General features: G+C 36.7%; 4 protein-coding genes and 1 pseudogene across 9 annotated transcripts; 2 read left to right on the top strand and 3 right to left on the bottom strand.

Annotated features, from left to right (window-relative positions):
* The first annotated feature begins 6,113 nt into the window (after positions 1–6,113).
* On the top strand, positions 6,114–29,303 carry LOC306849006 (SRSF protein kinase 3-like). The gene is made up of 16 exons (XM_079383831.1): positions 6,114–6,172; positions 6,575–6,695; positions 10,375–10,766; positions 11,619–11,727; positions 11,910–11,997; positions 12,131–12,218; positions 13,065–13,171; positions 13,326–13,491; positions 15,470–15,495; positions 18,647–18,845; positions 22,189–22,410; positions 23,769–23,866; positions 23,985–24,092; positions 24,231–24,300; positions 25,223–25,315; positions 28,522–29,303. Exons 1-16 carry the CDS (start codon positions 6,157–6,159, stop codon positions 28,704–28,706), a joined length of 2,088 nt encoding a protein of 695 aa, XP_079239957.1. The 5' UTR covers positions 6,114–6,156; the 3' UTR covers positions 28,707–29,303.
* Positions 28,954–32,495, bottom strand: LOC306849008 (pre-rRNA-processing protein TSR2 homolog). Its single transcript, XM_079383834.1, has 5 exons — positions 32,381–32,495; positions 32,033–32,123; positions 31,859–31,950; positions 31,613–31,771; positions 28,954–29,998 (listed from the first exon to the last, which is right to left on the bottom strand). Exons 1-5 carry the CDS (start codon positions 32,459–32,461, stop codon positions 29,864–29,866), a joined length of 558 nt encoding a protein of 185 aa, XP_079239960.1. The 5' UTR covers positions 32,462–32,495; the 3' UTR covers positions 28,954–29,863.
* Positions 32,496–34,225: 1,730 nt separating this feature from the next.
* LOC306849688 (cyclin-dependent kinase 16-like) lies at positions 34,226–68,478 on the bottom strand. 5 transcript variants are annotated; one of them, XM_079384915.1, is made up of 17 exons: positions 68,174–68,468; positions 57,123–57,303; positions 51,033–51,197; positions 48,693–48,826; positions 48,202–48,327; positions 46,106–46,162; positions 45,891–46,005; positions 45,321–45,415; positions 44,291–44,353; positions 44,044–44,167; positions 43,623–43,743; positions 42,704–42,801; positions 42,485–42,590; positions 42,310–42,352; positions 41,599–41,689; positions 41,183–41,260; positions 34,230–37,437 (listed from the first exon to the last, which is right to left on the bottom strand). In XM_079384915.1, the coding sequence occupies exons 2-17, from the start codon at positions 57,241–57,243 to the stop codon at positions 37,400–37,402; spliced, it is 1,575 nt and encodes a 524-aa protein (XP_079241041.1). In that variant the 5' UTR covers positions 57,244–57,303; positions 68,174–68,468; the 3' UTR covers positions 34,230–37,399. The 5 variants fall into 5 exon arrangements, with proteins under 5 accessions (XP_079241044.1, XP_079241041.1, XP_079241043.1 ...); XM_079384917.1 differs by lacking the exon at positions 68,174–68,468 and adding an exon at positions 59,209–59,265; XM_079384916.1 differs by lacking the exon at positions 68,174–68,468 and adding an exon at positions 58,795–58,880.
* Positions 57,559–81,083, top strand: LOC306849130 (catechol O-methyltransferase A-like; annotated as a pseudogene). Its single transcript has 6 exons — positions 57,559–57,608; positions 75,469–75,637; positions 76,913–77,030; positions 78,393–78,556; positions 80,166–80,286; positions 81,009–81,083. The product of its transcript is annotated as a catechol O-methyltransferase A-like (transcript).
* Positions 80,553–84,089, bottom strand: LOC306849293 (activator of basal transcription 1-like). Its single transcript, XM_079384223.1, has 4 exons — positions 83,933–84,089; positions 83,499–83,836; positions 82,889–83,064; positions 80,553–81,561 (listed from the first exon to the last, which is right to left on the bottom strand). Exons 2-4 carry the CDS (start codon positions 83,809–83,811, stop codon positions 81,181–81,183), a joined length of 870 nt encoding a protein of 289 aa, XP_079240349.1. The 5' UTR covers positions 83,812–83,836; positions 83,933–84,089; the 3' UTR covers positions 80,553–81,180.
* Positions 84,090–119,880: the final 35,791 nt, after the last annotated feature.

The raw sequence follows: 119,880 nt of genomic DNA, 5'->3' as shown, positions 1-119,880 counted from the left end.
AATAAAACAACGGTGAGGTGAAAAATGATGTTTGTAAATTAGTAGCCACGGCAATAAAGCCTGCTGGTGAAACTTTGCTAATTTAATGGGTAATTAACCAAGTGAGAAGGGGCACTGTAACAAAAATTCAATGCTCCAATTTTCTTAAAAATAAAAGTAGGAATTGTGTTTCATATCTGTTTCTTTAACAAATCTTTGCAACCAATTTACTTTTAATACATGGTTAAAAAGGGTGACGTCAACAACTTCAAAACCTCCATTACTAATCTTAGAACCCTCATTTTTAACTTTGTGTGATTTGTTTTTCCATATGAAATTATATAATAATTTATCCAAAAAGGCACATGATGACTTAGGACATTAAAGAGAAGAGATAAGAGACTCTTGATAGACCCTCTGCCTTTGACAATAAGACAAGTCTCTTGCTAGCCAGGAATTTAACTTCTTTCTAATCATGTCTTTAATAGGATTGAGATTAATTTCTGCAAGAACCATGTTTGAATTTATATACATTTTTACACCCAAATAATTAATTACATCTTTAAGCTGAATTCCACAAATTGATGTTTTATCTAAATTTTTTAATGACAATATCTCACATTTTTAAATATTAAGAGATAGGCCAGACACTTGAGAAAAATCTCTAATGATCTCCAATGCTTTAGGAACCTCTGATTGATCTTTTAAGAAAATCGTGGTGTCGTCTGCATATTGGGAGATTTTTATTTCTTTATCATGAATTCTAATTCCTTTAAACACATTGTTTTGGTTTACCATTAAATGCAAAATTTGAGTAAATTATTCATTTCAGCTGAAATTTCAAGTAAATCTGCCTTTCTTTTGATAGCTAATCTTTTACCATAGGTCCTAACAGCACATCCTATTTCAAATTTTAAAAGATCCCATTATTTACCAAACATTATCATTATTAATTGCAGAGTTCCAGTGCTTATGAATAAGTCTTTCTAAATGGATTTCAGGTCATCATAGTTTAGTAATGAGTTATTGAGTTTCCAGTATCCTCCACTAATTCTGTTATCCTTACACCCTGATAATGCAATTTTAAGACTTAATAACTTTATGGTCTGTTAGAGCAGCAGGCAATATAGATGTATCTAAAATGAATTGCTCTAAGTCTGAAGAGACCAACCAAAGGTCAATACGGGATTGTAATGAGAAATGTTTGTTGCTCCAAGTAAATTGCTTAGTTGAAGGGTTTTTTACCCTCCAAATCTCAAGACTATAACTTAAACGCATGAGGTCACTAGACTCACTGTTCGCTCTAGGAGGAAATCTATCAATGGAACCATTCATGACCAAATTAAAGTCACCACCAATAATTAATATTGCATTAGGGTTGCTTCTCATGGTAGAATTAACATAATTTTCAATTTCACTTAATAACAAAGTATTTGCATCTTTTGAACATTACCCATAAACAATGAATTTACAGTCATTCATATCAATCAGTAATATTAACCAATGACCTTTAGTGTCCCCTTTGCTCCACACACATTTTCCATGGAAAGTATGGGCCAAAATTGCCACTCCACCTGAGTGACTAGAACCGTGTGCTAACTACATCTCACCTCCCCATTGGTTTTTCCAAAAATTTAAATCCATTTGAGTCTCTTGAATGAAAATTAAGTCACTTTTGAATTCTTTGCAAAAAGAAAAAAAGCCTTTCTTTTAGAGCTGGTCCTCACTGCAGAACACAAGATTCAGGGGGCGTAGTTGGATCTAGATCCAACTCCTCCCACCTTACACATACCTGAACCTACCCGTCTCCACCCCCTGATCCCTAAATCCACCCATCTCCACCCCTAAACCCACCCATCTCCACCCCTAAACCCACCCATCTCCACCCCTAAACCTACCCATCTCCACCCCTAAACCCACCCATCTCCACCCCTAAACCCACCCATCTCCACCCCTAAACCTACCCATCTCCACCCCTAAACCCACCCATCTCCACCCATCTCCACCCCTAAACCCACCCATCTCCACCCATCTCCACCCCTAAACCCACCCATCTCCACCCCTAAACCTACCCATCTCCACCCCTAAACCCACCCATCTCCACCCCTAAACCCACCCATCTCCACCCCTAAACTTACCCATCTCCACCCCTAAACCCACCCATCTCCACCCCTAAACCCACCCATCTCCACCCCTAAACCTACCCATCTCCACCCCTAAACCCACCCATCTCCACCCCCTAGATGTGGATCCAACCCCGCCCCCTGGATCTTTGTTCTGCAGTGAGGGGCTACTGTTCTTTTAACCAAGTTCCTCAAACCTCTGGCATTAATAGAACATAACTTTAACACCATCAAAACCGTAAATTCGATCAAAAAAAGAAAAGAAAAAAAGATGTACTATTAAAGAGAGAGAGGAAAAAAAATAAGTGTATACTATATGTATTTATGTATATGTACAGTGTTGTGGAGTATCTAGCTACATGTAACTAAATTACATAATTTAATTACAAAATAAATGCAATTGTAATCAGTTACAATTACTGAGAAAAAAATAATAATTAAATGAGTTACTTATGAAAATGTTAATAATTACAAAGGGGGTTATATCTGATTTTTTTCACACACACTCACATACAGATTTAATTGATTTATTTCATAAATTGCAGCAACTGCTGTAAAATATGAGAAGGACACATGAGATATGAGGTTTAGGACACAGAATAGGACACATGCTTAGTCGATAACTTTTATTTCATATTTGGATTTATGAATATGCTTTTTTTAAGATTAACTGTTTTTTTCCAAGGCATTGTTAGATGCCAGTGTTTCCTGTGCAAATATTTGATAAAAAAAACTGTATAATAGTTACTAAACTGTTTCTTATGGTTTTAAATCTGTATTTAACCTCAGAATGATCTCAAAGTAAGTCTTATTTTCTGGTAGCTGTGCTTTTAAATTAAATGACTTATTATTAATTTTAATGCAAGTGATGAAGGACTAATCAGTGTTGAGTACTGTGAAATTAACCCTGTCTGGTTCATATGATTGAAAATGATTAACAGTTGAAAACATTACAAAGTTAGAGAAGTTATCAAATGTAATCAGTTTAGTTACACTAGCTGGCGGTGGGTTTTTTATTCTGAGGTAAAATTTACTAGATAAATTGGTGATGATACTTCTATTGTGTTTTGTTTATGTATTTTTATATAAATAAATCTAAAAATAAATGTATAAATAATATAAAAATACCTAAAAAAAGAATTAGTGAAAAAAATTTAGTTAAAATGTATAAATGTATAAAAGCAGAAAATAAATTAAGGGGGGGGGGATTGTAAATTAATATTTATTTTATCAAGTCGTTTATTCATTTATTTATTTTCCTATTATCACATTTATTTATCTATCTATTTATTCATTAATTTATTTATTCATTCATTCATTTATTCATATTTAATTTATGCAGGTTTGGTCCTCCATAGGCATAGAGGAACTACAATAATGTACAGTATTTGAAAAATAATGTGTTTTTTGAACATTAAAGCATGTCAACATATTCTGTTACACCAAATACACAACATAATGATCTTTTAAAAAGCATCATATGACCTCTTTAATGACTTTTATTTAAGTTTATTCTCAACTTTTTATTTTGACTTTTTTCTGGTAATTTAATGAGTTTATTGTAAAAACAAATTTTCTAGCATATTTCTTTAACTTGTCAGGTAATATCAATAGTATGACCTAGGCCTATTTCAGATGCAGCCTAAATTACAACAACAATGGTTACATTGCCTACACATATATGCCTATTTAATTGTTTGATCAAAATTATTGCTAGAGACAGTTTAGTAGTCACTGGATATTGGTAGGAACATGTCCCCAGTGTCTCTACTAAATGATATGCCCTTAATTGGTGAGTGAGTGATGTAGCCTAATAAATTTCTCTAAATCTGTTCGGATGAAGAAACAAACTCATCTACATCTATAATTTTTTTTGACATTGTCAGGCTGGCCGCAGTTCACACAAAAATGAAAATAAAAAATTCAGGCTGACATATTAGCAGAAATAACAAAAAAATAAAAAATATATATATATATATACAGTATCTCAAAGAAGTGAGTACACCCCTCACATTTTTGTAAATATTTTATTATATCTTTTCATGTGACAACACTGAAGAAATGACACTTTGCTACAATGTAAAGTAGTGAGTGTACAGCTTGTATAACAGTGTAAATTTCCACAAAAGCGAGTACACCCCTAAGTGAAAATGTCCAAATTGGGCACAAAGTGTCAATATTTTGTGTGGCCACCATTATTTTCCAGCACTGCCTTAACCCTCTTGGGCATGGAGTTCACCAGAGCTTCACAGGTTGCCACTGGAGTCCTCTTCCACTCCTCCATGACGACATCACGGAGCTGGTGGATGTTAGAGACCTTGCGCTCCCCCACCTTCCGTTTGAGGATGCCCCACAGATGCTCAATACGGTTTAGGTCTGGAGACATGCTTGGCCAGTCCATCACCTTTACCCTCAGCTTCTTTAGCAAGGCAGTGGTCGTCTTGGAGGTGTGTTTGAGGTCGTTATCATGTTGGAATACTGCCCTGCGGACAGTCTCTGCTTCAGTATGTCACAGTACATGTTGGCATTCATGGTTCACTCAATGAACTGTAGCTCCCCAGTGCCGGCAGCACTCATGCAGCCCCAGACCATGACACTCCCACCACCATGCTTGACTGTAGGCAAGACACACTTGTCTTTGTACTCCTCACCTGGTTGCCGCCACACACGCTTGACACCATCTGAACCAAATAAGTGTATCTTGCAAGCTTTTTGCGGGCTTTCTTGTACATCATCTTTAGAAGAGGCTTCCTTCTGGGACGACAGCCATGCAGACCAATTTGATGCAGTGTGTGGCGTATGGTCTGATCACTGACAGGCTGACCCCCCACCCCTTCAACCTCTGCAGCAATGCTGGCAGTACTCATACGTCTATTTCCCAAACACAACCTCTGGATATGATGCTGAGCACGTGCACTCAAGTTCTTTGGTCGACCATGGCGAGGCCTGTTCTGAGTGGAACCTGTCCTGTTAAACCACTGTGTGGTCTTGACCACCGTGCGCAGCTTAGTTTCAGGGTCTTGGCAATCTTCTTATAGCCTATGCCATCTTTATGTAGAGCAACAATTCTTTTTTTCAGATCCTCAGAGAGTTCTTTGCCATGAGGTGCCATGTTGAACTTCCAGTGACCAGTATGAGAGAGTGAGAGCGATAACACCAAATTTAACACACCTGCTCCCCATTCACACCTGAGACCTTGTAACACTAACGAGTCACATGACACCGGGGAGAGAAAAAGGCTAATTGGGCCCAATTTGGACATTTTCACTGTGAGAGGTGCACTCACTTTTGTGGCCAGCGGTTTAGACATTAATGGCTGTGTGTTGAGTTATTTTGAGGGGACAGCATATTTACACTGTTATACAAGCTGTACACTCACTACTTTACATTGTAGCAAAGTGTCATTTCTTCAGTGTTGTCACATGAAAAGATATAATAAAATATTTACAAAAATGTGAGGGGTGTACTCACTTCTGTGAGATACTGTATATATATATATATATATATATATATATATATATATATATATATATATATATATATATATACTTTACTTTACTTACTTTTGTCATTTAGCAGACGCTTTTGTCCAAAGCGACTTACAAATAAGAAAAAGTAACTAAAACTAAAAAGTTACAACTCTATAAATACTATCTACCCACATATTTAAGAAAATAAAGAAATTAAATAAAATTAACACATGCATATAACAACAACATTTCAATAATAAACATATCAATGAAAAAATTAAATAAAAAGCTACTACTATCCCTTGCCGGTGTCCCTGCCCGGTGGAGTCGCAGGGTAGAGTCGAATATATATACACACAATTTTCATGTATTGTTCACTCATTTGAAATAAGATAACGCTTTAATGCATTAGGTGGAAAAATATATTTTGTTCGACGTTGAGTATGAATAATGTTCAGAAAATATGATGTGGTCGTGCAGTCCCATTTCAATTGCACGAGCTGCTGTCAATACAGCGCTGTGTCGGGGTGCGCATGCGCAGAACAACTGAAGCGAATGTGCGTGAGGTTGTGACAGCTGTCCCGATGATATCGATGAACGGTGAGAGTGTTTTCATTAAAAAAAAGCCAAACAGCCCTAACTATGTTAGTGTCTGTGGATGTATTATGTGTATTGAGGATAAATACAACAATGCCGGCTCGTCGGAGGGTTAAAATGACGCTTGTTTTGATGACTAACGTTAGAGCCCGTGTTAGCGGTAAAGCTAAGCGTGAGCACGTTTATGTTTGGATTCACACTGATTGATTGAATTATTCGGGTGGTTATTAATAAATGCATGGGATTCATAGAGTCATATAGGCTGTTAACGATGTGAAATCCTCGATTTGTTGGTGGATTGTCCTCCATTAGTTGCTCATGTATAGTGAATTGGGGGTGGGGGTGCCTATAACAGCATGTCTAATATGTATTATGTTATATGATATTCTCTCTGATGCATGCCAGTATCCAGCAGCGACAGCAGCCTTCCCCAGAACAGCTACGGCAAAAAGCAGAAGAAGAAAAACAAGAAGCACCGCAAAGCAGCAGCAGCAGCAGCAGTGGAGATCTCTAGTTTGGAGCTGGGGTGAGTGTGTCTAACTGGGCAGGATCCAGATCTGGGTTTCTACTCTGTGAGATGCTGCTAAAAATATATAGGAGGGTGGCCATGGGAGTCACTTCTCCAGATAAGCATATTGACTCATGGCCCTCCCTCCCAGTCCATGCATGTGGGACCTATTTTAACTGGAAAAATCATAACAATATACATTATTGTACATACGTGCATCATGGATAGGAACCACAGATTGTGCACAGATATTATCCTAAATTCTGATTTTCCCACATTTATTCATTTAGTACACACTGAACTTTAGTAAAAATGAATATGGTCAAATAAGAAGAAATGCAAGTGATTAAATTACATTAGCAGTGCCGTGCTTCCCCTACATAAATATCCCATGCATAAATATCAGCTTTCATTACTGTTTGTCATGTAACACAGGCATCAAATGACACGCTTTTAATGTTGCACTAAAATTGTCAGTAATTTTCATGAATATTAAATAATTTGTTGTTTTTATGCTATTTTATTGATAGAGAAATATCAGATTGATTATTCAGACAGTATTAAGATATAACTGTGTGAGTCAATCTTGAGGAAAATGAATTTTTTTTTTTAAATATGTTAATTTATTTTGAGTAAATATTGTGTGAATATGCATTTTTGTTTTCCAAAAATTATTAGGAGTCAGAAAAATGTGCAGTATCCAATCAGTAGTGAGTCAAAGGAATCCAGTTAGTGAACTAATTATCAAAACAAACCCCTAAAAAAGCACTGTCAGCACTGTCATCCTAAACCAGTCTAAAGACAATGCAATGTTTGCTAAGGTCAGACTGATATGTTGATGGAAATTATGAAAATATGAAAAACTGACGCATAATTTCTTCCCTGAGGTTAGAAAAAAAAGAGAGGATTTAGATTTTATATGTAAATATTATATATTATATTATATTAAAATAAAATTTTATTTTATAATTTTTCCATTTTTTTATTTATATGTGACTAATAATAAATGTGCTACATGCCTAAAAATTAAGTAACTAAATATAGAAAAAAATATTATTATTATAAATGTGACCATGGACCACAAAACCAGTCATAAGGGTCAATTTTGTGAAATTGAGATTTATACATCATCTGAAACCTGAATAAAATAAGCTTTCCATTGATGTATAGTTTATTAGGATAGGACAAAATATTGAGAAAATCGCCTTTAAAGTGGTCCAAATGAAGTTCTTAGCAATGCATATTACTAATCAAAAATTTCAAAAGTTTTGATATATTTACGGAAGGAAATTGACTAAATATCTTAATGGAACATGATCTTTACTCAATATCCTAATGATTTTTGGCATAAAAGAATGGCATTTACAGTATATTGTTGGCTATTGCTACAAATATACCTGTGCTACTTATGACTGGTTTTGTGCTCCAGGGTCACATACACTGAACAAAATTATAAACGCAACACTTTTGTTTTTGCCCCCATTTTTCATGAGCTGAACTCAAAGATCTAAGACTTTTTCTATGTACACAAAAAGCCTATTTCTCTCAAATATTGTTCACAAATCTGTCTAAATCTGTGTTAGTGAGCACTTCTCCTTTTGCCGAGATAATCAATCCACCTCACAGGTGTGGCATGTCAAGATGCTGATTAGACTGCATGGTTATTGCACAGGTGTTCCTTAGGCAGGCCACAATAAAAGTGGGGTGGTGATGGCGCAGTGGATAAGACACATGCCTTTGTTGTGAGAGACCCGGGTTCGAATCCACTGTGAGACACCAATGTGTCCCTGAGCAAGACACTTAACCCCTAGTTGCTCCAGAGGCATGCGACCTCTGACATATATAGCAATTGTAAGTCACTTTGGATAAAAGCGTCAGCTAAATGAATAAAATGTAAATGTAAAAGGCCATTCTAAAATGTGCAGTTTTACTGTATTGGGGGGGTCCGGGGTGGCCCGAAAACCAGTCAGTATCCACTCCTCTTCAATGGCTATGCGAAGTTGGCGAATATTGGCAGGGACTGGAACACGCTGTCATATACGCCGATCCAGAGCATCCCAAACATGCTCAATGGGTGACATGTCCGGTAAGTATGCTGGCCATGCAAGAACTGGGATGTTTTCAGCTTCCAGGAATTGTGTACAGATCCTTGCAACATAGGGCCGTGCATTATCATGCTGCAACATGAGGTGATGATCGTGGATGAATGGCACAACAATGGGCCTCAGGATCTCGTCACGGTATCAAATGCCATCAATAAAATGCACCTGTGTTCGTTGTCCATAACATACGCCTGCCCATACCATAACCCCACCGCCACCATGGGCCACTCGATCCACAACGTTGACATCAGCAAACCGCTCACCCACACGACGCCATACACACTGTCTGCCATCTGCCCTGTACAGTGGAAACTGGGATTCATCCATGAAGAGAACACCTCTCCCTGCCAGATGCCATCGAATGTGAGCATTGCCCTCTCAAGTCGGTTACGACGACAAACTGCAGTCAGGTCGAGACCCCGATGAGGACGACGAGCATGCAGATGAGCTTCCCTGAGATGGTTTCTGACAGTTTGTGCAGAAATTCTTTGGTTATGCAAACCGATTGTTGCAGCAGCTGTCCAGGTGGCTGGTCTCAGATGATCGCTGGATGTGGAGGTCCTGGGCTGGTGTGGTTACGCGTGGTCTGCGGTCGTGAGGCCGGTTGGATGTACTGCCAAATTCTCTGAAACGCCTTTGGAGATGGCTTATGGTAGAGAAATGATCATTCAATTCACGGGCAACAGCTCTGGTGGACACTCCTGCAGTCTGCATGCCAATTGCACACTCCCTCAAAACTTGTGACATCTGTGACATTGTGCTGTGTGATAAACTGTACATTTTAGAGTGGCCTTTTATTGTGGCCAGCCTAAGGCACACCTGTGCAATAATCATGCTGTCTAATCAGCATCTTGATATGCCACACCTGTGAGGTGGATTGATTATCTTGGCAAAGGAGAAGTGCTCACTAACACAGATTTAGACAGATTTGTGAACAATATTTGAGAGAAATAGGCCTTTTGTGTACATAGAAAAAGTCTTAGATCTTTGAGCTCAGCTCATGAAAAATGGGGGCAAAAACAAAAGTGTTGCGTTTATAATTTTGTTCAGTGTATAATCACAATCGGTATGAACTGCATTCTGTGTTCCCAGATGTCTGAATGTTCTTGTGCATTACAGTGTGTGCATAACACATTATATGTTTATGTTAGCCATTCTATTGGCAACCCTGCTCTCTAGATATCAGTGTCAAGAAAAACCCATATTGGTTGGCCACTGTTGCAAACCCCTTTTAGATGTACTTATTGGCCGTTTAATAAAAGCTAGATAGACTGAGACACAGAGCGGCTTTATATTAAGATGGTTCATTGATGTTTTGAATTGCAAAGATGGTTGAAGTCTATGTACTTTGAGTGAAATCATAAGCCCAAGATATGAAAGTCACAGCTGAAGATTGCTTATGAAAAGTAGTAGCTGTTGATTTATTATTTATGGAGTTGTCATCAGTGAATCTTGATTAAAAATAGTAGACAACAAAAGTTGCTGTTGACAACAGACAAATGGCGTTTTGTAGAAGAATGTTCTTTCGCACAGGATTTCAACCAGCAGATGTTGTATTTAAACATCTCTTTTTTCTTTTATTTACTGCTCTACAGACTTCAGATCCCCTCCTCCGATGAACTGTGTCACATCCTCACCATCCACAGATCCGCCACCCCTCCAGAGTCGCCCCCGACACCCCCGTTAAACCTCTCCCAGAGCCCTCCAGACCTGCAGCCTCCGGCCCCCATCCCTCACTCCATTCCCATCACAGTGGTTCCCTCACCCAGCGTCCTCTCGTCTCCAGACACACCTTCCACTTCCATAGCACCTTCACTGGGTCTACCTTTAGATCTCTCCACGACTCCTCCCACTCCACAGGCCCCGGCCAATCAGACGACCCCACCACAAGCTCTGAGCCCTCCCCCTCCAGACTTTTCCCCGCCTCCAGCAGAATTACTCGGGTCAGATGATGAGGAACAAGAGAATCCATCAGATTACTGTAAAGGTAGGATAATTATGATCATAAGAAATTGGTTTTAAGCTAATATTTGCTTTATATCTGATTTTAATTTATCCTTTAATTTATTTTTACTGTGGAAAAATGCATACTGTGATATAAGTCACAGTAATTGATGTGCATCTCATCACAGTTAATTTTGCTGAAGAATTAATAAAATGTAAAAAATATTACATAACCGTTTTATAATGCCTGTTAACTACTTTCCAAATGAAAAGCCCTTTATATCATTTCACAATTTTCTATTTTTATTTAGAACATTATTGATACAAAAAATGAGATTATTCATAAAAAAAAATAAATCTGGTATCACTGCAAAACAGTATTATTCTAGTATTATTTATAAACTTATAGTTTTTATTAATATTTTGAATTATTTTTGTATTTTCAGTTATCTTATTAATTTTAGTATAGTTTTTAGTAATTTTGTTACATGATTGTGTCATTTTTAAGTATTACTATTTAGGTTTAATTTATTTTTATTTAAGTTTTAGTTTTTGTAGTATTATTTCCGATTAGTGATTTCAGTGCAAGGCAGCATTTAAATATTATCGTTTAGTTTACATTTTTCATCTAATAGTAATATTTTGTTTCATATTTATTTCAGTTAAAGAAAATGTTTTTAAAAGTGTTAACGATAATAACCCTGCAAACCAGCTTCATTTAATGAAACAAAATATTTAGAGCAGTATGTTATTGCAAAACAAATAGGTCTGTCTCCTGAATTCTGATCTGATGACCTACATTTGAAGCTGCTGTGCTATGTGTATATATAGCAGCAATAGTGACTGATAACGACTGATTAAATGTACGTTATGTAACAATATTTGATTTTTTCAGGAGGGTATTATCCAGTGAAGATTGGAGACCTGTTTAATGGCAGATATCATGTGGTCAGGAAACTGGGATGGGGTCATTTCTCCACTGTATGGCTGTGCTGGGATCTACAGTGAGTACTTTACATGCTGCGATGTACATTAATCCTAATCCCTGAGATTAAACTGCTGGAACTAGATGCACAATCTCTAAATATTGAGATGTAAACCGATGTCAGTTTATGGATAGTCAGCCAGATAGTCATGTATGGATTGGACCGTATGAATTCAACATTATATGACATTTGTCTTATAGGCGGAAACGGTTTGTGGCACTGAAAGTGGTTAAAAGTGCCCAGCACTACACGGAGACTGCACTGGACGAGATTAAACTACTGAGATGTGTAAGTCTAAGGACTGAATACATTAGCATTTTTTATTAAAAATTTTATATATGTAAAATATATAAATTTATATAATATAAATTTCATATATATATATATATACACAGTATATCCTGACAGAATTTTTCCTCAGGTGCGAGACAGCGACCCCACAGACCCCAAACGAGAGAGGATAGTTCAGCTCATTGATGACTTTAAAATTTCTGGTGTCAATGGTGTTCGTATCCTTTACTGCTTGCATCACATGCTCATGTTTTTGCACCTCTGTTATACGTCACATCTGACGTTTCATCTGTGAAGTCAATATTGACCCTCATTTACATTTTAATACGTTCTTGTTCTTATTGTGCACAATTAGTGATTTAAAAAAGACTTTTTAAAAAATATTTAATCAGAATGTAACAAGTCTCCACCTCGGTTTTTAGGTGAATACTGTTTTGTTATTCAAATTTGAATTTTCTTGGTCTGTTTCTTTTTTCTAGGGCCCTATGAATGCCATTTTCCTCCCCTAAAATTTAATAAAAAAATTTCACTTATTTTTTTTCTACATTTCCATTTTAATGGGTTCATTAATTTTAATAATAAAAAGCTTGTCCAATCAATGTAATAAAACTTTTTATTAATAAATAAACTGTTTATTAATAAAACAATTTAATCAATCTTTTAAAATGCAGTCAAATGCGAATATATCAATATCTTTGCACAGAACATTTTCTTTTTTTAAATACTTTTTTTTTTTTTTTTTTTTTAAGTACTGCACAAATTGCATTTTTAAAATGTATTTTTATAATAAATAGTAATATATTTCTGTCATAATTTCTTCAGGTTGAAGAATATTTATTTTGGTGGTTTATTGTGAGTTTCTGTGTGTATTTAACAATTGTGTTTTTTTATCAAATGAAATGGTGAAAAACACCATGAGAATTACCACCAATTGAGTATCTATGCCAGACGAAACTTCGCCGCTCACTTGCTTTGGGACATGTAGAACATGCTGACATATTTCAGTAGCTGTCTTTTTGTGGTTATTAATCACAGACTATGTCCTTGACTCCTTGACCTCTCAGATGTGTGTATGGTACTAGAGGTGCTCGGTCACCAGCTGTTGAAATGGATCATCAAATCCAACTACATGGGTTTGCCTATGGTCTGTGTGAAGAGCATTCTTAGACAGGTGGGTCTGTTTTACATCCATATTGACATAACAAATGTCCAGTCAAATAGGAACAGCAATTTCTCAGACTTGTTTTACCAGTTTAGTGTATACACATTGCAGCTCCATCAAAAGCATGGGACTGATTCATACGTGTCTTATTTCTCTCCTTCAGGTTCTCGAGGGCTTGGATTACTTGCACACAAAATGCAAGATCATCCATACAGACATAAAGCCAGAGAATATCCTGCTGGATGTGAATGAGTTGTATGTGAGACGACTGGCGGCAGAGGCCACGTTATGGCAGAAGGCAGGAGCTCCGCCCCCTTCTGGCTCCTCCGGTACAGTTCTTTATTTTTAAGTGTGTGACTCACATCAGGCTCACCTAAAACTCACCTTAATATCACGTGAGACTTACATAACACTTCCTTCAGACTCATGTATGACTCATTTAATGCTTGCATAATAAATACATTCAATATTAAATAGACCATATATAAAGAAACATTATCATCAAATAAAGTAATGAACAGCATACAATGAAATAAACCAGGGATACTCAAAGTCAGGTCTACTGCACATCAGTGAGACTATGAGTGGTCCGCCACTGCAATCCAGAGTTATTTAGAAAGTCAGTTGTGTGTCTGTGCAGACTAAACCACATCACTCCCACTATAATCAAGCTGTCTGAACGCTTTTAATGGGAGCTTTCTAGTTTTATCTCACTACTGCTCTTTTCCAATCTTGATCGTTGTAATGCAGTTCATTTTGTTGCTTACAGTGTGAAACATACATTTAGATTACAATTAATTGTTTTAATTATTTGCTTATTATTAATAGTTTTTTTTTTCTTTAATGTGTAACCGGACTGAGTTTGCCTTCATCTGTGTTTCATTGTTTTTATAAACCTCTTAATCTAATATATAAGCATCGTTCTTGACTTTGCACATGATCTATAGTGAATTTGATATGAATATCTTTACATGATGTGAATTAAATAGTTGCAAGCGCATTTATGAATTTATTTAAATTAAGTCAGCATTAAATGAGAGTGCACCTTACCTATTTTCGTTTTTGATATTCCTGTGAATTGTTTGCATGTTTAAGTTTTTAAATACTTTTGACCTTGTAATTTTGGTCAGGCTTCTGTCTGGCGAAGTATCTCAGACTTGTCCAAAATGTAGTCCTTTTAAAACCAGACCCTTTTTTACAATTATCTTCAAGCTCTCATTCAGATCTGCCTATAGATCTGTATACGATCCGTGTCCAGTCAACAACCGATGGATAGAGCCAAGTCTCTGCTCTAGAGAAGTGACGAACGTGGAAACAGAGAGGAGAGAGCAAAACAAAACAAAAGTACAAAAAGAGGAAGTGTGGAGCACTATTTATGATGATGGCTTCAAAAACTCGACCCCCATTCACTGCCGTTATAAAGCTTGGAAGAGCCAGGAGTCAGGATGTTTTTGAATATAACTCTGATTGTATTCGTCTGAAAGAAGAAAGTCATATACTACTAGGATGGCTTGAGGGTCAGTAAATCATGGGGTAATTTTCATTTCTGGGTGAACTCTCCCTTTAATGACAGCTTTGATTAAATATTTGAGGCTGGTTTAACATAGGTTTGGTTTATACTTTAGTCAATACTTGAACCAAATGAATATCAAGGATTGCCTGGTTATTTATTCACAGGCTTCTGTACACCCTGGATTTTCTAAAAGTGTCCCATGACTGATATGATTTGAGTATCCCTGGAGTGAATGATAACAACACACAAAAAAAAATTTTGACCTAACAATTAGTTGACATCTAATGATCAGCTGTGCTTTGCTTTTTCAGGTTTAAAACAAGCCACAACTGAATTTCATTATTGTTTGTTAATGATTAGTAGCTGTAGCCCTACATACAGCTTTTCAACAGCAGTGAGTGTCCGTATTTTTTCAAATCTGATTTGCCTTCCTGTGGATGTTAGCTGAAGCACAGTTGTTTTATCCTCAGTAATTGAGTCCAGGTCATAGAATTAGGGGTACTTTTCAAGTGAATTAGTTTTTTTTAGGTTTCAAAGGTAAGAAAGCAAATAAAAAGTCATTTGGGTGTGCTTTTAACTTTGAATCAACTACAAATGTGCCATTAAATTGATCTGCATGCTGGTCGTCATTTCTCCTCTGCTTCTGTGGTGAATATGCCAATCATTTCTCATTTATTCTGTCGTCTGTTTGGTTTCTAATCTTTTCTTTCTCTGTTTTCTTTTTATTTTAAATTATTATAATTATTATCATTGTGGTTTTCCCTTCCCTCTTTCCTCTTCTGTTCTGATGGCAGTTAGCACGGCCCCAAGGGAAAAACAGGTACGTTCAGAGTTGTGCCTGCTGAAATACAGAGAGGATGTAGTTTGTCCTGGTGACACATGACTGTTTTAATCTGCCTGCTGTACCCTAACCCACCCTTGCCTATGTAGATATACGGGCATGAACCTCTGGGAAAGGGGCGAATCTCCACGACCGGGGTCAGATCCACTGATCTGGGAAAAGACAATGCAACCTATGCTCTCAAAATATGCTCTGATTTCCATAAGAATGCACCGTTTTGGCTGAGAACTGATCATATGGCGGTTTTATAAAAGTGTAAACACACAGAGTATATGTTTAAATGCTCTGTGCATGAAGAAAACATTTCTTTCGGTTTGCCCAAGTCAGTGGATTTGGTCTTGACGCTCTTTGCCGTCCCACAGATGTGTTGATTTTACACGGTTAACTGTTCACTAACAATATTAGACCTTTCAGAGGTGTTTACATGCTGGAGCATTAAACCAGCTAGCTAACGTTCCTCATCTGATCATTCTGCAATTCGATTAATTTTCCTCTTTTATTCTTTAAAAGAAAAGTTAAAAGTGACTATTCTAGAAGTGAGAAAAGAGCAGTGCAGTAAGCTGTTCTCAGACAGGAGCATTATCTTTTCTCACGTCATGACAGCCAGACAGAGATCCGCTGCGTTCCCGCTGCCTGTATTCTGCTTTTCTTATTTCAGCCACCACCTCTGCATGGTTCAGAGTGATTTCACGAATTACTGTCACATTTTCCTCTCTTCTGAATATAAATGAGATGAATGGCGAAAAGCAAGGCTGTCTCCACCGCTGAGATGAGAAAAGAAATGTTGAAAAGAATAAGATATCTCAAAATTATTAGCTTTGGATGGTGTTATATTATTGGAAGTTATTGCATTTTTAAGACCAAAACAGATATTGAGTTTAAAGTCTTTTAATTTTTGTTTTATTTCTTGTTGTAGCATATGTATAAATATTTTAACGTTAATAATAATAATACTATAATATTCAGATAAAATAATACTAAAATAAGAAATAAATGAATTTTTATTTTTTGTTTTGCTCCGTTTTAAATACTAGGCTACTGATTTCATTCTTGATGATTGGCTTTTACATAAGTTTAAGAATACAATATTTTTTCTGCATGTCTCATCTCAATTTCTTATTATTGTTAATGAATTATTACAACAAAATATATTGAAAATGATAAACACGATTAAAACTTTTTTTTTAAACTTGTGTCTTTTAATCTTGTTAGACTTCAGATTTCTTAAATAAATGGCTGCTACCTAAAGAAATTACTTTTTAAAAAGTGTAATTATCCAAAATAATTATCTCCAGTGTTTTTACTGCTTGACTCATCTCAACATGTTTTAGGTCGGCTAAACTGCTTTTCACCTTCTTTATTATGGCATATTTTAATTTAGTTAATCTTAGTCATTGTGATTACTTCTGTGCATCACCACCTTTTTAATCTTTTCACCTGTAAATGTTCTGATGTGTGCAACAATTGCTAATTAATATCATAAATGATTTAAAAGGTTTGTAACTTCTGAGTGATTGAATCCTCTGTTTGTATTATAGAAAGCATTACTCCTGTTTTCTTCAGACTGTGAGCAGTATCCGTAACAGATGGTATTGCATGCTCCTTTCTGACCCCTTTAGATTACAGTGACCCAGTTTATTTGATATACAGTAACAGAGCATAAGGCCTAGAATACAGTTGAGTACCTCTGATAAATTTATATCTGCACCTACAGCAAGAAGTCCCATTTATGTGTCGCAGCAGTAGTTTTACAGACAGCACCAGACGCAGAGGTTCATCAGGTCAGTCCTGTAAGACTGGGCTCAGTAGAGCGGATGTGTCACGGCTCGACCAGACAACAGACACGGCAACAGAGCTGACATCCCAAAATAGTCCCAGAGCTGGAAATGGCGCAGGGGTGTCAGATATCCGACGTGGCAGAATTCACTTTATGCTGTGTCAGTGTGAGCTTAGAGTATCAAAAATGAGCAAATGATTTAGAAAGGATCCCTGGACAACATGTCATGAAAATCATGATTAATTCACAGTGCTTGGCTTTTGTAACTAAATAAAATAACCCCTCTGCATGCCATTGCTGACAACTGTGCCTAAGGTTGGCGACCCATGAAAAGACTTATTTCAGTGACAGTTCCCCTGGAGTAACTTGAGGTGAAGTGTTTAGGTCAAGGACACAGTGGTGATTTACTTTTTTGTTGAGTTTGAACCAGCAACCTTGTTAAAGGAATAGGTAACCCAAAAATATTCTCACCCTCAGGCCATCCAAGATATAGATTAGTTTGTTTCTGCATCAGAAAAGGTTTAGCTTTTCGTCACTTGCTGACCAGCGGATCCTCTCCAGTGAATGGGTGCCATCAGAATGAGTCCAAACAACTGAATAAAACACTACAATAATCCACACAACTCCAATCCATCAATTTATGTCTTGTGAAGTGAGAAAAGCTGCATGTTTGTAAGAAAACCCATCATTTAGACGTTTTAACTTCAAACCGTCACTTCTGGCCAAAATACCAGTCCGTAATTTATAATAATGCTTCCTTCAGTGAAAAAGTCCATCCACTTTTGTCCTCTCACATCCTCTGACATATTTGTTTTGTACTGTTTTCACTTGTAAATGATGCTTGATCTGTGCATATTTCTCTCCTGATTCAGAAAATGTAAAAGTTTCACTGGAAAAAGCAATGTTATGGATTATAGACTCATAAGCAATGGTTTGAAGTTAAAAACGTCTTAAAAATGGATTATTGTGATGTTTTTATCAGCTGTTTGGACTCTTATTCTGACGGCACCCATTCACTGCAGAGGATCCATTGGTGAGCAAGTCGTGTTATGCAAAATTTCTCTAAATCTATTTTGATGAAGAAACAAACTCATCTACATATTAAATGGACTGAGAGTGAGTAAATATTCAGCAAATTTTCATTTTGGGGTGAACTGTTCCATTAACCACATGATGCATTCTGTTTGAGAACATATTAACCATTATAAGTGTGAGATTAGTTTGCTCTTGCAAACATAATCATAATTGCACAGGTTGATCAGCTAACATTTTTGAAATTAGCTTGGTTTAAAAAAAACAAAAACCAAGAAATGTTAAACTTAAAACTTTCTGCCCATGTGTGTTTGTGTCTAGACGGGTAAATTATCAAAGAATAAGAAGAAGAAGTTGAAGAGGAAAGCCAAACGGCACCAGCGTCTGTTGGACGAGAGGCTGTTGGACCTGCAAAGGATGGAGGAGTTGGATGGAGTTTTGCCGCCGGATGCTTCTGGAAACACACGAGCGCTCTGGAGGCTCAGTGAGGACGGAGAGGATGACCACAAACACGCACAAAGTGAGATACATTTATATATATATTTTCAGCATGCACAAGAGAATTTAATTAAATTGAATCATTCTTTCGAATGATTCTTTTGAACTAATTTGCAAAAAGTGTTGATTTACTTGAATGAAGGACGGCTTTGTTAGCTGAGGTACTGAAATATATTATTACTTCAAAAATGAGGCTTTGTAAAATACCTTGTGGGGAATTCTGTGAGCTATTGAAAGATTATGTACAATATATGGAGGAAAAAACATAAGATTAATGTGTCAAATTAGTTCCATTTGTTTTCGTCTATATTTCAAGCCAGAAAATAATGAGACATCCATTATGCACATCTCCTCTTGCTCCTGAGTGTAGAAAACATCACTCCGATGTCTCAGAGCGAGCAACAAATCTTTTACTCAAGTGCCAAAGTGTTTTCGTTTCTGAAAACAGTATTACTCAGCATTAATGGCCATCAAATGGAAATCTAATTAATGAACTGACTTAATGAACCATTTACACATGCAAAATGACATGTAGAACATTAAGATGAATTTTAGGGAGAATGAAGCTTTGTACATGCGAGTGATTTATGCAAAAAAACAGAAGCTGCATCAATCTTTCTTCAATTTTTTTTTTTTTTTTTAATTTTAGTTATCTTTAGTTGTATATGTGGAAAATAGGCTCTCTCAAAATTTAGTGGCCTACAGGTAATTTTCATCACTATTTAGATTATGGAATTGTATTTATTTATTTACATTTTTTAGCCAAAATAAATAGTTTTACCAAAAAAAAAGAGTTTTTTTTTTGTTTTGTTAGTGTGATCTCTATATCTCAACAATTTCTTATCTATTAATCACCAATGACTAGAAAAGCCTTGGTATTTTATTGGTCAGAATGTGTGATTTGAGGTGAGGGTTAAATATAATTATGCTTGCAGACATTTTTTGTTACAACTCATAGTTTTTGGACCTAAGGGCAATGAAGAGGTGAATGATCTACAGATTTTTGTGCTTGTTTATTGGTCTGTGTGCTACATGGATGTTTTTGATGCAGTGCATCTCATTAATGTTTCAGCCTTTTGTTGCGTTTTAAGATGCTGTGTCAAGATGCTATCTTTTTTTTATATATATTTATATATACACATCTCAAGACCCCTGTGTTGAGTTTCATTCTATTGAGTCTGACAGTTTTTGAACACAAGAACATTCCTGAATGAATCTATAATTAAAATATTGACAAATTAAAGATTTTTCTAGATTTAACATTGTAAAGTCAGTTTCATGAAAGCTCCCTGATTAAACTTATGACAATATGGTGATATGACCAAAATCTTTCCCAGGATATGAACAATTTTCAAGCACAGTAAGGATAGACATCACAATATCTGAAATTTGTCTTGTCTCTATTGTTATGTTTCCATCACTGTTTCGAAGTATCGTACATTTTGAAGTATCGCAGCAAAAATGAAAAAAAATCCCTTTGCAAAAAAAGTTTTCTCTGATTAGGAGGTTTCTGACTTGTGTGAAAAAGAGTTAAAGGATTAGTTCACTTTTAAAAAAACTTTTGCTGATAATTTACTCAGCCCCATGTCATCCAAGATGTCCATGTCTTTCTTTCTTCAGTCGAAAAGAAATTAAGGTTTTTGATGAAAACATTTCTCCATATAATGGACTTCAATGGGACCCAAACGGTTCAATGTCCAAATGACAGTTTCAGTGCAGCTTCAAAGGGCTTTAAACGATACCAGACGATGAATAAGGGTCTTATCTAGCGAAACGATCGGTCATTTCAAAAATAAATAAAAAAGTTTTTAAGTTTTATAAGCACAAATGCTCGCCTTGCTCTGTTCTGTGATGCGCGTTCGTGACGTCACGTAATACGCAATGACGTGGAAAAGGTCACGGTTGACTAAGGCGGAAGTACCGAGTCAGTAGGCTTTTTAATATTAAAACACCCAGGATACGCACACGAAATGGGCATTTTAAACGATAAACTGACACAAAGACATTTGAATATGTGTATATGGTCCTCCTTCCGCACATTTGTAAACACTGACTCGGTACTTCCACCTAAGTCAACCGTGACCTTTTCCACGTCATTACGTGACGTCATGAACGCGCATCACAGAACAGAGCAAGGCGAGCATTTGTGCTTATAAAACTTAAACTTTTTTATTTATTTTTGAAATGACCGATCGTTTCGCTAGATAAGACCCTTATTCATCGTCTGGTATCGTTTAAAGCCCTTTGAAGCTGCACTGAAACTGTCATTTGGACCTTGAACCGTTTGGGTCCCATTGAAGTCCATTATATGGAGAAATGTTTTCATCAAAAACCTTAATTTCTTTTCGACTGAAGAAAGAAAGACATGGACATCTTGGATGACATGGGGGTGAGTAAATTATCAGCAAAAGTTTTTTTAAAAGTGAACTAATCCTTTAATGCGAATTATGGGAGGTGGAAGCGCATGTGCCGAACAAAATCTGACGTAGTAAACATTAAACCCATGACTTAATCGGCTGTTTCTGCTGATGGTGCTTTATTTACTGTTGTTTACTAGGTTACCAATACCACTGGAACAACTTGATGGAAATGCACCTAAATCGCATTTTTTTTTTTTGTTTTCTTTTTTGCAAACTTTGAAAAGATTCTCTTCACGTTCGGATGGAAACCCATCTATTAACAAGATGTTGGGAATTGAATTCAACATCATTGCTTAAATAACTGCTGATTGAATTTGAAAAAGGTTAAAGTCATATCAGAATTTTTTCAACAAATGATATATTCACTTATGACAACCAATCATATTTTCATCCAGAGTCCAATATGTCTGAAGCGTATTATGATGGACTGTGGTGGTTTTAGCTCCTCCAAGATGCTTTAATATTCAGCTGAATCTTAAGAAAAGATTAATGATGTGAGGCCAGATTAAGTTTTAGATTTTAGATAGGCTAAACTTTAAAAAGATTTATAAATTTTGCTTGTATGTATAGATTTATATATTTACTTTTGATATATTTCACTTCTTTCTCATCATTAAAAAAGCCAAGGTAGCTGGCATGGTGCTAAATTATAAACAAACAGACGCTCGCTTAATACGAAATTAATATTTGAATCTCTTAATTACATTTGAACACAGAATAACAAATAATAACAGCTAGATCTAAATCCAGAGGGTGATTTATATAATCATTGTATGTCACCCAGCACAAAAATTGTTCTCTTAAAGCATCAAGTCATTCTAGATATGGCACTGACTTTCTGTAAAGTTGCTTTGAAATCGTGTATTATGAAAACGCTGTATAAATAAATCAAACTTGACTGTCTCTGAAGTATTCAGCACATTTTCCTCATCATTTGTGTCACAGTGAACGGTAACGGACACTCTACAGGAGCTTTGAATAAACACAGTCCAGAATCAGGATCGTCGTGGTTGGAGGAGGGCTGTAACGGCTTCGGACCCCTACGCTTCTCCAGTCCTGGATCGGGCCTGTCTGGCATGTCTGGTTCCATCCTGTCAGCTACCTCTGAGTCGGCTCTGTCCACTCTGTCCGGATACTCCACTGAGCGCTCGCTGCTCTCTCCCAACAGTACGTACTCTGCTGTGAGCTGATGGAAAACAACAAATAGAGTGTCCGGCCTTGGTTCTGGAAGTGTTTTTCCCCACTCGTTATTCCCATAGGGATTATAGAGTCTTTGTTTTATAGTCTTTGAATCACAAACCATGAACCAAACCAACCAGCTATAAGTTAAATCAGCATTACAAACTTTGATTTGAAGCAAAATAATGTTTGAAAATCTGACAAAAAGACAAAAGTGTAAGACTGTGTACTTAACAGGTTTAATAAGAGAAAGAACTGCAATCCCATGAAGCATTTTAAATTGCATAAAGATCCCTTTTCCCATTTACGAGGTTCTGAGAGGTCCAGAAAGTGGTGAACGGAAACTACAACACATCATTTTTCCATTCCTATTTGCCACAGTAGCATAAGAAAAAGGGTTTCTATGAGGGGAAAAAATACTGAGAGATTGATCGTGGTGATCAGAAAAGAGAAAGATGTCAAATTAGCTGTCAATCCATCAGCTGTTATATTAGAAACATACTGCAGCTGTGACTAATTTTCTGTAATTTAATGTAATATAACATGTAGTGTTAAAAAATGTGCATTAAAGTGTTTTAAAAATGGCAATATTAAAACAAGATTAATGATATTAGTAACTGAGACACATCATCAGAGTCTGTGAAATGGGTCAGTCAAATTTAAAACAATCAATAATTATAAAGCAAATCTAGGTACAAATGTGTTTAGAAATAATATATTTGACTTTTGTTGCAAAACATGTATATTATGCATGCAAATATTTAAGTAGTTTGAGAGCATAGAGAGTTTGACTTGATTACGTCATCTGCAGTGCATCATGGGATTGGGTGGCTGCTACAGGGTTCTTTTGGCGTGGTTTGATTGGTAGAGAGTCAAACCTAAAATTCTATTATCTAAAATTTTAAATGCATTTGCAATCTAAATTTACAGAGTGTGTCAAGAAAGTGTTTAGGCATCATAAATGTATATATACTATATTATATCATTAGTAGAGATTTTCTTGCAGAATTATGGATAGTATATTTTTTTCACTTGGATTCTCTGTTGAAAACAGTTTTTGAAAATAAAGTTGAAATAATGTGACTACTGGCTTTAACCAAAGCACATAGCATTGATTAACACATTCATAGTTCACAGTAGGTCTGTTTTTGAAGGTTTATAAGTTATCGCTCAAAATCAGTTCCCCTGTGGAGAAAATAAATGGGATTCTTACTTCTGGAATCCAACCGCTGCTCTCTGTAGGCTTTTTATCTTAAATTAAGTGTCAAATATCTTCTGATTAGCTGTAATTATGTTGCTGAAAATTTCACATCAATGTTAAAATGGTCTGTTTTTTTCCCCCACAGCGTACTCTGCTGCTGATTTCTTAGTGAATCCTCTAGAACCTCAGAACGCAGATAAAATACGTATCAAGATTGCAGACCTTGGCAATGCATGCTGGGTGGTGAGTACAGTGGGTCGATTCCAGCCATTCAGAAAGTGAATTAAGGTGTTCATCAGGTGTTTGAACGCAAAGAGCTGGTGATGTGTGATGTTTACTGATGTCCTCTCCTCCACATCAGCACAAGCACTTTACCGAGGACATCCAGACGCGTCAGTACCGAGCTCTGGAGGTGCTGATCGGAGCCGAGTACGGACCCCCTGCTGACATATGGAGCACGGCGTGTATGGTATGAACTCATTCAGTGTTGATCTAACATCTACTTTTCCATAAAGACGTTGAAAAATGGTCAGGATGTTCATATGTAGGTTTGAGCTTCCTGCTTGTGTGTCATGTGAGAGAGCAGTAATATGATGTGTCTTCACAGGCGTTTGAGTTGGCGACTGGAGACTATCTGTTTGAGCCTCACTCAGGAGAGGACTACACTCGAGATGAAGGTCTGTTCTCTTGGTCTTCTTCCCAAGTTACTTATATTCAGTGACTATAGGTCAATTTTTAAAGACTTGTTTTAATGGGATGAGCCTCTTAAAATAATTAAAATACACAGACTTGTCCTTTTTTTCACTTTTCAAATATATATATATATATTTTTTTGCTTTGCATCAGTCTCAGAACTGTAGGCTTGGTTCATGAATCAAAAAGTTGGGATCAGTATTTACTTTGTTTTTTAAAGAAATTAATATTTTATTCAGCAAGAATGCATTAAATGGATCAAAAGTAACAGTAAAAACATTTATAAGGTTACAAAAGATTTCAATTTCAAATAAATAGTTGTTTTGAACTTTCTATTTATTGAAGACTCTTGAATTTTTTTTAACACTTTCTACAAAAATATGAAGCAGCACAATTGTTTTCAACATTGATAATAATAAGAAATGTTTCTTGAGCAACTTGAGCAAATCAGCGTATTAGAATGATTTCTGAAGGATCATGTGACACTGAAGACTGGAGGAATGATGCTGGAAATTCAGATTTGATCACAGGGATAAATTATATTTAAAATTATATATATATATGTATTATATGAATATATACATGTAAATACATGTACGTATTTTCAAAATATATACTGTATGTGTGTGTATTTATATATACATAATAAATATACAAAGTACAGACACATATATTATGTAAACAAACCTTTATTTTGGATGCGATTAATCGTTTGACAGCACTAATTCAAATCAGTTATTTTAAATTGTAATATTATTTCACAATATTGCTGTTTTTACTGTATTTTTGATCACATAAATGCAGCCTTGGTGAGTGTAAAAAACGTCAAAAACATCCAAACAAAAATGTCCATAGTTTCCATAGTCTAAAAATATGTTTGTGCGATTCTTTTGCATTGTTTTCCAGATCACATAGCTCACATCATTGAGCTGCTGGGTCCCATTCCTCCACACTTCGCCCTGACAGGCAGATACTCCAGAGAGTACTTCAGCCGAAGAGGTGAGAGCTCAGCAAACACTCTTCTTAAAGATTTCCTTCAAAAAATGTGAATCTGGATGTTTAAATTACAGGAGAATGTCAGGATGAGTCTGATGAAGAACATCCCTGAGTCATTTTCCCCTTAAAGGGGTCATATGATGCGATTTCAAGTTTTCCTTTCTCTTTGGAGTGTTACAAGCTGTTCATGCATAGATAAGATCCCTGAAGTTGCAAAGACTGAAGTCTCAAAACCAAAGAGAAATACTTTATCAACGTTAAGACTCTGCCACGCCCTCCTAAAACGGCTCATTTAAACACGCCCCCACATCTCTACGTCACGATGTGGAAATATTTGCGTAATGTTCACGCAAAGAAAGAAGGCTAACCGCAGTAGTGTTGAAGAAGCCGTGTCAGGGAGACGCTGTGTTTCTGTGCGAAAGCAAAAGCACTTTATTTGGCTTTCAGAAAGTAGATGCATTTAGGAATCATTAAGATTACTTACAACAGAACAGCAACACATTTTATGGACGACCGTGACCGTGAACCTAGGAGAGATGATTCTGTCTTTGCTATGACAATCTGCTCCTCTGAATCAGCGACTGTATGTTTTGTTATTAGTTTAAGTATTTGCTATTGACTGTTCAAATGTGGAGTTTTGCGCATCGTGTGAGAGAGACAGAGAGAGAGAGAGAGGGTCACATGACAGTGGAGTCAGCTGTCTTAATCGCGGCTTGTGTGCAAACACAAACGAGCAGGGCCTAAAACTAACTTTTTGCCTCACTTGCCAATAGCCGGTGACCTGATAAAATATACTCGCCAAAAAATGTTTTTAGCAGCCATGAAACTCTTTTTGCAAAAACAGACAGTTATTACTACAATGACTAAACACATCTACAATGTTCTTAATTTGTCCTTTACTTTTGATTTATCTTTTTTTTGTCCTAAAAACGCTGAGATTCTTGTCCTTTGCATGTTTTTGGCAAACGGAGCAGTCCATCGTGTTACGCCCGTTTCACACACACTCAATTTGCAGAACGTATGTGGTGCATATTTTTTTTACTCACCCATGTTAGAGTATTAGAGCAGGGCTATTCGATTAGCTTCATGTGAGGGCTGGATTATCAAACTAAACATTTGAAGGGGTCAAAGGGGGTGGGGGCCGTCCGATCTCTTTCTGGGGGACCTATACATTTAGAAACTAAATTGAAATTTAAAATCTATAAAAGGTTAACATTAGTGCTGTCTGTCAATCGATTTAAAAAAGTAATCACATTTCTCTGTAATTAATCATGATTAATTGCATATTTATATTGTCATAATTTCACATTGAACCTCCAAATTAATGTAGAAACATAAAGATAGTATATTTTTAATGGCATCTTTTTACTATTATTAATGAAGCATTAATGCTCTCTATTAAATGCATTTTCTGTAAGAAATTGCTTGAGAAATTAATGTAAATGTTAAACAATAATGAGCAATAATAAGATGGTATATGTCCCTTATGCCATAATGGTATTTTTTTTATTCTTGAAACAAAAACAAAACAATTATTAATGAATAGAATATGTCTTGATTAATAAGAACTTGATTATGAAGACTGTAGTAATGATGATGAAAATTCAGGTTTGCCAACAGAAATAAATTGCATTCTAAAATGTAGAAAACAGTTATTTTAAACTGTAAAAATATTTCACAATATTACTGTTTTTGCTGTATTTTTGATCAAATAAATGAAGCCTTGGTGCGCAGAAGAGACTTCTTTTTGATCTAAAACTGTTGAGCGGTAGTGTATATAAATACAATTGTGTTCATGTACATTACCACTCAAGTGTTTCATGGAGGTACATTAATTTGCAGTATACAATAACCTGTTAGGTTTATAGACTTAACGGTGGACCATTTTGAGATAAATTAACTATAGTTTTTTGAGCGATCAACATTTAGCTCTCTAACCTTCTATAGATGAACATAACTTTTATAACTATGTCAGATATGTTTTTTCTTTTTCTTTGATCGGACAAACATTCTCCATAATATAGCCTAACTGAAATATACATAATAGGTCTACTTTATCACTTAAACAGAGATAATAGACATTAAAAATATTTATTTGTACACTTTTTATTGATACAGGCGTTCAGTTTTATCATGTCCTCGGTGCAAAGTAATCAACTTACACTAGAAATATAAACCATGAAATGATAAAAAGCTCAAAATATTTTTTAATTATGTTATGGACTAGGCTAAACTTCATCTAATCATACATATAAATCTATGTCTATTATCTCTGTTTAAGTGATAAAGTAGACCTATTATGTATAATTTAAGCAATTTCTATGATGTCTATGTGTTCCAGACTTCAGGCTGTAATTGACTGCAAAGGATTTGCAACCAAGTATTAAAAAGTGAAAGTTTGATTTATGATTATTAGTCTGTCCCATTACTTTTGGTCCCTTAACAAGTGGGAGGCACATATGCAAACTGTTGTAATTCCTACACCGTTCACCTGATTTGGATGTAAATACCCTCAAATTAAAGCTGACAGTTTGCAGTTAAAGCACATCTTGTTCGTTTCATTTGAAATCCATTGTGGGGGTGTATAGAGCCAAAAATGTTAGAATTGTGTCGATGTCCCAATATCTATGGACCTGACTGTATGTGTGTGTATGTATATATATAATATTGGACCACAAAACCAGTCATAAGGCTCAATTTGACTGAGATTTATTTATAATCTGAGATTTAAATCTGAATAAATAAGATGTCTATTGATGTATGGTTTGTTAGGATAGAACAATATTTGGCCGAAATACAACTGTTTGAAAATCTGGAATCTCAAAAAAATCTAAATATTGAGAAAATCGCCTTTAAAGTTGTCCAAAAGTTCTTAGCAATGCATATTACTAATTAAACATTGTTTTGATATTTACGGTAGGAAATTAACAAAATATCTTCATGGAACATGATCTTTACTTAATATCCTAATGTTTTTTGGCTTAATGGAAAAATCAATAATTCTGACCCATACAATGTATTGTTGGCTATTGCTACAAATTTCAAATTCAACATTTCTTTACCTGGATTCACAACTTTCCTTCAGACAGTGCACAGACATTCATAGAAAACAGGCCACCTTGACATTTGCATGCTGTTTCGTCCTCGAGTTTGCATGAGAATGTTTTGACCGAGTGTGTGTGTGTGTGTGTGTGTGTATTTGTATGTAGGTGAATTGAGGCATATCTCCAACCTGAAGCCGTGGGGGCTGTTCGAGGTGTTACTAGAGAAGTACGAGTGGCCACTGGATCAAGCAGCCCAGTTCAGTGACTTCCTGCTCACCATGCTCGAGTTCATCCCGGAGAACCGCGCCACAGCCGCCGAGTCTCTACAGCACCCCTGGATCAACTCCTAATGCGCCGTTTTCCTTGTTCACTGCGTTTGTGTGATCTGCGTCATTTAGGTCCGTCTGATCACTTGGTGCACACATCCACCTTTCAGAGCATAAACTCACTGCTAAGGTAAAACATACTGGAGATACAGTATCTGAGCACAGACCTAGCTAGAACCTCAAACCTATGTTGTTTTTTATATATATATATATTTAAAGAAGCTATGATCTCAGAACATGATGGAGAGAATATGTCTGTAGTCTGAGTTTTCATTGTACGGTCATTTAATTGTGTAGAAGGGTCACATATTTATATGTTAAAATAGTGCCTTGACATGCCATCTGCAAAAACAAAGTAAAAAATTAAATAAAAAAAGCCCCTCACCTTTTTATATTTGTCTGCGAATATGTGTGAGGAATGCTTGTTTGTGAACATACAGAAGACTGTATGAATACTTGACTGAATTCAATAAAGACTTGAGCTCTTAAAACCTGTGTACGGAAGAATAAAGGCTCACTTACAAACACAGACGTCATAATGGAGTATTTTTTTTACAATCTTGATGTACTGTAACAATGGAGTCTGTTTTAACATTGTCAATAATAATGAGAAAAACTATGAAAACTCTGACACTGTTTATTGTTCCAAACATGCATGACTTTTTTTTTTCTTCCACTGACTACAGTAGTTTAGCACAACCTTTACACTATGTTTGAAAAACTCAAATACTAAATTCTAAAATCCAGCACTGTATTTTACTGGTGCTGTGACACTATAGTGACACTAGAGAGCGATAAAGGACTATTGCAGGCATTAACCTACAAGTAATAAATAAGAGATACAGAAAGTCAAAGACCAGTGTCATGGCCAGGCCACAACTAGACCATGAAAATGTACATACATATTTGTGTATGCACAAAAGACCAAACCAGTTACAAATCATACACAAATTGATTTCATTAGACTGTGTACTCCAAACTAAGCATTTATGAAGGAAACCCATGAAAGAGGTCCAGTGAGGAAATCCATCTGTTTTAAAATTAGTCAGATGCCCCATTGTGTGGGTTTCATGAGTTTGTCACCGTTGCGAATACATAAGTATTCAGAGCTGGAGAAGACAGAAAAGCCCTTAAAATGTCTTAAATGAAGAAATTCATCAGTCCTAATACTGCAAGTCCTCTCACTTCTTCCTGCGCACAACCGTCCAGCCATCATCCTCTTCCTCCTGACTTGTGGCCCGAGGAGGAAGATGCTGCTCCTTTACTGCTGCACCGTTGACTGAAGCTTCGAGTGCACCGCCATGACACTCCATAGCCTGAGAAAAACAACCAGACAGAATTCATTAAGGGGACATTTGCTTCTAATGCTGCATAATATACTGTTAAAATTCAAAAACATGTCAGCCAGTACCAAACATTTTTTACCATTAATAAATAAATAAACTACCATTTTTTTTACCATTAATAAATGACACTTTTCTACAATGTAAAGTAGTGAGTGTACAGCTTGTATAACAGTGTAAATTTGCTGTCCCCTCAAAATAATTCAACACACAGCCATTAATGTCTAAACTGCTGGCCACAAAAGTGAGTGCACCTCTAAGTGAAAATGTCCAAATTGGTCCCAATTAGCCTTTTTCTCTCCCCGGTGTCATGTGACTCGTTAGTGTTACAAGGTCTCAGGTGTGAATGAGGAGCAGGTGTGTTAAATTTGGTGTTATCGCTCTCACTCTCTCATACTGGTCACTGGAAGTTCAACATGGCACCTCATGGCAAAGAACTCTCTGAGGATCTGAAAAAAAGAATTGTTGCTCTACATAAAGATGGCGTAGGCTATAAGAAGATTGCCAAGACCCTGAAACTGAGCTGCAGCACGGTGGTCAAGACCATACCGTGGTTTAACAGGACAGGTTCCACTCAGAACAGGCCTCGTCATGGTCGACCAAAGAAGTGGAGTGCACGTGCTCAGCATCATATCCAGAGGTTGTGTTTGGGAAATAGACGTATGAGCGCTGCCAGAATTGCTGCAGAGGTTGAAGGGGTGGGGGGTCAGACTGTCAGTGATCAGACCATACGCCACACACTGCATCAAATTGGTCTGCATGGCTGTCGTCCCAGAAGGAAGCCTCTTCTAAAGATGATGCACAAGAAAGCCCACAGACAGTTTGCTGAAGACAAGCAGACTAAGGATATGGATTACTGGAACCATGTCCTGTGGTCTGATGAAACCAAGATAAACTTATTTGGTTCAGATGGTGTCAAGCGTGTGTGGCGGCAACCAGGTGAGGAGTACAAAGACAAGTGTGTCTTGCCTACAGTCAAGCATGGTGGTGGGAGTGTCATGGTCTGGGGCTGCATGAGTGCTGCCGGCACTGGGGAGCTACAGTTCATTGAGTGAACCATGAATACCAACATGTACTGTGACATACTGAAGCAGAGACTGGGCCGCAGGGGTGTATTCCAACATGATAACGACCCCAAACACACCTCCAAGACGACCACTGCCTTGCTAAAGAAGCTGAGGGTAAAGGTGATGGACTGGCCAAGCATGTCTCCAGACCTAAACCCTATTAAGCATCTGTGAGGCATCCTCAAACGGAAGGTGGAGGAGCGCAAGGTCTCTAACATCCACCAGCTCCGTGATGTCGTCATGGAGGAGTGGAAGAGGACTCCTGTGGCAACCTGTGAAGCTCTTGTGAACTCCATGCCCAAGAGGGTTAAGGCAGTGCTGGAAAATAATGGTGGCCACACAAAATATCGACACTTTGGGCCCAATTTGGACATTTTCACTTAGGGGTGTACTCACTTTTTTATATATACACATAATAAATATACACAGTACACATATATAATGTAAACAAACTTATTTTGGAATGCGATTACTCGTTTGACAGCACTAATAAATATGGAAACACACTAATATACCATACCTCTTCATCTTCACTCTCATCATCATCATCAGCAGCAGCAGGTGAGGCCTTTGCTCTCCCAGCGCTCTTCTTCTGAATCAGCTGCTTGATCTGCTCTCTGACCTCCGTCAGTCTGTCCTGCTGACACTGCTGGAACATCTCACACACCTTCTGCGCCACCTGAGCGACAGTTACACACACACACACAGACTCAGCTCGCCAACTGTAAATACCTCCGATTAATATCTACTCAAAGACAAAGCAAACCTGCGGCAAGCTGCCGTCATCCACCACCGTGTCAAACTCGTTGTTCATCAGGTCAGAGATGAACTCCTCCACCTCGTCCTGCTGCAGCTCATCTGTGAGGAGGAGGCACAACTGGGTTTGCTGTGAACATCAGAAGATCTACACAGCTATAGTGAATGATTCACCGGCTCTGACCGTTATCCATGAAATACTGCTGCAGCGCGTCCACCATCCACTCCGCTTTCTGCTGACTGTACGCGCCTCCGAACCCATTATCCACCGCGATCTGCGAGAAAACACTCAAAGCTACAAATCACAACATCAGCAACTGTTCAAGATCCAACAGAGCTGTGCATCTGGACACATGGTCGTGACAAGACAGAACTTTAAGAGTTAGATGGAGTATATAAACGTGTTTACACTTGACAACGCTAACCAGGTAGCAGTCTGGTTTCTGAATTCAAACTAAAGCTTGCTTAATATATATGACACTATTCTGCGAAATATACATTTTTCAGAATAGAATGTAATAAATGCACTAACTTGTAGCACCGGCCACATTTCCAAAACAGCCCGAACTGCTTCACCGAACAATTCACGTGTAGAAGATGTGAGCGGCGCCATCTTGAAAACCAACAGACCTGAAGAGTCGATCACAGAACTCACAGGGAAAGCTGAAGATGCACCAGGAAAAATAATCACAGAAATCGCACAAACAACTAACTTGACTTGATTATTAACTTGATTTTTAGTGAAAGTTGCCTTGTAATAATTATAAGCATTTTTTTTTCATGTAAATATATATGAATTCATATTTTATGGATTTAAGGATCAATTAATTATATTTCAGAAATGTACTTTTGGGGGGGGATTTATTTATTTATTTTTACATATTTGATGTAATGTTAAGTATATAGTATGAAGTGTATGTGTGTATATACACACACACACATATATATACACATGTATAAATTGCAACTATATATATATATATATATAATGCATTAAATTGATCAAAATTATAATCCCAATATATAGTGAATAGAACAATTTTACAAATACATTTTCACTTTTTAAATACGCTTGTATATACTCATAGAAGATAGATACAACTTATTCAGAAATGTACATACCTTTATTGAATCGTTTATCTTTGATACAATAAATGAACAGAATTCTATAACGTTTAAAGATGTGTGTTATAATAATACTGGGGTTATAAGTATGAGGTTTGTATCATAACAGTAATTCTGGCTCAGTAAGAAACACAAAGCAAGGTGTCAGCATTATAACATTCCTTGGAAAAATTAAACACCAACCCATGCAAGGCTTCGGATAACTTTGGCATTGACCAATAGCAAAGCGGAAAAGCAGTCGACAAACCAAGCTGCTGTATTATACATGTTGAGGAGCATATTTACTTCAGAAATCTTGAAACGAAAAAGAACCGCATTGATTTATATCAAGGAAAACATATCAAGTTTGAAATCCTCATGTTAAATATATAGCTGCTGAAAATGTCACAATATTGTCAATGCATTATGGATTTGAAGTAATAATGTAAAATAAAAGCAGTTCTTGTCACTTCAGCTTCATTCTGGTGTCCAACTGTAGTCACTGTGTGTTTGATACAATATATGATTTCCTTCACGGTTATAAAAACATAAACCTTCCTCAAATTTGTGTTTTATATGTAAATGTTCATAGGTCATATTTCATATTGGAGGCTGTTTTGTGCCAAATGTGTTGACAAAGCAAACATTTTATTATTTATTCTGAAAGGTACATTTAGATGTTGCTCCAAAACCATGTTTGTTTAGACTTCTTGGATTCGCACATTCATCTAGTTTACTGACTCAATAAAACTCATGCCTAAACACAATCAATATCAAGCCTTTAGTAGTGGAATCTGAATGAGTCCAACTCTGGGTGTCATATAAATGAGATTTTCTAGGTTGTTTTGTTGTTGAGTTTCCTGGATATGTTAAAACCACAAGCTGACAAAGCACTTGTTATAGCGAGTGTCATTAATGTAGTCAATATGATCAAATCTTTTCAGGTTACTGTGGCGACTGATCCGAATATGTGTGGATTTGGGTTTACGTATATATTGGGAATTATTTTTAATATGTAACGAACATGCAAACTTATGATTACCTTTAAATGATGAGTTACCCAAATGTTCTTAAACGTGAAAAGACAAATGTAAACAAGTTTGGGACATTGATTATATTGCCAGCAAATATTATTCACATTTGTTCTGCTCCACCTGAATAAACAGCTTGTTTGTGCCAATATTCAAACGAGTCCACTTCCTGCTTCATAATTAATAGAGACGGATCAAGTCGGTTGGAAATGAGTTCAGCATTCATACAAGAAACAGGAAGTAACAGTCAGCCATATTTGTGTATTGTAAGATTTTCCATGTCAACATGCTTCTGATCCACATATCCTTGGGTGTAAATATTGACTATTGCAAGAACTCAAAGATTATAAACAGAAGAAAAGGGATTTTCAAAATTGCATCAAACATTTTACAAACCGTTATTAATGGTTAACATCCCTAAACTCAAACCGAACAAGTGACCACTCATATATGCATAATTATTTACTGAAAATATACTATGGCCATCTGAGAGGATTTCCTGCATTAGATATCCATGAGATGTAAAATTAACAGTGAATATTGCTTAATGTGTTTAAACCATTTTAAAATTTATAGAACAGCAGATCGCATCGCTCCCTTCTTGTCAAGTCAATATTATTTGTATAGCGCTTTTAACAATGCAAGTTGTGTCAATTTGCATTCACGTATAGACAAATGCCAACTGGAAAAGAGCAGTAAAATGGCTGAAAATCCTGAAACTTTGGGCTTTTTAAGTGCAAAATAAAATAAAAAATAATACTGATCAATGATCAAGTTGTGTTTAGCATAAAATGCCCATTTTAAAAGATCAAGTTGTACAAAATAAACATACTGAAAACCGTATGAAGTCCATATTTGCTCAAAGTGTCTCCGTGTATAAAAGCATTTCACCTGCAATCATATCAAAACCTCACTTATTAAATTCCACATAAAATGGGCAATAAAACAGCCTTGAGTTTTTACATGACAATTTCTGGCATTATTTGCGTCATGACATACAATGCTTGCCAAAATCAGAACCAAATTCATTTCAAATCAAGAGGGTTTTCAAAGAAAAAGTTATTGCGTAAATTATCAATTATTGCGCAGTAATGAACAGTTGGCCACGCTTATCCACTGAAGCCCTTTCACCGTAGTCCATCCTCATCCCAGATGAAAGCTTTAAATTAGAAGAGCCGTTTTCATCCTAAAAAAACATCAAAACCAAATATTTACACCACATGGGTCTCCTATGGTAGTGGTAGTAACGTCTGGTTACTACATCTTAACAAAAAAAAAACAATGTCATCAAAGATAAGTATAACAAAAATGATATTCTTCTTTGCTTTAAAAATTATACATTGTTAGGAGGATCTTCTCATTGCACTCTCCACGCTTCTGATCTGCAAGAAACATTCTAAGGCTATTTACAGAGTACCACAGTCTTCAACTATACAACACTGCCATGCAAGTCTGCATTCCCCTCGTCGAGAGCGTCTCTCACACACACATATGCAGCACAGGTCGTCTCCAACAGGGAGGAAGGGAAGTCACAATCTATCACCAGACCAAACGTTTTGGGACTGCTTAAATTCATTTAAAAAATTAGATATTTACTAAAATATCATCCATCTAGTAACACCAACGGTCTTAATTGCCTCTGCATTCAGCTCTAATAGGGTGAATCTTGCAAAAAATATCTAGTGACATTTCACCCAGAAATGGAGACAAAAAAGGAATATTTTACATTAAAATAAGTGTCGTTTTTTTTTTGGCATGGTGACATTTTTTTGCTTACTAAGTAAATTTCACTTGATACTACTGTAATGCGATTGGAAATTTTTACTTTTGACTTTCTCATACAGTAAAATTATGCTGTATTACAGGAAAAAGTTACTATAAAATGATTTGCAAAGAGAATAACAAATATTACTAGGCATATATGCTTTAAAAAATACAATATATTAAATGCACTGTAGTTTAGTAATTTACAAAAGTTTTATACTATTTAAATAATTATTTTGTAATTTTTCTTATTATAGGAATAAGAATTTTGAGACTAATTGCTGAAGTCACAATGCAAAAAAAAAAAAAAAAAAGATTAATAATAAATGATAAATCAAATGTATTATTTTTTTCTCGTAATTTCAGGGTGAAATGTCACTGACTCCCCCCCCCAGAGATTCACCCAATAATCACATTTGTGGGACTGTATAAATCACAGACATTGTGCAGAGAGGCCCTGAATCGCACACGCCAGGGGACGGTAGCGTTTTGACTCATAAGGTGTGTTACGCGACACCTATGCGCTCCAAAACCTGCGGAGTATGAACAACCGGGCTTAGATGCAGAACATTATCCACCGCACTCAGCCGTTCTGCAGAGTGACAGAAACCTGAGTCCTATACAATTCGACCGGTTCTCCGCATGCGCCATTATGAGTTCTCATCGCTCTGACTAAACCGACTTAGAAATCAGCTCGGTTTTCAACCAGAGTGACAGGCGTAAGAGCTGCAGTAATGGAAGAATTATCAACAAGGCTGCATCGAGATTATCGGAGGCTTTCCTCAATGCAACTCAAACGTTCGAAGTTGCTTTGCACAAATAATTTGTCGTTGACACAGTGTAGCTGATCGAGGGTTCACTCGAACATGATGATGGAAATGGAAGCTCATAAGTCAAACCAATAAGGATAGAGAGACGGCATGGGGGTCTTTGGTGAAACCGTTTTCTAGATTTTCAAACTGTATTGCATGGCAAAAAAACATGTAAACAACAACTTAAAAGTGAAATGCTTTTGCAAACAAAAACTGACATGTCGTCAATGTTCTGATGAATACAAATAACACAGATTATGGTTGATTACAATGAACCATTGTGTTGGCATAGTACTAAATGTTTGTCTTTGGATGGGAGGGCTGATGACACTAATGAAGGGGGACCATTTTCTGGAAGACTAGAGTGACTTGGCTTCTGGATATTAATGGCATTCATGACACGTTCCTTCATAAACTGGCCTTCCTTTTACATTACAATTGAGAAGTATTGCAAAGAAACCAGGCTGATTTGTTTCGGTCAAAGGATGAAGAGTCGGGTCACCCAATAACATTCTGCGTCTGATTGGTTGAGTACAGCAGCTGGATTGACGCAACCGAGAAGGTACAGCAAAACAGGAAGAACATGTTTGTAACGTGAACAGAGAAGGGCAAGTGCATTATTCGAAACAAATAAACAATACACAAATCAACATCCTCAGCCTCTCCATGTAAACAACTACAGTGACCCCTTCTAAACACATAATGCCACAGGACTAGCCAATGACTCAGACGGAGAAATTAAAAACAGATATCCCTTCATCTTCACGACAGGACACGTCTCAACGCATCCTCCCCGGTTATCTTTTCCGTCTTCCCCGTCCCGAGCCGCCCCACGTGCCCTCAGAAGAGCAGACTCTGCCGTTGAGATATGCTGTTGACTGAAGAGAAAGAAAAAGAGGACGTTTAGGCAACATAAACGGACAGCGTTCAGTGGTTAAATGGTGCATGCAACACTGCATGATAAAGCCAAAATGCACAATCACTCGTAAGGACCATCAGAGGGTATGAGGGATCACAAGAGGGAGGGAGAGAGAGAGAGAGAGAAAGTCAGCGCTCACTTCATTTAGAGAACTGGGCATGAGATTACCAAACCCAAACGCACGTCAACGTGCACCCACACATGCTCAGTTTAAAGCTCTAGAGAAGTCTGGGCTGTTTTCTTATTTGGTGAAGGAAGAGGGGTATTCGCACAGCAAGCTCTTCTCCTCTGTTTCTGCATATTATTATGGCTTCTCTGCAAGACTGATTTACAGTCAAACTTGTGCACAATGTGCTCCATTTTGTTTTATGTCAAGCTCAAGAAAATATCAACAAACCCACTGCAGAGAAATAACCCATATCACTTTATTTCCCTCTCTGGCTCTGATTTATGTCTCTCTACACTTTTACTGCTAGTAAATATAATAAAGTCTGTCGAATGAAATAATGAATGAACTACTCATAATCAAGTCTCTTATCTTATTCATTTAACAGTATATTGTGAAATATTATTACAATTTAAAATAAATGATTTCTATTTAAATTTATTTTAAAATGTAATTTATTCTTGTGATGCAAAGCTGAATTTTCAGTGTCACATGATCCTTCAGAAATCATTCTGAACTGATTTGGTACTCAAGTAACATTTATTATTTACAATGTTGAAAATACATCTTTTTCAAGATTCTTTGATGAATAGAAAGTTCAAACGAAATGGAAATAGAAGTCATTATAAATGTCTTTACTGTGACTTTTAATCAATTTAATGCATCCTTGCTCGATAAAAGTATAAATTTCCTTACACTAAAAACAATCTTTTCAACCGTAATGTATTATTATGCACAGGTGGAACAATTTCAATCGGACGGCACCAGCCTTTGGCATTTCATCAGTGATTTCATCACTGACACTTTGAGAGCACGGATTAATATTCATATTTAGCACTGACTTTAGTGCTCTGTATAAACGCTGAATAATTATAAGCTCTGGCCTGACAGCTTCATCAATTCGTGAACTGAATACATATGAGGTCTGGGTGGAAGATGTGAGTTTTTTCACAGGAGAACCTGCCTATGAACATAGATGCTTAATGAGGATGAATGTCTCATTAAATGTTTCTCAGATGAATTATGTAACCTCAGCCCAATATTATTACCAATATATTTAGATCACCAAAACATTCTGGTTTTAGTTTATTTTACAAACAACAATGAATAGGAAAATCCCTCATTTTGCAAATGTTTTAACCATTTGCTGAAAACCAACATGGCAACCCTGGTTTTGACATGCACATCATGCGGATTGCCAAAACAGACAGTGGAAGTCCGTGCACATTTCAATTTTAATGAGCTTATCATACCATACAGAGAAAAGGAAAAACGTGGTAGATGAGAGTGTCAATGTATTGATGTAATCTGCTTGTGCAAAGTATTGTCTGTCTTTTCTTATTTACTTCAGTGATGGAAGTAACGTATTTCTAATTTCAAGCAGTGCATGAGTCCACTGCATCTTAAAGTCTACCTATGCACTCTGTTAAGAGAGAAAATGTCTCTTTGAAATATCTGAGTGATTCAGATGTGATAAATTCCTGTAGGGTACAACTGGACAGTACAGATGAACAGGAAACTCAAGGGAAGAAATGTTTTGTTGTTTGTGACCTCCTGCCTTGAGCAGAAAGCCACAAATATGTACCTAAGGTATGCCGGAACCTTAGACATCTTTGCAAAAGCTCTGAAGCGCAGTGAAGCAGTGGGCAAATCAAAGAGAAGAAAAAAAATAAAATAAATCAAAGCACATACAAATAGGCAGGGAGAGAAAAGAGACAGAGAGACCGTGGGAAAGACAAGAGCAGAAAACAAAGTTAGCAGTGAATGAGCTGCATAATACATGGAGCTTAACAAGAGCTCCCTCATGAGGGTTTCTAACGCAACGGCATCATCGCAACTGTGCCTTAACAAGCCTATATGAGAAACAAACTTAAAATTGCAGATAGAGAATAAAGAGAAAATAATGGATGTTAAGAAGAAAGAGATCCTGTTTAAATCTGATATTGAAATCCATTTTGGGGATCTTAATACCAGGTGTAAATCAAACCAAAAGATGAAGGATACATTAAGCAAAAAAGAAAGAATGAGGGATATGAAGAGAGAGAGAGAGAGATGAGTAAACCAGCGTCTCTGACTACAGCACGGTGAGAAGACAACTATTAGGAGAGAAGATGAGCAATGTGAGAAGAATGAGAGAGCACAGAAAATGAGCTGTGTCATGATGAGCAATAGAGTTCATCTCTCATTTGATAAACATGAATAATATTCGGGAGGAATATGACTGAGATGATGGTATAGGATCAGTGTGCTCAGCCAAGTCATAGAAATGATAGACTCTGCCTCAGTCGAATCATTTCATGTATACTGCATACAAAAATATAGCAAGAACTGGCTGAAAACATCAGTCTCTATCTGACTGGCTGGCTTCATGGAATTTCTGGGAGTCGGGGTATACAGGTTATTTTGACACTGTTATATAAGCTGTACACTCACTACCTTACATTGTAGCAAAGTGTCATTTCTTCAGTGTTGTCACATGAAAAGATATAATAAAATATTTACAAAAATGTGAGGGGTGTACTCACTTCTGTGAGATTCTGTGTGTTATATATATAAAAACTTTGGCAATATTTTGTCATCAACAAGCATTTAAGCATAAGTCTACATACATTCATTAAATAAATAAATAAATATATATAGAGACTCATGCTTAAATGCTTGAAAGCAGTTTTGTTGATGACATAAATAGATTTTTCCAATGCGGAAAGTAAGCCGTTGTTTGTGAATGTGTGAGACGTCCGGTTCATTAGCTGCTATAGGGAAATAACGAGAAGAATAACAACGTGCAGTAAACGGCAAAACTGTTTGCACTACAAACCAGTGTGTTCATAATTAAGATGATACATTAAAATAACATTGCAAGACACCAATTTGCAATATCAAGCAGCAAAACCAGCTGTTTTCTACAGCTAAAAATAGCTGGAAGCGAATGACACCAGAAGCCAGCCACATTAAATTTACAAATGGCCATGCCCACTCGTGGCAAAAATAAGGTGGATACATGTGAGCACCTTCATTACCATTCTTCAGTTGGTGTTTCTTTTGTAATTAATTTACTGTTATTGTAAAATGTTGACAGTAAAAATAATGAACAAGAAGGTGTGTCTAAACATTTAACTAGTAGTGTCTGTCTGCCAGAAAACAAATATACAGCTGCTAAAATCAGTGCTATGAAGAACTACTCAGTAGTTGTGACAAAAATAGCAATGCTAATGCTGTTTTTGAGACAAAAAGTGAATATTCTTAAGCAAATATTTTGTCTGATTTCAGATTTATCCTCCAGAATTACATTCAAATGTCACACAAAAAACACGGTTGGTTAATTTATAGCCCTTCTCTGGACCGTTCTTGGCCAGATTGAGATAAATGTCAGCAAGATTTTAACAAGACTATAAAAATTCTGACTGTTTGAGAGTAATGCCAGTTGACGTGCTGCCATATACAGAGAGGTCATAAACACACGGTGCACTGATGGATGAAGCTCAAAACTATCAGCATGAATCATCATTCATCTGACATTTGTGTTTTGTAGTTTTACCTGATTCTGACAGGGAATTCGTCCTCATTCCAGGCTCCTTCTCCAGCTGAACTTCTTGAAGTGCAAATATTGATGTAGCTGGCAGGGAGAAATTGAACAGTTATGTTAACACGCTGAACTAAAACTTAGGGCTGATATATAATGTTAGGGGTCAGAAAATCTGTGCAAGCTTATTTCATCACACACCGACTTGATTCAGTGCAAATACACCATAGCTCATAGAGGCTCGGTGGAATTAAATGTCTTTCAAAGTAAAGTGTGTATGTGTGAGACTTCTGTCTGGCACTTTAATCATTCTATCTGTCAGTGTGAGGTGTGTGTGTGTGCACATGAATCTGTTATCTGGCACCATCATAAATCTCCTCAGTGGAAGGAGATGTGTGTGTGTGTGTGTGTGTGTGTGTACGTGAACTCACTGTCTGGCAGTGTGATAATTCTCTCTCCCAGGCAGTTAAAGTATGGGTGTCTCATAGCTTCATCTGCTGCGATCCGTTTCTTCCCCTCAAACTAAGACAAAGTTCAGTGTTAGTCAAGCACATATGCTAAACTAAACAACTGACTAAAAAACACAATATTATTATACACTATTATTCAAAAGTTGAGGGTAGTATGAAATGGATCAAAAGGGAAAGTGAAAAACGTTTATAAGACTGTTACAAAAGATCTCCAGTTCAAATAAGTCTTCTTTGAAATAATAAATGAGTCTTTAAAAAAAAAAATACTTCTCACGAAAATATTTAAGCAGCACAACTGTTTTCAACATTGATAATTCTAAGAAATGTTTCAAATCAGCATATTAGCATGATTTCTGAAGGATCATGTGACACTGAAGACTGGAGTAATGATGCTGAAAATTCAGCTTTGCATCACAGGAATAAATGACATTTTAACATATATTCAAATGGAAAACAGTTATTTTACAATTTACCAAAACACTCCATGAAATGCCAATGGTAGCCTAACAATGTTAACTTTAGAGCAGAACTTGTCTCATATTTAAAATTTAAAACATTGCTTCTGTTACTTTTACCTGTGAAGCTGCTTAAAAACAGTCTGTATTATATGTACAGTCTGTATTAAGTGCTATACAAGTTAATGTGACTTTAGTTGATAAACACACAAATCACCTGCAGCAGTTTTGACAGAAGTTCAACTCCATCATTGTCCAATCTGCAATAATGCAAAAAATAATGCAACTTCAGTAAAAGACCTCCAACAACGTGTTTTTTTTTTTTTTTTTTTTTTTTACAGGAGCAGCGATGCTCGTTTCAGGCATCAGGCCCAGAGGACGGCTGTCGTTACCGTGGAGTGTGGTTGTGGAGACAGTCGGCGCGGTACCGGGGGTAGTTATAGGACATGAATTCCTCATTGGAGGTTATTCCGGGCCAGGTCTCCTCTGTGGGTGTACCTATGAAAAGACGCAGGAGGGTTTATAAATATCACAGTGACACACACGGAGACAAACTGCCAGATCTACGTAGAGCCAGAGAGAGCAGGAGAGAGTGGGTGAGAGAACGGTACCAAGCAGTTTGAAGATAAAGTGCAGCTCCTCCTCCACCGTGGAGCCCGGGAACAAGGGTCGACCTGTAGACATCTCGTAGAAGATACAGCCAACACCCCTGCAATGAGACTCATTAAAACTCAATTCAAGTTCACCCCCACAGAAGCTATGACATAAGAAGAGTGTGCTCTGATTTTACCACAGAGTCCAATTATTAGCTCACTATTTGAATCCACAACACCATGGTACAAGAAATGATTTTACAGAGATGTGAGCTTGCAGTCTGAACTGAATTAACAAGGTTAATTCAACTTATTGCAGTTACTTGCCAGTTAGTTCATTGTTTTTTTTAAATGGAAAATTCATTTTGCTATTGCCGCCATGTATGTCATGTGTTAGATGGATGCTTTTGGCCATTGCATCATGTCTTGTTGCATTCTTCAGGGGCTGTGTCAAGTTCAAAACAGTTTTTGACATCTGCTGCACTACATCTAGCTGTTTTTGAATGCAAGAACGCATGCTGTAACATGGCATACATGGCAGCAATAGCAATATTTAAAAAAAAAACCTGAAGAAAGCTTGAATTTTCCATTAAAACATTTTTAAATCATGAATAAAAAATAATTTGATTTAAAAAAAAAAAAAAAAAAAAAAAAAAAAACACTTTCAAAAGTGATAATCAGCAGTGTTGTTAACTAAAACTTAATGAGTTAAAAATCATTTTCAGTAATTGAAATAAAGCTTAAATAAAAAAACATTATAAACATTAGATGAAAAACTTGTTCTTAAAATACTTAGATGGAAACCAGAAATATTATCTTGGCAACTAATTGAAATAAAGTTTTAGTATAAGTATTAAAACTAACACTAAAAATAAATTAAAGCTAAAAAAAAAGGGCACTTCAAATTATTAAATAATTATTAATAAATAATGCTCACCACATGTCAATCTGAGTGGAATAGTCGGTGCTACCCAACAGGATGTCAGGGGGGCGGTACCAAAGCGTCACCACCTCATTGGAGTAGGTTTTGGTGGGAATTGATTTTGCTCGTGCCAGACCTGAAGACCAAACAAAAAACTAATTATTTAAAAGGAGTTTGACCAATTTCAGAAAGCTTAGTAGAGCTTTACAAGATATTACACATCCACTTAAGCCCTACCAGATGTTTAATACACTAGGTGCTTTTAGCTAAACCAACAGTACAATGATTACAGAGACCAAGCAACTGGAGCAACCTGAGGTTAAGTTTTTCGAGTAGGTAAGTGGGCAGCTGGTTTTCATTAACACCACCACCCACACCATGAGAACACAGTAAGAGCAAGGATGAGTTAGTTACAGCAGATTTGTATGTTACAGACCAAAGTCAGCCAGCTTTAGCTCCCCGCGGTCATTGATCAGGAGATTTTGAGGTTTGAGGTCTCGGTGAAGAACTTTACGTCTGTGACAGTAGTTCAGACCTCGCAGCAGCTGAAACAGGAACAGCTGAGATGGAAAAAAAAAAAAAAAACACACAGATGAATAATAAGAACACTGTCTATGATTGCCATGTGCAACAGAACGATTATGAGAAACAGAAATGAAAGACATTTGTCAAAGAGGCCTTACCTTGACATTGTGCATATGAATGCAGTTTCCACAGTCATCTAGGTACTGTTTCAGGTCTTTATCCTAGGAGATAAAGGAAGTCATTACGTATATTATATAAAACTTGTGTAACTTATATAAAACTTATATTCTCCTGGGCAGAGATTCACAAACTTTTTTTTGTAGCCAAATCCCCTAAAACATTTACTTGATATTTTTTTAAATTAACAGCACATTCACTTTCTCTAATGTTGGTTAATTGTTACATGACATGCAGGTAAACAAAAATATTTATTTATTTAGATTGTTTTTTATTTTAAAATTATTTATTTTAATTCTGAATTTAATTATTATTTGTGACCCTGGACCACAAAACCAGTCTTAAGTCGCTGGTGTATATTTATAACAATTGCCAAAAATACATTGTATGGGTCAAAATTAAAAAAATCATTAGGATATTAAGTAAAGATCATGTTCCATGAATATATTTTGTACATTTCTAACCGTAAATATATCAAAGCTTCATTTTTGATTAGTAATATGCATTGCTAAGAACTTCATTTGGACAACTTTAAAGGTGATTTTCTCAATATTTAGATTTTTTGCACCCTCAGATTCCAGATTTTCAAATCTCAGCCAAATATTGTCCTATCCTATCAATGGAAAGCTTATTTATTCAGCTTCCGGATGATGTATAAATCAATTGTGGTCCAGGGCCACATTTATTAGTTTTTCATTTAGATATGACATTGTTGTCATTTTAAGATCTTTGGTTTTGTGCTAGATAAATCTGCTCTAGAACTTAATTTTTTTATTATGTAGACATATCCCATCCATAAATAATTTCAATTTAATTAACTACGTTTGTTTGGACGAGAGAAATTTGACTGTACTCTAACTACTTCAAATTATGAGCGGCATGCAACTTGGCAAGCTACGGTTTCCAAATAGCTTCTCCAACGCTGGTGTGTAGATGACTGTGTGTGAGATCATAAGTACAGTTAAAAAGTGTACCGAGTGCAGTGAAATACTACACATGTGAGTGACTCACCAAGTACTCGAACACGAGCGTAAGAGACTTCTGAGTGTGGATGATGTCATGAAGAGTCACAATATTGGCGTGTTTTAGGTCCTTCAGCAGAGACACTAGAGGGGCACAGAAAGAGACAGATTATTCCTCAAACACATGACCTCTAGTGCTTCACACACCTTTATGAATAGTCACGAAATGACAACGACGAACGACAAGCTAGACAAAGTTAGCCTGAAGCAAACATTACTACAAAATAGCTGCAAAAAATATTTTTTTCCTACACATAATCAACCTTAAACAGACTTTTGCTACTGTACCCTTGAGACTGACGTGATGTGTAAATTATCTTAATCACGGATTGCAGGGTGGCTGGTTGCAAATAAGCTCTCCTTTCCATATTTTAAAACCCTTTACCCAGCTGAAATACCATGTAATAAAAGCTCTCGATAGTGCATCACTAGCTAGTTTAGAACACCCTACATATAAAATTATAAATGTCTGTCACTGCGCAAGCATGTGGGAAATTTGGGGCAGTAGTTTGGTGATCTAATTTTAGTGCTGATCCACTATGGCATACTTGTCACTCACCTTCTCTAATGGCAGTGCATGGAGCTCCTTCCTCGTGCTCCAAACGGATCTCCTTCAGAGCCACCAGGTTATCCGTTAACTTACTGCGGCCTTTATATACTGTAGCGTAGGTGCCCTGAGAGAGAAAAAGATGACAATGCACAGTAACGTGACTATGGTGCATTAAAATGCTGTTTTGGAACAGAGGTACTATGATAAACGGACTATGAAGTTACCTCTCCTAGTTTATCCAGTTTTACATACGTCTCCAACTTCCCAAATCCAATCTCAGACTGCAAACACACAAAGACAAAAAGTGTCACAACATGGTCCTAAAAAGCATCACTAAAACAACACGTGGATACAGGGCAGAACATTTATACAGGGGGAAGTCGTGGCCTAATGGTTAGAGAGTCGGACTCGTAATCGAAAGGTTGCGGGTTCGAGTCCCCGGCCGGCAGGGATTGTAGGTGGGGGGAGTGAATGTACAGTGCTCTCTCCACCCTCAATACCATGACTGAGGTGCCCTTGAGCAAGGCACCGAACCCCCAATTGCTCCCCGGGCGCCGCAGCATGGCTGCCCACTGCTCCGGGTGTGTGTTCACGGTGTGTGTGTGTGTGTGTGCATTTGTTCACTACTCACTGCTGTGTGTGTGCACTTGGATGGGTTAAACGCAGAGCACCAATTTCGAGTATGGGTCACCATACTTGACAATACGTCACGACTTTTTATTTCAAAGGCAATCATGTGAACTCATTAGAATGCACCCATTTCAGACGGCTGGGCTGGGCATAGAGGTTTATATAACACACATAGACAACATGAGCTAAAATATCCCTCCCCAAAATAAATAGGGAACAACTGAAGTGTAACAAATGAAGTGTTTAAATGAATTACAAATCAAGCGTGTGTCAACAGCACTGAATAAACATCACGGTCTGGGTTTGTGTGTCATATCAAGGGCAGCTGAACTCGTAGTATAGCATAATAATGAATTAAAAACATGATTTTTACATTTTGTCAAGAATACTGTTCAGAACATGTCCAGATCATATCTCGTCCCAATAGGACTTATTTAGGACTCTATTTTGCACAGTGACTTTATATACAGACAAATTACAGTTTTGACCCTTTCAAATTCTCAGTAACTTAATGTGGGGAAAAAATCCATATGATTCAATTAAGCAAGGACTAAATGCCTAATCTTTTGTAATGAATTTAATTGATTGATTTAGTTTGTATTGCTGTCTATATGTGCTTTTATCTTTACGTGCTTAATTTTCATGAATAATGTTATAATGTAAAATAAAATGTATAAATAAAAAAAAACGAATAATTCTATAATAAGTAATAAAACTAGGCTTCAGTTTTATTTTGAAAAATAGAGTTGGTGTGTTCCTTTTTATTTTTGGGGTGAAATATGACCTGGCCATTTCTTTGTGAGGCTCACTCATTTTCCTGTGACACTGTGCGACACTAATATTTTGAGAAGGTTTTAGCAGCGAGACATGCTGTGAAAGTCAGTCTTGTCTGTGCGTTCACAATGATTTCAAAGCACTGATAATGTGACCCTGAACAAACAAGACAAGTCAAGGAGAAGAGAAAAGACACTCAAAGAGAGATAGTAACAAAGAATGAAAGATCGAGCAAAAGAACTGGTGGCAAAAGAAACCAAAGACGGAAAATGGAGGGCATGAGTCTAAAAGTGCAAGTCCAAATAAAAATGTTAAATAAATAAAATAAACTTTATTTGATTTTACACCAGGATCAAGGGCTATATTTATGGCGAACTCAGAAATAATCTTTTTTTTTAATAATAATAATAATAATAATAATAATAATAATAATAAAATACAAGATAAAATAATGCAATAATATTGGTAAAAACATTTTTTACAGAAAAACATAAAAATACAAATAATAATATACAACCTTTCAATTTGATATTTGATTAAAAAATAAATCATTTTATGAACAGTTTTTTTTTTTTTAAATGGCCATTAATGGATATTCTAACTAAGTTTTGCAGTCAAGAACATATTTATTTATAAATCACAAAGTCAATTTTCTCCTTTAAATAAATATGAAAAATTCCACATCTTGTATATACAGTCTGGTCATTTTGATTTCTATCATTTCTAACTGGATTCACTTTGTATGATTAGTTATGGATAGATTCTATCATATGAAATATTTTAGACTAATATGACATGGGCCACACTGAAAAGGTGAACAACCTCACAAATTGGATTTGAGCAGAAAATCGGGCACAAGCAGAAGCTGAAAAAAAGGAAAGAGGTTTGCAGAAAGAAAGCCACGGAGAGGCATTACCAGCGATACTCTGCGTAATCTCCGGCTGAGCGGTTTGTCAAACAGGGGGCTGTTGAGGCTGAATTTCTCCAGGTAGCCATCAGGAAGCCTGATATCGGCAGGCAGAGATAGACGTTTGTTTATGTCCTGAGAGGGAAGGAGGAGGAGGGGGGGAAACCATTATTAGTAAAGGCCTAAAGCTTTCGTTACACTCCGTAACAGTAATAACCCATCTGGCCCGCAGGCTAGTCATCTAACTGATGGGTACCATGCCATGGAGACTTTTCAGTACCCACAATGCACCATTAGTCACACGCAAGTGATGTAGCAACAAACAAGCTAATGGTTATTACGTGGTACACCATTTAATTCAAGCAAACAAAACAAAAACAAAGCTAAGCCATGCAAAATTGCATGTTTTTATTACCAAACACGTCATGTATTATTCAGTGTCCCACTCTAAAAATACTGACTAGAAAAAAAGTAAAGCATGGTCAGAAACATGAACATACCTCTGTGGAAATTTTGCGACCGGGGTTGTTTCTCAGACGAACTCGGACAGGGCTGTTCACCTCATCAGAGGAAGTGGCCGAAGCCTGATCGCTTTCTCCATCTGAACCCATTTTTACATCCTCATGGACGATTTCTGCATTTATAGACAATCACACACACACAAACATTGGCATGCTATGCCGACGTCACGATTCAGATGATACTGGTAAAATGTATTGAATAAATCAAATTTGATGTTTCTAAACGTCTTTCCACCACTTGATTATTCTATTTTAAAACCAAAGTAATGCTGATGTATCATCTGTGAGCCTGCAACACTCTCCAAATGCATCTCTTGCACATTTATCTGTCTGTCTCTGATGCATTTATATGACTCTGAGATTCATACCACACTACAGCTGAGGAACTACTTAGCTGCTCTGAAAGGAGATCCGTCTCGTACCCACACAAAAGGAAAAAAAAAATAGAAGTCATTATCTTCCACTCTCATTTATTCACTCCCTGTCCCATCCCCCCCATTAAACCATAACACAACCTCCCACCCCCTCTCACTCCCCACACACACACACACACACACACACACACACACACAGCCTGTCTATCCGTGTATAACAGTGCAGTGGTTCTCAACTGATTTTGCTTCAGGATGCAGATTTTACATCAGACATCAAGAAGCGACCCAGGCAAACCAGTAGCACATAATTAAACAAAAATGTCCTAATAAATCAAATACTGAAATGCAAAATGAAGAACAACATTTTTTCACATTTCTCTTGAATTTAGAATAGTTTTATGCTCTTGGCAGCCCATAAACGATGTGGTTTAGGTTGAATTATCTTTTACCTTGCATGAATGTTATTCATACTTTCAAGATTAGGGCATGAAAACCCACTTATTTATTCTGGCTTTTATGTAGTGTCTTATCAAATTATATGATTTATAATCCCATGATTCATGATTATTTTATTTAAATCATTACCATTTATTTCTTTTCCATTTTGCTTTATCAACATTTATTTGTGTTAATGTCACTGCTTTTATTTTGTTTAAATTGCTTGTTTACACCAACTGGATTGGATTTGTTTGAAAGGTGCAATAAGTTATCTTCTACCAAGTGACAATGGTAATAATACGAAAATACTGTATTGTCTGATTGGATGCATGGCCTTCAAAAACAAAAGATATGGTAAATGTGTCTTTCTCCTCTTGATAAGCACTTATTTTGCTCTCCTACTTATGCATAATTATACGGTTAGCTGCATTTTATCATTTGCATTTAACACCATTTTTCCCTGAGTTGCAATCTACCAATTGAGAACCACTGTAATAGTGTATGCTGTGCTGCATTTCACGAGAGTCCAGTTGTTCAGCAAGGTTGGGAATCAAGAACTGGTTTCTTTTTCTTAAAGAAAATGCAATAAAATAATTTTATGATGTTCGGTTCCACTAAGGGTCTGAAAACTTCTGCACTCTCACATCGATGTGGATAGAAGTCCTAAAAAAAAAAAAAAAAAAAAAAAAAAAAAAAAAAAAAAGCACTTTTTTTTTTTAATTCAATATTTACTTTAAGCAAGCAGTCCATTGCTTTTTGCAGTTAAAAAGTCACCTTTAAATGCACCTTTTCAGGATACATATGCTGTTTTGCAGACATTAATTTTATCAGATCATAAAATTAATGTCTGTTATTACTGTTCATTTCAGTAGAACAGTAATAACAGATCAGAAGCAATTGCACAATCAGAAACAAGTATACAGTTCTGGAAAAATATTATTGTATCTTTCCTATCTTTGCTAGGATAGTTAACTCAAAAAACTAAATTCTGTCATCATTTACTCACCTTCAAGTTATTCCAAACCTGTATGGATTTCTTTCTTCCGCTGTAGAAAGAAATCCATAATGTAGGTAACCAAACAGTTTCTGGTCCCTAAAGACTGATCTTTTTGTCCAATTAATGGAAGTCAATAGTAACCAGCACACATTCCCACATTCTTCAATATATCGTCTTTTGAAGCAGACAACAGAAATTCATACAGGTTTGGAACAACTTGAGGGTGAATAAATGAGGACAGGAATTTCATTTTTGGGTGAACTACTCCTATAAGAAAAATAAAGACAGAGAAGTTGCTTTGTCATTACTGTTCTGCTAAAATGATCGCATTGTTTGACAACAGGCCTTCAAGGGAAGTGAATGCAATAATCATTAACTGAAAAGATAAGGAACACGAAATCGGAAACAAAACTGATCAAATTCCTTGCGATTCCCATCCCTACTGTGCAACCTCACACACATCACACTCTCGTCCTCTGTGTGCATGCGTGTACGTGCATGTGAATGTACCGAGGTGCGTGGTGTGGTTGAGATAGGAGCTGAGACTGCGGCCCAGGCTGCGTGGTCTGCGCAGGGCGCTGCTGTAGGACTGCAGGAGGGAGTGCATGCTGAAGGAACCCCCCGAACCTCTCACTGAACCCCGCAGACCACCACTGCCGCCAACTGGCATGGCCTCTGGGAGGGAGGAGAGGGGAGGACGACGACACACAGAGGAAATGAGGACGAGGAGAAGGGGGGGAAGGGCAGAGAAGGAGAATGTAAATGTGGCGGGACACATAATGGAATTGAGTGTTATGGATAGGGAAAAAAAAATGGAGCAGAAGTGAAAGGAAAAGGGGTGAATAAAGAAGATCAGTGTATTATGGAGATAAAAAGGAAAGAAGAAGTGGTTGGGAATGAATGATATGGTTCGGAAGAAATGGTAATGTTGGGTAGCAAGTGTTTGTGATTAACAGAGAAGAAGGAAAAAGGATAAAAACAAGGTTTGGGGGGGGGGGGGTGGAGGGGTGGAGGAAGAAATCACAGGACGAGAAGAAAAAAAAAAAAAAAAAAAGAGAGGAAATATTAAATTAAAAACAGAAAGAGTAAAATTTTAGAGCATGCAATCATTTTTCCAAAAATGTTATTTAAAAAATAAAAAGTTCAATTTACAAGGAACATCTTCAGTGTTAGTAAATGACTTACAAGGGCCACAATTATTAAGCAACGACACTGATAAATTCATTTTCTCGCTGCCGGTAATTGTTTCTAATGATGCTCTGCACCGTGGTGGCAATTAAAACGACACACAAGGGCATCGATTCATCAGCATATGAAAGCCAAATGCATTTCAAATTTGTGAAGGGTTTGGAGAAATGCCAAAACACACTACAAAAGAATGAGATGGGTTTGCGGAGTCAATATGATGATGTATTTGCCATATGGTAATTAGAATATATAACATGTACATATATATTATCGACTTGGGTGAAACGGTTATGAGGTTGATGTCAAACTGAAGCCGTTTCGTTGAAACTGTCGGATCTGAGATAAGCAAGATCTGTCAGTGCAGTTAGCTTGAGATGGGAAGCCATGCTAGAAGACACATGCTGATTGGTCAGAGGGGGTAACAGCAGGCAGGAGACAGTAGCTTAGCTCAACGCACGCAGAGCCATAGCCAGTCCTTGGGTATAACGAATAGACTGGCTTTAAAACTCATTTTGATGCAATGCTTTAATGCTGCATACCCGTATCACACTGGCAGGCAACACGAAGAGAGGCAGAGGTGAATGTATATGCATTCAATGACGAATGGCTGAAAAACTTACTTGAAACCACATGGATTAAAGCACAGACTTGAGCTTTGTACTTGTTTCTAGAGAGTATTGGGACTTTTAAAGTAAACATCAACCCCAATTACTTGCTTTTTAAATGACTTGTATGTTCTTCAGTGCAAGCTACTCACAAATACAAATTCTTTTCAGAATTCTTTGAAATATAGCACTTTGGACCTATTTATATTTCTGTGAAACTGGAAGCCATGGCTGGATAATTTCATGTTCATAATCCCCCTGGAGTACTCAAAATTGTAAATATGAATGGGATTTTCCCCCGTTTTCAATTGTTTTAGTTCAATGAAAGGTTAGATTTTTGTGATTTAAAAAAAAATAAAAGATCAAAAGGATTAATAATGCAGGTTTATTTTCAGAGCCTTCTTTGGTCATATTTACCAAGGGTGCCAATAATTCTGACCACGACTGTAATTTCCTGCTGAATTTAAAATGCATCTAATTATGGAGGTTAAGCACGTAGCAAATGCAGTTGCACGTTAGCATTAACGCTTCCTTAAAGGAATAGTTCACCCAAAAATGATAATTATGCCACTATTTACAAACCATATTGTTGCTCCAAATATTTATGGGAGAACTTCCACTAAAATGAAAACTCAAAATATCTTTCCTTGTGCTCCACAGCAGACCAAAAGGCATACAAGGTGAGAAAATAACAGAACTTTTATTTTAGGGTGAAGTATCCCTTTAAGAGAGATTTTGTGCCTGTAAATCAGTTTTTCTAAACAAAACACTAATTCCAATAACTTTTTTTCTTTTTTTTCAGAATTATCTTAAACAACATTTATAACAAAACTCCTTTGAAATATACACTTATATAAATACGATTTAGTCATAAATTGAATTGGATTTTCTGTTGCATGCTGTCAGCAAAGAAAACACAATAGAAAATGCACTTTTTTTTGTCTTTGTCTTATCACAATTCGGACGGCAAACTCACAACTCAGGTAAAATGTCATTTCTTTTGCCATGGCGCCGTAGATTCAAATACAGCACCTCCACTGAACAGTGACAGGAAACACTGCTGAAAATTAAGTGTATTAGAATTCATAGCTACTCTGTTCCAAATTTACAGCAGCTGAAGTAAAAGCCACAGATCTCACATTAACCAATAAACATAAAGAGGAAATTAGCAATTTAACTTATCTTTTACACGCAACATGCTGAGAATTACGGCACTTAAAGTGGACTGCTGACAGACTAAATGCTCTTTTTGAAGTGTAGCCATTTGCAACAATTCTGGCAACTTTCTGGCTGCCATTATATAAAACCCTGGAGCAGATTGTACAGATGGCGCTGAATTTGAGCTGTTTTTATCCCCTCCGGTAAGAATGCTCTCACACACACACACAAACACATACACTCTAGTTATGAGCGTCTGAAATATTACATGCCACAGAGTTTTCATGCATGTCCCAATATCGGGAAGGAATGACTGGGACTACCTAGAGATGAAACATAATTATGTTGTAATGTTTTGTTAGATATGCTTAAAAATCACACTAACTTTGATTAGTCATCATTAAACAGATAAGTCGGCCAGGTTTGGACAATTTCTGCATCAATTGTACTTGTGGAATATGGCGGAATGGAGTTAAACATTATAAACGGTGTTAAATGTAGCATTAAATCCTAAAAAATTTTTTAAACAAACAAGCAAGAAAATAATTTTATGCATGACAAGCATTTGAGTTCTGTGGAATTCTGCAGATGCAGATTCCATGCAGGTTTACTGATAAGCTAATAATGCAATCACCATATGCACTAGAGCTGCACGATTAATCAAAATAAAACTGAAACTGCCATATGGCTTAGTGCTATAATCAAATAGCAAATATTCATATTTAATTACATAAATATAGGCACTGCATTCATACACGCAATTGGCTCATTATACACATGTGATTGTAGCATCTCAGAGCAGCTTGGTTGAGTTTAGGTCACTTTAACAATCCGCAAACCAACTTCACATACTTGTAACGAGAAGCGCTTATCAACAAAAGAGTTCTGTGATCATTTACACACTCTGTTGTTCCAAACTCATATGAGTTTCTTTCTTCTGTTGAGCACAAAAAAGATATTTTGAAGAATGTTGGCAACCAAACAGTTGACGGTAGCCATTGACCTCCATAGTGAGGAAAGAAATGCTGTGGAAGTGAACGGCTACCGTCAACTGTCTGGTTACCAACATTCTTCAAAATATCTTTTTTTTCTCTTTTTTAACAGAGGAAAGACAATAAAACATATTTGGAACAGGTGGAGAGTAATTAAATGATAGAATTTTCATTTTGGCTGAACTATCCCTTTATGGCCTCCAAGTATTTTAGGGATGCAACGATTATAGATTTTGCTGGTACGATTATTGTCTGATGAATAATCACGGTTTTACGATTATGACGATTATTAGGCATTTATTCATTTCCCAACATTAATGTATAAAATCACATGAACACTCTTTAGATGTTAAAGTGTTATTTATTGCTGGCTTTTGAAATAGAAATAACACAGTAACCAACAATACAGCACAAAATAATAATAAACAAACAACAAACAAAAGTCCATCTCTCCCATTAGAATTAAAAAAGGTGAGCGCTGCTCTGTAAACATCCATGACAGTATTTCTCTTTTGAAAATAATGAACGAAAGAACAATAGGTAAGTAAGGTCCCATTTGTTAACATTAGTTAAAGCAGGTTAACATTAACTAAAAATGTGCAATAGCTAATTGTAGTTAATATTCTTTGTTAATGTTGATTAATAAAAAATACAACTATGTTAGTTAATGTTAGCTCCATTGAATTATATTAAGACAACTTTTGATTTTATAATGTATTATTAAAAGTTGAAATTAAGATAGCATTATTAATAAATACAGTCATTGTTTTTTTCATGTGAACTAATGGACCTTGTGTTACTGAACAATAATAACGAATCAGTCGTTGATATATAGATAGGCCCACTGTTCTCTATTATAGATCAGTGGATGGGCCATGCTTTAGCTTAGAAACAATGTTTGAAAATAAATAGCTCATTAAGTCTTTAAGTGAGAATTATTTGATGCTATTGTGAAGATTAAAGCGAATATAAATATCTAAATGACTGAGTGTGAAACATTATTTACACAGTTTTAGGAAAGTAGCGCAGCTGATTTGTTTACTGGGTTACCGGGGTAACGGCAGCGGCAGCGCCCTCTAGTGGCGAATGTGCGTCATTCAGCGCGTCTTCACTTTAACTCGCTCCGCTTTTCTTCTCATCTGTGCTCATTTAAATTAAACCGTTGCCTTTTTAAAGTTCTAAAGTAATCATATGAGGCTGCATCGCAATTTTTCCATAAATAAAGAAGAATAAATTAATATGTTTGTTATAGGCTACTGTATAAGTTAGGCTGTTTTGTATTTTTATTTTTTTGTATTCGCACTTGTGCTCCTAAATACATTTTCCAGTTCGCACACATCTATTTTTAGTCGCAAATGCGAGTGAAATGCTCGCACTGTGGAGCCCTGCACACTACTATCGACAGGCATTTCTCTGGTGGAAATAAAGCTTTGCTGTTTAGTCCCTCTGTCACTAATATAATTAGTGTAGTAGCCTCCGTGTCTCTGATAAGCAGCGCGTCATTTGAAGCTGGTGCACCACTAGCGTGGCTTTGTTTTCATTTTGCACAAGCTGCAACAGTTCAGCTCCGTGCAACAGAAACACTCGGTTTTGCGAAACCTTTACGATTAATTAACCGTGACGTTTTAAAGCGCGGTTAATCGCGGAACCGGTTAATCGCTGCATCCCTAGTATTTAATTGGTCAAAATAAAAGTTTAAAGTGCCCCTATTATGCCTTTTTGAATATTACCTTTCATGCAGCGTGTCATGTAGCAGTATGTGAACACAAACTTTCTGCAAAGTTGTGAAGCCGAAAGTGCATTATATATAAAGTTTTTGTCTATCAAAAAAAAAAAAAAAAAAAAAAAAAAAAAAGAGTCGGCTCACAATCGCCTAAACGAGTCGTTAGGAATTCGAATCTTATTCGGTTACGGCTGTACGTCACGAAGTAACACATTTGCATAATGTCACAGCAGCGAGGGCTCACGAAAAGGAGGGGTTTAGAGAGACGGATTCTTTTAACTGCTTCGCACGAGTCGTTTAGGAATCATTTAGAAATTAGGTAAAATTAAAGCTATTTTTTTTAGAAAACAAGTGTTTTTTGACCTTGGATGCATGCAAACCTGTTTTAGGAGACTCATAAAACAATATTAGCAACCTTAAAAATGGCATAATGGGGCACTTTAATGGTTCAAAATCTGAAGAAAAAAAAAAAGAAATTAAGACTATTGTAATTTTACAGTTGTAAAATAAAATTATTATTAAAGCATTTCCTTAAATACTATTTTTTTATTTTACAGTGAAATATTACAATACAATTTTTTTTTAGATATTATTTAGTATTTTTTATTTAATAATAATGGCAATAATAATAAAAATAACAATTATTATTAGGAACTTATTAATAAGAATTGTTATTATCTTCTATTATTAATATACATTTGTATTTATTAAACATTTTCAAACAATTAAAAATCGCATTTTAAATAGCAATTTTATTAGAAAACTGAAATAATTTTTTTTCCCCAAATCGTGCAGCCCTAATGGGCACTCTTCTATGCTGTACCGATCAAATACAGTCGCATCCATGTTCAGTAATCCGCTCTATGCCACGTTCTGCACTAGAAATCAAGTGTGGCTTTCGCGTTGCATTGCAAGAAAGTGAATTTTACCATACCGGAATCACTGTGTGCTCCTGTGTCCTGAGAGCTGATGGTCTCGCTCAAGGTCTTGTCCCCGCTGTTACCCCCTCGCAGCGTCAGGGACAGCTGCCGTTTGATCTTCCTCATGCGGTCCATCAGTGGGGGTATGGGGGGACGAGATGAGGGGGGTGGAGGGGCTGCCACTGTTCAACCGCCCTGTCAGAGACACAAATCCACAAGCAAAACGTTATACACTGCTTCCTGATTCATTTGATATCCTCTGTGATTACTGGACACAGCAAAGTCATGCATTTTCAAGGACGCCGCCCTCTTAAGACTATAATGGAATGTGTTAACATATTCTGGGATAAATATTAGCTTAAAATGATGTGTTAAGACAAACATGGAGCAGAGAGGTGATTCAGAGGACAAATGTGTTTATTTCATAAGCACTGAACGTTATTTGAGCGGATGGCGCTCTACGGAGTGGACATCAAAGTGAGAGAGAGTAACTGGAAGAGGTTCACGATGAGAGATCACACCTACAATAAACAAATCACACAGCCAACTGTAATTGCACACATAAGTAATGACTAGCAACAGTGTTTTCACACTCATCATTCTAAGTGTGACTGTTATCATTTATAAATCAAGCGCTTAAAGGATTGCAGACGCTGCAGATTTGAGTGCATTTAGGCCGGAAATGCAAGGAACCCAACTGGGAGGCTCTCAGAGAGGTGCAAACAGTAATAATTGTACCAACAGATCCATTAAATGAGAGTATGTGCAGAGAGAAAGCATTAAACTAAAGTGTAATGATCACAGAACAGACTTGAGCATGAACATTCATCTCGGTTCAGTGAAATTCAGAGAAAACAGTGAGAGATTACGGGTTTGTTGAGAATAGCGTGTTACTCATACTTTTTTGCAGTATGCACAAACACTCAGATGACCTACTAGATGTGCAGTACACAACCAGAGCACAGTGAGTGAGATACCACAATGCACTGCACTCGACCTGACCTTCCATTTGCAGTATGGCAATAGAATTGGACACGATATAAACCATTAAGATCTGCTTCACTCATACGGTGTAATTAAAAGAGCCTTTCCCGTTAGGCTTTTGCAGTAATAGCTACAAATAATAAATAGCACAAATAAATACTGGTACTTCAGGCACTGTATATGCTAGGCTTAGCGATATGTTTAGTTAGCAGGGTATGCTAAATTACCAGGTGAATAGGCTGAAGGTAATGTGTAGACCAACCCACTTAGCATGTATTTATTTATTCTGTAATTATATTACATTATATTTATTAAATATAATGCAATTTTGGCTGTTCCTAAAGAATATTTATTTCAATAAATAACGGTTCACAAAATTCACAGTTCGGTTCGATACGACACAGCGCTGTAATGGTTCGGTATGTTTTCGATACGGGGAGGCGGGGCAATTGGTAACAATCGCAATGTTGGAAATATTTCTGTTTTAAACCATGAAGGCGAGCCAATGGATATCACACAAGCACGCGTTTCAGGGCTCCAAACTGCGACTAAAATGGTCGCATTTGCGACCAAAAATATTAATTTGCGAGTGAAGTTTTTGCTGAGGTCGCCACTGGCGACTATATATAATTTGCATGAAAGGACTTTTTTCCCGATTGTTTTGCGCTCACATCTTTTGTTATGTTCACGTATTAAACTTACATAAGACGATGCGCATCAAAGTTTGGAAAAGAGTTTCAAACAGTCCTCGTCTCTGCCGCACACAGTCTGCTGAACGCAGTGAGAGAGACCTGAAAGGGCCTGTTTACACCTGCTCACTTCATGCATTTTCTCTGATCGGATATCTATATGATTTGTTAAAACGTTTCCCCATTTACACTTGGCCACATAAATGTGTCTTCGCAAAACGGATATAAATCCGTTCTTCAATTCCCGCTTCATATGCAAATATAACGGAGTTCACGTCAATGAAAGCAATGGATAATTTTATTAATTATCAGCTAATTTCAATATCACAGACCGCGATAAGAGAGCGCGCGGCATCAGCACTGGAAAGATAGGCTAGTCTCGCTACTTTTAATGAAGAAGATTGTGTGTTGAGCGCCTGCGACTTACTTTCAGGTTCATTCAGTTTGCGCGTCGCTTGCTGAAGAAATACTCCGCGACTCATCCGCGGTGATGCTTGTTGCATTCTGTCATATCTGACTATAACATGCCATATAGCCTATAAAACGCTCTCACACGTCTATTATTTTAATATTATGGGAGGAGTAAAATTACCATATGTGGTTTCAACAACCAGATGCATTTACACTTGTCCGGTTTCGCCCAGACCACCTCCTAAGTACTTCGAGCGATTGGATTTATATCCGTCTCGAATGCGTTTCGGACAGCTTTGTGCTGTCTTACTTTTTAATAAACAAAGTATCAGCTTTAAAATGCTACGAAATTCAAATGATGCGGTTTGGGTGCTCTTTAATGCGGACCACAAGCGCACACTTTGGGTAATATACCCAAAACTCTTTAGCGCCTCAGTTAAAGCAGTAAGTGAACCCATTATATATTTCGATTTACTACTATAGTATGAAATGAACATGATCAAAAGGTAGGCAATAAGAAAGCCTATACTGGCTTACTGAACTTACTGAAATGTTTTATGTAAAAGCTCATTCAGTGTTTCAAACTGAGGAAATGTATAAAGCTTGTAAACATTGCATTGTAATACATTTACCTCAGAATAACCACTCAGTGTCCATAAACTCATCAGTCAGCTAGAAAAATAACTATAAAGAGGAGCGTTTTGCTATATTTATGCGCTGTTGCATATTAATATTTTTACTTATTGTGTTGTACATGATTCAACTCCTCCTATAAAATTGCATTTTACTAATGAAGAAAAACAGACTGAATGTGTGAAAGACCTGACAACATTTATAGGATGCACTGCACTCAGTTGCCAAGTGATGCTTATGGTCCATGATATTGGTACAGATTCTGTGTAACGAACAATTCTTTGTGACTGTATATTTCAAGTTGTAAAAGACATTTAATTCACACTTTAAGTGAACCTTAGTCCCCCGGTCGACCTGATCATCTACAAGATGGATTAAAATGCTGATAAAGCCTAGAAAAGATAAGACATAAACACATGACAAAATGATTGAAATGTTAAAATAGGGGGGAAAAATAAAATGATAATAATAAAATAAACCACTTTTATTCTGTGGCACCTAAAAAAATTATTTGGCGCCTAAGTTTTTCTTTTACAGGAGCCAATGGCTCCTTACTCGATTTTTTTGTCTGGAGCCCTGGCGTTTGCACCAGGGTTTGCACATGTGATGTGAAGATTTATGCAGGTGAACGTCTTAATCTCAGTCAAGCAGAAAGTGAAAGTAAAAACAGAATGATGGAGCTTTCGGCATCTGATGCCGCATATACTCTCAGAGACGAATCTACTTCAACAAGCTGATAACGGTATAGCCTATAGCCGTTTTCATTTATTTCCTTAATATTTCTCTTGTGGCCCGTACTTAGCTATTAAAAAAAAAAAAAAAAAGAAAAAAAAAAAAAAAAGAAACATTTAGTGTTAAACAGGTTGTTTTGAAAGTCGTTGCTTGAAATAAAAGCTTTTATTTCATAGATTTTTTTTTTATTGATGACTGCAGTGTTAATATTTTAATTATAGGACTATAATTCATTGTAGGTAGCCGTAGCCTATAGCCTAATAGACCTGTTTTTCAAAGACCTTTTTAAAAAACATTTTAATTGAGGAGTAAATAGCCTAATCTTATCCTCACAGCGTAGCAGTTATGCGGTAATAATTGCGGGACAAGTTTATTGTACTTTTAATTTAATAATAAAAGTAACTTCATAATAGGGGTGTGCGATATTGAAAAAAAAAAAAAAAAAAAAAAAAAAAGTATAAATATTTTGGGGGATTTTTTTGACAACGATAATTAGACGATATTTTGCCGAGTGTGTGCTGATATCGGTCTACCGTGGACAGCTGCAGTTTTAGACATTCTTCATATTCTGTGTGGTCAGTTCACATCAGTTATATAAATTAACCTTTTCATATAAATTTAAATTCATTTTACCTTTTATGGGCAATTATACCTTTAATAAAGCCATTTTTTCTAAAAGTGTGCATCTTTTGAATCACATTGTTACATTTAATCAGTCAATTAGAATAATAAGACATTTAGGCTGTTACCAAATCAATGAAACCAGCATCAACAAAATGAATCTTTGCAGAAGTTGCATCTGAAGTGGCATTTAGATGTATTTACACACTGTTTAATGCAGCTCAGAGGGACATGGAGTGCTTTAACCTGCAGTTACAAATGCATAATGGTTTTATATTTTAAACAAAACATTGAATACTGGTATTTGAAATTATTTTAAAATGAAAAGATACTTTGAATGTGAAATTAAAAATCGCCAGTAGGTGGTAGCAAGTCACTGTCAACAAGTGAGTCATTGCGACTGAACCGAATCATTTGAATGGTTGATTCATTCAGGAACAAAACATCGCAAAACAGTACTGTAGCTGTTTGGAATTATGACAATATGGTGTCTAAAACATAAGTCTCTTAATATATTATTTATTGACCTGTTGTATAAAATCAATATCACATTTGTAATCATGCTTATTTCTGAAAAAAAAAAAAAAAAAAAAAAAAAAGGCATTCTTTATGTGATTTTAACCATATGAAATGATATACAGTGCCCTCCAAAAGTATTGGAACAGTAAAGACAAAATTGCTTTGTTGGCTGTTGAGTCAAGACATTTACAAATATGATTAAAAGATGAATATGAGACAAAACTACAGAATGTCCCATTTTATCTTTGGGTGATTCAACACAGAGATGTTTTACCAGCTAAGAAGTTCTGCACTTTTAGAGTTTCAGCCTTCTATCTGATGTGAGCATAAGTATTGGGACAGTTGCCTCACAGGTCTTTCTAAGTGATCAGCTGTGTCCTGTTGCATTAATTCTTCAGATATTAAAAGCAGGGAATGTATCGTATCAGTTATATCCATTACTTCTGCATTCTGAATCTTGCATTCGATGATGACACACACAAACAAGGATGAAGACGAGGGAGCTGACTTTGAGAGAAAAGCAAGCAATGTGGATGCTAAAAGAAAAGAGGAAGTCAGTTAGAGCTCTAGCAAAAACAAAGGGCATGGAGAAATCAAGAGTTTGGAAACCACCAGCAACCGACAACGACCTGATCGGCTGAGAAAACAACAGTAGTTGATGACACACAAATCATAAAAGTTGTGAAAATTAATCCTAAAAGACGTGTCTGTAAAATCACCAACAACTTCCAGAAAGCTGGGGTGATGCTCTGACAATCTACTGTCCTCAGGAGACTTTGACACAGAATTACAGATGCTACACAGCAAGATGCAAACCTCTGACCAGCACCAAAAATAGAAAGGCAAGATTAGAGTTTGCAAAAAAGCACAAAGGTGAGCCAGAAGAGTTTTGGAACTGTGTTTATGGACCGATGAGACAAAGATGAACCTTTATCTAAATGATGGGAAAGCAAAAATGTGGAGAAAAAAAGGGAACTGCAAACGATCCCAAGCATACAGTCTCATCTGTAAAGCATGATGGAGGTGGTGTCATGGCATGGGTATGCATGACTGCCTCTGGAACAGGCCTTCTCAACTTTACTGATGATTTAATGTATGATGACAGTAGCAGAATGAATTTGGAAGAGTACAAAACCATCTTGCCTACCAATGTTCAAGAAAATGCCACTAGATTCATTGGGAAGTGCTTCATATTGCATCAGAATATGATGTCTATGGATCACAGACTCACTGCTGTGATTGTGCGCAAGGGATCTGCAACTAAATAATAGCTTTTAATCTTTTATATCTGCCTTATGTTCAACTGTCCCAATACTTATGCTCACATCAATGAGTGGGATGAACTCTAAAAGTGCTGTTCTTTTTATTTGGTAAAACATGTATGTGTTGAAACGGCTAATAATAAAATGTGACATTCTGTAGTTTTGTCTCATATTCATCTTTTAATCATATTTGTAAATGTCTTGACTCCACAGCCAACAGACCAATTTTGTCTTTACTGTTCCAATACTTATGGAGGGCACTAATATATATATATATATATATATATATATATATATATATATATATATATATATATATATATATATATATATATATATATATATATATATATATATATACACAGACACATATATATACACACACAATGCACACGCACCCTTGTCTAGACTTCCTCACGTAATGTAAGCGAGCACTCGTAGGTGTTCTGTTTGGTTTTTGCAAAATACTCGATAATGTCAAATTGCACATCATTAAAACAACAATTACGATATTATCGCAGACGATATATATCGCACACCCCTACTTCATAATAATAATAGGCCTAGTAAAAATCAGAATGCAACAGGCCTACATTAATTGGATATGCAAAATCCTCTTAATATTGCCAATAATTGATGTTTTTGACAATATCTCTGGCTATCGTTGATACAAGATCATCGTCTTTCGATGCACCCCAGTAAAGGGGGGGGGGGGAAAGAGAGAGAGAGAGATATTATATAATAAATACAAAATATACAATTATACATTAAATACAGATGTGTGTGTGGGGGAAATTGGTGCTTATTAGGAACATGGAAAATGCAAATCTATTAATTACATATAAATAAATAAATATAATATATATGACATTTTATATTTAAAATTTAATTTTAATAGCATTAATATTATTTAAAAAAAATGAGAAAATAATACATACACATACATATACATATACATATACATATACATATATATATATATATAAAAGAAAAAAATAGAAAAAAAAAAAAAAAAAAAAACAGTATGTAGTAGTATAACAAACTACTATTCCAGAACACACGGTCTTCTCTTTAGGAACAGTCAAAATGCCAGAAGGTTTTGCCTTTCCTTTGGATTAATCACATGCTTTGGCACAAAGATGAGCAACAATCTTGACAGCAAATCCAAGCTTTGGGTCCTTGGACTTAATGTGACCCACTAACAAGTTGCCTGAGGACGGGATTCTACTCTGGCACAAGATTTCAAACACTTGTTTCCTGTGCAGATAGATATCGTGGTCCATGCTAAGAGAGATTTAACATGTTAAACAAGTAACAGACCATGTGTTCTTTAGAAATATTGCTTATAGAAGTTGTCTGAACATCTACACTAAACCACTTAAAAGTAGTGAGTAGTAGAGTCTTAATTTGTCAAAGAGCAATTTAAAACACAAAAATACATATCAAAGCAGTATTTGGGATGTAGTAAAAGGTGATCAATGTAAAATGCAATCTTGAGGCGTTTAAAAGCACATTAAGCAGAATGCATAAGGTTTGGGATCACACAAGTGATGATAAAGGAAAAGCTTTACCAATTTTTTAATTGTACAGACACCCAATAACAAGGTTTTAAAGAACTCCAAGGCAAACCGTTGGAAGGTTAACACTAAAAATACTATGAATAGTTGAAATACTTGAAATAGCGTGAGTGGTGTTTCCTTTCCCCCGAGGGGGAAGAACGGAAACACACGCCTGAAACCCAAGATGACAAAAAATTATGGATGTTGAAAAGAAAAGCAAATAAATGGGGACAGATCCAATGGCAATCAAAGCAAGGCATCTGAAGCGTCTTTTATGCATCTCACCCATAAATTCAAGATGAACCAAGAAGCCTCAAATCAGATCTCCTGAATCAGACAATCAACAGGAAATCCACAAACCTTCGCTCTTGTTTACAGTAAACCAATGTGACAAACAGCTCAGAGGAGGAACTCTGACTGTTAAAGGACATTTTGCATAATATTCATCATGTTTTGCATTTAGAATAACAATCAGTTGTGTGCAATGTGGTTGAATGGCTGACAAAGCCAGGAAATCTGCTGCTCCGTGCCAAGATGAATCGAGTCATTCCCTAATCAGTTCAGTAATCAAAGACAAACAAGACATGTGGTTATATATACACATGAGCTTCACCTGTTTACCCTCCACATTGGCTTCATTCATGACCTGGTGAGTGATTGCTGCCCCAGAGGAAAGCAGCAGCAGACTACACCAGGTTAAGGGCCGTTTTCAGCTCTCGGCATCGTCTTAGTGCTACTTAATCAGGGTTGATGACTCTTTAAGACTCTCTTTTCATTACTGCTCGCAGCAGTCGTCCATCAAAACAGCATGCAGGACAGCATTCTGTGGGCCCCTGCTAGCTAACACAGGACTAACCGCATCACAACTCTCCTGCAAACAGATGGGCAGTGCTCGGTTTCAGAGCCACGGTGTTTCTTTAACTGACCTGCATCGATATGGGGCAGACTGAGGCTCATTTATCCACTCTATAGGTCAATAAATGCTCCATGAGGTTCGGACGGCTGACAGTGACAGCTTGGTCTTCGTCCATGTGGATGAGTTTACAAACCTACCCAGCCAAGCGGCAAAAAACAGCCTGTTTTCTGTAAAACACCTTTCATTTGATCATACACAAGAGAGTTAAAGCACCGGTCCATGCTGGCCACAGGCCCCCAACATCCCTCTCCAACCAGACTGACATGCATCCAAACACAAGGTGACACTGACGGGGGTGACCTTCAAAGAGACTGATTCTGGAACAACAGGTCCAGACAGCACTACATCAACCAGCCTCTGAGTACAAACGTATTTGTGTTGCTGTCATTTCTCTGTAGCGGCAGAAAAGCGGAAGAAGGTGTCCGTACAGTGCAGCACTTCATCAATATTATTATGCTGGTGACACATGCCAGAACTAGAAAAAATCTGCCAGCTCATGTAGGTTGCTTTCTAATTGGAGGCTGTTATTCATTGAGGCATTATGGGCTCAAAGATTTTCGAATACAGCAATAACGAAGACGATTACAACAGTCAAAAGAAAGCCAAGGATGCAGCTTTTGTCAATTATGCCTCAAAGCTATGGAACACACTTTCAATAGATATTAAGGAAGATGCTATATTTTTAAGCTAAAAACTTATTATTTATAGTTATATGTATTGTTAGCTTTTATTATTATTATTTTGTTTTAATTTCCATTTTTGTTACCACTATGTATATTCATTTTAATTATCATTAAAAGTGGGTTAAGGCAGTTGCTCCCTAAATATTTTTTTTAAATAAAACTAAAACATATTACATTTTAATTTTAGCATTTAACTAGCAAATTATTTTTCTGTTTAATTCTATGACAGGTTTTAATTTCCATTTTTTGCTATGCATTTTATGTATATAAATTTTTTCTTTATTATCATTAAATAAAATAATCTTTTATTGTCATTAAATAGTTAACTAAATATAACTTATGTTATATTAACTATGGTATTTTATTTATCTTGTGTCATGTAGAAATCAGCCACTTAAAAAGCTAATTAAGATATGTGCTAGAAATATTTTGGAAAATTATGAGCAAGTAAATGGGATGAGGGAATTTTGGTGAAATATTTTTAAACAACAGTCTAAAACATCAAAAACAAGATCATGTAGCCTAAATAAGTCAATGTTTGATAAGTATGGGTTTTTCAATGACTAATGAGAATACTGACCAAAAGAGCAGGTCAAGATGCACATGCAATTTAATGAAATAAAATACACAGAAGTGCAAAGTGTGAAAAAGCTGTTGGTAAATTTGTGGCAAAGAGGTACCTATTTTGTTTATCGGTCATGCATGCACAGATTTCAGTTATTTTTTTCCCCATATATCACTAAAAATACCCTTAAAAATGCCTACAGACTAATTCTGCGAGCAATGCACATTCCTCTGGAATTATTCTAGTCCTGCTTCGAAGCCAATTACTTCCAACACAGAAGTCAAAGGGCAAGTGCTTTCCCTAATTCTCTTAAATAAGCAATCAATGGAAACCACCACTTCAATTTAGGTTGATGAACGCCAGTTTACTAAAGCACCGAAATTATGCATGCTACAACAGTGTAAGGCTATTTAGGAGAGGAAAGCAAAGTTAAAGACTCCTAAACCATCTGTCACAACCTAGTGATGATATTCCACAAACCAACCGCCTCAACATGCACCCTCGCCTCCAACATGCCTTTCTGAATCAGACCGGCAACTGTCAAACACACTCCTCCATCTGACCAGAACTGAGTCTTTAAGGAGACTTCTCATTCAAGTTTTGATGAGTCGGACTGGATCACTCACTCTTCCCCATTCCATCAGTATAACTTGCACCAAACGTGGTTTCACCTGCTGGGAAATCTATGTGAGCTGGAAGGATCATTATGGTCTTTTTATGCCAAAAATAGATTCAAGTACAGCCTTACCCCTAGATAACACGAATCCAATACTACATATTTACAACTATAACGTAACTTATATAACACCCCGTCATGTTTTGAATGAATGACGTTACGCTGTCATCATCACAAGATGCCAATGCCAACGTAAAATACGTCATTGACAATGTTTCCTCTCTAAAATGCATTTAATTAAATATTACCTTTTATAATATTTTTTAATAGTATATGTTAAACAAAACTGCTCAAAATGAACATACAACTTAATTAAACCCATATTGTATAAGCCCCTGCGGTAATTCAGATTATTAGAAAGCACAACACGACTGAATAAAACACAAGACTCCCTCAGGATAAGACAATTATTCAGGCAAGCCATAAATAAGTTAAAATAATGAAATTAAACATTGATTGCAGCCAGACTGCTGACTAATCCACAGTAATAAACACGCTAGCCAGGTTAGCTAACGTTAGTTAGCTGGCTTTAAAGACCGGCCATTGTACAGGAATGCGAGAATCATTCCTTTTCATTTTTATTCCTTCATTTTAACTTTTCTGTTGTCCGTTCGCGTTTATCATTAAACAATCTTTCGGTTTTCATTCAGACAGCCCTAACAACCCAAGCAGGGTTTCTCACACAGACTGTCCGGCGCGAATTAACTCACACAAAACGGCCTAAATCTACTTATTCTGTCCCATTATGATGCATTTCCCACTTTACGAAGATATAACCGAGTGGGACAGGACAATATCCGGGATGGCTTTCTTACCCGTGGAGTTGAGATCCGCGTGTGCTTGTGTAAATGAGTGTGTTGCTCGTGTAATCTTAACAGCAGTATATTATCCCAAAGCGGCCGCGCTCTCCCAATAGTCCTCGGCCATGATCCTCTACTCCTGCTGCTGCTGTTTGTCCAGTCTCCAATGCTGCTGGAGCGGCTCCTCTTGACCCCGCATGTCTTACCACTGTCCCTTCTCTCCTATAATTGCTAAAACGTTACAGCAGCTGTTCCTTTCCTCGCCAAATCCGGTGTTCTGAAATATTCGGTGTCTGAGATGATTTTCGATGACGCTGGGCGGAGCTGACATGAATATTCATATAAGCTCCGCCCAGTTTCGAGCTTCCTGTTTCGCCTTAAAGCGCCACTGAAATTTCAGTGCACTTTAAACACTTTAAATACGACATTCCGGACAAATAAAATGTACACCAAACTTGGCCTGTTTATGCAGTCCCAGTGGTACCAGCCGTTGCAAGAGTCACATGCAATCTAAACAATATGAGATATGAATTAATATGGTAGTGCAACTTTAAAATACACTGTAGTGTTTATATATAATAATAATAATCTAACATACCCAAGTTGCTACCTTGTCTGGTGTGTGGGGATATTGTTCTCCACAAGCCAGGCACAGGTTATCCAGGTGACATTATATTCTTTATCACATGTAATACATCATCCCTTTTTTATATAATGATTAATTCAAAAGGCATCAGGTCTTCACGCATCTGTGCATGAGCTTAAATAAATTATCTTTCCTTCCTGAGGATATATTACCTGGCAAGACATTGAATTTAACTTTCAATCTTAAAGGAAAACAAACTCTTGTGCCTAAATTAACAGTAGCCTGAATACCTGCTGAACTTCATCACACTTTGAAGCATTTCTTAATCTGAAAAGAGTCAATATTTTCAGTGGCGCTTTAACGCGAAACAGGAAACTCATGAATATTCATGTAAACTCCGCACAGCGTCATCATCTCAGACACCGAATATTTCAGAACACCTGTCTGGAGTGGATCATGGAAGCGACAGAGCAGCTGCGAATAGATTCAGGAGTCACTCATTGGATAGGTTGGGGATCATGTCATAATGTCATTAAGCTAATTCTCGTGTAATTAACACGTTTTTATGATATATATCTATGTTTTATTATGATATATTCCTAATTAGGTTGATTCTGTAGATTATGCATCCCTGCAGTCATGAAATTTGGATACGAAGTGAAACCGTCCACCCCTAATAAATTAAACTGGCTCATAGTGGGCTGACCCGAATTCCGTTCAATCAAGTCAGACTGTACCATTCAGATGGAATGCGCAGGGGAGAGGCAGTGGGAGTGCAGTGTCTAATGCAGAATGCTGTGAGCCACTGTATGTCATGCTGAGCTGTTAAATATTTTTGACATATTATTTATGTAAGAAATTACGTTCAATTGCATTTGTTTGTAATAGGATCAGATTTATCATTAAAAAGGCTTCTCAATGTAGATATAAGTTGTTCCACCCTAGCTTAAGTAATAAGTGCATCTGTAAGTGTATCATTCTATCAGAATGGGGTGTATACTGAAATTCAGAGTTTATTATCTATCTATAGTATCTCACAGAAGTGAGTACACCCCTTACATTTTTGTAAATATTTTATTATATCTTTTCATGTGACAACACTGAAGAAATGACACTTGGCTACAATGTAAAGTAGTGAGTGTACTGCTTGTATAACAGTGTAAATATGCTGTCCCCTCAAAATAATTCAACACACAGCCATTAATGTCTAAACCGCTGGCCATAAAAGTGAGTGCACCCCTAAGGAAAAATGTCCAAATAATTGGCTTTGCTTGACAGTATTCTCAAGCTTGCAATGAAATTCAAATGTAAATATTCTAATATTTTGAGACACTGGATTTTTGACTTTCATGAGCTGTGAGCTCTAATCATCAAAATTAAAAAAAATTTAAACTTTTGAAAAGTTTTACTTTTCATGTAATGAATCTAGAATATATTAAAGTTTCACTTTTTGAAATAAGTTACAAAAATAACTTTTTCATACATTTTATATGAATATATATATATATATATATATATAAATTCCCATATGTAAGTCTATGCTTGTTCTCTGATTTAAAAAAAAAAACTAAAACTAAAATAAAATAAAAACTGTTTACTTTTAAATTTATTAAAAATATTTTTTATAATAATAACATTTTGGAATAAAGCCTTCATACCCTGTAAATTAAATTTCAGTTTATCTTGTAATGTCTACTTTGAGCACATGAAACCTTATTAGAGCATTATGTTTTGGATATCCAGGCCGATTCATAATTGCAGTGACAGCATTGATTTATATGATAATTAAACAGGATGGGTTAGGAGGGCTGGGGGAAACCTAACCTGAAGAGAGAGAGAAAGAGAGAGTGTGTGTGTGTGTGTGTGTGTGTGTGTGCACCTGGTATTCATCACGTCCTGGGGACCAAATGTCCCCACAAGGATAGTAATACCAGTAAATCTTAATCTTGTGGGGACATTTTTTGGTCCCCATGAGGAAACAAGCTTATAAATCATACAGCATAAAGTTTTTTGAAAATCTAAAAATGCAGCATGTTTCCTGTGAGGGCTAAGTTTAGGTGTAGGGTTGGTGTAGGGCAATAGCACATACAGATTGTACAGTATAAAAACCATTACGCCTATGGGATGTCCCCATAAAACATGGAAACCCAACATGTGTGTGTGTGTGTGTGTGTGTGTGTGATGGAAAGAACTGGAGTCCCACAGTGAGTCACCGCTCTGGCATGCATCAGAGCCCCCAGCAGTTACTTTAGTCCTGGAAACCCACTGTATGGGGGTTGCGTCAATGTGCCTTGGGTGCAAATGAACAATTCTGTTATTCCTTTAACAGTTCCCAACATTTTACTTCACCAGGGAAGAAACTGAATGCTGGGAATTATCCAGAGGTTAGTATTTTTGGCATACATGACTTGACCTTAAAATTAAAACCACTGGATGTGGGTCCTGAAAATGAAAAATTCAAGTTTGCATACACACAATGCAGCATAATTAAGCATATACTGTAAAGTTACACCTTTTTCAACAAGTATTCATACATTTGCACCAAGCGTGTTGTTTTTCAATGGCCTTTAACTATGTGTAACACTCGGGCAGTCATGCATGTTCGACCTTGTCTTGATTAAGAGAGCACTTCTGAAAGTGTCTCTTTCGGCCACCAGTAGCCACCGTTCGGCCAGGTCAGGTGTCTTTCAACACGCCATGTTTATTACATGATGATGACCACATATGATTGCGCTTTAATTAGAAATAAGAATGTTATTAAATGTCTCATTTATACTGGTGAACAATAATGCAGATAAAAGGAGTTAAGTGGCTGATGTAAACCTAAATGGCAAACCCATTGACGCATGCCGTAATGTTCTGCATTCATTAGTACATTTGCATTTCAAGTGCTTAACATGTTGAGACGACACTATTATGCTGCAGGTTCACAGAACCACAGAGTGCTGGCGCTCACCTGTGTATGTCTGGAAGCATCATTATGTTTGTGTGTGTGGATGATTTAGATTGGGAATGACATGTACTAAGGAGAATACATTTGGGATCTGTAACCTCTCTCCTCCTTTCTACTTCTCTTTCTCTCTGTTTTCTCATAAGCCTCATGTAGAGCTCATGCAATATGTTTGTATGAGTCTTGTTTTACCACTAATATAGAAAATGAACATGAATTTCTCATGTGTATATATTTTTATGTGGTTTTAGAACAATGTGCACCACTCTTAAACAAGAGTAAAACAAATCATATCAATAATATATATTATTGATATGATTTTTTTTTACTCTTATTTAGATAATTAAATTATAGAAGAAAAATATAATATAATATGGTCAATATCAATTATATATATATATAATTTAGTTAATTTTGAGATGTGCTAAAGATCATATTTAATATTGTTATTGAATTTAAACTTAAGTGAATGTTAAATGATAGACAGCAATTTAAATAAAAAATAAAAAAATAGGAAAAGGCCATGCACGATTAAAATATCCAATAACAGTCAATATCAATAAATTAAAACGTTTCCAATATTAGCTGTTTTAGACTTATTTTTCTTTTTTTAATTAGAAAAAATATGTAATTCTGTAATATTTTGTCTAAATATTTAAAAATATAAACAAACAGTTATGTGCATATATACATTTATTTTCTAAAATATTTATATATAATAAATAAAATACTAGTGTTATTAAATATATTTATAATTATGTATATATATATTTTTAACGTTAAGAAATTGAAACCTAGGTAGTTTTTTTTTTTGTATGGTTACATTTATTTTCATAATCTATATCATATGTATATCTTCATAATGCATTATGTGCATTCATAAAATGTATATATATTTAGTATTGCATTATTATTTTTTTCTTCACTATTATGTTTTTTGCAGAAGACATGCCAAAATATATGCTTTATACTCCCTATGCTGGAAAATGGTGATGCTGAGGCCCCTCTTGTGTCATTATCCATGTGTCAGTGTGTGCACGGGGAGGGTAGGAGGAGGAGAAATGGGGAAAACCAGAAGGCAGAGAGGGAGGCAGGAAGGGGTGTAAGAAAGCGTGAGAAGATTAGAACATGATTGGCTAAAGGAGGATTAAAACTCAGCCCAGTTGGCCGAGGTTCAGCTCATTCTCCTGCCGTCTGGAAGTGCGTGTCTGAGTATTAACGAAGGGAAGCCTGTATGTTACACACGTGTGTGTGCTTGCATTTCTCTCACTCGTGCTCTCTCTCTCTCATGACCTGTGGTTGTACATCACTTTCAACACATATCAAGGCAGAACAGGTTATAAAGAGCAAACAGAAGAGGGAGGGGAGAGAGACAGAGGTAGAGAGAGAGAGAGAGAGAGGCCAGCGAGAAAGACATTGTAAGAGAAAGGCATAAAGGCATTGGAGTAAAAGAGAAAGGGAAGCTCGTCTCTGTGTGTGTGTGTGTGAGTGTGTGTGTGTGTGTGTTTGTGAAGACAGCTGCAAAAGGAAGTAAGATTATGGAAATGTTGTTTGGCACAATATTGCAACAGATTGTTCTTTGTTTGGCTTATGAAATTCAAGGAAATGCATGCATATGTGTTATGTATTATGTGAGAATCCTTTCTTGCCGTAACACTTTGTGTTGATGTAACTTTCTGCATGATCCAGCTCTGCATTCACATCAACCAATATTGCTCACACTTCAATATTTATTCATAAGCGAGATGGTGATTGAAATTCGCACATCCCGCACACATCATGTTTATTCGCTGCCTTCGTGTTAACAGCACACTTCAATTTACTAAAGTCTAGCTGCAATCTATAATTAAGCAGGAGACTTAAATATTCATGTGGCCTAGTAATCAGAACTCAGTCTTGCTTAAAGTCCTGAGGTCTCTGGCAGGCCACGCGGTCGATATCAGCATGTGTGGAGGAGCCGACAGAAGCTGTAAAACTGGCCTCTTAAGAGAGATGCTTCTGTCTTTCAGTCTGTCTGGTTCTTTTTGGGGTTTTATTTTCAGCAGCAGGTTTGAATGGTGATACCATCTTTAATTAAAGCACGCTCTGACAGCGCACAGGCCGCTACTGTCACCGCTGCGTCTCTCTGTGTTACTCCAGTGGATCGTGTCTGGGGTTCTTTATGAGCGGCCCATTGTGTCTGCACAGAAAACTGGAGCAGAAGTCCTTATTCGGAGCTTTACTAATAGGAATGTGTTAGGATCAGTGTCATTTTGGCAGCACTGTAATAACTGTATTGCACTTGCTCAGCTGAACTCTTGAAAAGAAGATTTCTTGGAAGGTCCTTTGAAAAGAAAGGTTCTTTAAAGAAGGGATAGTTTGTCCAAAAATGAATATTCTGTCATTTATTCACCCTGTATGAATGTCTTTCTTCTGTGGAGAACGAAAGAAGATATTTTTAAAAATGTTTTTTTTTTAGAAATAAATTCATATACAGGATTGGAACAACATGAGGGTGATAAATGATGACAGTGTTTTCATTTTGGGGTGAACTATTACTTTAAGAAACATTTTTGTTTATTTATTTTTTAGATTAAAAAGTTCTTGGTATTAAATTATACACTACCATTCAAAAGTCAGTAAGATTTAAAAAAATGTAATTCAGCAAGGATGCTTTAAATTGATCAAATGCGACAAAGACATTTATGATAAAAATAAATATAATTTCTAAATAAAAAAAATCTTAACATTGATAATAAGCAATGTTTCTTGAGCTGCAAATCAGCATATTAGAATGATTTCTGAAGGATCGTGTGACACTGAAGACTGGTAATGTAAAGTATGCATCAAGTAATGATGCTGAAATATCAGCTTTGCATCACAGGAATAAATTACATTTGACAAATTACAAATTCTATTGTGACATTATTTCTGTCACAATCAAGGGCTTTTTTCATTACAGTCATGTGAAAGAATCTCATTCTAACCATTATGCAAATATAAATAAATAAATAGCATCACTGTAATAATAATAATAATAATATACATCATAGTAGTATTTGTTGTATTGCCTTGTTCAGACAGGTTGATTCCCATTGCTGCTTTAAGTTAATGCAAATATAACTAGAATAATGAGAATGCAAATATAAAGCATCTGAACCAGTGTTATTTTAGTAGCATTCATAAACGATTATAGTTTTATTAAAATTTTCAGTTTTTATATATAAAATTTTCATTGAAGTTGAATTCATTTTTATTTCAGTTTGAGTTATTTTAGTACATCAAGTTCAACTAACTTAAAATGAGAAATAGCTGAAATAAAAAAATTTTTATATTAATTTTATTTTATTTCATTTGACGTTTGTTTTCTTAAGTAGCAATAATGCTTTTTTAAATGTTTTTACAATTAAACTATACTACCCCTGATCCAATTTAGAAAATGTAACTGAAAATAAACAAACACATACATACACATAAAAATATGCTTAATTGTCATGAAAATACTGATTTAAATGAAAATAAATGAATTATACTAAAATACGCTTCATTTTCTTTCAGCAATATATTATTTCTTACTCTGGATTTAGGAGTGAAATATAAATAAGACATGTTTTAACATGCTTTGTGAGATTTACCCTTTGACCTTCGCTTGTTTTTTCCCCTGATGTCATATCTGTTTTTGTGTAATTCTTTCTAACACTGCTTTGTAGTCTCACCCTCTGTGAATTGCGAAGCTGTTAATGTCTTCTTCTTTTTGCTGACCTTAATCATTTAGTCTCTCTCTGTCTTTCACAGCATGCTGTGGAGTTTGTTGGCAGTGACGGTGGTTTCAGCAGCTGTCCTGTACGTCCTCTATCGCTGGCTCATCCCTGCAGCTGTGCAGAACAGAGGCTGGCTCGCACTCCTCTGGCACGATGTCATCCTTGAGCGGCTCCTTAACATGACGGGATCATCACGACCTCAGGTGACCCTCACTGTCATTCATACATACAGTACATCACTCACATATGCAGAGATGAGCTGTTGATGTTCAAAGAAGAGAGAGTCACTTATGACAAAACTTCCATGCTCATAGTGTTTCACACATGGTACCATAAGGCTATGTAGGCTACCATCAAAATGCTGTGTTTTGGTGAATCAACAAAGCCTGTAAAGAACATGTCATGGTTATATGATATATATCTGATTCTGTGTTGATATGAATGATATTTATACATCTAAAGGTTTGGTTATTATAGAGCATTCATCTAATCCCTTACACTCTCAATTTCAGTTGTTACCTTCAAGGAAATTATTTATTATAATTTTAGACAACCTCGGGTCTTTTATATTGCTCTTATGTATATTTGTTTTTGTTGTTTTTATGTGTTGTATTGATATCACTGTTTGTGGTGTATGGTAAAACCAAAGACAAATTTGCACTATAAAAGTAACCATCTATATCTCTTTAAAATAAAATTTAAAAATGTTTCACATTTTTTAAATATAACTTAAATATTATCAATGTATTTATTATTAAACAATTTTATTTAATATTAAAAATAAATATATATTTTTCATTAAGAAAATGAAACCTAGTTTTATATTTATTATACAAAGCGACCGTGTAGAATAATACAAGCAAGAACAGGGAGGACTATAAGAAATAGTGAACGCATCAAAAGTTGTTTTTTTTGTTTGTTTTTCTGTCCATCCATCCATTTATTTATTTATTTATTTTTGCATTGACATTATTTTAATTACAATTAATAACATTTTCCATTACATATATATTATAAATATATTTATTATTAAAAATATATTATTTATTTATTATTAAAAATCACATTTTCCATTACAATGGCCCTCTCTCTCTATACATTATGTGTGTGTTTAATTTAAAAAAACACTCTAAATATCATAATATAATTTCTTTAAAAAACAAAATTCTTTATAATGATTTAATTTTGTACAAAATTACAAAATAATATTACGCTACATGCATAGAGTAATCATTCAGTATCATTGTATATATTAAGATACCACAGTATTACCGTCTAACATCTGTACCACGGTACAGGCAAAGTAAAATTTTTAAGGGACCCATGATTAAACAGAATTTTTCAATAGCAGAATCCCTATAGAATGGCTTTTGAAAGCAAGAGTAATTAATGGCCTCATGTTATGTGTCTTTATTTTTTGACTACTGTTCTCCGGCTTTGCTCAGAACATGGCTCATGGCTGATTTCTGTGAATGCAGCTCATGCTGAAAGCCGTTCAGAAGAACGCCACAAAAGGAGACCCTCAGAGTGTCATCTCAGCCATCGATTATTACTGCCGGCACAAAGAATGGGCCATGAACGTGGGCGATGAAAAAGGTAGCAACCTGTTTTCCATTCCCTTGCCTCCTTCTCTGATCCCTTACTAATTTTCTCACCATTAGCTTGATATTTTTTTGCTTTTATTATGCTCTTTTCCGCTCTTGAGTAAATGGCTTTAGGGCTGCTCAAAGCCGGCTGTTCTGGATGAGAAGTGATGGCAGTCTCCTGTCTACTGGGTCAATATGCTCTCTGCATGGCTGCACACATGCACACTAGTTGCATGTACGCACAATGTGCAGCCAATGCATCCCACACAATCAACAGCAGCAATTAGGTGCACTGATGCATTATGGGACTGAGGATGGATTCATTTCAGAAGTGTTCCCTGAATGATGTTTTATACAATATACAAAGTGATCCTATTTTGGTTATTGATAGTTGACAGACATTGGTGGAACATGTCTATAATTTAAATTTGAGGGGAACTGACTTAATATATCCACTAAAAATTGAGCAAAAACACTGTATAACAAAATAATAATAATAATAATAATTAAAAAAAAAAATCTTAGTACAAACATTAAATTTGCTTGAGAGGCTAAATTACTTTCTACATTAAGCACTATATTTTATTTTATTTTTAATTATTTTAGTACATCAATTTAAAGTAAAAGAAAAAGAGAAATGTTGCTTTGGCAATTAATATAAATAAAATATGTTAAGTTTTTTACATTTTACTTCAGTTTAGGTTTTATTTCATCTCAATAACATAACACTGAAAAATATCTTGCAATGGGTTAAGAAAAATAAACTTAATTCAACAGGAAAACAAGAATATTTTTCTTATTCAACACTGAAAAAAACAAAACAGGCATGGAAGCCATTTTTAAGAAATTGAAACCACAAAGAAATGGCAAGAGACACATGAAACGTGATATTTCAAAGTCTGAAACAGTATTTTTCTTGTAAAACATACTTCAATAAACTTTTTTTCTTTTGTACAGTTTAATTATTTATTTTTTACAGTGCATTGGCATATATTTTTCTTGTTTCCAAAAACAAGACTTTATATCTTGCCATTTTGTATATATGGGTATATATGGTGAGTAGTTTTGCTTCTCAAGTAAATATATCTTGATTTAAGAATGTTTCGACATTTGCAGTGGTAAACAAGAAAAATATTGTTTTTAAATATGTTTAGTGCCACTATATGATACCAAACAGTGAACATCAGTATAATATTCTTCCTATTAGCAGCTCAATTTCATGTGTGACAACAGGCACTGATGAATTAATGATGGCGCGGAGCTGCTAACGAGGCAGACAGGCTCTAATGATATTTCAACTATGTCATTAGCCACCTCATTGATTAGTTTCCTCAGAAATCCTCTGGTTTGTGTTCTGTGTGTCTCTCTGAAGGGCTCATACTGGATTCGGTGTTGACGGAGGTAAACTCCAGCACGGCTCTGGAGCTCAGCACATACTGCGGCTACTCCACCGTTCGGATCGCTCGACTGCTGTCCCCTGGCTCCAAACTTCAACCGCCCACGCCGGCCTTCAGGACAAGGTGAGAAAAAGAACTGGTAGGGAAAGGCTTTGCTTGAAACCTTTTTCACTCAGAAACTGCACTGAATAAAATGTGATTTTTTTTAACCCCAAAATGTCTGAGAAAACGTTAAGATGATAAAGTTATGGCTTATAATCTGGGTCATTTGTCACATTTGACATGGAAGTGTTCAAGACATCAAGTCATGAACATTGAATTAAATGCAAATCTTTTAAGTAGAAAGACTGAAATGCTATTTTCATGTAAAATATACTCCTCCAATAATATTTATTAAAAATATTATTGGAGGTCAGTATTACTGGTCAGTACCTGGATGGGAGACCTCTGGTGAAAAACTAGGTTGCTGTTGGAAGAGTTGTTAGTGAGGCCAGCAGGGGGTGCTCAACCTGTGGTCTGTGTGGGTCCTAACACCCCAGTATAGTGACGGGGACACTATACTGTAAAAAGCACCGTCTTTCAGATGAGACGTTAAACCGAGGTCCTGACTCTCTGTGGTAATTAAAAATCCCATGGCACTTCTCGTAAAGTGTAGGGGTGTAACCCCGGTGTCCTGGCCAAATTCCCTCTACTGGCCCTTGTCTATCATGGCCTCCTAATAATCCCCATACACTTGATTGGCTCTATCACTCTCTCCTCTCCACCTGTAGCTGGTGTGTGGTGAGCGCACTGGCGCCGTTGTGCTGTGGCTGCCGTCGCATCATCCAAGTGGATGCTGCACACTGGTGGTGGTTGAGGAGAGACCCCCCCACATGATTGTAAAGCGCTTTGGGTGTACGGCAATACACAATAAAGCGCTATATAAATGCATCATTCATTCATTCATTCATTCATAAAAACTTTAAAAATAACTTTTAAAACACTGATATTTGGAATAAAATAGCCATGCACTGCTTACTGCCTACTATGCATAGTATGTATACTATATACAATGCAAAATGCAACATTTAAATAAAGTGTCAATTTATAATATACTACATTGTTGCCACATTACCGCACTCTGTTGCATGTTTAATTCAGCAAATTATATCAAATTATCATCTAATTTCCATCAAATGTCTGAGAAAAAGTTAAGATGATAAGGGTTATGGCTAATAATCTGATTCATTTGTCACATTTGACATGGTTCAAGTCATGCATTGCCATTTGAATTGTCAGTATTGCTTTTAAATGTACTTTTACCCCATTTTTTAAGTATATATAGCTTATTAAAAAAACAGTTCTTTATGAAGGCACGTATAACATTTTGTAATGCTAAACTAAGTGATTATCTTGATACAAGTGACATCTTAAAACAACTGTATGTTTGTTTTTACCTTTAATTTAAGTTTCTAAGTCATCCTGATGGCACACTGACTTCTAATAAGATGAATGGCTTGTTGTTTTGTTTTGCGAAAAAGCAGCAGGGCCTAAAAAGACGGATTGCTTCACGGCAGCAACAAATGCACGTTTAAAGCGATCCAATGTAATTACAACAGTTTTAAATTTACGACAGTCTTTACTATAGGGGGCTTCAAAGTCGCAAAAATACACAAAACTATATACAGTTGCTTGGGACTATATATCTATTTTAAAGGTAACAACGCTTTCTTTGTAATGTTTTTTTTTTTTTTTAAGGTTTACGGTAGTGGAGGGACCCTTCGGGGATTTAATCCCCAAATAAAGGAACGATTTGGAATAAAATCCTTTGATTTTGTGTTTTTGGATCACTGGAAAGATTGTTAGGTACCAGATACTAAACTTCTCGAGGTAAGAAGCCCAAAGTACACTATTATTTTTATTAAAGTCTCTTTAAAAATCTTGTTTTTCCTAAGCAAAGAATGTCACAGGGGTCCTTTCAAGTTTTTCAGTATTGTTTTTCCAGTACAAATATCTAAACATTTAACTTTTACTTGAGAAGCAAAATATATTTAGTCCTGTTTTCTAAAAATTATCAAAATTGAGTTTTTGCATAAAACACGTAATGTCCGGCTATGGGGTAATAAAATATATATTTTCTTGTTTTACTAATTTTTCAGGCAACAAGACTTAAGTAATCTTTATTCTCAAATAAACATCTTGTTTTTAGAATATTGACATATTTTTGCTGGGACACAAGACAAAAATACTGAGTAAGAAAACATTTTTTGCTTATATTGATATTGTATCAATGAAATAAAAGTTGAGATTCAAAACATGACCATTTGTATACAAGGACTATTTTATTAATATGAAAATAGCATTAATTCATTTGAATCCCAAAAACTCATCCAATGACAGTGTCTAGGTTCAAAAGGTGACTAAAAGTAATTAAATAATTACTTTTGGAAATTTTTCAAACAGGCATGGGATAGAATTAGAGAACAATTTAATGAATAAACAATGCATAATACTTTCAGAAGACGTGAAGCCTCTTTTCATGGGAAATTAGAGCACTGTTTTTACAATGGTATCACTTTCATGTGAGTTATACAGTGGTTTTACTCTGAAAGTCTGAAACAGTCAATCAGAACAATCTATATGGGGTTTATATCTGGTCTGTGTCAAAAACTGAGTATAAGTTGTAGAACATTTGTTTAAAGATTGCATGTTGAACAGCATGTATACAAATAGAGAAAAATGAATGATTCACCAAAACTTGAATGTAAACTCATTCTCAGAATATCACTCCTGAGCCCTTCCGCTACTGAAGATCTTGGCCAGGAGGGAAACGTTCGATTGAGCTTTGTCCTGGATGGTTTTGCTCTTCTCTTGTGCCTTCTGGAGGTTCTTCTTGGACAAGCCTTTGTTCTTAAACCGTTTCAGGTGGATCTCTTCTTCTGTAGGTCGCTGTTTGTAGTCCCACGTCTTCTCCTCTATGGCCTCTCCCTTCTTCTCCTTCTTCTTCCTTAGGTTTTCCAGCCTCTGGCTCTTTTCCACACTAGCCAGGTAGAAGTTGGTCTCCTTCTTCGCCTGGGAGATTTCTGTTCTCATACGCTGATGATACACTGTCTGCTCGTAAGCCAATCGTTCGCTGAGATGGCACCACTGGAACCTGTGCAGATACTTAATGAAAAAGAGAGAAAAGTAACTATACAGCTTCATATATGATGAATTTTACATTGTATAAGGGAGGTACTTTAAAAAAAAAAAAAAAAAAAAAAAAAAAAGTAAGAGTCTGGGGTTAGTAAGATTTTTAAATGTTTTTGAAAGAAGTCTCTTATGCTCACCAAGGCTGCATTTATTTGATAAAATACAGTAAAATAATATTACAATCTAAAATAAATATTTTCTATTTCAATGTATTTTAAAATGTAATTTATTTCTAGGATGCAAAGCTGAATTGTCAGCATCATTACTCCAGTCTTCAGTGCCAAATGATCCTTCAGAAATTATTCTAATATTAATCCTTGTTGAATAAAAGTATTAGTTTCTTTAAAAAAAAAAAAAAAAATATATATATATATATATATATATATATATATACACACACACTCACAGGCCACTTTATTAGGTACACCTTGCTAGTATCGGGTTGGACCCCCTTTTGCCTTCAGAACTGCTTTAATTCTCCGTGGCATAGATTCAACAAGGTGTTGGAAACATTCCTCAGAGATTTTGGTCCATATTATATATGATAGCATCACGCAGTTGCTGCAGATTTGTCGGCTGCACATCCATGATGTGAATCTCCCGTTCCACCACATCCCAAAGGTGCTCTATTGGATTGAGATCTGGTGACTGTGGAGGCCATTTGAGTAAAGTTAACTCATTGTCATGTTCAAGAAATCAGTCTGAGATGATTTGAGCTTTGTGACATGGTGCATTATCCTGCTGGAAGTAGCCATCAGAAGATGGGTACACTGTAGTCATAAAGGGATGGACATGGTCAGCAACAATACTCAGGTAGGCTGTGGCGTTTAAACGATGCTCAATTGGTACGAAGGGGCCCAAAGTGTGCTAAGAAAATATCCCCCACACCATTACACCACCACCACCAGCCTGAACCGTTGAGACAAAGCAGGATGGATCCATGCTTTAATGTTCTTTACGCCAACTGCCGCTCACTGGATATTTTCTCTTTTTCGGACCATTCTCTGTAAACCCTAGAGATGGTTGTGCATGAAAATCCCAGTAGATCAGCAGTTTTTGAAATACTCAGACCAGCCCGTCTGGCACCAACAACCATTCCACGTTCAAAGTCACTTAAATCCCCTTTCTTCCCCATTCTGATGCTCGGTTTGAACTTCAGCAAGTCGTCTTCACCACATCTAGATGCCTAAATGCATTGAGTTGCTGCCATGTGATTGGCTGATTAGCAATTTGTGTTACCAAGCAATTGAACAGGTGTACCTAATAAAGTGGCCGGTGAGTGTATATCTGTATTATGTACCTTTATGGACCACAGGTCACTGATGAAGCGGCTCTTCTTCTTGTTGGCCATGGATGTGTTGTGCAGACTAGCTGCGACTCTCTTAGCAATGCGCTTGTCTCTGAACTCCACCCAGCCCTCCGTGAAACTGGATGACTTGCATCCAGCTTTCTTTTTCTTTCTTTTCACACAATGATCTAGAAAAGAGTCACAAATGTTTATGAAACGTTTCTCAAACATGAATCTTCAGCATCATTCCTCCAGTCTTCAGTGTCACATGATTCAGAAATCATTCTAATATGCTGATTTGGTGCTCAGTTGTTGTTATCAATTATCAGCGAAGCTTTTTATTATTATCAGTGTTGCAGAACAGTTTTTGCTGCTTATTTTTCTGTGGAAACTGTCAAACTTTGCATCATGGTTTCCACAGAAACATTAGCAGCACAACTCTTTTACACCTTGGTAATGAAAATTCAACTTTACATATTATATTTATCATATAAATAACGATTTTGATTTTTAAAATTTGCCATTAATAAGTGTGGTAGTGTAAGACAGTATACATGCATGTTTTGTAGTCAGACAGTAATAGACATGTTTAATATAATATTGTCAAGTACTGTAGCTTTACCTTCAGGCTGTAGGAAGATCCTCCCGATCTCTCCGTACACACTCAGCATAGTCCGCATGTGTTTCGGTCTCATTCTCGGAGGAATGTGTCCCAAATACACGATACCTGGAATACATTTCTTGCCCTTTGGTTTCTCAGGCTCATCTTCTTCATTTATATCCAGGTCAAGCGCTTCACCATCATCATCTTCACAGTTCCTCTCTCGATCAGCATCTTTCTCCTCTTCCTCTTTAGAGTCATTTACCTCTTCTTCATCGACCATGGGTTGTGTTTCTAAGGCTGCTGTAACTTCATTCTTCTCCGGAAGAGCCATAATTAGATGTGACAGCTATTACAGACTAAAATGAGAGAGACGGCATATTAGAAATCTTGTGAAATATAATATAACAACCCGTCAGTACCTGCAAAACACTTTTATTTGATGCGATTCTTACTTCGAAAGAGTAACCAGTATATTTCCATGTAAAATATTGTCTTTATCCATAAAGATATGTGTCCATTCCGAGATGTTTTTGGAAAAATTACAGGGATAAATCTACTCCTTCAAAACACGTGGCACGGAAAGCGGATCTGACGTCAAAATGAAGCGTCAAGAGAAGACAGCCTGAACGCTCTTAAAGAGACAGAACACCCATAAAGAGACAGAATACGCTTAAAGAGACAGAACACTTTTTACAACGCGTCCTCTGGTATCCAATGTATTATATTATATAATTCATGTTATTTTATGCTTAATGGACCAGGTATTCTTAGGATAACATTATATAATATTCTAACCCTATCTGAATGTAATATTTATAATTATTAATACAGGACACTGTTATTGTAGCCTTCATACTAAACAGCAGAGGGCGACAAAAGATAGTTAATATTTGAGCCCAGGTAATTTGAACGGCCTCACATTTAAGACAGTACCTTGTTACAATCTGCAATTTGTTAAATCATAGCTTTTAAGAATAAACTGCAATATTTTATGCTGTACTTAGACATGCTCTTAATGTGTTGTAATGTATTGCAACACAACTGTAACATATTACATTTCTTTAATTAGTTCAAGACTAGCTTGATGTTGGCTTTGAGAAGAAAAAGGTTTGAAGTTTCTGCTCTTAAAGCTTGAAGGTTTTGAAGGTGACCATGCAAAACTGTAACTGTGGGTTTGGATCAATTGAAACAATATCTATGAAATATAATGCATTTAATGGTATTATTACTGATGGAAAATGTAATTGTTTCCAATAGCAAAAAAAAAAAGAAAGAAAGTTCAGTTTGTAAAGAAAAATGTCACAATTGCCTGAGGTTTTCTCTATTAATTAGTCTTTTAGCCACTGCAAACTTCAAACCAATCATCAAAAATTCATTACTGCATAGCTGGCATAAATAAAGACCTGTTAATTAATGGCTCGATGAAAACAGAGGGGCGTTCAGAAGCATACAAAGAGAGTAAAGACGCACCCGTCCACCATTATCCCCAAGAGTGTGTTCCTCCTTGCAGGCATGCTCTGCTGAATGCATGGCCATGTCCCTGTCACATGTGGGTTCCTGCATTATTGAAGAGGATGACTTGGGTTTACAGAGAGCTCTGCAGCAGTTCTGGCTCTGGCACATCTGTCTATTCAAATTTAACCCCAAACACCAGGGCAACCGGCTCAGGGGATTCATCTGAAATGGCATCATCACTAAGGGGAGGAAGATGCCATCGCGTCCTTAAATCAGACTCTTCCTGTGCCCATGAAGAGAGCAGTTTTTCTTTAAGCCCATGTATTACAGGAGAGCGGGGCTAATTGTCACTCATGGAAAAAATCTTAAATTGTGTGTGAGTGAATTCTGTGCTCCAAACTATATCATATTTTTCATTTTCATTATCATAATTCATTGCTGAGTCATAATTTCTTTTTCTTCTTCTTCTTTTTTTTTGCCAAAATGACATGTTTAATGGAAGGTTCCACTGTGACGACTTACCCCATAAAGTGTGACAACATTCCCCATTATTGTGTTCAGTGAACTGCAGTTTCTCCTGGACAACAGCAGTGAAACTTCTATATAAAAATATATTATATTTATACTTCTATATAAAAAGTATTTTTTTTATGATATATTAAAAAATATATATATATTTTTTTATGTATTAAAACAATGTTTTTAGTAGCACTGTAAATGTCTTTACTGTCGTTTTTGACAAGTTTATGGTAAACATTTAAAACAGAAAACGATAATTTTCAAATTGTAATATTTCATAAAATTTGATCAAATAAATGCAGCCTGGGTGAGCATAAGAGACTTCTTTTATATGTAGCTCTTAGATTTATGAATTAATTTCAGTCTGCAATTTTTGACTTTTTGATTGCTTTTATCATTAAAACACCAGCAGAATGTTTTGATTAATATTACAGACTGTGTCAAAAAATCCAAAGTAATATTCGGTGGAAAAAATACAGTGTACACAAAGGCAAACCAGAATGGACATATCTGGGAAGAGTTTGCAGCCGCATTATCTTATCAAGCCATTGCACATGGAAACGATCACTAACATGACAATCTGTACAGAAGTGGGGAAGTAGATTAACACAGAGGTGATGTGATACACATATGGACTGAATAACCTAATTTGACATTTTTAAAACAAATTAGATTTTATATAACGCGTCATCTTCACGGTCCATTTGAGTCCTGGCCAGCTGAAACGCACAGAACCACTAGACAGATGTGAAATCCTTTGAGGACCACATTTGTGAGTGTTTGTTTTATGCAGAGGGTGACTGACAACTAAAGACATGTTTCTGACAGTACACTGTCCACCAAATTTACACGCACACCAAACGGCTCATGGTTCATGATGGTGTGGATAGATTGCGACAGGCAACTAAAGCAGCAGAGCAATGCAGCCGAACAAAGAAAACTCCAGCCGATGTTATTTGCAGCCTGAACCCCCCAGTGCATATGTTTGATACATCATATATAAGCAAGAAAAGGGTGACACTGCACCCTGTGTCAGTTGCATAACCAGGAATCATGCAAAATATAACAAAAGCTGTAGTCCAATTTGTAAAAGCCATTTCATTTTGTAAATAATCCTCTTCTAATAGGTCTGTGTTCTGATCTGTCTTCTGTACCATGTCCTGTTAATGTACTGAAACCCCAAAGAAACCAAAGCAGACCACATAATTTAATGGAAAGACTAGGAGAGCTTAATGAAATGGGATTGCGAGCTACGACTTTGTTACCGCAAACTTCAAACAGCATCCATAACTGCAGCCAGAACCAGAGAGAATAAAACACAGAGCCATCTGTCTGGGTCCCTGTGACAACACTGGTTAGAGTCACATACACACACACACACACACACACAGTGTAATCAAAGCACCCAGTGCATTTCACATACCTCAAGGTGCATTGACCTTCTAAACATGCACTTACTCGCACACGCAAAGGTGAAGTCACAAAGCAACACAAACACAAATGTGGACACTAACAACATCACCAAACAAACTCCCCAGTACCTGAGGGGCTTCGTACGTTAATTATTTATTTACACATTTTAAATATTGATCAGGTGGGGGGGGCAAATGTGCAATTGAACGGCATGAGGTTCTGTTCACTCTGAGATAAATGCGAAATGTGCCACGGCATGAGGTTTTATCTCAGTGTGAGTCGAACCCGCACGCTTTAAAAGGCTGCTGATCGGAGGCCAAACACGCTCTGCATTTTGAATGAGCACAAAATAAAGTATACGAGTTGTTGCTTTATTTCATGTAATTGCAACTGGTAAGAAAACCAACAACTGCGGCATGATCACATGCAGTGGTCAGTGGTTAGTAGCCTGCAGGCTGCAGCTGGTCATGCTTGTGGCGTTCATCTATTTCTTAGCATTGGTCTGTTTTTTATTTATTTAGTTTTACAGTTACTGGTGGGTCAAGCCCACAGCAAGGAAAAATAATAGGCTATCACTGTGTCAGATAGTGGCGTGTGTTTTGAGTATTTGAAAATATGCCATTTGAGTTGTAGTTTCTGCTGAATTTAGTGCATAAATCATATTGTTTACACATTGGACGCATTGCATTGCAGTTGTTATGTGTATGTTAAATATTGCAGTTTGGATGCTTTAATTGTGAATAGACTGGTTGTGTTTAAGTCTTTAATCTGACACTGTATCTTTACTTTGGGAATTCAGCAACAAAGCCAATGCAATCATCACACTTACATGTGATTACAGCTGGAAAGATAGCCAACTGTAATCTTGTGTAAATGTGATGATTACATTGAAAAGCGGAGGCATTGTAGAATTGTCAGCTGCATTGAGTGGGGTTTTCCCGCAGCACTATGAGTGCTTATCTCCAGTCAGCCAATCATGATGAACAATGTACACACTTATTAGAGAGTCTGGACAATCTAGAGGTCTCTGGACAACAAAAAGTGGGCGACTTCAATTGGTGGGTGTTTCAAAGTCATGCAATGAAAATTATGCCCCTTGCCTGACCCCACCCCTAAACACATCTATCACTGTGACGTGAGCAAATCAGGTAACACAGACGCAAACGGTTCTATGAAAGTCATAGTTAGGCTATAATACTACAAGAATTGTCCTCATAGCTTTTAGTAGTGTGACAACAAGGGAAATATGCAAATAAAAAAGGGGTAGGCTACAAGCAGCTATATTTTTCCATTTCAAGCAATGGTTATCAATGAAAATCAAGAACGTGAACTGAACTGGATCGTGTTCGGCTATGGTATGGTGCTTTAATCACCACTGAATAATTCAGACCCTCTTGGCTGGCAACTGGAAGAGTAACTTTTCAGAGTCATGGATCTTAAAACATTTCATGCGCTTATTTATTAGGTCTGATAGTTAATGTTGGCCAGTAAGTTAGCCTACTGAGAAAATAAAATCGTACGTTAGCTAGGTTAAACAAGTTTTATGGCTAGCTGCCTGTAGTTTTAGAATTAGTTTGTTATAGTTTTTAATGGAATTTAAGATTTACTGCATTTTTTTGTATTTGTGTTTTAAAGGCAACTGCAATGAAGCATCAAGAAAGACATGAGCATGCCAGCCACCCTGAGACTGATAATTCATGGTAAGATAACAGCTATGGTTTTGAGAGGTTTGTGTATTCTATATGAGGTTTGCCTTTTAAAAGTGTGCCATTTCTACATTTCTGTCACTAACAAAGTGGATGGTGAGCAAAGGTGGTGGCCATGTTTTTGGAGCAGCACGTTGGTTTTGCAAATGGCTATGTATTATTTTGCTGCTTGTCTTTTTTCCCCATTATGTTTCTGTTTCCTAAAGATTCTTTGTGAGGATAAATCCAGAGGATACAACATAATGCACTGCAAAACGTCCTAAGACAGGAGAAATGTTGAAGATGCACTGTTCCAGCATTGGAAGACTGTATTTTTAAGTGTTATACATTTAATGTTTTAAATAAAGATTTTCTTATTTTGTAATTATTGTGTCTGTTTTGATTAAATGCCAGTAGTACCTAGAATAAAAATAAAGTGAATTGTATATATATATAATCTAATGAAATCTATATTAAAATGAATGAATTACAGTATACTGATGAATTGGATTTTTTACAGTAATTTACTGTAAATCAGTACAGTTTGCAACTGTAAATCAAATGCAGTTTGCTACTGTAAATCTTAAGCACAGTAACTTACTGGCAACAGTGTTATCATTAAGTTACTGTAAAAATCCTTTGAAATGAGGACAATGGAAGCAATCAAAATCAACAAAAGATATGCACTTTTGGCTAAAATGTAAACATTTACATTTAAAACTAAATGGCATCTGCAAATAAATGCTGCTTGGGCTTTTCTCAAAAGGGCTAGATTTGTTTTAACTTGTATTAACTTTGGTGTTTTAGTGGATGTGTGAAGTCAGTTCTCTTCAAGTTCAAAACAGTGAAACCACAGGATGTGCAATATTTCAGTAACAGATATTTAATCGCAGTAAACCGTGAACGGCTGCTTTCGTGTTAAGCGGGCGGTTCCAGGCCGTGGAACATCCCCCTTGAGTTTATGCAACTTTAATATCTTCAGACTCTGCACAGTTTCCCTATTGCACTAAAAATACAACACTGGAATTACTTATGCATGAACTCACAGAAGAATGCTGATCTCTACTTTAACCCTAAAATGCATGCATGACCTGAACATTTTTATTCACATTAAGTGTTCTTTTCATCATAAGTTGTCTTTGGTCATAGTTTTAAAATTTGGGTTATGATTTAATATTAATATTTTTTTTGGGTTAAAAATGTATTTATATTTTTATTTAATTTCCCATATGTTATATGTTATATTATAGGCAAAGTCAACTACAATGCCCATGCTCAAATTCATATTTAGTAGGAAAGTGTACAGCAAGATGCCATTTAGCAGATGTTTTTTTCTAAATGGATTTACAGTGAACTTCTTTCAGTTGAAATAAACACACTCATGTTTTCTTAATGAGCTAAATTAGGGCATGCCATTGACTTAAAAAACCCAATACCATAACAGAAAACCCGTTGCATTTTTAAAGGTTTAAAAAGTATTATTTAATTATTAATCATTGTCCCCAAATGAATTTAGCTACACATTTGTCCCCAAACCAAAGTACGTAAATCAAAAAATCTCTAAATGATCTTCAATATATTTAATTGACAAACTTTCTATAGACAACAAGCATCAAATTAGATCTTGCATATTACATCTTGTCTTCAAAATTCAGTTATGTGTTCTAGCCTGGTTTCTGATTTGTATCTCTTTATGCAAATGTTACTGCTGATCAACATTTAGACCTCATATTAGCTTTTGGATGACAAACTCGCGCTTTCTGGCTGATGATGCAGCGCTGTTGTTTTAAAGTGATCAATTCAGTGTTTAGACACAAAAACCAGATGGTTTTTATTCAGCTCTGTGTATTTGCTCAAGCTGGAGCCACTAGGTGAGAGATTGTTCTGCTTTTGACAAGATGTCACACCTGTAAGGTTGAAGCGAACAGAAGGTGTTGTTAAACTAAAAAAAAAAGACAATCCTAAAGGGAATACTAATGGAATTTTTATCATAATTTGACATGTCAAAGTCAGCTTTTCAATGCTTTTCACAATTCATATTCTTTTAAAGCAGCTTTACAGAGCCCAATGTCCCCAGTAGAAAAGTCAAAGGTGGCAGTGGCAATGAAAAATCTCCTTAAGGTGTGCAGGTGTGCAGGGAGAGAAACCTTGAGAGGAGCCTATCATCTGGCACATATGTAAATGTACATATGCTAAAAATGATCTACTTACATAATGTGTAATAGTATAGCAGATGCTTACTGAATAAATAAAATCATTTTATGTTATCCTACAGCAGAATCTTATTTGAATCTTACAAGATTATTATTTGATCCTTGTTGGTTCCAAATTAAGACAGATGGATATTCCTTTATGAATATGTTTTGACAAAGATTTGACCAGTATGTGGACTTTTTATCTGTTTCTTGCAAATTATGTAATATTTACAAATATTTATTTTGCTGCACATAACATGCATGTTCTGTTGAGATTAACTTTTATTATTTTATGTTTTCATGCTCGTGAGACCCCAGTGATGTATGGATCAATGAGTTTATGATCAATGACTTCTTTATTTATTTATTTAGGCCTGAATATTTAAATTCTTTACTTATTAAAAAACAAAAAACAAACAAAAAAACATTAAAATGTGTTGCATAACCAACATTCTACAACCCATTTTGTTGTAATTTGACAAGAAAACCAGAAAACAGAAAGAACCCAAATGAGCAAAATATATATTTTGACCTTTTGTGAAAAGGCATATTTTGCTTGGGTAACACTTTAAAAGGTAACACTTCAGATTGGGGAATACATTCACTATATATATATATAGATTCGTATCGAACATACAATATTTCTAAACACTGTTCACTATATATATATAGTGAATGTATTCCCCAATCTGAAGTGTTACCTTTTAAAGTGTTACCCAAGCAAAATATGCCTTTTATATATATATATTGTATGAGCTAATCAAGTCTTCATCCCCACTTTTAAAAAAAATTATGTTTTTTTTTTTTTTTTTACCACAAAGTAGCCTAACAGGTCCCCAACAAAATATATTGTAGAAAAGTGCAATAAAATAAATGAAAATAAACAGCAACACCCCAAACAGAGCATGAGGGCTGGAGTGGCCAGCACTAACTGCATGACAGCATGCATGGAGTGAAAAGAGAGAGACACACACATTGAGAGAGCGATCGAGAGAGAGCAAGAGAACGAGGGGAGGGGGAATCGAGCTTTTAAGAGATTTGATAGAGATCAGAAGCGGCACAGTATTGAGAAATATTGTATGTTCGATACGAATCTCATTTCTTGGTGAAAAGGCAGAGAGCGCGCGAGGACGCGGACGGAGCTGCGGAACGCACGACTGAATGAATGAATGAAACGATGAAGAAGAGCTCTGGGCTTTCTGTAAACAGGTCATAAATGATCTCAGCAGGTCACAGGTGAACTGAACAACTGCCAAAAGCTTCAGGTGGTTTGAGCGAGTCGTGATGTCTTCGACGGTTTGAGGAGAGGTCGTGGATGTCTCGACAGACTCCTGGAGAAAGTTCAACATCAGGATGAACAGGTAAAAAAATCGGAATATACTGCTTATATTTGTGTCGTGCAGTGTTTTTACAATAGCCTATGTCGTTTGCATCCACAAAGTTTATTTGGTTTTCTGTCAATTTTTATTTTTCAAGTTATTATCGACATTTACGCAATGCACGGACAAAAATGCCATGGTATAAGTGTTTTTTTTGTTGTTGTCATATTTCATTTAATTTTATATACATCCTACATGTACAACTGTTTAAACCGATGTAAATGCAGTACTAAATGATGGTGAATATCAATATATCAATGTACCATGGTAATGTCATCTGATTCCATCAAGTACAATAGGTTTTTGGGACAAAGAAACATATTTTGTGCACTAGTATTGGTCATACTATGGTATTCTTTGAATTACAATGAACATACCTTGAATATGGTAATCATTCAGTACCATGCTATACATTATATGACATATAAACATTATTATTTACCATTATCAGATTTTATTACTGTATCATTGTACATTTTGTAAATAGGCAAAACAAATGTGTTGAGCATTGTATAATGTAACAATGTTTTTTAAGTGACTGATGGTTGTTGTTAAAAAGTTATTTGTTACAAAGTTGAATAAGCAACCCCTTATTCAACTTTTTTTTTTTAATTTCTGTCATTCCCATCATGTTTTAAATGTAGTTTATGCTAAATTGTAAATGAAACTGTCAGTCAAATGCTGCTGAAATAACAGATATTCCACAACGTTTGCATATAGTCCAAACAGAGCAATCTCAAAATGGACTGGGGTTGAGAATATACTTTTTTTTTCTCCTCTGTTGGGAAAAAGCCATATTAATTTAGTTCACATTTACTAATGTGTGATTTATTAACGCATCTTCAATTCTGTTTTGCTTTTATTTATTTGATATGTTTCTATTATGCAGAATTTAGTGGGTAGTGAGCACTTTATGTATAAGTATTTGAAGGTTTGCATTAATGCATGCATTATTTCATAATGTAGGTTATCATATAGGCCTTGACGAGTCCATCACGATTACACAAAAGAGGAGTTAAGTAGCTCTTGTAAGGTTTTGACACCCATTGCAATATAGATGACTTTTGTGCTCTTTTGTGCATTTGTCTTGAAGCTCTGCTTTCCATGTCCTGTAGGATGAATTCCTAGTTTCTTAATCCATGCTATGAGGTCTGTCGAGTCTCTTTGAATTATCATTGCAGCACTGAACCCACTGTCGGCTGTGTCATGCTTCTGTGCATGAGAGGTCAGCATTTAGAAGTCTTCCGTTTGTGTGAACAATGTCATATGTCGTCAGGGATGTTTGCAGAAGTGTTGTAGCTGCTCCCTGTGCCCTCTCACATAATGTCAAGAATTCACAGTGTGTGATCTTCGTCTTATAATATGTGTGCTCTGTGAGACGGCCCTATAAAAATCAGCAAGAGTTCATGTGAAATCCTTTATGACAGAAGTGGTTTTTTTTTTGCACATTGTGAGTGCTTATGTCCCTATGCAGGAGATTTTTTATATTTATCCCCAATCACCTGAGCCATAAAAGCTGTATATGGTGAGACTAATTACTCTTGATCAGAAAGAAAATGACGTAATGACAACTCTGATTGGCTGATGGCACCACAAGAATGCATATAGTGTCTTCACTAGTGACTATTCTGAGCCATGATCTCAAGCAAATAGGAAAAAGTCATGCTTTTGTATGTATTTTATTTTTTAACACAAGGAGAAGGAGAACAAACAAAGCAGCAACAATAATAGAAAAATAAATAAAATAAATACAAATTTGAAAATAAATGAAAGAACTGCCTTTGAAACTCAGAAAATACTCAGAAATTGCACAATTGTAAATTTCACAAAATAACAAAGAAACCGTAAGTAACACATTGAATTAAACAAACTTTTAAAATAGAAAGACTGAAATAGTATTTTCTTTGTAAAACATACTCCAGTAATCTTTGTTTTATTTCCGACTTCAAATTTGTTTTTGTTTTTTACAGTGAAGAATATGAAAACAGAGTTAAAGTAAGAACTTTACATAAGGGTCAACTGACCCTTCGGAAAGACCCGCCCCCCTTAGTTACTGTTGCTACGTCTGACAAGCCATGCTGCTCTCACGCCACGCATCAAGTTCTGACTCAGTGAAAAATACATCGCAGAGCAAAGAGGAAACTGACAACGTGCCGACAGATAAGACAGAGCAGGTTACTTTTGGTATGAAACAAAGTTTCAGCTTTCAAATTTTGTTTTTGAGAAATTCAACAAATAAATACCGTTTTGTGGCTCTTTAATGTGCCGTGACAGATCGCTGTAGCCTCAGTTCAAGCGGCATGTGAACTGATAATCTCTTTCTCTTTACTAGTTTTAGCACAAAATAAACATGAATGAACATCAGAAGGTATCTTGTTTCAAACTCAGAAAGACGTCAATTCACACCATTTCTCAATTTCAAGTCTGCCAACATTAATCTACTCTCCTGCCTGGTTTGTTTGCCGGACAAAATGGCGGATTCGACATTATGATTGATCAGATCACTTGTCAATCAAACTCCTGGCAAAGGGTGACTTGAGGAAATATAGAAAGGACTGAGTGTTTGAATCGATAATCGAGCTGGCCTAAAACAATTATGCTGAAGTCAGTGAGTTTTTTGAAAGGGCTTTTGGTTAAATTTCTGAAATAAGGTCGGTGGTGAATACAAGCTCAAGATATTTCCATATTTTATTCAATAACAACTTTTAGTTGTCTTGAAAAAGGCAGCGGCTGTCAGGGATGTTAGACATCATCATGCCGAACTGGTAAACTCATCTACTAACTAGTCTGTCTATACAGCCTCATTGTGTTTATAATCATGCTCCTCCAAACTATTCCAACACAAACAAAGTTAGATATTTTTAAAGATCGAAAGAGTTGTTGGAAGCTTATTGGTGGTGATGTTGAAGTCATGTGACCATGGTGTAGTTCATTTATAGCCAATTATAAATGTTGTGTTCATTTGTGAAGATTAAACGTGTAATTATTAACATAATTATTGTTTGCTGCACAATGTGGGATTTGCTGAATTTCCTCTTGTCCATTATTTCCTGAATGAAGCTTCATATCCAGGTAACAAGAAGATGAATGAGGTTTCAAAATACTCCATGTGTCCGTTACAACTATTATGGACAGTCTAATACAAAGACCCTCAGCTTATTTCTGAACCGCTGACCTCATTGTTACAGAATAGTCCATCTTAATCCAGGTACATTGGCACCATTTTTTGTGCCGGGTCACTTTGACTCCGTCTAGTCTATCATTTCAGAACGAGTTCTCTCAAACTTCTCTCTAACGGCTCCTAATGGCTGCAAGATCAGCTGCAAGATTTAGGTCTAATATGAAGGAAAAAGGCCCCCAATGATTTGTTGTATTATCCATTATTCCAGCCCTTCATTTCTGAAGAGTGATCACATTATCTTGACTAAGTATGTCACGCTGGGAAGGACCTCACCATTTGTCACCAGCCCAGACACCCGAATGGGCATTAATAGTTTGAGCTGATGAATTTTAAAAAGCATTAACTGAGACTCTGTTCGCAGACTACGAAATGAAATTGGGATTTTGGTTGAACATGATATAAAAAATATCATGTTATTGGCAGAGGGATTAAAGAAATTGTGATAAGAAATGACTTTTTTTGCAGAGGCCAATCCTAGTAATAAGATTTCTACTTTAAATCAAGTCCGTCATATAATACTTAAGTTAATTGCATATATTGAAGGAAAAGCAAAGAAACTCGCAGCGAATGACAGAAATCCAGTATAATAGTCTGCAGACTGCTATTATTGACTGCATATTATCTGTCTCTGATGTGCAAATGATTTAGAAATTGCTTTCCTTTCCCTTTGAAATGCCTCATAAACATGCTGCTTTTTATCATTCACTTGGGGTGGGCTTTTCATTGGTGGCTTTTATTGCTTGCTTACAGGTTTGTTTGGGATCACCATTGGGATGTGTCCTGTGAAAGCCGTTTGCCCTGTCTGAATGCACAAAGCGATCTTGCGTTTACTTTAATGCCACATTACCGCATGCGTTCGCTGCACGACGAGCGCCAACCATACGCAGCCCTTCACAAACAGTGATTACTGTGATTAGATGATGCCACCATGGATTATTGAAACAGCCCATTATGTTTAACAGCTTCAAATGATGTTTTATCACCGTGAAAATGATATTTACCAGAGAGAGTGCAGGGAAGAGCTTGTCTCCTTCGATTATCGTTGGACATCGTGCCACTGCCACTTCAGTGCCAACCCAGAATCAAATCACTTCTCATGAGGAAATGAACCCACTTTCAAAACAATTAGTTTGCAATATTAAATATGTCTTTTAATTTCAGAAATAGCAGTGGGGTGCTTTGGTACACTCAAGCACACACATCTCCAGATCATATAAGGGAAAAAATTGTCGATACCAGTAAGGGAGACTATAGATATTCAATCTGATTTGTGTTAGCTGAATGAATTTAAAGGGAAACCCTTTGGCAGGCAGGCCAAGAAGCTGGCGAAAAAGTGCATTTGAACGGTTTAGGATTTGATTAGGCTATTCAAAGCAAATTCAATCTCCAGTTCCTACTGTAAATGCAATCAGGGCTCATAAAGAACTGGAACAGCAGCATTCGATATCTGAAGTTGCTGCATAACACCTGTCACTGAGTAGATGTTGCAGTTTCGAAGCAAATGCAGCAAAAAACAGATGCCACCGCTACAGTGATGTGCTCTGGAGTGTGATGTAAAATTTTCATCAAAATGTAATGCCTTGCTACTTAAAGATTCTGAAAGCTGTCAGATGCAGCTCCAATGATTTGTCCTTCCACTCTCGTACATAAACCATGGCTTGTGTTCAGAATGGAATTCTTGTGTACTGTTGACTGCATACTGCACATTATGTACTGCCTTTAAAAAAAAAAAATACCGTATACAGTATGTCATGAGAAAAATTCACACAGTAGCAAGCTAAATTGTCCCATCCTTCACTACACTGTATGTTCTATAAAGTAAATTTAATGTTATGCATTTGGAATCCAAGTTTGTATAAAAACTTTGGTTTTTGACTTTGGCAGTCTGATTCAGTAAAAAATCTTGAATCTGAAGGTCATATTAAAGGGCCCATTTTCCACAAGTTGATATGATTCTTTAGGGTCTTAATGAAAAGTCTATAACATACCTTGGTTAAAATTTCTCAATGGTGGTGTAAAACAACACACTTTTTACCTTGCCAAAAACAGCTCTGCACACAGCAACCCATTTTGTTGCATGCTACTTATCAAATTCCTTTTTTTGGTTATATTTCATGTTTTTACTTTTGACCTAATAAAGTTTTTTTTAGTAAGTAATGCATTTGGTTACCAATGATACAACAAAAGATATTCAGAGTAAGCCATATGTAAAGAAAAATGAAAGTAAATATTGTTTATGACTCAACGTGTGTCATTTCCATAATATTTAAGAAATAATATTATTTACTATTATAAAAAATATAATTTATTAAAAATAAGAAGAAAATGATCAAAAATTATATTTAGTTAGGATGCATAAATTTCTAGTTATGAAATTAGTCTTAGTAAGACAAATTAATTAACTTTATCTTTAAAAAATATATAATTTCCACAGCAGTGTTATTTTAGGATCATTGAGATACTATTATAATTATAATTAAATATTTTAATTAATATTTTGTATTCTGTTTTTCTTTTAATTTGAAAGTTTCAGTAATGTTGTTGTGTTTTTCTCTTTTTTTGATTATTTTATGTCTATACAGTTTTTATTCATTTTATTTCAGTTATGGTTATTTTAGTACATCAAGTAAAATTAAAAAGTATATATTTTTAATATTTTATTTGAATTCTTTTAACGATAATTTAATTTCAAGTAATAAATATGGTTTTAGTTTTAGTTAAATAACCCTGTTCCAGAGAACGTATGAAAAAAAAAATCATTAGAGACATACTTAAAATGACATTTCTTGATTCAGGAAGATGACAAGCATCTATGTCCATTGTTGAACATTGTATTTTCTGAATGTCTACAGGGACAAAATAGTTGAAAATAAACTTCATCTTGAGTCTCATGATGATTCATCCTGTCTTTTCATTCATGTACAGGTCTGTTTGTCTTTCCCCAGTGCATCTCTCTTTGCTTCTCTGAGTAACTGTATGATCATCTTATAGACTAGAGCTTTATTTCGCTCTCAACATCAGAGTTAACTTTTCTTGTATTGAAGTTTTAGCTACTGGCTACAGTCTCGCCCATTCTTAGCCCAATTCCATCTTTTCTCTCTCTGCTTTCTGAACAAATTCAGTCTTTCATTGACCTTTGAACCCTTTGGAGAGCCACTCATTCCACAGCTGGTCTTACAATCACTACACATCAGAGCAGTTGGGCTCCATTCCCTGGAGCTTCATCACACGCCAGACTATATCACTCTCCATTCACAGCGTTTCAGTGCAGTGCTGTTCCCAGCGGACGCTTTGAGAATGAAACCTGCATCTTTAAAGCACATGTATCTGGTCTTGTTTATGATGTGTTATCCACTGTGCATGAATAGTTAGAGAGTGCTAGAAATTCAAATGACTTTTTTAAAAGTGTTTTTTAGTTTTCCAACGCTTTTTCCATGAAACATTATTGTAGAATCATTGTCATGAGAACGTTGTGAATCTACTGAATTCAGCAGGAAACGTGCATTGCAAGAATGTAGAGTGAAAACTCAAAGATTTGCAAAAGTGACATAAAAAGTTTCAAGCTTTCGACACGAGGTGATTGTGTATGATTGCTAAGGTGTTCTTAGTATTCAAAAGTCAAAAGTACATGCAAAACGTACATGCAATGATTTAATATTTAGGATTAGGGCTGCATAATTTATTGAAACAAAACCTAAATTGCAATATAGAAAATGCAATAAATAAATTAAGACTAAATATTTAATATTAAATATTTGTATTGTCATTTTGCAGTTGTACTGTCAAATAAAGGTTTTATTATTTTATTATTTTTCTTAAATATATTTTTTATAATAGTATTTTCTATAATAGTAATGTTTGTTATTTTATTTAAACATTTTAATAATTGTTTGTAAAAAAATATTATTATTATTTTTGTTAAATATATTTTTATTTAATATATATTTATATCTATATTTAATATGTGTATATATAAATAAATATATATATTGAGGAATATACATATACATAGTGTAATTTTACAAAATAAATATTTCTTATTTAATTTAACCCTTTTATTTAATAATAAAATAATAATAATTATTATTATTATCAGATTTTTTTAAAAATTCAATTAATTAATATTATTATCAATTAATATTATTATAATTATTACTATACTTATTCATATTATAATTATAGTTATAATGATATCGCAGCCTTACAAAACAGAAAAAAAGCATTTTAAATTGCGATCACAATTTCACTAAAATGTAAAAAAGGCAATTAGAAAAATCGTACAAAAAACAAAACAAAAAACATTTAACCCATTTTAGTTTTTAAAAAGAAATCATCACTAATAATTGCGCCCCTTTTCTTTCTCATGTACTTATTTTTGTTTATCTCTGACAGGTTCCTCAGATAGTGGATGAACACTTGCGTGTTTGATTCCTGGTCATTATGACATCACATCCTCCTCTGTTCTCATTGGACTATCAGGTCAGGATGTTCCGGGATTTAAGCTGGAGCAGCTGTCACTCTACCACATGGCCACGCCTCCTTTGGATTCTGTGGGTGTGGCTAAGCCCATGTTCGTCAGTTCACCAGCACTCACACCCACATTCCATCAAAATCCCGGGGGACATCACCTTGGGGGGCCTTTTCCCAGTCCATGCCAGGGGTCATGCAGGGGTCCCATGTGGAGAAATAAAGAAAGAGAAAGGAATCCACCGGTTGGAGGCCATGTTGTATGCACTGGACCAGATCAACAGCGACCCAGAACTGCTGCCCAACATCACGCTAGGGGCCCGGATCCTCGATACGTGTTCCAGGGACACTTACGCTCTAGAGCAGTCTTTGACATTTGTCCAGGCCCTCATTCAGAAAGACACATCTGACATCCGCTGCTCCAATGGCGAACAACCGATCATACGCAAGCCTGAGCGTGTGGTGGGTGTGATAGGGGCGTCAGGAAGCTCAGTGTCCATCATGGTGGCCAATGTCCTGCGGCTGTTTGAGGTGAGAACGCATCTTAAACATATTACAGTGAGTGAGTCTGTGCAACATTCAGAATTGAAGAATTATCTATCTATCTACTTGTGCACATCATAAAAACAGTTTCTCATTCTTTTGAACAAATTGCTATTGCTTTGGTACATTCACTGATTATATACATTTGTCTGCTGTTTCCTACATTATCAGTTGCTATTGTCATGATGCTCAACATGTATTATATAGTTCTCTGTGCTATTGTCTTACCCCTCAAAACATCTAGTCATTAGTTCATCGTATAAGTCATTAAATGCGAAATGGTTGATCTAGTTGTCATAAAATGTCAAGCATAATTTCTACACATCTCTATTAGACTTTTTGTAAATTTGCCATGAACTGTGCAAGTGAATCTTGACTCTCACTAATGAAGAGAATATAGATCAACCAATTATAAACCAATTTTCTGAAATAGCTCAAAGGTGCATTTCATGACCCTTCAATTGGAAAAGCATATATAGACAGAGGACAACCCAAAAGTTACAAATTCTGACGATGGATGAACATCCAGAAAACGATCAGCCGAGAGGAAGAAGAGGAGTAAGGATGCATGGAAGTGTACAGAGGCAAAACAGAGGAAGAAGAGGCCAAGGACAGAGGTGCATATCAGATGAAATAATGTTGTCAATCATGGCCTTACAATGGCTGAAGGGTGCAGCTAAAAATTGGGAGATCGACCATATCCTCAATAATTCAAACATTTTGAAACAGTCTCTTTCAATCAATATCCCACATACAGTAATGTGTAAATTTGTACTTTTGAAAGGAAATATGGCATACATAAGAAGTGCAGCCTTCTGCATTTCAGTACAGTAACTGTCATCCAAACTGTTGTCATAGTTTACATCAGGTAATACTACTGTAACAGAGTACACTTCACACTACTTTACATGTAATACATTCGTACAAAAATACAAAAAAGAATTCTATGTACTATTGACTCTTCTCAACAAATATCAGATTTTTTTTTATAAAACCTTAATTTCCATGGTTGACTGTCATGGTGAAAAAACAACTAAACATTTTGACCAGTGTGGCTCACACGATGACAAAAATACTTGGTGGCCTTGGCCAAATTACTGACACGATAACTAGGTTTTGAAGCATGAATGAAATGTTTTGGGTGAGTAACTACATTTTGCAGACATGCAATAATGTTCTGAAGTTCCAGCAAACAGTTGTGACTTTTGCACTCACAGTTTAGAGAATGTTAAGACTGTTTCGAAAAATGTGCCAAAGCAATTGAGAAAAACTGTAAACAAGTATGACATGTTCCTGGATCAACATCCTTGAACTACACTCTGGAATTCCTGGAACAACAACAAATCAGCCAATTTGTTTTTATGAATAATTTTAAGTTTACATCAACCTGTCATTTCCCTTTGATTGTAGTTTTAGGACTGAAAACACCTTTGTGTTTGCCCCACAATACAAGCCAATCTGCTTTCAAATGGACAGGATCTCGGTGCCTATGGGCCAGGACCTCGCTTTAATTGACAAGGAGGATTAGAGAGACCAGCTAATCATGTTGTCGGCCCCTAGCTCTCTGGTATCCCATAGGCTTTTGAATATTAGTTCTGCTTTGTCTTATATCCAGCAAGTATTTAGGCTGATTTTTATTCCCTACAGCTGTGAATTCTCATTCTGTTCAGTTGTTTTTACCAAATATTCAATGCTCAAATGTTGTTTCAGTGATAGTTTGTGTAGTTTGGTGCAGCAGTCATTAATACTGCGTTCTGTGCTTGTGGAATTTTAATGGGAAGGCTTGGATAACTCACGACTGGACCATACGAATGCTGGGCAGGCATTACAAAGCTCCATGTGTTGTGGCGTCAGATGTTTCATGTGCATCTCGAAATGCCAACCTCCCTCAATGCTTGCCATGGTGGGGGGAAATGATTATATCATATTCACTTTGAGCAGCAATCATATTTAGTGATCCTCGTCCAAACATGCAGAGCTGTAAAACCCTGTGCTGATTTATTTTCCATCATTGAACTAACTCTGCCATTATCGTGGCACCTGCTTATTATTATTCTCTGTTAGTCAAAGTTTTGGAATAATTAAGATTTTTAATGGTTTTGAAAGAAGGCTCTTATACTCACTAAGGCTGCATTTATTTGATAAAATACTGTAAAAACAGAAATATTGGGAAATATTATTACAATTTAAAAAATCTTTTTTTGTATTTGAATGTATTGTAATTTGATGCAAAGCTGAATTTTCAGCATCATTACTCCAGTCTTCAGTATCACATGATCCTTCAGAAATTATTCTGATATGCTGATTTGCTGCTCAAGAAACATTTATTATTAATATCAGTGATTAAAACAGTTGTGCTGCTTCATAATTTTCTGTAAACTGTGATACACATCCATTTAAAAGTTTGGAGTAAGATTAAAAAATAAATAAATAATATTTTTATTCAGCAAGGATGCATTCAGTTGATCAAAAGTGACAGTAAAGACATTTATAATGTTACAAATGTAACAAAATTAATTTTAAATAAATGCTTTTTTTCCTGAACTTTGTATTCATCCAATAATAATAATAATAATACAAATCAGCTTTGCGATCACAGGAATATATTATATTTTAAAATATATTTAAATAGAATGAATATTTCACAATATTGTTTTTACTGTATTTTATAAATGCAGCTTTGGTGACTTCTTTAAAAAACATTATTAATCTTAATTATTCCAAACCTTTGACTCCCAGTGTAGCTTTTAACCCCGCCATGACTTTTCAGCCCAAAAATAGTTGCTAAACATTTGCTGTAACTAAATATTGCATATGCATGAGTGAACTTGTGACTCAGAGTGTCCAATTTGCTTGTCGGAAAAACTGGAGAGTACATTGTTGTTGGATCAAGCTCAATTTGGACGTAGAAAAGAGAGCACATTTGTGTAATCAGCGATTTTTGTGTGTTTGCTACAACAAAAGCATGGATAAACAACTACAGTGAGAACTGCTTGGCGCAGACTAGACTGTGATTGGGCATTATTGGCAACCGTAAGCATTTATGATCAAAATTCTATCCACAACAAAACACAAAACACAAAACCCATGCACATTTTTCCTTTAAGCAAACAAAAGCTGAGGGAGCTTTAAACAAGTGTGAACAACTATGCTTTATTTGTCCTGAATCTGCTCCAACTTGCTCCCAAGAGGATCATACTTGGTGGCTCTCTCATATATTGCAATATTAGGCTCGTCTGAGAACACATGGCATGGACACCCTGCCCGGGAACGAGGGAATCTCTGTGACGAATGGCGTGATTTGCTCCCCTAGTGTAAGCTTTTTTGCAAAGGCTATCTCGTTGCCTATATCCTCGGGTTCCACAGGACTCAAATCCCTTCCTACATGGTTCTTATGTTTGAAATGAGAAGCCGACATATTGTTCTGAGAGCATGTAGAGAGTTTTTTCCTCTTTTTTAAGGTGAAATGTGGAAATTGATTTTATGAGAGTCGACCGAGTGACAGACTAATAAAGCTTTTTTTTTAGCTCTTCTCTAATGGAACAAGACAACAGAGTCGGAGGGCTTCTATATGCCATCTACGCTTCGGTGTGCACTGGTTAAGAAGCCAAGAGAAGATGTTTTTTATGTCATAATAGAATTTGAGCTCCCTTAACCCATCTGTGATGCATTATTGAGCTTTAAAGAGCCCTTACTTCATTTGCGAACAAAGGCCGTGATGATCGCTGATTGATCTTAATAGAATTGCTTTGACAAAACAAAAATGTTCAAGAGAGACCCACGGGAAAGAAAATCCGACATCTTTTTAATATCCCATTCGGTTCTTCTATGAAGCAGTGGAGAGCAAATGGAGATTTCTGATTTGCTTCTGCTTAGTCTGCAATCAGAGACACGATCTGAACCATTTCTCCAAATGATCTGAGCTGCTCTCTACATTCATTTCGCAGCGTTATACACTTGATGTGCTTAAAAATGGACTTGCTTTGTCTATTTTTATTCCTCCAAAAGAATTTTAGAAGAAGATGAAGTTGAGTAAGCATTTGGAGCAGTGTATGGGACACAAACCTGTAATATCAGATTAAAGTGATTGCATGAATGCCGAAGCCCAACGTGTGTATTTGTGATTGATTGAAGAAAAAATACAGCTGTATTGTTCCTAAATCCAGCATTTCCAGTTTACAGTTGTCATAGAAATGCTGTAATCTCATTAACAGGGCCATTGCTAAGCCCCTCGGTTGATTTCTGCCCTTGTCAAATGCATATTTACATGTTTTAGGTGATCCAATAAGCTGGTTATGACAAAATATCAAAGGCATCTTTGTAAATTCAAATATTTAACTGTTTATTAAACTATGGTATATGAAAACAATGAACACGAGAGTCAGAAATGCCTTCAAACCAGAAAAATCACACTTAATTACATCAGGCAAAACAATGCTTTGTGCCATAATAACGGTGTAGTTATGGCATTGACATAATGTTTGGACACATTTTTCTTTCAAGAGTGTGAAGGAACTGCAGAGGGTGTCACGTATTCTGTGGGTGTGCCCTGGTTGGCCACCAGATGTCACTGTCTTGTCTGAGCACATGGGTTTGTGTTGTGATTGTTCCATGTGTTCCCCGGTTGATTGTCTAACTCCGCCCTCTTGTTATCTCGTTATTGGTTTAGTGAATTCACCTGTTCCTGCTCGTTTGTGTCCCTATTTATGTTCCTGGTGTTTGCAGTTCTGTTCGGCCACGATGTTACATGTTGTGTACGGTCAGTCGTGTGTGTTCCTGATTCCTGTTTTTGCCATGCTCTGTTTTCCCCCTCGGGGTAGTTTCTTTCTGTTTTGTTTGTTTTTATAATTAAAACCACCATTCCCCTGCACTTGAGTTCTCGCTTCATTTGCACTGCACGTATCATGACAGAACGTGGCCGACATCAGAGAACTCAGCGGGGAATGGATTCTTCCCATCCTCCAGCCCCTAACGTGAGGAACCCCACTTTTTTACGGATCCTCCAGGTCAGGACGCTGCACTCTCTCCGTCAGAGGGGCACTGACGTCAGGATGTTTGCCTGGATGTTTTGTGAGGCAGCAGAGGGTTTGGGATACAACGAGGTGGCTCTCAAGGACTTCTTCAACCTTGCCCTTGATGAGCCCATCGATGAGGAGTGGATGAGGGAGTTACACCACTTGACTTTTGGGGAATTGGTGGAGTTTTTGTCGCTTCTCCAAGCGGCGGTGCCCGCTCACAGCGCTCCCGAAGCGGCGGTGCCCGCTCACAGCGCTCCCGAGGCGGCGGTGCCCGCTCACAGCGCTCCCGAGGCGGCGGTGCCCGCTCACAGCGCTCCCGAGGCGGCGGTGCCCGCTCACAGCGCTCCCGAGGCGGCGGTGCCCGCTCACAGCGCTCCCGAGGCGGCCGTGCCCGCTCACAGCGCTCCCGAGGCGGCCGTGCCCGCTCACAGCGCTCCCGAAGCGGCCGTGCCCGCTCACAGCGCTCCCGAGGCGGCCGTGCCCGCTCACAGCGCTCCCGAGGCGGCCGTGCCCGCTCACAGCGCTCCCGAGGCGGCCGTGCCCGCTCACAGCGCTCCCGAGGCGGCCGTGCCCGCTCACAGCGCTCCCGAGGCGGCGGTGCCCGCTCACAGCGCTCCCGAGGCGGCGGTGCCCGCTCTCAATCCCCTAGTGGTGGCCGAGGATGCCGCAGCGGCGCCCCGCTCCCGGAGACGGAGGAAGAGGCGGAGGAAGGCCTTCTCCGTCCCACAAGGCCAGGAGGCTACCCAGGAGCTCACTGCTGGCCAGGAGGTCGTGCCAGAGCCACCAGTGCTCCTCGCCCTGCCGGCGCCACCCGTGCTCCTCGCCCTGCCGGCGCCACCCGTGCTCCTCGCCCTGCCGGCGCCACCCGTGCTCCTCGCCCTGCCGGCGCCACCCGTGCTCCTCGCCCTGCCGGCGCCACCCGAGCGCCTCGCCCTGCCGGCGCCACCCAGACTCCTTGCCCTGCCGGCGCCACCCGAGCGCCTTGCCCTGCCGGCGCCACCCGAGCTCCTCGCCTTGCCGGCTCTACCCGAACTTCTCGCCCTGCAGGCTCCACTCGAGCTCCTTACCCTGCCAGAGACCGTCCCTGAGTTCACTGCCTGCCCTGTCACGGCCACAGAGGCCGTTTCTGAACTGACTGTCTGCCCTGTCACGGCCACAGAGGCCGTTTCTGAACTGACTGTCTGCCCTGTCACGGCCACAGAGGCCGTTCTTAAAGTCACTGCCTGGCTTGTCCCTCCGGCCCCACCCTGGCCGTGCGCTGGGGTTCCTGTTGGGCCGGAAACCCCCTGGTCCGTCCCTCCGGATCCGTCCTGGTCTCCTGCTCGGCCTTGGTCTGCGGGCCCCCTGCCTCTGCACGGGCCTGGCCCACCATCCCTCCCCCTGATCTGTCTCTTGCCCACCTCCCTTCTTGACATTTTGTATTTTCATTTTTCATGTTTTTGTGTTCTTAGTGTTGCAGATGGAGCATCTGGGAGCTGCTCCTTTGTTGGGGGGTAGTGTCACGTATTCTGTGGGTGTGCCCTGGTTGGCCACCAGATGTCACTGTCTTGTCTGAGCACATGGGTTTGTGTTGTGATTGTTCCATGTGTTCCCCGGTTGATTGTCTAACTCCGCCCTCTTGTTATCTCGTTATTGGTTTAGTGAATTCACCTGTTCCTGCTCGTTTGTGTCCCTATTTATGTTCCTGGTGTTTGCAGTTCTGTTCGGCCACGATGTTACATGTTGTGTACGGTCAGTCGTGTGTGTTCCTGATTCCTGTTTTTGCCATGCTCTGTTTTCCCCCTCGGGGTAGTTTCTTTCTGTTTTGTTTGTTTTTATAATTAAAACCACCATTCCCCTGCACTTGAGTTCTCGCTTCATTTGCACTGCACGTATCATGACAGAGGGTTTGTGAGTTGATAGAAAGGTAATAATTAATTATACTGAATGTAAAGTATATAAATTAGACTGCATGATCACAGTATATCTTAGTCCATTTAGCAAATTAAAGGCTACAAATTTACTTAAATAACTGTATAGTCTGATGAATTTCATTATTTTAATGATCAAATTATTTTTTATTTCACAGTAGTATTGTCATTTCCATCTGTAATATATTCCTGTTGTCATTTTTATAATTAAGTTAAAAAAATACTACCATCTCCACTAATAATAATGCTAATTGATAAATATGATGACGAAATATATTACTGTATAATAATATATATCTGTCATCATTTTTATAGAGTTAAAAATTATCCTACCACCACTACTAATAAAATAATAATAATAATAATAATATTAATAATAATTGTCATTGTTGTTGATATTATTATTGTTACTACTACTACTATCAACTTGAGGGAATTGCAGACTTGCAAATGTGTAAATTAATTATTGAAATATTAACATAAAATCTCAGGGGGTATTTCAAGTAAACATTTAACATCTAAAGGGTTCTGCTGTCTTCAATATGAATACAGTACCATAGTATACCAAAGTATTATGGTTGTATTATCTAATTCCATCCGTGTACCATGGTATAATATTGTACGTGTAGATCAGTTCACTCTGTCTATATTTACAATGTTTCTTTATTGAATTTTCCCAAATAGATTTAATAGAAATTCAAATTTCATTTAACCATGAAGTGCATTTCAATTTCCCAGGAAGTTATCCCATTGTGCTGTTGTGAATGACAGAAAGGTGTTAGACAATAGGCTGTGTCTGTGGGGACAGCTGTCTGTAGCCAACCCTCTAATTAAACACACGTGGAATAAAGTCTGAAACGAATGCGAACAAAAGCAGTGGTACAGTGGATCTTCATTAACCGGACCTTTTTGCGTCTGTATGATGAGGGGCACTGCATCAGCGCGAGTGATTATTCCATTCTACAGACTGCTCGCTGAAGCGTGGACAAAGGTTGGACAGCCACCTCTTTCCATTTATCGTGTTTTTGTTGTTTAAATATGCTTGGGACAGTTTCAAACAGCCATTTAGCCCATGTTTTGCATACGAAAAGCCTGTTGTTTCGCTGATATTTTTACACAGTCGATCATTAAGATGTGTTTGATGTGTCAGAAACATCATGAAAATATCATGAGACAGATTGTGAGCACAATGCTCAGGTTCTGGAAATGTCTTTGATGATTGTGACACCAAACACCTGTTGTTTGTGGACAGTCTTTGTGTTTTTATTTGAGTCTTTGCGACAGGAATGAATCTGTGGACGTGTCCCAATACGCATACTTCTGCTATGCACTGAAAGTATGTACTTTACTGATGGCTGTAAAGCATATGATTTTTAGTAATGAGATGCTGGCTTTGATTGCGATAGTATGCTTACATACTACTCTTGCTATTTCTGCAGTATATACAATAGCACAATATGCACATTTTCTGCATAGAGTACTGGAATGATCTATTTTATTATTTTTGGACTCTCAAACTTTAATAAAAAATGCAAAACAGTTTTTTTGCAAATTGAGCTCTTTGCACTAACAAACGTCAACATTTTTTACATAAACTTTAATTAAATTTGTAAAACAATGGTTTTATGTATGCAAAACTTGTCATCATTTATTCAGTGTCATGTTATTGTTTTTTTCAAGAACACTGGGGTCCGTAAAACATTGAACCCTATTGATTTCACTGAACAGACAAAAATAGTTAAAAATTCATTTGAAACCTTAAAGGGTTAGTTCACCCACAAATGAAAATTCTGTCATTAACTACTCACCCTCATGTCGTTCCAAACCCGTAAGACCTTCGTTCATCTTCCGAACACAAATTAAGATATTTTTGATGAAATCTGAGAGCTCTCTTACCCTCCATAGACAGCGAGGATATTACCACGATCAAGGCACAGAAACATACACTGTAAAAAATGATCGTGATTTTAACGGTAAAAAACTGTGAAAATGCAGTTTTATCGGTTATGTTTATTATGTTTATTAGGGTTGTATGTTACATCTAATGTTGTTAAATTAATGTTTATAGCATATTTCAGTTTAATGAGTCTCACCATGATGGTGTTTAGTGCTTGTGTGCATGACACTGTGCACCTTCTGTATATTCTATTGTTTAGAATATACAGGGGGAAGTTGTGGCCTAATGGTTAGAGAGTCGGACTCGTAATCGAAAGGTTGCGAGTTCGAGCCCCCGGCCGGCAGGAATTGTAGGTGGGGGGAGGGAATGTCCAGCGCTCTCTCCACCCTCAATACCACGACTGAGGTGCCCTTGAGCAAGGCACCGAACCCCCAACTGCTCCCCGGGCGCCGCAGCATGGCTGCCCACTGCTCCGGGTGTGTGTTCACGGTGTGTGTGTGTGTGTGTGGATTTGTTCACTACTCACTGCTGTGTGTGTGCACTTGGATGGGTTAAAGGCAGAGCACCAATTTCGAGTATGGGTCACCATACTTGACAATACGTCACGACGACGACTTAAAAGTTGCTTGTGATGGGCTTTGACTCATCATGTGACTTTCTCATCATCACCTGCATTTGGTGGATATCAGTGTATTTCAAAGGAACAAAACAGATTTCAGTACTTTAATAGGTTGGTATATTAAGATTATATCAGTTAAAGAAATTACGGTATTTAACTGTAAATTTAAGTTAAAACCGTAAAACCTAAAACGTTGCTACCGTATTTTTTACGGTAGAATTCTGGTAACCACACCTGCCAGTTTTTTACTGTACATTTTACGGATTTTTTTTTACAGTGTAGTAAGGACATAGTCCTTGTGACATCAGGGTTTCAACCATAATTTTACAAAGCTACGAGAATAGTTTTTGTGCGCAAAGAAAACAATAATAACATAATTTATTCAACAATTCTTCTCCCCAATTCTTCTATCACTCTATATCACTCTTGATACGGTGCAATTTATGTTATATATTACATTTACGTATAGGATTTGGCACCTACAGCTAAAAATGTTTAAAATAGCACTGTCACAAACTCTTCTTTTCATGCAGGGGTTGGGTGTAAGCCAAACAAAACATGCACCAATGCACACTTCGAAATCCATCCAGGAACCTTTGGCACACTGTTCAATGAACTATAATTTGTGATGAATTAATTCTAATCTCACATGCTGTTTAGGACAGATAGTTTGTGAATCGGGATGCAGCATGAGTTTTCAGTTCTGCGTTTCTTGACGCAAGAGTCACAAGAGGGGCCGTATCTCATGCTTTCCACAGTCAGGGCGAGTTAAATGAGATTTTACTTCACCCCACGGTAATGACTCTCGCTGTCAGAAGCTTGCTTTAAAGACGGCACGTCCTTCCCGCTTAACAGACAGAGATGACACATCTATGAGCACGCACAGACCTTCAGTGCACCTTTTCAGAAACAGAACATGCTGGGAGTCATACATGTGCACACATAAACACACACGTCTTTCTCTGAGTCGCTTGGACATCTTTCTCAGACGCGCACACACACAATAATTTGGATTACAGACCTTCCAATGAAAGCGGCACATAAGCCCCAACAGACCACATGAACTGCAGGAAAAATCAGCACTTCAGCAGTGCAGCAGTTGCATAATTGTAAATGTCATCTCTGTGGCCGTTCTGGCTGGATGGGACACGGTAACAAACCGCATGTTTTTTTAATGATAAGACTTAGTGCTCTGGCTCATGAAACAGCTTCAGGTACTCAATTTTTAACGGCTCGTCTTTATGTGGCATAAAACTCTGCAGAGATCCCTCGCTGACTCTTAGTTTTATGGGGCCGATTTCAGATACGTGTAGAACAGTGGAGTTTGACTGCCTCTCACCAAAACAATCACATTTATAAAAGGTTATAAAACAAAGAAATTCACTGGATGTGGGACAGGGGTTCTTATTTGAACTCAACATGAGCATGTTGTTTTTACAGACAAAAAACGTGTTTCTTTAAAGCTCTTGCCTAATTAGACAAACCAAGTAGGAAAATGTGGCTGATAGGAAATTCGAACAGCATTAATATTGCAGGACTTTTTTTTTTGGTGGACTCCTGATCTCCTTTGAGATGCATTTTTAGTCTGTCTAATAGTCATTGTAAATTATTTAAAGTGTAGTATTCATTTATTTTTACAAATCTTACTGAAATTTAAAGGTACATCTTTGATGTACCTCTACCATGGTTTTGTTTAGACTTGCATGTGAAAATGTTCAAATGGAAACAACTTGGGTCTGAAATATTCTCTCTGCAGATGCTTTTAGTTATGCAACTGCATGAATATTTGCATTCCAAAAATGTGCCTGACTACATTTCATAAGCAATGCAGATACCTGGGTTATTTTAGTATCACTTTTTATTTATAGTTTAAATTAGTATCTGATTTCAATTTAATTTTCCTTAAAATCTTTTTAAGTAAATTTGTTGTGTTTTTGTAATTTGTTATTTTTAAATGTGTCTATATAGTTTTTAATAATTTTATTTTCGCTTTAGCTATTTTAGTACATCAAGTTAAACTAAATTAGAAATATTTCCTTGACTAATAGCTGAAATAAAACAAGTTGAATTTTTTTAAATATTTTATTTCACTTAATTTTTATTTTAAGTTTTTTTATGGTTTTAGTTTGACTGAAAAAAATTCTGTAGAAACAGTTTTCACTCAGACATTGTTAGAAAATTTCACAGACAGTTACAAAGAAACAGCAAGTAACACATTAAATTAAACATGGAATTTTTGACATAAAAAAACTGAAATAGTATTTTTGTGTAAAACACACTCCAGTAATCTTTGTTCTATTTGCAACTTCAAAAACATTTTTACAGTGTAGTAGACCTCAAACCCACATGTGCAAACACTCATTGCTTTACTTAACACCAACCAATCATGGCTTTAGAATAGGCCTATAAATAGGCCAAAGGTCAAGTTATAGGTTTTGAACAATGGATGCAAACAATGCAGACAGAGTAAGGGGAGTTGGAGGGAGAGCCAGAGGACAAGGACGAGGTGGAGGTGGAGTTGGAGGAGTTCAAAGAGCAGCAAGAGGAGGAGTTGGATGAGGAGGACAAAGACCAAGAACAAGAAGAGCGGTCTCTGATGAGATTAGGGCTACTATCATTGATCATGTGATCAACCATGGTCTAACAATGAGAGAGGCTGGACAGACAGTCCAGCCTAATTTGAGTAGATTTACAGTGGCGGGTATAATTTGAGCCTTTAGAAATTATAACAGGTATGTAACAATGTACTGTAATGTACATGTTCTAATGTACACATAATAGCTATTTCAGCATAACATACGGTATACTATAATACATATATTTTAGCACCCATGCATCCATTTACTGTAGTGCACTGCATAATTGGTCACAGTCTGGTGGGTTATCATACTGTACAACAGTACAGCTCAATGTAAGAAGACATTCTGACTATATTGTATAAAATAGAATCAGAATGAGCTTTATTGGCCAAGTATGTTTACACATACGAGGAATTTGTTATAGTGACAGAAGCTCCACAGTGCAACAGGACAGGACACAGATAAATAGTATGTATTATGTTACAGTTTATGGCACACACTCACACTATTCTTGAATCTTCTACAGAGTAGCAAGGAGACGGTTTCATGGTGGGCGAGGTCACAAGTTCACTGAAGAGCAAGAGACGGCTATCGTGAATTTGGTTTTGGCCAATAATGCTATAAGAATTTGTGATATATGCAATCATATCCTTAATGATGCCACAGTTTTTGCTAACATAAATGCTGTGAGCCCCTCAACAATACATTGTGTCCTCCAGAGAAATCAACTGAGAATGAAACAGCTGTATAAGGTCCCATTTGAAAGGAACTGTGACAGAGTCAAGAACCTTCGACATGACTTTGTGGAGGTATGCATACAACACTTTCTCCAATATATCAGATTTGCACCTACCAAGTCAAGCTATTGGGTTGTGCATATACTAAACTACATGTTATTTTGTCTTTTACAGAGAATTTTGGAGATGGATGCCCATGCTATCATCCATGAATACATTTATGTGGATGAGGTGGGCTTCAATCTCAGCAAAACCAGAAAAAGGGGGAGAAATGTCATTGGACAAAGGGCCATTGTCAATCTCCCTGGACAACGTGGCGGAAACATTACAATGTGTGCTGCAATTACACAGAATGGTGTCCTGCACCAGACTTGGCCCCTATAACACTGGTCACATCATACGTTTTCTGGATGCTGTTCATGACATGCTTGTTCAAGGTCTGCAGAATGAAGACCAGGCAAGATTTGTCATCATCTGGGATAATGTCAGCTTTCATCGCACCCATCAGGCCCAAAACTGGTTTGTTACTCATCCCCATTTTTCTGTTGTCTACCTGCCTCCATATTCCCCATTTCTAAGCCCTATAGAGGAATTTTTCTCCACATGGCGCTGGAACGTGTATGATCGTCATCCCTATGTCAACATGACACTTCTCCAGGCAATGGAGGAGGCATGTGGAGACATTGATGCCGCCTCCATCCAAGGTTGGATATGCCATACAAGGAGGTTCTTTCCACGGTGTCTGGCAAGAGAGAACATAGCATGTGACGTGGATGAAGTATTGTGACCGGACCCAGCCCGGAGGAGGGATTGAGCCTAGATGCACCCAACCGTCACACACACACACACACACACAATTCCTTTGGAATAATCACCTTTTTTAAAAATTATGTTTGGATTCTGTCCAACTACACATTGTTGTATTTTCTCTAGTACTGTATTCACAACCACAAATGCTTACAGTAAGAAAATAAATAGTTTGATTTCAATATTGCTTTCGTGTTTACTGTGGATTTTTCAAAATCTCTCTAACAATTACTTTCGATTTTGTACAGAAATGTCCATAGGAGCTCATGAAAGAAGAGCTTTAGGTCTTGAATTACTGTGTGTGTGACATATCCAAAAATATAGTGTGGCAAAAGTGTTTGCAACGGAAGATGTGTTTGGGATCTTTTGAATGCAGTGTGTCATTTTGCAAGAGATGTGAGGCATTTTGCTTGTGCAATTCTTGGATTTGTGTGTTAAGTTTTGAAAAAAAGAGGTAAAGTTTAGAAAATGTGTGCAAGCAGTTGAAAAAAAAACTGTAAAGTAGATTGTACTGAAGACCAATGGTGCGTTCCAAACGGGATATATCGACCTCCGAAGGGCACTTCGGAGTGAAAACAATCATGGCCGACAAATTAAAGGGTCGTTCCAAATCGAAGTGCTCAAAACTGGTCACTTCAAAGGGCCCTATGGAATGAAGGATTTCGAAGGGTACAACTGATGGACACTTCAGCCCCCATGATTCTTTGTGTTGATTCTTTCCATGATGACGGCGCCTCCATATGGGCACGGGATGATTATGCAGAAGGGCACTTCAAGAAACAGTTCTTTGGTCCCCTACACCCTTCAACCCTTCGAAGCTCTCACTCCGGAGGGTAAACCCTTTGAAGGGATTAGGGCACAGGGATGAGCCCTTCCGAAAGGAACTAGCTATTCACCAGGAAGGGGCGTGCCCACGCATATTGGGGGAGTTGCATGTGTTGCATAGAATGTTCATGAATTTGGGGGTGGAGCTATCAAGATGAGAGTGTGATCCTTATGGATAGAGACATGTTTGTTTTGGTGATTTCAAATATTAACAGAGTTTCCAGAAATCACTTACTGCACTCAAAGCTAAAACATGTCAAAAGTTTATCTAACTTTACAAACTTGCCCAGAATGATTTTATTCAAACCATGACAATTCAGCTGAAAAAGAAACTGACTGGAGAAGATGACAATTTAATGCAGTTGTTCTCACCTGGCTTTGTGCCAATATCCCATAATGCAGTCTTTGTCATATTTTCATTTACCTTGCATAGTTTTTGTCACATAACCTGTCCATGTTGCCAATATTATTAACTTTTATCAATTGATGGATGAATCAGAAAGAGTTTGAACAACAAAAGGTACTGTAAGTATGTTCTCCTAAAATTTAGGGAATAGTTTACCCAAAAATGTGCTCACCCTCAGGCCATCCAAGATGTAGATGAGTTTGTTTCTTCATTGGAACAGATTTGGAGAAATTTAGCATTACATGACTTGCTCGGCAATGGATCCTCTGCAGTGAATGGGTGCCGTCAGAACAACAGTCCAAACAACTGATAAAAACATTACAATAATCCACAAGTAATCCACACCACTCCAGTCTATCAATTAACATCTTGTGAAATGAAAATCTGCGTGTTTTTAAGAAACATTTTAGCTTCAAACCATGTTTTTTGGCTAAAATATGAGTCCTGTTTCCTATAATGTTGCTTTCTTCAGTTATCACGTCGGAATCAGGAAAGAAACATGCACAGATCAAGCACAGTTTATAAGCAAAAATAGTTTAAAACAGTTCTAAACAATTGAATTGGCAACAGCAGATCGATTTTTATTTTATTTGAGGAAGCGTATAATGGATTATGGACTTGTATTTTGTCCAGAAGAGAGCGTTAAAAAGCTTTAATGATGGAATTTTTTCATGCAGTTTTGACGTTTATTATGAGTTGTGTGATGTTTTTATTAGCTGTTTGGACTCTCATTCTAACGGCACCCATTCACATTGGTGCATGAGCAATTGATGTAATGCTACATTTCTCCAAATCTGTTGTGAAGAACAAAAAAACTCATCTACATCTTGGATGGGCTGAGGGTGAATAAATATTCAGCAAATGTAAATTTTTGGGTGAATCATTCTTTTAAATGTTGATGTTTATTTTGCCATCCAAAATTTGCACGATTATATGGTTAGTTGTGTCTTGTTATAAGAACAGACCTGCAACCCACCAGTTAAAAAATGCTGGTTTGATGCACATTGCACCCCTTACGGCAAAGCATTCTTGCATCGTGGCATGAATTGTCCTCTGACTCGTAAAATCGAGCTTGGGTTTTTAGAAGCATTTGTGTTCACGTACTTGTGTGAGTGTGTTTCTGGCCTTAATTACATAGTCTTCGCCCTGAGCCATTAAACAGAGTCTGGGGGACTAGAAAGCACATCAGTGGCTCTTAGCTGCAAAATTAGAGGACCTTTGGTGCAATAAGCTGCTGGCTTCTGTTCAGAAAACTCAAATTGAGTCTGTAAAAAAAAGTGCTAAAGAAAGGAAAGAGAAAGGAAATCACCAGGACAAATGTTTGACGGTAAGAGTTTTGAGGACTTAAATCATTTTGTGATGTTTGAGCATTAATCATCTAGAAATTGCATGCAATGGGTCAATGAAGGGATTATATTGTGATTTAAGATTTCTACAGGTTTCTTTGTGAATAAATAATCATTGCATTAGTCGAAACTGAGTTTCCACAGGTACCTTGGCTGTCAGAGTTTCCTCTAATTGCCATTATTGTGAGGTAAATGGTCAGTAATTGCACTGATGTCTGTGGCAGTTAATTCAACAGAGAAAATCGTGGCTATTTTTTGTTGAACTATAGGGAATGCTTTTGTGTGAACTTTTTCTTGTGTTTGTTGCTATTATTATGCATCGAAACACTAAATTATCAGGCTGTCAGCAGTACAGTTTTCACTTGCCAGTGTGAAGTTCATTTGATTGTCCTACTTATAGGCAGATGTATTTGTGTGAAATCACACTTACATTAGTTGGATGCATGGCATGCACAATAGACCATGGTTAAAAGAAGAGAGTTTAGTTTTGACCGGTCAGTAAAAAAGAAAGAAAGAAAGAATGCATTTACAGTAGAAGTGCATGTACAGTTATTTCAACATCTGTTATGAATGTGTGCTGCCAGTAAACACGTGCACCCTTCTCTGTTTACATAGAGGAAAATCCAAACAAAGGAATTATGTCAGTAACACAGCAGAAGTTCATCCGCCTAGAACAGTCTCACCGCTTAAAGGATTATTACAACTTTGCAGCCCCCCCCCCCCCCCCCCCCTCCCAAAAACTGCTTTTTGTATGGAAGAATTAATATAAGTGCTTCAACTAAAGGCTGCAATGTACTTTTGAACCTTGAAAAATGTCCCGTTGACTTCCATTGAATGTTCATGTATAATGCATATGAATTTTCTGGGCATGTTTTACAAACTGAGGGATGAGATAAAATGATTTAAGCAACAGCATGCTGTTGAAAGAACTGAACTTGTATTGAACCTGGAACATTCCTTTAAGGAAACAGGCTAAAAGCACAATTCATTTAATGGCATGTGAAAGCATTTGCTCAAACATTCTAGACATTTTTGTAAATCTGTCTCTTTCTGCTTCCTTCCATCAGGAGAGAGATTTATAACCATAAGTATTGAGTCACGCTAGAACAAGACCTTCAAATCAAGGTCTGTCCAGGGGACTGAATGGCATAGTCCAAATATCGAGGTGATCTTTGAATTCAAAAGTGCTTTGCAACAATACGTTTTTGGTTTTATATATAATATCACTGAAAATTACTCCGTATGCCTTATATCACTCAGTTGGATTCAGTTAATTTAATGATTCATCAGATTGAATCGAACTTTAACTCCATACATAGTTAGTATATTTGACTGATTTGTTCAAATGAACTATTATTTTAGATTTATTTTTGCCATTTTATTGCGATAGGAGAGTATGTAGACAGGAAAGTGGGAAAGAGAGTGGGGGATGGGATCAGAAAAGGTCAGCGAGCCAGGATTCGAACAAGGGATGCCCAAAGCACAATGGCACTGGATGTCAATGCAAGGCTCACTGACACATGCTCCATATATTTGATTTACTACAAGGAGTGACTCAAAAGAGTCATTTGTTCATGAATCAAACGACACTAGTTGCGTGAGGTGTTTTTGATTCAATAAATGGAACTAGCCTAAAGAGTCATTTGTTCATGAATCAAACACGGGCTACATGGTTCATAAGATTTGAATTTGAATTTTTTTCATGAATTTGACTACATCGGCTGCCATTTTTTAACTATTGAATGTGCAAGTCTTCCGGTTTCAGCTGGTTTGTTTTTTAGTGATACAAAACAGTCCGTTATGCTGCTTGATGCTGCAAACGAGTATTTATTATCACAAGTTTTTCATTTTTTATCATGATCATAAACACATAACACACTGGTTTATATAGTTTTACCTTTTACTGCCCTTTGTTGTTCTTCTAGTTATTTACCTACAGTGGCTAATGAATCAGAAGCGCATTCAGATATCTATCTCTGTTGAAAAATAATTAATAAGTTTAAGGAACAATTTATGTTTGTATTTATTGTTCAAATCCTTAACCTCAAGTATGAGCAATAGTTTGTAAACACTACTAATAATAAGGTACATCCAGGGGGCATTTATCATAAAAAACAATGTCAGGATATTTACAGTCATGCTTTGTGACTTAATCATATTTTAGAAGATTATTTATTGCAGTGGATTTAGTCAAGGTCTTATTAACCATGAAACAGTTAAGCTCTAAATATCTTATGTAGTGATTTTTTTCAACTTCACAAGCTTGTGGTTTAAGAAAAATATGTGAAAAGCGAAGTTTTCGATAAACATGCTGAGTAATTCCTTTATCAAATGTTTGTCTAGGAAGCAGAAGTCTTGGCTCAAAGCTTCTAATTAACTGCTGTGTCTAATTAATCAAGAAAATTGCAACTGTAGGCTATAACCAATGATTCATAAATGCACTTTCAGCAAGGGGCACGTAAGAGTCGACTCAAACTTTATGTGAACTGTATTCGGGTCATTTGAGGGAGACCAGTGGCGACAACATGATGGATTGATTTGTTGTGAAAAAGACAGACAAGAGATCAACTCCCTGAGGACAGCTTTATTGCTCAGAGGTTGCACTTGGAAACTTATTAGTGTTCTTAGTTATATGTTTCATTGAAGTATCCACTGTGTTTCTTCTAGCTTGTAATTGAACTAGTCTAGTTAATACTTCAAACTTGGTATTCTGTACTATGAATATTGTTTGCTCTTATGAAAAAATAGCTTGTGATGTTCCTCATTTGCATGTCACTTTGGATAAAAGCATCTGCTAAATGAATAAATTTAATGTTTCAGATGGTTTTCATTCAACTGTTGATTACAGTGAGAGTACAGCGCTACGGTATAAACTGAATGTGGAGTGCAGCTCAGATCATTTGGTCTTGGAAGAATTTGATGGGAAATTAGTTCATATTGCTATCTCTGATTTTGTTGTTTTGGCCATTCCAAGCAAGATATGAGAAATCTTCTGAATACTTTTCTGATTATGTTTTTTTTTTCTCAACAGAAACATCTAAGAAGCAGAACACCTTATCAGAAGTCTTTGATTTCCATTTAATTTTAATTATTACCTAGGAAAAAATTGTGATATTAAACATGATATTGCTTTATGAGTTTGTTTTTAAAATATTTAAAACAGGAATTAGGGACAGAACATATCGAGGAGTTTTACTTTTGATTTCCTTTGTGAATTTCTTTTTTGCATACAGCCCACAGTTGGACATGCTCACAAACATAAGCATTCATGTATAAATACAAACATACACATATACTTCATACATGTAACAGAAATTAGGGCTTTAATGAGGTGCGTGGACACAGATCAGGGGCAGACAGGAGCCATTACTGTGATTAAAAGGTTGGATTTGGATCGTGCCGAGAGGCGCTGAACAGTC

This window comes from Barbus barbus, assembly GCF_936440315.1.
Source record: "Barbus barbus genome assembly, chromosome: 29".
In the NCBI taxonomy this organism is placed as follows: domain Eukaryota; kingdom Metazoa; phylum Chordata; class Actinopteri; order Cypriniformes; family Cyprinidae; genus Barbus; species Barbus barbus.
This window is presented reverse-complemented; position numbering and strand designations above follow the sequence as displayed.

What these genes read in the sequence shown, in the direction of transcription:
- LOC306849006 (XM_079383831.1), top strand. An exon ending in ATCTCTAGTTTGGAGCTGGG is followed by an intron (nt 6,696 to 10,374) that starts GTGAGTGTGTCT and finishes ACTGCTCTACAG; the next exon opens with ACTTCAGATCCCCTCCTCCG. An exon ending in TTGGCAATGCATGCTGGGTG is followed by an intron (nt 23,867 to 23,984) that starts GTGAGTACAGTG and finishes CCTCCACATCAG; the next exon opens with CACAAGCACTTTACCGAGGA.
- LOC306849008 (XM_079383834.1), bottom strand. Translation starts at nt 32,461, where the DNA reads ATGGCGCCGCTCACATCTTCTACACGTGAATTGTTCGGTGAAGCAGTT. An exon ending in AAATGTGGCCGGTGCTACAA is followed by an intron (nt 32,124 to 32,380) that starts GTTAGTGCATTT and finishes GTTTTCTCGCAG; the next exon opens with ATCGCGGTGGATAATGGGTT. An exon ending in GCAGTATTTCATGGATAACG is followed by an intron (nt 31,951 to 32,032) that starts GTCAGAGCCGGT and finishes TCCTCCTCACAG; the next exon opens with ATGAGCTGCAGCAGGACGAG.
- LOC306849688 (XM_079384915.1), bottom strand. Translation starts at nt 57,243, where the DNA reads ATGGACCGCATGAGGAAGATCAAACGGCAGCTGTCCCTGACGCTGCGA. An exon ending in CAACCACACCACGCACCTCG is followed by an intron (nt 48,827 to 51,032) that starts GTACATTCACAT and finishes CTATAAATGCAG; the next exon opens with AAATCGTCCATGAGGATGTA. An exon ending in CGCTCGTGTTCGAGTACTTG is followed by an intron (nt 44,354 to 45,320) that starts GTGAGTCACTCA and finishes TTTATCTCCTAG; the next exon opens with GATAAAGACCTGAAACAGTA.
- LOC306849293 (XM_079384223.1), bottom strand. Translation starts at nt 83,811, where the DNA reads ATGGCTCTTCCGGAGAAGAATGAAGTTACAGCAGCCTTAGAAACACAA. An exon ending in GATCTTCCTACAGCCTGAAG is followed by an intron (nt 83,065 to 83,498) that starts GTAAAGCTACAG and finishes ACTCTTTTCTAG; the next exon opens with ATCATTGTGTGAAAAGAAAG. An exon ending in GTGACCTGTGGTCCATAAAG is followed by an intron (nt 81,562 to 82,888) that starts GTACATAATACA and finishes TTTTTCATTAAG; the next exon opens with TATCTGCACAGGTTCCAGTG.